Raw genomic sequence first — 142,763 nt, 5'->3', positions numbered from 1 at the left:
TTTACCAGCTGCAGTTTTGAAGGAGAGTAACGATTCACTTATGCCTGTTGGTCTGTAGTAATATTTGTTACTGTAAGTATACTGTGATACCAAAAAAATATAGGACGTTGACTTGTAACAGAGTATTTCATTTTCAACATTTTAGCTCATAAAGTATTGCCTTTTCAAAGCGCATGGTAAGTCTGACCTCTACTGGCTAACTACCGCACAGACATGCACTTCGACGTTTCACCAACAGAGGGCAGGTATCTTCAGCCTGCGTGAACCGGAACGACATGGTTTCACCTTGGATGCTAACATTGTGGAATGGATTAGTTGTGTTAGAAATTTGACAAATAAGTACAAGTTAAAGCCCACTTTCTTGACCAAAGTGTGTATATAGGCTGAAAAAAGAAGGGGGAAACATGAAACGGGACGTACGGATACTGTTATTGGGAGAACGTAAGTAAATCCCAGTGCAATTACAAGCTAATGCTAGCAAACGTTAGCAGTTACAACCTTCTGACGTTATTATAATGCTACTACTTATTGACTTCCTGGCATCAGTGATGGAAGATGTTGCTATGGAATGATTAAATACCAATGTTATTGGCAGCTAAATTATGTCATTGATTCACACACATTTTAGCAAACTGGTTCAATTCAAATTGCATTCAGAACTGGTACGTTGGCCAAGTTCTCTTGTGTTGTAAACATGTTCGTGGAGCAACTTTTGAGTGCTTGGGCAGTGATCACTGTGTCTCTGTAATGTGATATAGCTGTCTGAAAGCCAGCCACTGTTGCAGCCTACATGAATCATGTGTTTAGCTGTCAAATTCCTGGTTACCCAGTGGTGGGAAAAGTATTCACATTTTTTACCCCCAATTTTGTTGTTGTTGAAAATAGCAGATCTACAAGCTTACAATGACTGTGAGCTTGTAGATTGGCTATTTTCAAATGGCCGAAATGTAAATAGGGCTGAAGTGGGTAATCAAAATCTACAAACTAACTAGTAATTATTAAAGTTTTCAAATAATTGTAGTGGAGTAAAAGTATAATATTTGCCTGTAGTGGAGTAGAAGTAAAAGTACTGAACATTGGAAATACTCCAGTAAAGTAAAAAATACTTCAACAATGTACTTAAGTACAGTACTTGTTTAAATGCACTTAGTTACTTTACACCAGTGAAGAAACCGTACCTAGTCTAGTAAACTGTCATGCAAGTTAATGCATTTTTATTTAGACCTCATTTATGATGCTTATGTTTAAAAGATATATTCTGTAACAGACTTTTTCCTCAGTAGCAGTGTTGCCAAACCAAGAACCCTGTGCATACTTCTTCTATTGACCATGCAGCACCAATACAAAAAGTGTTATCGGGGCGTACGTGATGTGTGTTTATTGTTTAATAGTCAAATAAACCAGCCCCTTCATGACAGAGTAAATATAGATTGTGTTTGGACAAAACAACGCTGAGGCAATCAAATGGAAATGATCCGCAAAAACAAAAACCTACACTTCAGTTGAAATTCTAGATTGTACCTACATTATATCCATTGTTATTTGGTCAACTCATGCTACCATTAATTCCACGCCTGAACCACAACCTGTCTGTCTCACTCTGCTGCATTTTATCTCACTTTTACAGCCAAGGTGGGGAAGACGTCACTCATCATGTCCTTGGTTGGGGAGGAGTTTCCAGAAAAGGTAGGTGGACTGCACACAATTACTTCCTACCAGTCAGTAATGCCTGATTTATACTTGGTTGGCTGTGCATCGTGGCTTGCACCTAATATAAAGGCTGATAAAGGCAATCTGTCTTGGCCAGGTGATGGTCTCACTTGCAAAAGAGGTTTCATAGCTCAATGTTACTCTCCTGGTTAAATAAAGGTTACATATTACTTACAACATGTCACAGCGCGTTTTTGAGCTTGTAGTTCTGCTATTTTCAGTGACACTTCAAGACACTGGCGCACAACTAAGTATAAATCACAGGCAAGACTGTGGAATATCAAGACTTGCTGTCACGTGTTATATAAACTGTAACATGTACTATTTCAGGAAAATATAGCTTGTATTCCCATATCCATACCCTAGCACACGGTAGTCTCTATTTGGGCTATTTGGTTCATTTCCTTGTAACACAGAAACTATTGTGTGACACACACAAGCTCACCAAAGTATTTTTTCTGCTGTCATCAGCAGCTGAGCTGACCATGTTGTAGAATACTTCTCACCAGTAAAGATAAGACGGAGCTCATATTTCAATTCAAACATTTACATAGTGGACTGCTTTCCACTTTCCACCACTAAGCTCCATAGTCTTGTAGGAAATGCACTGTTTGTAGTAGCCTATATATAGTTTTCCTTTGTTTACTGACATGTTTCTTAAAATTTCTTGGCAAAATAGGGCTGGGCGATATGGACACAATGAAATACCATGATATGTGTGTGTGAATGGGTGAATGTATTGCACATTGTAAAGCGCTTTGGATAATGGTGATAAAAAAATGCACCATTTTACCGTTTAGATTGTTGGAATCATCTTTCTCCATCGCGAGAGGGAGACAACAGATAGGCTAAAACGGATGGATTGTGGGTTAAATTTATACCAAAGTGTATGCGAAAACTCTGTTTAAGAAGCATGTGTTCTTTTATCTCCTGCAGGTTCCTCTTCGAGCTGAAGAGATCACCATCCCTGCTGATGTCACCCCAGAGAAGGTTCCTACACACATAGTGGATTATTCAGGTACACAGTTTTGTGTGTGTGTGTGTGTGTGTCATTTGGATAGCGGCCTGCAACATTGTTACTACGTTAGTGTGTGAGAATGGAGCTTGCTAAAGCCATGGAAACATGTACTGCAGCACACAGTGTGTGTGTTTGATTGGACTCACAGCGTCATTTATGTTTGTCCTTAAACCCAACAGAGACTGAGCAGACAGATCAGGTCCTGAGAGAAGAAATTGTCAAGGTAATTGTACCACTGTGAACTAATAACATTCTCCCAGAGAGAGCAGGAAATGAACACCAACCATAGTCAGATGCTGCTGTTTCCCTTCCAGTTTCTTAATATGAAGGGTTTGTTCCATCATCATGATGGAACAAACCACCAGCATGATTCATGCTCTTAATCAATTTAGAAAAACAACTGCTGCCTGAAATCTCTCATGCAATATTGAATTATTAATAAAGATTTCATGACAGATTTCTGACATTTCATCCTCCAATGTTGTTAATAGTTAGTTTTTAAGTTATTTTGTCAGGCTTTTCTTACCCTTTATCGATAGTCACACTGTAGAGAGACAGGAAACAGGGAGAGCAAGTCGGGGAGTGACATGCAGCAAAGGTCTGCTACAGTAGGCTTAGGAATCGAACCAGGGACTCACTGTCAGACATCAGAGCCTATGTGGTACACACCTTAACTACTACTTGGCTATCAGCGCCCCCATTAAGAGTTTATGAGGTACAAAATGTAGGTTCAATACAATTCCATAGCGAGTTTCGCTGTCTAAAGGCAAGGTCTCAGTTCTTTCAAACGGTGTTTATGTCACTTTGTTGTCTTGGAAAGTTTTGTTTCTTTAGGATGTTATTACTGTAATGCCCACCAGACATTTAACGGGGAGAGGGCAAATAGGTATGCTTGGTATGAAGTTGTCGCTCATCATAATCTCTCCAACCCACGCAGGCAAATGTAGTGTGTGTGGTGTATGATGTCACCAAAGAGGACACGATAGACAAGGTAATCTCCTGCTCCTCTTTACACCATTTCATGGATGCATTCTGAATGTACTTCAGAGTATCACAGTGTTGGGCAGTGTTACTTTTAATATATTACTGTAATATTATTATTTTACCCAGTAACGAGTAGTGTAAGGTATTACTCTGCCAAAACAGTAATATTATACCATATTACTATGTAAAAAATAGTACATATTAAATGTTACTCAAGTTTTGTTGGCTGCCTTTTGAAAACATTTAGTTTAAAAGGTCAAGAGAGATTTTTGCTTTATTTTATAGCCTTTTTGGCTGATTGGTGACTCTTATTATTATTATTCCAAAAAATTGGATTCAGTTCTAAAAGGAGCTGGCTTAACAGATTGTGTTGTTGTACATCTATCTATTTATTTATTTTTATTAATATTATCTATCTATTAATATTATTACTTTTTTAAGGAGTAATATGTAATAAGTAACATATTACTCTCCTGAGTAATATTGCCCAACACTGATCCCACATGACATGTGCTCTAAGGGAGAGTAAACAAGATGCTTTCTTATTATAAGCTGCCACCTGTCTTTCAGATAAAAACAAAATGGATACCTTTAGTCAACGGAGATGCAGAGAAGGGGAACAAGTATGTATTGGCTGTTGATTTTACGATATATAACTTTCTGCATGTTTTATCTGGCCTGTGCTTTTGTCTGGTGACTGGTGACAAATACTTTACTGTAATATCTTATAGACTGAATACTCTGTTGTTGAGCTCATTGTAAGTTACTCTATAGAAGCATGTTGGTTCAATTCTTACAAACTAATGTAAAAAAAAAATGCTTTTTTGTGCATGTTGTCGTGCTGCTATAAGAATTCCCATCATCCTGGTGGGGAACAAGTCAGACCTGCGCTCCGGAAGCTCAATGGAAACCATTCTACCAATCATGAATCAATTCTCTGAGATAGAGACTTGTGTAGAGGTAAGAATCTCCTCTATAACCACAACACTAACCTGTTTGCCTCATAAAGACTCATAAACTTGCCTGGTCTCACAGAAGTGAGAAGTTCTCATGCACCCTGTCTTTTTTCCTTTTCAAGTGTTCTGCGAAGAACTTGAAAAACATCTCAGAGTTGTTTTACTATGCCCAGAAGGCAGTGCTACACCCCACTGCCCCTCTCTATGACCCTGAGGACAAACAGGTCAGTTATTTTCTAAATAAGAGGCCAATTTGGTGACGGTCATAGGGTTTACTTCTATGTGTTACAGTGTATTCTTGTACTTCCACATCAGTGGGGAGTTATGATCTTTGTCCTCCTGTGTGTTCCCTAGCTGAAGCCCATGTGTGTCCGAGCACTCAGCCGAATCTTCTCCATATCTGACCAAGACAACGACCATATCCTCAGCGATGCTGAGCTCAACTGTTTTCAGGTGCCAAATGTTCAAAATACAACTCATCCGCTCATCTCTCTGGATCATGTGTTGTGTGTACATTGTAATTCCATTCCCATTTCTTCCTCATCTTGCAACGCTTCCTGCACACTGCAGTGTAATGTCTGTTCAGTTGTGTCAAGAACAATTGTTGTTTTTAGAACAGAACTTGTTTTTTTATTATGTATTTATTATTTTATTATATCATGTTGAAAATAATTTGCACTTGCCCCAATCATGTGGCAATAAAGATTATAAAGAATTAAATCTCATATGTCTGTGTGCAGCTATTAATTTAACTGAAAGGTTGGATTTGGCCTTTAATAAGACTCAATTTATTTAATCAGAAATCCTGCTTCGGGAACCCACTGGCACCTCAGGCCTTGGAAGATGTGAAGACGGTCGTGTGGAAGAACACCAGTGATGGCGTGCAGGACAATGGCCTGACCCTGAACGGTAAAAACCTCTCAGCAAATGCTAAGCAACACACAACTTGTAGAGGTGTGGCCCATCATATCATAGGCCAGTCCCAGGAGTTGAATAAAACCACAAAATCTGTACCATCATATGGTTGTATTGCTGAAGTTGTTAACGTCTAAAACTCAATGTCTCTGATTCAATATGGTTAATCTCCTGAGACGCCACCAGCTGACTTGTGACCTTATAAGACGGTGTAGATCGCACCAGAGCATTTATCCTCTGCAACGTTCAAAAACGGTTTCATCTTGTTGAGAATATTTGGTCTGGGCTTAAGGAGCACAAGAAATTGTAATAACATCACTTTCTATAGAAGTTACACTAGGCTCCAATGTAGCATGACAGCGTGTCGCGGGTTCGAGTCCCGATCCTGACAGCCTTTGCTGTGTGTCACTCCCCATCTCTCTCTCCCCGTTTCCTGTCTACCTACTGTATTATGAATAAAGGCATAAAATGACCCAAAAAACATCTTTAAACAAAAAAAAGAATGTCACACTTGTCTTGATACCGCAGGTTTCCTGTTCCTCAACACATTATTCATCCAGCGGGGCCGACATGAGACCACGTGGACCATCCTGAGGAAGTTTGGTTACGATGACACCCTGGAGATGACAGATGACTTCCTTTACCCGCAGTAGGTCTACTAGTGGCTTAGCTCTACTGTTCACACTGACTTCAACTGATGGAGTAATGTTTGCTATTGTACATGCATTATTGCACACCTCTCAGAACACGGATTCATTTTTTTATTTGACCTGCCAAGCAACACAAAACAAAACAAATATTTACAAATATATTCTGCTGAAGGATGTTGATGTAATAACAAGAATGCTACGATAAACGCCTACTTTATCAGAACTCTTTATAGGCTCCCTGGCTGTGCCAGCCAGTGCACAAAAAGGAAATGGGGTAGAAAACTGATCATTGTATTAAATTAAGTGCTATGGGGCACTCTGGTGGCGCAGTGGTAAAGTACCTGCCCACCACCGCAGAGTTTGAAATCAATTGCACTGCGGTGTTGAGCATCTATACGAACACAATTGGCCATGTTCAGGGGATGGAAGCCGGGCGGGGAGGGTTATATTTGTCGCTAGACATACTCCTTTGGCATGGTGCAGCTCCTGTCTTTGGGGAACTAAACCGGGGAGAAAAATTATATTTAGCTTGAAAATTTAGAAACAAAATGAGTGCTATACTGTACTAGTTCATGAGCCTAAAAGTTCTTAAAAATATTATATTATGTTGTGTTCTACGAAGTACATATGCATTCGAATAAACATCTCTGATTATATATTATTTGCAAATTTCAATACATATATTAGAATACACACATTCCCTTGTGCAGAAGTATGTCCCGAGTGTATGTGACTCTTTTAGTACGTTCACCACAGTGTATAACAAGGTATTTTTGTTTTGCTATTTTGTGCTGCTAGGCTGCGGGTTCCCGTAGGATGCACCACAGAGCTGAATCACCTGGGTCAACAATTCCTCCAGCGGCTATTTGAAAAGTACGATGAGGTGAGAAGCATGCCCATCAGGGCCAACAGTTACTGTAAATGTATCTCACAAGGTCACATATTAAAAACACGGGCAGTATTTACAGCTGCGTTTGATTTTAGATTTTCTGCCCAGCATTTTGATTTACAGTATGCTCTATTCTGTTCATTAAATGGTTTTCAGCATTGTTGCCATAGTGGCAACAAGAATGTTAATGTTTCAAGAAACTAACTAACGTGTTGTCCCTTTTCAGGATAAGGACTCTGCACTGTCTCCCACAGAGCTTAGGAATCTGTTCTGCGTATTTCCCTACATGCCGTGGGGTGCTGAGGTCCACACAGCGGTCCCAACCACAGAAGATGGCTACATATCTTATGACGGCTACCTTTGTCAGTGGACGTAAGTTTGCATACTTGCCTTGCATTGCGCCGCAGGTGTTTGTTTGTGCACGGTTTTGTATGGGTATTTTAATTCGACCTGCACTGCTTAAAGCTCTCATGAACGTCTGTGCTTCCATGTGCAGGCTTACTGCATACCTTGACATCCACCGCTGCCTGGAACACCTAGGATACCTAGGATACCCTATCCTCACTGAGCAGGAGTCTCAGACTGCAGCAGTCACAGGTGTGTGTGTGTGTGTGTGTGTGTGTGTGTGTGTTTGTGCATATGGTGTGTAACCTTCTGGACTAGTAGGAGGATTGCAAGTTTAATCTCGTCCAGCATAGGCCCTATAGATTTGCATACTGTACGACTGTTTTCTCAAAGTAGCAAATGACACTTCATTCGGAAATTGTGAGTATTGGGAAATGAGAAATGAGGGCGTTATATATGTATATATATATATATCAGTTTATTGTCAAATGTCAATCATTGATTGATTGATAGAATACTTTATTAGTCAGAAATGTAAACGGCACGTGGTACAGTCAGACATTAAGGCTAAAAGGATAACCCCAAAAAACCCTGGGGACATGTTTCCATTGTGGTCATCATCGTATGGAGCAGAGCTACGTACAACAAAATTAGCAGTGTCATCAAGACGGTACAAGATGTGCAAATTTATAAAAAAAGACACTCTCTTTAGCAGCTAAGTAAAAGCACCCAACCCCACCTGCATGGGCTCAATCAACTATGTTTTTTTTATTCATTCCTTGCGCCTCGGTACCTGACACTCAAGACTCTTACCTGCTGGTCACTCTGCTCATGTGTCAGCAGCTAATGGCTGTATGCATTAATTATCACAACATCATACTACATTACTACTGTCTGTCAACGCGTAATGAGGCTTCAGCGCTCCGTGACATAATGACGCGTTTGGAGGTGGCATTCTTGTGCGCATTTTGAAGCTCTGTATTGCAGCAGTTTCAAACTGTAAGCGCACATCTACAAGAAGTTGATCTTTGCAGACTTCTCGTTTCAAAACGCTAGAAAGAAGAGCTTCTGAATGAGCCTCTGAATGATATGAATGATTATGTTGTTGCATTTTATGTATATTTTATTTATTATTTGAACTTGTATTGTGGCATTTAATGTAGCTGGTTTCATTTGGAAATTGACCAGACTGTTAAAAAAAATTAAATAAAGACACTACTGTATATGAGTGCTGAAATACTGTCACGTATTTGTTTGTGGTTGGGAGCACGAAACCTGGTCGTAGCTCCGGGCATAGATATATATAGAGAGAATGAGAGTGAGAGCGAGAGAGGGGGGGACAGAAATGACAATGGTACTACCATTACCCTTCAACATGGGTCAAATGAACCAGCCACTGGCCACAGACTTGTGAATGAGAAGTCACGGTCAGTCACAGAGCTTTAAACTGGCATTACAGTGCAAACTGTTGGTTTTTATTCTTTGTTTTGCGTGTGTGTTTGATCTTTATTACTCTGTGTTTGTGCACTCTTTGCATGTTGTTTTGTTTGCCTGCGTGTTTGTGTCTTGGTGTGTGTTTCCACAGTGACACGGGAGAAAGAGGTGGACCTGGAGAAACGCCAGACTCAGCGGTCAGTGTTTCTGTGTAAGGTGATCGGACCACGGGGGACGGGCAAAACAGCCTTCCTCCAGGCCTTCGTGGGGCGTAACGCTGCGGTAAGACACCATCTGTCTGTCTGTGACCAAACCACCAAGCATTCCACTGTCTCCACTACACACATTCTTTCACAAATAACAGACACTGATTTGTCTCCAAATAACATTTCACATATTACAAATAACCATTACATTTCTGTCACTGACACCGATAATACTGTGGCTTGATTGGCTCATCTGTCTCTTCTTTCTCTCTGAGCCTTGTACTCCACTCGCTGTATGAAAAAAGCCCACAACATCATTAAAGACACCAGCCATCCCGCAAATACCCTGTTCAAACAACTCCCTTCCAAAAAACGCTACCAAGCATCAAATCTCGCACCACCCGTCTCAGTAACAGTTTCTTCCCCCAGGCAGTCAGGCTGTTGAACAGCTGACCTTGAACTGTTTTGCACTGTATTGTCATTCACTTGCACTTCTATTTGTGTTTTTGTCTTTTTCTTTGCACTATAGATGTTTGTCTATGTCCTGTGTATGTAAGACTGAGAATGCTCTGAGCAAAATAATTTTCATTGTATTTATACTTGTATCTATACATATGACAAATAAACCTGAACTGAACTGAACTGAACTGAACTCTACACCATTTCCTGCTTGCTGATGTTTGGGATCTAGAAATCGAATGTGATTCTACTATTGCACTAAATAAAGTAAATCACTCTGGAGAAGAGCAAGCACTAAATACCTCAAATGTTTTGTTCTCTCCAGAGAGTGGGAAGTTTCAACGGTGCCTTTTCCCCCTACACCATAAACACTGTCCAAGTCAGCAACCAAGAGAAGTATCTTATCGTGAGTACTAGAGCCCAGTCTGGCTGCAATATTGAACCTTTTGGCTTTTAAAGCCTGAACTTATTTTGAACTCGAGCCATCAGCCTTGTAGTGATGTATGATGGCGACATGTTAGCTTGAAAATCAGTTCTTGTCAACAAGGCAAGCGACCCTATCGTCAGACGGAGTATATGTCAAACTTAAGCCTCAACCTAGTCCCCTACAAACCTTGTCCTCCCTGCAGATCTATGAGGTAGATGTGGAAACGGAGTTCCTGAAGGCATCGGATGCGTCCTGTGACGTGGCCTGTCTCATGTATGACACCAGTGATCCGCACTCCTTTGACTACTGTGCCAGTATCTACAAGGTCAGCAGCAACACAAGTCACGTGGGCCGTCTTTAATTACATTTGGTCAACCACTTACAAGCCCTACTGTATATAGTTTGTTGTGCAACAAATAGTGACAATACCCGATCTACAAGCTCACAATGTATTGTGATACGACACTACCTCACTACCAAAGAGTACTTTGCAATAGAGTACCGAAGTCCTGATGTCACTCGTTCATCCCCTGGGTTGCGGAAGTAATTTCTCTATGGAGAATAACATTGGGTCATCTTAGAATCGTTTCATATAAGAATCGTGGTCCAAAAATAAACAAACTGTCTCTGCGATATTGTCAGGGAGGTGGCTCTGTATCGTTTATGATAGTCAGTCACTCATATTTGATACAGTCTGTTTCAATTTAACTAATTCGGCGGAAGTAACATTAGCTTTTTCTCACCGTCAGTTAATGCTTCATATCCATATGAGTCAATTCGTTCATTTGTTTATTTTTGGAACACAGTTCTTATTTGACGCGATATGAAAGACGTCTATGGGAATTCAGAATGGGGGGGGAATCGCGACCCAGGTAGGATGCGTAAATTACCTCAGACTTCAGTGCTCTATAATTACTTAGTTTGTTGTATTTCTTCCTTAGCAACACTATATGGAGAGCAGCATCCCCTGCGTGCTGGTTGCATCCAAGGCAGACCTCGCTGAAGTCAAGCAGTTCCACGGGATGACACCTGCAGAGTTCTGTTATAAACACCGCCTGCCTCCACCACTTCCCTTCTCCAGTCTGTCCATAGACTCCACCAACAAGACCATATACACAAAGCTGGCCTGGGCTGCCATGTTCCCGTACGTTGATAGCTTTCTAAAATCACGCACACACATTAGGGGTGGGACGATATGGGTATCTCACGATACGATATCTGTGGCGATATTAGGCCCTCGATAACAATAATATCACGATATTCGATATATTGCGATATCACGATATATTGCGATATCACGATATATTGCATGAAATTTCACCAACGATATATCACGATAGTCCTTGTATTCAATTCATAAACACATAAAATAGCACCAAACAGTTCAAAATCATCATCACACAAATACAGAGTCGGAAAAAAAACGTATGAATATTTTTCGGCAGTATATCGATTATTTATCGCGGGAGGAAGTATCGCGATATATCGCGATATATCGCGATATCGATATATCGTCCCACCCCTAACACACATACACATGCACAATCTCAGGTAATGAATGCATTTGAAATTGATCTGTTGGATCAGGTTCAGGTTTTATTGCATGTCACAAATGGTTACCATTTCAACACATCCACCATGACAGTGTCCGGTTATTTCAGACACTGTCTTTTAACAGTGTCCGAAATGAAACAAATCATGCCTCATGCGACTGTCTATTGATGATCTTTTTACCTCCTTTCCCAGACACCTGAATGGTTCAGACATGAGCAACACATCGTTCTGGCTGAGAGTAACGCTGGGGACGGCTGTAGTCACAGTTCTGGGATTTGCCATCTATAGAATCTTCGCAAGGCAGAGATGAATGACTTCCATCTGGATATTCCTGTTCCATAAATCCCTCTCCAGCATTCAAGACCAACCACAGACTACCGGGCAGACTTCATGCCATTTTTATTGTAAACCACAATAACCCCCAGTCTGTGCCCAATCGTCCTTCTTTTTTGAAGGAAACTTTGACAATACATCTTCTCGTTACTGGACCATCTCAGTACACCCCTCCCTCCAGCATCCATTCCTTTCTTTACCTCTGTCCTTCTCAGCTCCCGGTTTCTTTACTCTTTCCTATACACTGATTCACTTGACTGTAATCATCTGCTGGCAGTTTGGGGCCATTTGCTGTATGTCCCCTTCTCTCCCTTCCCCTGCTTGCTCTACCATACAGTAGTATGCTGTCTATCCAGGCTAAGCAGGAGTTGGCCTTTCTATGCTCGATGCATTTGAATGCCATGAGCTACTATTGCTGTACGTTATCCAAGTAGGTGCTTTATCAAAGGGGTAGAAATGAAGACACTGTGTCACACTCATTCCACTCCCCCTTTATTCATCTGCAAAACAAAGAAGCCAAATTGCGAATGGAAGAACATATCGACCCATAGAGTCATTAACAACCAAAGGGCAGCATGAGGAATTGTACATATTCCCAAATCATTTTGGGAAGTGAGTCAGTCGACATTTGGTATTGCCGACTGGGCACTACCAGGATTCACCCCAAGCCTATTGGAACTACTGTAGTATGACTCAACAGCAGTCATCCTGATTGGCCACGTCTCACGACCACCGAGCAGCTTGCTGGAGCTCTGCAGTGAAAGAAAGGTCTTACCTTTGACCAAGCAAGCCTCTACCTACGTATAGTATTGTGGAAGAATCTAGCTGCAAGTAATAGTCCTGGCCTTCTACAGTATTTCCATGTTAGGCCCAGATATTACGTCTATGAATAACACATTTGCACGAATTAAGTCATGTTAAAAGTCTATATGTGTTAATAATTGAACCTGATCTGCAGTGGCTTGTCACAGGTAAAGATCTTACTTTGTGCATGGAGGAGAGAAAATGGCAGTTTTTTGTATTTTGTATAGAGGTGCAAGAGTCTGCAATTCAAAATAGGAATTCAGATGAAATCCAAAATAGATTGCACTGCTGGGGTGTGCTAATTGTCCCTACTATGTGTGCAGAAATGATATTTTGGACCTAATCTGCCCTTATACTTTCCAACATGGGACAATCGTTTATTTTTCCCTTTTTTATTTTAGCGAGGCCCTGCTATTACCACAGGAAATCTTTCTGTGACTTAAGAACTATGGCTTTTACTGACTGAAAATGAAATGGACTAGAAGCTTATTGAATAAAAAAAGCTGACCTTTTGCCAAAAGATGGTACGTGTGGTAGAGTGGGAGATACATGTGTCACTGATGATTACATTTTTATTTGATTTTTTACAGTTTTTGTATGCTTTAAGGTAGGAAGTACATTTATCTCTGTCTTGTGTTATGTTTCTCATCTAACATGGATAACCTGGATGTTTTAACAGTGAGAGGTTTTTCATTTAAACTGGGTTTTGATTGAATCAGAAAGCATAGAAGGTCCTACCACTCAGAGAATGTGTTTTTAACAAATCAGTTCTCATGCATGTATGATTGGAGTGTAAATGTGTTACACCCAAGACATAGCACAAACTTGTGTGAATCATCTCAGCAGCTCTACATCATTATGTGCATTAATGGAATTGTTTTTGGTGTGCTTATACATTAAGCAGCACAGGATCAAAGCATCTTGAATTGTGACCTAAGTAGACCAATTGAGTTGCTTAAAGGGGAAATCCACCCATTTTCAATATTTAACTATGTCATTAATATAGCATAAAGGAGTTGTGTGGAAATAAGAAAAAATTTAAAAAAAAATTAACATTGCAAAAAAATTTAACATTGCAAAAAAATTAACATTGCAAATTACACCATGATGAGTCATCACAGTGTAATTTGCAATGTTAATTTTTTTGCAATGTTAAATTTTTTTGCAATGTTAATTTTTTTTTTAATTTTTTCTTATTTCCACACAACTCCTTTATGCTATATTAATGACATAGTTAAATATTGAAAATGGGTGGATTTCCCCTTTAATGCTATGCAGTACCTGAATTATCCAACTCAGAATTCAGAAACATAATACTGACTTAAGTTTAGTTTATAGAGACTAACTTTAATGATTGAGAGATGATGACAACTAATTTACACTCAGTAGTACAACCATGTCTTATATCTGATTTATGACACACAGGGTTGTATGACAATGTATAAATTACGCTTAAGTGGCTGCACAGATATTTTGTATATATTTTCCTTTGATCAGATCGACGACGACACCTGCTTCAAACGGTATCCAGTGCCTGCCCAGTCTCAACAAAGTGAGAAGAGGGAGCGACTGTTCTACAGAACTGCCACAAGATGGAGGTGTTGTCTTCAGGTAAGAGAAAGGAGGATGGCTTTGGTTTGAAAATCAGTTGAAAATGCATATCAAAGCGTGTTTCAAGTGTAGTCAGAATCAGAATATGTAGTTATGGACATAGCATAGTAGGACTACACTCGCGAGTTGTTGGGCTTAAATGAATATTTTAAGCTATTAAAACCATTCTTTTATTTTTACTTTTCAATTTCGCCAAAGCCAATGCTGGAAAAAAATCACTCGAATCCAGTGTGATAGATAGGTTGCCTCTTTGACCAGGGAGAAGAGTATTTGTGTTGTCCTCTACAGATAGAGAACATTTCTCTATCACTCCCACACAGTCCAATAGACCTTTGTTCCCTCAGCAGTGAACACTTTCAAGGGTGCCAATTTGCATTCATGTCTGAAACGAAGTAATAGGTTCCCTAATGGAAAATACATATTTTTTTCGGTTGAGTAATTTAAAAAAAAATAGACGTTTAGCTACATCATTACTGTTTGAGTTACCCCCCAAACAAACAAACAAACAATAAATTGACAACTTTTACATCACTAGAATCATGACTGTTGAATGCACAATTATTATAATGTTTTAATGCATGCTAGCTACCACTACTGGCATCTAATGAGTGTAGCCTATTAATAGCTAATAGCTCTAGAGACCTGCAACTTTAACGTGCGTTATATACAAGTGGGAATAAAATGAGGAGACCCTCCCAAATCCAAACAATGTTGTAAAACATTTTTCACCATTTTGTATTAATAATAATGACACTATTTCCCGTGATCTGACTTTATCTCAACAGAAATACCACCAGCTTATCGTGCTGTTTGAACAATGATTGAACACAATTAAGTCAGATTAAGTTGAGTAAATAAGTGCATATCCATCCATCCATCCATCCTTCCATCCATCTCACTGGCGCCTCCATAATGGGGATTGTCTGCAAAGACGCGCTGGCACACAACACTGCGCCGTAACAGGTTTCTTTCAGTCAACTCAACTCAAGTGTTTAAAAAATGGAGGTATAGCCTCGATACCTTTTTTATTTGCCATCTGATTGGTGCTACCTTGTTGAGCCATAACTCTCCCTGCCACCTCATACAACTGATTTGAAGCTCATAAACCGTTACCATCACCGTATGCGCGCGTAAATTGCGCGTAATAAGTTGCCAAAACATAACTTTTTAGAAGACAAAGGTTTATTGTATTGCAGTATAAACAGTCTTAAAAATCTTTCGACACAGTATGGGATGTTTTTATATGAATCAAAGGGACATATTTTACAAAATGCTTTTTGAACTTACTGACAACCACAGAACCTCGAAGACGTTGCTGACAACTGCCTACAGTTAGGTTATATACAATGTAAGGCTCGACGATGCTTACTATTAAAACATTGCATGTTTTATGAACTCGTGCACTAACAACTTACAAGAACTGTTAATTCTTTCAGTTACTTTTTCAATAAGTTCCAGAGTCATATCACATATCTTCCCTAGGATATCGGGGAGAAATAACAGTAACAGTACAGTAGTAGTAGTAATGCAGTCAAATACAAATGCTCACAATTACCGTTAACTTAATCCTACAGCAAGGCTATATAGTGCAATGGAGTGGAAACAGTTGGTAAAAACATTAGGATAAGTTCGCATGACACGATACAAAAATAATACATATACGAAAACATTTCCTCGGTATTTACAGTGACTTTATGCAATCAAGTCCGTCTGATAATAAGTGTCCTTTTACTTCTTCTTTGCTGCCTTTTTGGCTGGCTTTGCCTTGGGCTTCGCTTTAGGGGCAGCCTTTGTCTTGGGCTTCGCTGGCTTGGCTTTCTTCGCTATCACTTTCTTTGGCTTCGCCACTGCCTTCTTCGGTGACTTTTTCACTTTCTTCGCCGGACTTTTAACGACTTTTTTGGCTTTCGCCGGCGACTTGATCACCTTCTTGGGCTTGGCCACCTTCTTGGGCTTGGCCGCTTTCACCACCGTCTTCTTCGCCTTCACGGGCTTGGGCTTGGGTGCCTTTTTGATGTCCTCGGACTTGGCCAGTTTGAAGGATCCCGACGCCCCGTGGCCCTTGGTGTGTCGCAGGACCTCCGCCTCCACCAGCCTCTTCAGGGCCAGTTTGATCTGCACGTCGGAGTGGTCCCCCACCTTGTACGTGCTCTTGATGTACTTCTGGATGCTCTGTCGGGACGCGCCGCCTCGGGTCTTGTCGTTCTGGATGGCCGCCTTGATCATCTCGGAGTATTTGGGATGAGACGCGGGTTTCCTGGCTTTGGCTGCCCTTTTGGCTTTGGCCGGTGGTGCTGCCGCCGTCTCTGTCATGATTGACTTTTGTGGAGTTCTAATAAAACAACACAAAAACAAACTGATCTCGCTCAGATATTCCCCGACTGAATAGTGTCACACAAAACGGTGAAAAAATAGAGGAAAAAGTCCAGTAATACAGGCTTGTGTCGTTGGGTGTCTGTCTTTAAGTCAAATAGATGTGTATATTTTCATTCCATAATAATGTATCTTATTCCACAGCGCCTCGGCGAGGCTATGAAGCCTGTGTGCGGACGTGATTGAGAACAGCAACGGCCAGCAGCTGATCTAGCAGACTCCATGGAACTCCCTCGCTCCTGTTTGTGTTTCTTCATCCTCCAATTCGTGGCAAATATCAAAACTCCGGAGCAGTATAGATGCACAAAACATCATGGGCTGATAACAGACACATTAGGCTTCACGGGGACGTGGTTTTTCTCGCTCGAGTCTCCGACCGAATAACTTTTATTCCAGGAAAACCCGCTTGTGGTATTGCGTGCTGCGAACAATTTTGTAGAATTCGCGTTAAATTGACCCAAACGGACAAAGCCGGCCCTAAAAATGACAAATGCATATTGAAATTGAATCTATGCTCAAACAAATGCATGTGGTTTGACGCATGCAAAATGTCGTTTTTGCTTTTAATACAGCGATACACTTAGCCAACTAACACAGCCCGGCCATTGACTTTGAGTGACGTGGTTGAGATTATTTACTGTTAAACCTCATATAAATTAAATATCACAATGTACGAGTTATTGATGAAGCTTGTATTGATAATCTAGATTTATATGCGTTGTTATGCGATTGATTGCTTTGCTCTATTTGGTGTTTTTGGACAGAAATGCATATAACTAACCGACTATGGCAGTCGCAGCTGAGCTCCATTGTCAGGAAAGTTGCCAACACCTTCAAAGATCAGGATTTGTGATCATAGTTTTATAGGCTACATTTTCATAACATGTTTTAGAGAAGAGTGCAATTGAGTGTTAGTTGACAAGGTGTTATCCCAAAAGCAAGTGCGACTGTATTATTGACTAAAGTAAACAGTTCTTATATAGGGTGCATTGATGGCATTCTTTTGTTCAAGAGCTGGTGCAAGAGACTGCAGTCAATAACATGTTTCATATGCATGTGTGCTTCATCTTCTGTTGTCGTGAGGCGAAATATGACAGTCTGCACTAACTGCTCTTTACCATAACAAACTTTGCAATTATTTCTCCCGATGTTTTATATACATTTAAATTGATAATCGACTGCAACGCCATCTTGAATCCCTTATGAAAGTCATATCACTTATTTAGGCACTTATTCCCCTTTTTCGTGTTGGTGTGACATACTATTTGACTTATTGTTCTAATTTCAAAGTAGCCTACACAGTAAAATCCATCAACTCCATATTTTGTCCCAAAATATAATTCAGCGTCAGTCAACCATGGGGTAGTAGGCTATTTATGTGGCTCTGTGTTGACCATTGTAAGTCTTTAGTAGTAGCCTATATCCTTGCTTTGGCGTAGGCTATTTTCTTGAAGGTAGATGTAATCTGTCGTTATTACAATTTGGTCTGTATATAAAAATTAGCCTATACTTAAATATTTGTAAGAAAATATTTCTCGCTGCCCCTCTTGCTGTTTGTCGTCCCCAGTGAGTTGAGTGTGTGTGCGAGCGTGTGTGTGTTTGCCTTAGCCAGGGTGGGTGAGTTGGTGTCTGGTGAGAGAGTGAGTGAGTGAGAGGGAGAGAGAGGGAGCGAGTGAGAGAGAGAGAGAGAGAGATAGAGAGAGGGAGGGAACGGGAGCGTGCGATATATGAAAGAGTGAGTGTGTGAAAGAGTGAATCTACTAGTGCGCTCAGTACATGAACGCGCGTAATGGCGCCATCACGCATCGGCTATTTGAAAATAGACGAGCTACAAGCTCACAACGCCTCGCCACGCAACCTGTTGTGAGCTTGTAGATCTGCTATTTTCAAAAACTCATGAAAAAAATATATTTTTAAACATTCTAACAACACACATGCTCCCCCTGGCACAAAACATTTTCTTGAAAATATTTGAGAACCACTGATTTAAACAACATTTTGTTTAAATCTTTTTTTTTTTTTTTTTTTTTTTTAACAAGTCCTAAATGAGCCCATTGTTTAACGAATCCTTTATAGGATCGATGATAGGATCTTTAGCCGTTTATTTTGATGATTGACCATGGGTTAGGCTATCGACCCAGTCCGACTCGACCGTTGTCATACACTCTGTGAAATGAAGTGTGTAGGACTATAATGTCTTTAACCAGTTGTGCCCCGGGCGTTGGTGCTGAAAACAGCACCCCTGCACGCACTTCTCGCCCCGTTAGGCCACTCCCTTCTTTCACCGACAGAGGGATGTCCTCAACAATGACCGACCCGTTGCATTGCATGGTCAACATAATGCTGTTGTATTATTAACTGTTTATGTCACCTATAATGACCCTACGACTTGTAGGCTACACAATGGTGTTTGTAGGCAACCGACGGGCGTTATTCGATCTAATTATGGGTTCGAATTGTCCCTTGTCAAGCCTCAGCTTGTCGAACCAGCCCGTATATATATTCTCTTTTTTTTCTCCCCCTCGGGTGATGTTTTTAGACAAGTAGCCTTTTCTGCAATGGAAGCTGTGATGATGATGACGAACAAAGCTATAGCCTACAGTTGGCCTACACTTTCGTAAATTAAGTAGACCTATCTATATTATTATTATTAATAATATAATAATAATAATACAGATAATATAGCCTAATGATAGTCATTTTGGAACTTAACATTTTATTGCAGTATTGATAAACCGATAATTTTCCTTATAGGACATAATGTTTTATTGCAGTGTTTCTTAACAATAATAAAGATTTTTTTTATTACAGTATTTCTAAACAATAGTAGCCTATTATTACTGCTGGGTCAAAGCAGAGAAGTAATTTCCTATTAAGGGATCACTAAATTCTACTTTATGAACAAAATTAAGTTATGCTTATTATGTTATGTATTGTAACATAAGAAACATTACACATGATGGTGAGGAAAAAGGAGGGTGCCACGTAAACTCCTGGGGCACCCCGGTTTAAGTGGTTAACAGTATAAGTCAGCAGGGTTGTGGGGAATTAGAATCTCCATGTATTTACAGAGGATAGTGTCAGAAGTCTTAGAGTTACAACATCTAAATTTATCTTATGCCAACTTGTAATTTTAGCACTGTAAACCCTCTCGCTCAAAGCATTCTGGGTAATATTGACCACCATTCTACTCTCCAAGGCTTCTGTGTGTTCTAAGTCAGGGGTCTTCAACAGGGGGTCCGGAACCCCAAGGGGGGCCTCAGAGTTACTACAGGGGGGCCATCAAATCTTTGTGTGATAGGATAATGTTTGTAAATTAACCTTGAACCCTAGCATCCCTATTCTGAGGAGAACTTTTGCCAAAAATAGCAGATCTACAAGCTGTGAGGCGTTATGAGCTTGAAGATCGGCAATTTTTGGCAAAGAGGGTTGGTGTAGAGGGAAAAAAGAGCAGACTAAGTACAGAGTGAAAGGTCAACGTTACTATTTAAGTGGTTAAATGTGAAATCTATGAAAAATTTTAATCTGCAACATAATTTTAAACAATGTAGTGTGGGGGGGGGGGGGGGGGCTGCTTCATCTCTCTCTCAGCTAGGGGGTCCTTGGTCTGAAAAACGTTGAAGACCCCTGTTCTAAATGATAAATGGTGTAGGCTATTTAAGGCGCCTTTATCCAGAGTGCTAGAAAGAGTCTTGCACTCTGCGAGTCTAGCTCAGAAAATGTGCATTTCATTCACCCATTCATTCCCACACATTGTAGGAAACTGTGCAAGGCAGGCACCAATCTCATCGGGAGCAGTAGTTAGGGATTAACTACCTTGCTCAAGGGCACCTAGATGCCAGGCATCGAACCGGGAACCTTCTGATTCCCAAGCGGTCGCTCGACCTGCTGAGCCTCTACCGAACACAGCTGTTCTGTGCTGTGTTGAGTGTGTTCTGTGCTGGCACAGTGCGTCATGTCGGGGTAGCTACATAACAGCACATAATCACATTGTATTCTGTTGAGTTTACTGTCTGTGTCCTCCTGATTGGCAGACTGTGAGAACAGTTCGCTGTCTTTGACTATCAGCTACATGCAAATCAAATTGGATAATTTAGATTTAATCAAGAGGCAACTGAATGGGAGGACAGGGAACAGCTTTGGAATAAGAGCCACTCATTGTGTATTTAATGTATTCAACTTTGTACTGCATTTCTTTTCATCTGAGCTCAATTCAGAATGCTCATGTCAAATGGAGAGGGAAATCTCAAGACTGAATACGATCTATTTATTTAATTTGTCTCCATACACGATAATATGCCTCAGAGGAAACGATTACATATAATTTCAGGCCATACATTTAGCAAATAATGTAGAAAGTGACCTTGTAGTCATTAAACTCTCTAGTACAATCTGTCATGGTAATGAATGTGGATACTTGTCAACTTAAAGTTTACTGAATGCGTACCCTATGTGTTTTTACTTAAATTAAGTTTTGGGAACCTCTGGAAATTGAATACTGCATTTTAGCAGCTATATCACAGCACACAGTATTATGAGATTTGATGAAGGGACTGACATCAACTTAATTGATAATAGTAGCAAATTTACAACAATTGTGAACAAAAAAATATTCAGAACTCACAACTCCTAATCTAAATATGTAGTCTGAATAAAATATCTATAAATTCAATAGGCCTATATATAAATTCAACCCATCTGCCTGGAGAGAAGATGGGGGAGAGAAACACAAAGATGCACAGCAACAACAAAAATAACTAATAACTACAGAATAATAACAGTCCGCAGTCATGATCCATGGAACCCCTCGATTCGCAGCTGGGGGGGGGGGTCCGCAATCATAATCCATTGAAGTCTGCAAGATGAGATTTGCTTTCCATCCTACTCCACAATTTCCTTCCACACTGTGTGTGTGTGTGTGTGTGTGTGTGTGTGTGTGTGTGTGTGTGTGTGTGTGTGTGTGTGTGTGTGTGTGTGTGTGTGTGTGTGTGTGTGTGTGTGTGTTTTCTCATGCCAATAAAGCCCTTTGAATTGAATTGTGTGTGTGTGTGTGTGTGTGTGTGTGTTAGTTAATCTTGGCATTGAACCAGTGTGTGTGTGTGTGTGTTAATCTTGGCATTGAACCAGTGACCATGTATTTGAGTGGACCATACATTTTTGCTTTTGTCTTAGTGATTTGGAAAGTGAAGTTTAAATATACTGGGCACACTAGCACTTAAACTGTGCCCTCTGACCAACTGTGTGTGTTTGTTTTGACAGTTGTAACAACACTTGGATATGTTGGCACTAGCAGGTGTCAGTCACTGTAAGTTTTACTGACTGCTGCACAACCTTCAAATGCTTAGGCTCTCGCATACGCAGACAGACACATACTCATGAAAACACACACACACACGTGTCTGTTTGGAGGCAGCTGCTAACGGAAGCCCCAACAGGTTGCCTCTTTGCACCAAGGCTGTCTTTGTGAATGTCTTGCCCCCCCCCCCCCCGCCCTCCCCTGTTCTGATTACCCCACCCCCACTGTACTGCTCCTCCCCTCATATCAGTATTTAGGGCAGGTAACTATTTCCACTAAGGCAGCTGTCAAACTATCTCTCTTATGACAGTCTCTTAAATGAATATAGTAGCAAGGGACCTGTAGGCTGTCAATCAAGCTAGCAATTGATGGCTGTGATCATGGCTATTGTAGGTGGTCTATACACAATAATATGTTGCCTGTCTCTCTTGCCACTATGACTTAGCAGGTTTATTTCATTGGAGGATATCTTTCTTTCTTTCTTCTTCCTTTATTTATTCAGGGAAGCCCATTGAGAGCCAGCTCTCTTTCTCAAGGACGCCCTGATAACAACATATAAAATACATACATAATGAGAAACAATAACAAACATTTGAATAACATTACAATGTCACAGATGCAAATAAACACAGTGTTACATGAAACAGGTGCAGTCACTATGTAGTGCGTCCTCAAGAAGCACCCTGGATGTCTCTATTGAGACCAATCACACCAGTTTCAGAGAGTCCTGAAGTCTGTTCCATTTGTGTGGAGCATAATACATGAAAGCAGTTTTTCCTTGTTCACTGCTCCTTGTTCACTGCTCTCATATGAAACCGGTTAACTTGTGGATATGAGTAAATAAGTAAATTGTGTATTGCTACCTCCTTGGCTGACTTAAAGGAGAATTTTGGACTAAAGTTTTCTTACCTTTTCTATGACGTTATGATATCTTAGGATGAATGGTACAGTAGAAAATTTTCATAACTCCACCCCTGAGCCGCCACAGCTTAAAAGGTGCGCGGATAGGCCTTAGGTTAGATCACATATTTTAATATCTTTTTTTTTTTTTGGTGAGATCTGACGTTCATAGTGACAGAACACTATGCAACCAAAAAAAAAAAAAAAAAAAAAAAAAACAGAAGTCTCGCTAGACAAGATTGAAATCTCGAGATTTCAATCTCGTCTAGCGAGACTTCTGTTTTTTTTTTTTTTTTTTTTTTTTTGGGACAGTGTTCTGTCACTATGAACGTCAGATCTCACCAAAAAAATTAATAAAAAAAGCTATTAAAATATGTGATCTAACCTAAGGCCTATCCGCGCACCTTTTAAGCTGTGGCGGCTTAGGGGTGGAGTTATGAAAAATTTCTACTGTACCATTCATCCTAAGATATCATAACGTCATAGAAAAGGTAAGAAAACTTTAGTCCAAAATTCCCCTTTAAGCTGAACAGTTATTGCAAATAGAAAAAAACGAATTTGTTGTCTTTGAAATAATCTCTATAAAATGAGTTTACGTAATTATTGGTCAATACTGATATGATGACCAATATACCGTATCATGCATCCCCAAATACTTGTGGAATAATAGTATAGGATAGCTTCTGAAATTGTGGATCTTTGATGATCTTATAAATTTGTCATAAATAGAAAGCCTCCCAATATAGCAAACTAATTGATGCTCGGAATACATACAAGCATACTTTTCTTTAATGTTTTATAAGTAATTAAACTTTTATGCCCAACATCCTTGTGTTGGTATTTTCCTCTCCCAGCATTGCCTTGCTTCTCTGTTTTTCCAATAGAGGGCAGCAGGATTCAAGTACTTACTATAATAATCCTTGATCTTTGACAGAGTAATTGTCCCCTCTTATAGAAATGTATATTGTGAAACCAAAATATATAAAGAACACCAAAATGTTGATCCACATATTCTGTTTAAATCAGTTGTGAATCAATTGCAATAGTCAACTGTTACTTGAAAGGTCTCAGCAAGATTTGAAACTGTAATTGTGTCTTTAATAGGTCTCCCTAAAAATCGATGAAAAGACTGCAGTTGATTCAGAATGCTGCTGCTCAAGTCCTTACCAAGACGAAGTAAGTGGAACATTTCGATCCAGTTCTCACTTCTTTAGACTGGCTCCCTCTCTGTCAAAGATTTGATTGCAAAACTACTGTTGCTTTATAAAGCACTGAATGGTTTAAGACCAAAATACATGTCTGATCTCCTGCTATATTATCCCAGACCTTTCAGATTGTCTGGGATACATCTACGTTCTGTCCACAGTTTCAAAGCTAAGCTTGGAGAAGCAGCATTTAGTTTTTATGCACACATATCTGAACAAACTCCCAGAAAACTCTGTGGTGTTTTAAATCAAAGCTGAAGAGTTTTCTGTTTGCTGCTTCCTTTTATTTCAGTTTTTTGATAAATGTACTGTATGTAAATGTACTGCACTGTAGCTTTAGTCAAGTATCTTAGCTGTTTTATTTTAGATTATTCTTAAATTCTGTTCTCTTACTCTAATAACCACTCATAATTGTATTCAAATTGCCTTTGCACTTTATATTAATGATCTTAATGTTTCACGCTTTGAATTGCCTTGTTGAAATGTGCTGTACTTGCCTTGGTCTTTGGGTCCATCTTTGGCTGGATGTGAGAACAGAGGCTTCTGCATTCACACTGCAGTTGTAGGTCTATACACTAGATGTCTCCCCTCCCCTCAAATAAAATGTTCTGTAAACTATCCAGTGATTTGCCTCCCAGTGTTAAGACAAATTATCATAGAAGGTGTCTGAGAAGTGGTAAGCCTTCATAAAGCCACATGAAGCAAGTGAAAAAAATGCCATTTTGTTTGACCGACAAACTGTCCTCTGTGTGTGTTCTCAATATTGCAGCGATCCTAAGTGACCACCAAGACATGAGTCTTCGTGAAGTTTTGCAGGACGAGGGTGCAGAGCACAAGGACTTCAACTTAGTAAGTATCAGTGTTCTGCACGCCTGTCTACAGTATGTTCTTAACCCTCTGACACTCATTTCCCGATCTTTGTTCATTTGACCTCCCCCTCCACTTCTAAGTTATCTACCCCTTTTTATTTTGTTCCCCTTACCCATTCTTCTCTTTCTTCCCTCCCTCCTCTTTTCTCCCCTGGAGATCTCGTAAAAATGGAGCAGTTTGGACCAAAACTGTGTCAGTCAGTGACCTGATTCATTCCGCAGTGATTCTCATCATATGGGTGATCCCCTCCATTGTATACACCTCTCCCCACCATTGATTTTCACAAGCTAGACGGTCAAACACCTTTCTACCACAAATCTCTTCATTTGGAGGAGACATCACCGCCATCCCAAAAATAATGCTGTCCCTTACTTCACCTCACAAAATGTAAAAACGCAAGTCATCTGAGGGAGACGGTGTAGTGATACCGACCTCTGCCTCCGCAAGCCGCATACACTACTAGCTGGCCTAGGAACGGATACTGCCAGTGCTTACCTCCTGTGTCTTGACTAAAATAAATAAATACAAAGGGGAATTGTCTGCCCACTCTATTCTACAAAAAGAGGTGCCAATAACAATACATGGGTGTTTGTGATTCTATTACACAGTGAGAATAACCTTTTAATAACCTTTAGTCCTATCATTCGTTGAATTCAGCAACAGGCGGTCAGGCCTTGAGGCGATGATTACATTCCCTCCTCTTGTTAGCGTTCACCCTCACCATCTCTTATCTCCCTCTCTCCTCTCCTCTCCTCTCCTCTCCTCTCCTCTCCTCTCCTCTCCTCTCCTCTCCTCTCCTCTCGCCAGACCGTGGTCTTTTTGAATAGCATCAATGTTGCATGAGGTAGTTTTCATTTTGTTGGTTGCTCTTGCATGGCCTGCCCTGTACCCTCCTGCTCCTCACAGTCACAGCCCAGGAAGCAGGAAGGGCTGAGTCATAGGCCAGAACATTAGACTAATGAACAAGGAGCCGCCTCAAGCCACATGCAAATGCAAACATATACACTCAAGAATATCTTGCATATGCATGCATGCTTAAAAATCTAATGTTGAAGGACATTGCTATGCTCTGAGGCAAATCCCTACGCCTTACAAACACACACAGACACATTGCTAATGTGCTGGGTAAAGATATATGCCTGCCTATACTACCCACTCATGCTAGAGACATTGTGTAATGAATAAATAATTGCTTGAAGGAACAATACACTAAATTAAGACCTTCTTTAAACACGTTATTAAGCTAGCCATAAACTGTCATGGACTGAGACACAACTATTTGCACACACACACACACACACACACACACACACACACACACACACACACACACACACACACACCCCCACACACCCCCCCCACACACACACACACACACACACACACACACACACACACACACACACACACACACACACACACACACACACACACACACACACACACACACACACACACAGAACAATAAATAAGCACCTGCCTTATGAACCTTGTTCTCCAGTCATTAAGCTGGAGAACAAGTGTGCAGACTGGCGGTCTAATTAATGTGCGTTCCTGTCTCACTGAAAGGCCTTTATTCTCACCCCTGTCTCTACAGAAGGGACTGTCCCGACGTTTTGTCTTGCCGCTCTCGGGCCTTGTTAAAGAGGAGCAGGCTGCCTAGTGGCTACACTTCATCTCGCCGTCTGCCCCCCCCCACACACACACACACACACACACACCCACAACACCCCCCCTGCCATAGACCACGCAGAGACTGTTCAATCAGAGGAGAGCAAAGTCAGCACTCCAACACCAGAGGCATTTCTTAGTCTGCTGGTCATCTGTATGATGTTAATCAGCGGAGGTCTGATGGAGATAATGATGTTCAGGCGCTGGTGGTGCGTGTGTGTGGGAGGGGTTTCCTGTTAACCAATGAAGCCTTATATATGCGTCTTCATATGACGAATAGCGAAAATAATAGTAATGATAATACATTTTATTTATATTGCACTTTACATTTGAAACAAATCTCAAAATGCTACAGTACAGATTAAAAACATTTGAATAAAAACAACACATCTAAAAATAGTCGATCTATAAGCTACAAGCTCACAACATTTGGGACTGATGTTCAACTTGCAATTTTAACTTTGATAGTATGGATGCACAATATTGACATTTTTTGGCATGATCAAATCGACCAACACTGATAAGATACGATGCTATACCGTAACTGTGAACTGGGCACTGCAGCCGCAGACGTCTAAAAAACTGTGCATTCTTATTACCTGATTTATTAGGTCTACTGAAGCATATATTAGTTCTAACAACTTAAATGTAGTATTTTTTACTAAACATTTAACTTTAACATTCAACTTGTTGACCCTTTTGAAAGTCACAAAATCGTTGTCGTCGTCACAAAAGGCTTATTCAGCTTCACATTCAAACAATATTGCCTAAAACCGATATACTATTTTGATATCGGGTCAGAATTGGAATCAGTTTTATTGTCACATCACACGTTTACAGGTGTAAGTGAGTGGTTGAAACGTGTTATTTGCGCAAGCTCCACTTTTTCAATACTGATGTTGCATTTTTAAGGATGATTTTGCTGCTGATACCGATATGATGACAGATTAATGACCGATTAATCATGCAATTAGAATCAACTTTGTTACATCACAGGTTTACAGGTATAAAGAAGTGGGTAAAATTCATTCCATAGTTTTCGTAGTTTTCAGAAAGAGAAAAGAAAAGGGGGGGGGGCAGGGAGAGCAAGGAATAAGATAGTAAAAAGAAACATTCCAAGAGAGGCAAAAATCTAAGATATCTACATTATATACAGTACACAGCATAAACCAGCAGGTACAGTATGTACATGAGGTTAGACATAAGGTGCAAGGTGGTAACACTTTGGTAGGTACACATAGCAGCAGGTATGTACATGATAAAAAGAGTATTAACGCATTGTCAGGTTCACATAGAATGGTAGTCCACTTAGTCTGGCCAGTTTTGTGTAGAATCTTTCAGAGAAACCTTGGACAACCTGCTGTGTTATTCCTGTCTATTCTTCAAATCAAACCATGGAGGGTCGCACTCAGAAATTCCATATTTTGTATTGTTCCATATGCCTCAAATTGAGGCATATGGAACAATATAAATTATGGACTTTTCTTTCCATTCTTCCATTCTTAAGCAGCACAGCATTCATAACTTTTGTCCTTCTGTTCCATTTTCTTTCCTGACAAAAATATGACAGAATGCTCTCACTTGATCTTAGGACGTTTCCGCTTTCTCTTTCTTGGATCCTTTGAGCTCATACAGTATGTGCGGTCCGAGTCTGTCATCGTTTGGCAGTGAGTTTTCTGAGGTTACCAGGGCAACAGCTCTTTCGCCTCTCCCTTAGCAGGTATTTTTCAGTGCTTTGTTTTGTCTTTCACTTTATTGAAAGTGCTCCAGTGGTGACCCTGCACTGATTCCACTGGCTTAGATGTAGTCTGGGTCTCGATAGGTGCAACGAATGAACGAATGGCTCGAGCAAACAAAGAATGCCACGTACTACATTCATTCTTTCTTCTGCACAGAGAAAGTCAAATGTTTTTCTTTGTGCGCTTTGAAGCATTATTCAGGGGTGGTCTAATGAAAGATTGCGTCTGCCTATGTCATTCGTGAAGGCTTTATTGGCAGTTTCTACTGATTCTTCATTAAGAAGACGCCCACACAGCCCTGTGCTTGCTTACAGTGCACGTGTGAGGTCCCTTTCTGGGGACCCCTCATCCTCCCCCTTCCCCAACACACACACACACACACACACACACACACACACACACACACACACACACACACGTACACCTTATCTTTGATGATGATGATTGGGTGGCGACATTTGTTTCACAAGTTGGTCTTGCACCATTTCTTGTTACTTGCAAGGGAGGCCGCGTGGAGGCTGTCATCTTCTCCCCCACCTTATCTTTGACAGGAAGACAACTGCCATGGTCATGATGGCGTTGCACTCATTAGAACCTAAATCAACAGACACATCGACCATAACAAGTAGCGTGTATAGACATTATTGTCAACGCCGTCGCAGGGAGCTCAGTGATCAAACGTGTGGGGCGATCAAGGCTTCCCTCAACAGACGGCATGCAGACTGTGGTTGTCATCCAGCCCCGAGGCTGCGCGGAAACGGTCGGAGGGAGATGAGTGCTGTTGGTGGGCGGCACGTGCAGCAAATCCCCCCCGAGGGAAACCAAGCAAAGTGGACAGAGAGGGCACCCCTGCCCTCAACAAGCCCACCAGCTCTCATCTCTGAGCATCATCGCCAGGTCACAGCTGAGCCGGCTCTGTCTCTCCTTCCAGCTGCAGAGGGCCATTTAAGGCCATTTCGCTGTTTATGACTCGAGATTAATCCTCCCCCACCCCCTTCTTTCACCGCTTTCCTCAAGAGGAGGAGGAGGAAGGAGGAGGGGTGGTCACTGCGGATTTGTGACTATGTTGTTGAAATGGAGCACATATATACGATCTCACTGCCCACGTGCTGGAGTAACGCGTTCCCATTCATAAGTTGCATGTTCTGACCCTGGGCTGGGTTTTTTTTCTGAGCCCCCCCCCTCTTCTTTATGCATGATATTAACATAGAAAGGGCTTTTGTTCTGGAATTACTTGTAATGATCTATTGAACACAGGGGAACCGTGCCAACGTGTTATTGCGGTGGTATTCATTTGAGCGCAATGGAGAGTGGAGATGGGCGAGTCATCCAAATAGTAAATTTTTGTGCATTACATGTTTGTGTTCAGTGTGTGTGTGTGTGTGTGTGTTGGGGCTGATTGTGCAGCGATGCATACATTGCGCTAATGTGCTTGTGTGTATAATTAGAATGGAAATATGAACGGCTTATGAACAGTGTGTGGTTGGCTGGTGGTGTCAGTAGTAGTACTATTAATAATGTAAATATTCCTGTTCTCTGATCCTTTTTAAGTTGCATAGGATATCATTTCACACACACACACACACACACACACACACACACACACACACACACACACACACACACACACACACACACACACACACACACACACACACACACACACACACACACACACACACACACAGGCTGCTCGATGATGTTTACAATTCATGCAGTCGCCTGTGAATGTGTTGGTGTCTGTGCATGTGTGTAACAGAGTGGACGTGTGCGTGAGATTCTGTGCCAGTAGTAACGCACAGAGCCGCAGTGGAGCCCATCCCCTGTTCCCTCCCTGAGCAGCCTTGCTTTGCAGTGGGAAGAGGAACGGCAGCCAGCGGCCACTCCTTCCCCGGCTCCCATTGGTGGAGAACGGACACCTCCCTCCCCTGCCTCATTGGTATGCAGGCTGTGTGTATGAGTGTGTGTGTGTGTGTGTGTGTGTGTGTGTGTGTGTGTGTGTGTGTGTGTGTGAGAGAGAGAGAGAGAGAGAGGGGGAGAGAGAGAGAGAGGTAGCAGTCAGTGCTGTAGGGCAGAGGAGAGCGAGGAGGAGGAGAGTGAGTGAGTGAATGAGAGCTGCTTGCTTTGCCTGCCTGCCCGCCTATCGTCTGCTGAAGCCTGGTCTTACCTCCGCGCCACGCTGCTACACTGGCACAGAGCACAGCACACACACACCCACACACTCACACATACATATACGCTCAGCCTTAGACTCCCCAGGGCCGATCACTCCCACGACACAGCTAGCAAGGAGATACGGGGGGGGGCCCACTAGGAGTCGGGCTCACTGGGCTCTCTCCATCCATCAGAAGGCAGAAGGGGGGGAACGTAGCCGCTACGGAGGGGCCTGACGCTACGATCTCGGCACCTCATTCAAGCCTCACCCGAGTCCTCCCCCAACCCCTGATCCATCCTCGCCGACACCGTCACCCCTCTTTCGCTCCTCCCTATGCCCTTGTCCTCGGCGGCTCCCTGGCCAGTATATGGATAGAAGCTCCTTGTTTCAGCTCATACAAGAGCAGGTAAGGTTTCTATGGTTACGGTCCCTTGCCTCTCTCTTCTTGTCTGTGACGGGCTCGAGTCTGGGGGCTGCATTGACTAAGGGATGTGAGTGGTGGTTAGAGCAGGGGAGGGGGTATGTTTGTGTTGGCTGATTGAGATCATAAGACAACATGATGGACCATGCTGGCCCCCTGTGGACGTCAGACTTTGGACTGCGTCCTGTCATGGATGGATGGATGGATGGATGGATTCTTTATCTTTGTACAGCAAGAGCATGATCGTAAAAACGTAGATGATATCCATGCTCTGCTAGAGTGTAGTATAGGTCACTGAGTTCACTGTGTGTGTGTGTGTGTGTGTGTGTGTGTGTGTGTGTGTGTGTGTGTGTGTGTGTGTGTGTGTGTGTGTGTGTGTGTGTGTGTGTGTGTGTGTGTGTGTGTGTGTGTGTGTGTGTGTGTGTGTGTGTGTGTGTGTGTGTTGTGATATAGATATTGGAAATACATATTTGCATCCAATGGAGACATAATGCGAGACTGTCCCATGTTTTGGCATTAGAGTTGTTTTCAGTCTGCTTGCCATCTTTGAAGCACAGTAGGTTGCTGTGTTTCCTGGTTTCAAGGCAGACCTTGGCAAAGCCTCCAGCTCAAGAAAGGAGGCTGTTAAGAGGCTTTGAACTTCTTTGTTGTCCTCATTTTCATTTGTGGCATTGAATGCCCTTTATTGCTTAGATGATCAGTGAAAAGGGTGTCTTTTTCACTTCTGGTATCAAAGAGACTTCTGGCCATGTACAGTAGATATTTTTTGTGGTGAAACCGAAGAGAATCAGGACTCTAAATTTACCTTTTTAGTCTGCCAATCTCCAAAAGCAGCAGACCAAAAGCTATGTTAGAAGGCAGCAGCTGCCTGTTTATGCAAAGTGAGAAGGCATCTCTTCAGATACCGTTCCCCTGCGGACAGGATTGCTTGCCCAAAATGTGTATACTATATACCTGCCTTGGAGCAAATCCAGTCCAGCCCTATATTTCATATCCCTGATTCATTTCTGGGCCGTCTAACGGGTAATCTATCTGTGGTCTTGATGATACACTGGTCCATAGGGGTTTAGGCAGATTGGCAGATAGATTGTGCAATCATTCCGACCAAGAGGGAGGAATTGATTACCTGCTGTAGGGGCCTAGTGGAGGTCACGAGTGGCCTATCAGCAAAACATTGATCAACAGACTCAAGAGCCGAGGGCAGACGTGTGTGTGTGTGTGTGTGGATGAGCCTGAATCTGTGCACGCATGCATTATTTTTTGTTTGTGTCTGTTTGTATGTATGAAGTGCAGGAAGAAGCCTGATGTGTGGGCTATAGAGTGAATATCAATGGGGCGAGATGGTGCACTATGGTCACGGTGGTGGTTTTTCAAACCCTCCTGGTCGGCAGTCAGGCTTGGTGAATCATTTATAAGCACTTCATTGAAGGTGCTCAGGTGATGGCAACTAGATTTAGTTTCTTTGCACCAGCAATGCTTTGGTGGGACGTTGCTTCTCCGGAAAATACATTTTTTATGTGTTATAAAAGGGGCTCATTTTATTCACATCAATATCCTCTTCCCTACATGACTCAAGACTCCACTCCAGGCCGCAGATAAAGACGATATATCCTCGCTGTAAATGGCTGCTTGTCTTATTGATTGTTAAGGTTGCGCAGCGTGTGCCAATAATGTTTCAAAAGACCACGGTTTGCACTGGCATAGTTGAGCAGGCCGCACTCCTCCAGGCCCTTGCATTGGCTTCCATCAGGTTTTCTCAAACAGTGTTAGGACCACGGTTTTCAGTAGTTTATCAAGATTTTTCAAAAATGAAAAAAAATAGCAGCTCGCAATTTTTGAATAGCCAACGCAAAAATCTAAAATGACACAGATGCTTTCCCCGATTTTTTGCTAAAACAAGTCTTAAATAGCTCTATATTCTATATTCTGATAGTCCTCATTGATATAGAGTGTTTGTTTAGTAACGGGAGTCTTCCCAGCTCTTTAGTAAACAGAAATTGCAGTTTCGGGTCAGGATATAATTTTTATCCAATCAGGAGAGAGAAGTCGCTCAGGATATAGATTGAAATTGGAAGTGGTGACACAAAAAAAATTGCAGACCAATTTGGAACTCGAACAGTATGAAATATAAGCTGATAAATGGGTACTCTCTCCTGATTGGCTGAACAATTGCAACACCCCCTCTGAACATTTATTTATGTTTATTAGAGAGGTAGAGAGACAGGGAGACTCCTGTTACTGAACATACACTCTATAGCAATGAGTACTCTCAGAATATAGTGCGTTAACCTTTTTGTTTTTATCAAAGAATATCACTTAATGTTTTCAATTTCAGTTAGCTTTATTTTTTAAAGCAAGTTTGCTAGTTTAATTTAGTTTTTGTTTTGTGAAAATGCTTAGTTATAGTTTGTTTTTTTATTAGTTTTAGTGTTTTTATTGTAATGGCGAGATCGAGTTCTGAAAGATATTGAAAATAGCAGATGTACAAGCTCGTTGTGAGCTTGTAGATCTGCTATTTTCAATATTACATTTTGACTAGAATATTGGATACTGACAAAGATGAAAACTAAGGACATTTTTCCCTATTATTTTAGTTAGTTTCACTTCATTTTATAAACACGCAATACAGTTTCATTTAGTTATCGTTTTTTCTTTTGTAAAGCCTTAGTTTTAGTGTCATTTCTTTTTTTTCTTTTTCTTTTTTTTATTCTAGTTTTAGTTAATTATGATAACCCTGGTTAGGACCCCATGTAAGATCCCTCTGTTTAGGTTCCCTAATCCAACCAGAATGACAGCGGTCATGACTGATGATTCATTTAAAGCTAACATATTTTGCATAGTATTGTACTGTCACGATGACAGCCAGGCCTGTCTTTCATTTAGGGAAGGGTTAGGCTGTGCACACTGCTCTCCTCACCTGGAGGCTGCCTAGTACAGTGGTTCTCAAACCTTTCCATGTCAAGGATCCCCAAAATGATATGTATTTGGCCGCGGACCCCCATCTCAAAATATTTTGTTCCAGGGACCCCCAGAAGCCAAGATTTTATCTACAAAATGTTGCAAGTGTTGAAGGAGGAGAAGCATTAGTCATTTTTCGGAACTGGTCAGAGGATTTGAACTGCCAACCCTGCACCTCTCTTAACCTTAACCACATACTGTATACCTTAGCATCCCTATTCTGGGGGGCGATCATTTGGCAAAAAAAAGCTCACAACGCATCGCAATGCTTTTTTAGTTTGTAGATTGACTATTTTCTGCGAAGATATTTGGTGTCGAGGGAAAAAGGACTGTGTCTAGTATAGACCGCTGGGGAACTCTAGTCAACAAAGTATACAGTGTAGGGTTTAAGTGTTATGGCAGCTGTGGCTGTTCGGGGTCCAGCAGTGAACAGCAGCTTGACTTCCTATAATCCCAAGGAAGCAACGTTTTCTGCTGTAGCTTTTGCATTTTTCTTTTTAAATGTTTATACACATTGATGCATTTTGAATATTGTGGTCACTACAGTCTCAAATGGGATCAGTTGACAAAAAGGTTTGGAAACCTCTTGCTCACATGAACCCCCCCCCCCCCCCCCCCATTAACACTGGCCTTGCAGGCATAGAGGAGAAGAAAATGATGTTTTTATGCTCTCAGGTGGGAACATATGAAAATGCTGCAGGGAGAGAGAGAGTGAGAGACATTAAGAGAGAGAGTGAGAGAGAGAGCAGTGGCTACACAAGTATTAGTCTTTGTCTGCAAGAAGTAGCAATGCTGAGCTCAGGCTATTTCTGGCCCATGCAAGCACACATGCACACTCATGATGACAGCATGCACATGCGCATACACACATGCACTCACATATTTGTGTCATTGCCTTTCTACAGCCATGTAAGCACCATCAGTGAGGCATGCGGTCATTAGTCAGTGAATATCTCACCCCCTATGTCATTCTCTTCTTATCTGACTTATCTCCATCTACCCCATAAAGACCCACGTTGTCAAGTAGAGAATGAGACTCCTATGCACCTTCCTCTTTCATCACCGAGTGATACTGATCCGCATTGATCTGTATACGAGGAATCCTTCCCGCCTGTTTGTTTATACACTACTGACCGCATAAATGTCAGGAGGAAATGTCATAAGGTGCTCTACTTGCATTAAGACAAAACCGCTCTGAAAGGACCTCTGCGATAATCTCCAACAGAACCGCGAAGAGAGCAAACGATGTCTGCCGTCTGGCAATGATGGAAACAGTTGCAGGGCTGCGAGTGGGATGTTTGTAACAGTAGAGCATAAAATGCATTGTGATAAATATGGAGAGAGTGACCCAGTTGTGTGTGAACAGCAGTGGGACCTTAGGGCAGGAGGCATCATTCACAGGGCAATCTCTGGTTCATGGCACATAATACCAAGCCCAGTCACGGCCATTGCACCTACACAGTCAATCACTTGAACCCAGCAATCCCTATTCTGGGGGGGATCGTTCACCAAAAATAGCAGAAATTTAGTGTAGAGTGAAAAAATAGCATATGTGCAGTTGCAACTCAGGGCCGTTTTACTCAGCATAAGGGTTTAATTGGTTATGCCTAATTTGATACTTCATCGTATGATGGTGTCATCAATAGCCTATCAATGTGTCATGATGTGATGCATTGTGAGCTTGTAGCTATTTTCACTATTTTAGAAAATGTTTGCAAAGTTTCACCTTTAGGCATCCCCAAAATAGGGATGCCAGGTTGAAATTGGTTAAATTACAGTAAAAACTCCAGATTTTGCTGTGTATGCACAGCTGCACCAGGTTCGTCTGATTGCTCACACAATTGTTGGCTACGTTGCTTCTACTCGACACACACAACCTATAACTACTACTCAGACACTATAATTAAACTAGCGCACTAATTATAGCGCTTCATTTGTTATTATTCACTTTAAAATGCCTTAGACTCTAGCCAGTTATCTACATTGTTGACTGTTATACGTATATGACACAGCTACTGTATGGTGCTTCAACTCAACACACACACAGAAGACCCATGACTATACTATTCTGCCTCTGAGACACTATTGCTTTTGATCTTCTGACTTGTGTTGATCCTATGAACCATTACTGGGGCGGCAGTAATCTGAGTTCCCAGAAGTTTTTCGCCTCGCATACAAACGGGAGCGGCGAGGAACTTCTGGGCCAGAGCCCTGGTATTTGTGGGCGGGATGTAACTTACGCTCAGAATCTGAGCGGACACGCTTCTTACCGGTCTGAGAGCTGTGCAACTCGTCTAAAAAGTCCGACGAGAGGCAAACAGCAGTACACAACAATGGCGGCCGCAATTTCTCAAGGGGAAATTGCTTCCCGTCGCTCCTATTTACATGTAACACCCACTGCATGTGGATCCCGCCCCCTTTTCTTCATTGGCTGTTGATTTGAATCTGAACTCAGTGGCCGCGCCCCTGTTGTTCAGGCTTTGAGCCGAAGCCTCCCAGACTAGGGCGGCAGTGGCTCAGGGGTATAGTGGCCGGGTAGAGTGAACTGCAAACCGCAAGGTTCCCAGTTCGATCCCAGGCTCCCCCAGAGTTAGTGTCGAAGTGTCCTTGAGCAAGACATTGAACCCCTAATTGCTCGCGATGAGCCGGTTGGTGCCTTGCATGGTTTCCTCCGCCATTGGTGTATGAATGTGTGTGTGAATGGGTGAATGTAATGACAATCTATGTAAAGCGCTTTGGATAAAAGTGCTATATAAATGCACCATTTACCATTTATGTTGCATCACATCAACAACTAACTAATATCATAATTTAGTATCACTAAACTTGTATCATGCCTGTGCCCGTATAGTGAGGCAGGCCTCATTGTTTGCCGTGCAACAGCAGCAACGTGCATGCCCGTTTGAGTCTAATTCATGCTCCGTCCATACAATGGCTTCGCAGACCGAAAATAGCCGGTATATATATATGAGCTCACTTATAGATCTACTAGGTTTGCTCCACGACACTGTCATGCAACAAAGTATAAATCGGGCTTTACAGCCCACTGGCTGTACTTAAATCTGTGAAGGTGAGGTACTGTATGTACCCAGGACAGGGTCTCGTCTCAGCCCCTCCCATGTGGAATCACCCCTGGTCTGCGTTAGGCCTGGGCGATATGACTTCAGACCAATATCACGATTATTTCAAACTTTTGCCTCGATTAAGATGAATGAACAATTATTTTTGCACACCACCATTGTACAGTGAAGTATAATACAGCACTTTATTTGTTTTGTCAGACTAAGCGATGTAGTCGATTAATAAAAAAATCTATTTGTTGACATACACATTTGTTTTTACAAACCTGCATCTCGATTATTCGATTAACCTACTAGTAGTACCAGTACATGAGCAAGAGTAAGTTGGTTATTGGTTCTAAATATCGGTTTCGATATGTTTTCAGTTAATTGCCCAGCCCTGGTCTGGGTACAGTGGAGTGGCTGTGCACTCTCCACTGGCAGTAATAGAGGTCGTGAGGGTTAATACTGCCATCATTCCCCCTGTAGTCAGCAGTCCCCCCCCTCTTCCTTGTTCTCCCACTCCTTCACACTGCTCCACTCCCCCTCCATTCGTCCATAATGTTAGACTGTGTGATCTGCCACCCCTTCACTCCTCCACACATTACCGCCGTCTCATGTCTCATCAGTCCTACCGTAACACACTGAAAGCTTCCCTTCAGCTGTTTGTTACCACCTTGTTCGCTTTTACTCGTGCCTCACATCTCTTCCCATATGTCTGTATTCTAGCAGACTCTCCCAGCCGTCTGTCTGTCTGTCTGTCTGTCTGTCTGTACCAACACCCCCTCGCCACACACACACACACACACACACACGCACACGCACACGCACACGCACACACACACGCAGATAGACAGGTCCCTTACACTCCCTTTTGTCTCCTTCCTCTTCTCCTGCCTGGTTTAAAAAAAAAGGAAAATAGAAAGAGTGGAAAAAAAACACAAGAAAAGCAGCGACAAGCATGCAGGCGGTAACCATGGCAACGCGTTGCAGCTTGTCACCTCATCGTCCCTCGCCAGCCTTGGATCGGCTCAGTAACCGCCCCCACCCCTTCCACCCCCCTGTCTATTTCTCTCTGTTTATCATCCCTCTCTCTCTGTCTGACTGTCTCCCTGTCTATCTTTCAGTGTTTTTCACGCTTTCCTCATCTCTCTCCATTCCTACCTCTATACTTTTTTAATATTTTTTTATAACAACCGGCATGACCAGCAAAGGACCATGGCCCAGTGTTCATTCATCACTGAGTTCAAATCATCCTAGGGATGGGCGATACAACTTCAAATCAATATCGCTATCATTTCAATATTTTGCCTCGAATACGATTATTGAACAATTTGTTTCATTTAGATAGTGAAAATAGCCAATCTACAAGCTCACTGCGCGTCGTGAGCTTGTAGATTGTAGATTTTCACAATCTTTGCATGCCACCATTGTACGATGAAGTATAATATAGTAACAGGCCTCAAGTGGTTAATCAGACTAATCAATTTAGTCGATTATAAAAACGTCTATTAGAACTTTTTCGTGTTGATTCGTTGAAAAAAAGAAAAACCTTGCATCTCGATTACGCCGGTTATTTGTTCCAAATGTCGGTTTCGGTATATTTTCAGTTAATTGCCCAGCTCTACCTCATCCCACTAAATGATAATCCTTAACTGGCTGCAGCGAGTGCCATCCCTCTGCCATGACCGCCCCCTCCCCCCCCACACCTCGATGTTGTGGACAGACAATCTCCCGTGGGTAATGTTCCCATCAGCAGGAGACCAAAACAACAAGGTAGCTGAGGCTTTTTTCACCATGCAACATTAAGGGATTGTGTACGAGTAGATGTGTGTGGCCCAAAATCACTCTTCGAAAGACAGGATAAGGATTTACTATGTATCTACTATCTTCCCCTATCTTTATTTCACGTCTCCGTGTGGTATGTACTGTATGTGGCAGCGTGTACATAATGCGTGTCTGAGCTTCTGCGTTAATGTCTGTGAATAAGTGCAACCGCTGGCTGCCGTGTATACTGTTATAGCCTAGTGATGTGCTGACATATGGGGGATGACAGTAATCGCACGTCCCCGATGTACCTCCGTGTTCCCCCTCCTGTCAGCCCCCCCGACCGTGCCAGCGGCGCATTAGAATCTGTCTGAATCGGAATCCGTCTCCTCCGCGGCGGCAAAGTGGATGCAGAGCACTGGAGTGTGTCACAGACCTCTGATAGACTGAAAGACACTGCAGGGAAGGGAGCAAAAAGAGCGCAGGGCAGGGAGATGACATACAGAGCGGCAGGCAAAGCGCCCTGTTATATTCCCTCTGCCTGAGTGTGTGTGTTTCTCAGAGAAATATTAATCTGCCCTTCTGCCCTTTCTGGCTAGATAAGTCCTCTCTCTCTCTCTTTTTCTCCCCGCTCTGCCTGTATCTGTCCTTGTCGGTCCCTTCCCTGGCTTCCAGCTGCTGCATGCATCCAATTAAAAACACTGGTGATGACCTACAGGTTAATCAAGGGCATGCCCCCCCCCCTTACCTCCAGCACATGATCCGCCCCTACACTCCTTCCTGCACCCTGGCCAACACTCCAAGCGTCCTAGACTCTTCTCCCTCCTGGCTCTCAATCTGTGGAATGACCTCCTCCTCTCAGTCAGGACTGCAGACTCACTCCCTCTTTTCCGCCGCAGTCTGACCTCTTCAGACTCCACTTCACCCAGCACTCCTTATTCTTTGTATCACTTTAGTTGCCTGTAGATGCTAGCTGTACTATGCAGGTGTGTGTTGGTTACCTGGTTACATATGCTATGCATGTTATTGAGATAGACATATACTATTTGCTTAGATTGGCTAGTTTCGCCAAAGAGATTTGGTCTAGAAGGGACGAAGTGTATAGAGCCCTGGGACCTCAGTCAGCAAAGTACAGTATAGGCAGGGTTTAAGAGGTGAATTGATTTCAATGCACTCTATTGACGTGACCATTTACCCTGTCGCTTGTTGACTTGGGTTCATGCCATTTACTCTGATATTGCACTTCATAAGTCGTTCTGGATACAAGCCGCAGAGCGTCTGCTAAATGCCTAAATTGTAAATTGTCTTTCATGTCTACCTCCTCTACGCTTTGCATGCTCTCCCTGTTGATCCCTTTCACCTCCCCACCTCACACTTCCTCCCAATTTCCTGCTTGTCTGCGACTTTTATGTTCACCCTCTCCAATTTTCCTTCGCTTGCTTCTCTCCTTGTATTTAGTGTGTGTGTGTGTGCAATATTCTTCTTCCTCTTCTCTCTCTCTTTAAATTTCCCCCCCTGTGTTATCCCAGTGCCCTACAAAGCCCAAGCAAACGGCAACCATATCCACACCCTTCCCTTCGCAAGCCTCGAGGGAAGAATGGGCCACGTTCTTAAGTAAAAACTCCACGGAGCACACAGTTAAGGGGATTAGCTAAAAATAGATCGGAGCCCGCTTTTCTGTCGCTCCTTGGCTTCATTTTCAAATAGACGCGTTTAGCTTTCTAGATGCATTTCAGGAAGATGTTTGCAGCGTGGGGGGGCTGCCTCGCCCTGACGCACCGACCCCCCCCCCCCCCCCCCTCCCTGTGTGCGCGTGCTGCCCCCCATTTAGTGGAGATTACAGTGTGTGTGTGAAGTGTGTGAGAGCAGGGGATGGAGCAGATTGCTGATCTGCCACTGTGTAATGGCGTGAGGCTGTGGTGTGGCTGCACCACATTGGTCCATAGCAGCGATTCCCAGCCTGTGGGCCAGGGCCCACTGGTGGGCCGTGAGGGTATCGTAAATTGGCCCCCAAATAATTGACAAAAACATGATTAATGATAATACAACATTAATAATAAACGATGTATGTAAAATTGAAAAGTCATGGTAATTGTTTTGATCCATAAAATGAATAATGCTCCGAACGTGTTGGTCCCACTGGTCCCTACCCAAGTTTTCCATGGCTTTTGCTTGTAGCTGATAAACTTTCTGCTCCACGTTCCCACTGCTTGAGCCATTTACTACACTTTATATTGTTCACCTGACGTGCTGTCATTTGTTCATTCCATATATAATATAATATTTTTATATTATGTATTTTATAAAACATTTTTCAACTCTGAGACTGTACAAATGGAAGCAAATGGACCTTTACCCCAAACCCAACGTTGATAACCAGTGGTCTGTTGTGAAGGGACACTAGGGACACTTAGCCTTAAAAAAACAACGTTTTTAACTAAACATGACCTTGAACTGAATGTTTGAACATGCCAATTGTTTCCCCTGATATCATAACTGTTTGCAATGTGACTACTTTCCTAGACAAGTAGACAGAATAATGGTTGTTTAATCTAGTAGCAACGCAATACCCGACACAGTTGGGTGTTTGGTTAATACTGCTTTCAACATAAGCCTTCATTTAACACATTTGTGTGATGTCAGGAAATGTAAAAGCCTTTCATGAGCCCCAAGTGGATCAAGGCATCATCAAAGCTAAACCATTAGTCCCCTACTGCCAGTACAGTATACTTCCCCAGGTTAATACATAGATAACAACTGATCACATGGAATTAAAGGGCAGCTTGTAACAGCAGTAAATGCTGCTGAAATTAGCACAGGGGAGAGTGCATGTAAATGCTATAAAATAAAATGAAATACTGTGTACGTACACACACACACACACACACACACACACACACACACACACACACACACACACACACACACACACACACACACACACACACACACACACACACACACACACACACACACACACACACACACTTGCTCTTGTGCCAAGGAATGTTGTGATTGATTGTCCCTTTTCCTTAGTTGAGCAATGGAGCTCTAAACTTTAAAGCACCTGCTGTAAGGACTGGCACAGCATGGCATAATTTAATGTTAGATTAAAATGCCCATGTCTCACCCTGTCAGAGCAGAGCGCAAACTCTGTCCTGGACCTAGAACTCAAGCTCAGACTCTAGGTTTTATGGTACTGTACCTTATGGCAGTGGTTCTTCTTTTTGTCAAGGACCCCCAAATGTATATGCACTTGAACATGGACCCCCATCTGAAAAGAGTTTGTGCTAGGAACCAAATGTGTCAAAAATAGTAGATAGATCTATAAGCTCCCAACTCGTCGCATCGCGACACATTGTGAGCTTGTAGATGGGCTATTTTTTAATAGCTGAAAAATACAATAGGGCTTAATTGTTTAAACGGTTCCTCATTTTGCTTGGGACCCCCTGAAACCCTCTCAAGGACCCCTGGAGGAGAACCAGTGCCTGATGGGAAATTTGGTTTGCAGCAAGAAACACAATACCCATCAGATAAAAACATTAGGAGGGAGGTACAGTATATCATGATCACCCAGTGTTTAGCGAGACCTTCCTGTAATGGAACAGTGTCATGTTTGAGTCTCACAGCCGGCAGTTTGTCAGCATGTCCTTGAATAGTATGTCCTCAGTGAATGTAGTTTGCTCTTGGGGAGGAACATAGCTGTCAGGTAGACTACATGTAAAATAAGTAGGAAAAACACATATGACACATTCTGAAATGTTCAAATGTTCAGATACAGTACGTGGCCAAAGGACCTTTTAGGAGAGGCTCTGTTACAGTTGAAAACAACGTTTACGACACACAATGGGATAAATGAAGATGGAGTCTTCCTCATGGACTGTTGACACGGGCAAACAGTGACTACACACTGACGCAACATCTGAAAGCCCGCTCTTCCCCCTGGCTGACACACGGCTGTTGGTTTTCCATCCGAAGCCTAATGAGGGGCTGTGTTAGCATTCAGGAAACGGTAAAGCTCGACGACAGCTCTTCCCATGTGGTCTCTTTGTACTGCTTGAGATTGTCCTTAGGCACACTCTCTCAAGCGGGCGCCAGATTTGGTGTGCAAAAGAAAAAATAGAATACCAAAAAAATGTAATAACGCACCCTCAAAAAGAGTATTTTAACTGCCTTTGGGAAGGAAATTATCAGAAGAATTTGAGTTTGAAAGCAAGCAGCATGTCCCCCCCCCCCTCACATAGAAAATAAGTAAAGTAACCACTTACACAGCATGAAAGCCACATGCACATGCAGCACACACCCTATACTTTAAGGGACATTTTTAACTGGGCACTATTTCAGACAACTGTTCTCCGGCACTTTTATGACACTCCCTCGCTTAAATCAATTACAAGGAGCAGCAGTGGCATGAAGGCATCAGCGGTAATAACCCACGGGGCCGCAGTGCCTCGCCGAGTGAGAAGTGATTAATGAAAACCATACTGATTGGAAGCTGCAAAAAAATGAAGAAAAAAAATTATCACCGGAGTTGGACTCACACAGTCAAATGAGGCATATACTGTACTCCCAAATGAATATGAGGGAAGAAAAAAATTGCCTGGGGTTTTTCGGCTCCTCAATGATTGCAGGTAAACTATGGGTCACTGTGTACCATTAGAATGACATGTCAGCGACACATCTTCACTTCCCTTTCTTCTCCCACAAAGACAACAGTGTCTCATGCAGGGTTTTCTCTTCCAGCCCTGCAACCTTTAATGAGGTTGTATGTGGCCTGATTCTTAAGATAGATCAAATTCTCTCATCTGCATCATGGTGACAATATTACTTAACCCTTGCACTGTTGACTGAGACCAACCCCCCTCACCTGATAGCTCCCTACCTGTCCACTCTCCTGATGTGTGTCTGTTATATTGGCTTCTCTTGCATGCTCAGGGTCCCAGCCAATTGCTGTACTGACGCATGCAAAAGCACTCATTCATGCCGTTGATTATCTCTGCCAGGCTGCGAATGTCGGGCATGGAGATTGTGTTTTTGTCCCTGTCCGTGTGTGAGTGTGTATGTGAATGAGTGATTCCAGAGCTAATCTTGCACAGCGCTGGACATATCAAGCCCAAACTGTTTGTGCACGCTACCAGTAGAGCAAGGAAGACACTCCACAAATATGTTTCCAATCCGTATGCAGGTGGTGAAGTCATTGCCTGTACCTTGAGGCCATGTGTCCATAGCCTTTTTTTCCTGAGCCCAACGGGTCTACATGTATATCCCTTCATCCCATTGCCCCATCCTTTTTCATACGTGCACACAACCCTCACATGATCCAGACAGAAAGAGGGAGGTACGGAGTGCCCCCTGAAGGAAATTTGCACCGCACCTCCTTTCTAGTTATCACTGTAGCCTGTTTGACATTTACCTCTCACCTCAAATCACAGCCTGACACAATGCGTTTCCCAGGGTTTGGGAAGAAGGTTACAAGTGTGAATCGTAACAGATTGCTAATAGTTGTGCATGTAGTTGTGATCAGCAACCTAATCTCAATACTTTCAGCATGCGGTTAATTAGTAATCTGTAATTATCTGTAACTCTGAATGTAATCCTCCCTGCCATGGTGTTTCCTGAAGGGGGATGATGTAGAAGGGACATTGCTGTGATAAGGGCTGTTTTGGCAGAGATGGCTTTCATATCCAGACACGAGTACTTACTGAGTGGACTGTTACTGACTGTCACTATCGTTCTGTCTAGCTGGACCCAGACAACACCGGTTTCATCGCAGTGGAGAACTTCACCAGCTTGGTGGAGCACCATGAACTGCAGCTGGACCCAACCAAACTGGACATGCTGTTCGCTCTGGTCCAGAGCAATGAGGACGGACAGGTGTGCTACCAGGAGCTTATTGAGCTGGTGAGTGGAAAAGAATAACACACACATATATACATACAAACTGTACATACATACTGATACTGTTACAACAACTTCAACTTCATATTATTTACACATCACAGGTTTACAGGTATAAAACTGTGTGTGAAATGATTTTAGTGCAAGCTAAATGGGAGGAATAGGAGTAAAAAATACCAAATATCGACCAAATATCAAATATTCATAAAGTTTGTAATAAAGACAGAGTTCCTCAGTTTCTTGTGCAAATAAAAGATATATCAAATAGCAGAATATATCAAATATGCATAACATTTATGGGAAATGAGAGTATCTACAGTCCTTTACTGTACAGTGTAATGGGAGCATGTAAGACTGAAATGGCGACAGGTCTCAGTGCCTATTCAGCTGCCTGATGGCCCGACTGTGGAAACTGTCTGTTCGTTCAGCATTTGATATTGCGGTATCTCCTGCCTGATGGTAACAGCATGAACAGATTGTTGCCGGGGTAGTAACTGTCTTTGACGATCTGCTTAGCCTTGGCTACGCACCGCTTGGCATAAACGGTACTGTATTCTCTTGGAGGGAGCGAAGCTCAGTTTCCGACCCTGTGCTGAGCCGTCCCGCACCACCAACTGTATCACTCTGCGTCCGAGGCCGTTTGCAGTGATGCAGGACTTCGTCAGGACACTCTCGATGGTGCTGCTCTGTAGAACGTCCTGAGGGAGCGTGCTGAATTTCATACAGTACGTCTGCCTTCAGCAGCCTGAGGCCGTACAGATGTTGGACCCTTTTCCACCAGGTGTGTGGTGTAGGGTTGCCCATGTGAGGTCCTCAGAGACGTGTAAGCTGGGAATTCAAGTCACTGACCCTTTCCACTGGGACACCGTCGATGGGGATGGGTGCGTGCTCTCTTCTCTCTCCTGTTCTCTCCCGTTGTCGACAATCAGCTCCTTGATCTTCTTGACTTTAAGGGAAAGGTTTTTCTCACTATGTATCACTGTGTCATCTGTGATCTGACCTCATGTAGGCAGTCTCGTCATTGCTGAAGATCAGAAATCTTCAGCAAATAAAAAAAATGCCTCTGGTGATAAACCCGCCCCATATTTGCATACTGGGCCCTGATTGGTCCCTCACAACTTCGGGAGGGAGAGAAATCCAATCTCTATTGAGAGGGGCCAGACCTAATCTGCCAAGGGCATTTTTTTTTTTGCAATGGCAGATTTGTAGGCCTATGAGCTTGGTAGGAATTATTCTGCTGAATGCCGAGCTGTTAGTCCACAAACAGCATCTACACACCACAGTTTTTGGGCAGTGAAACCGCCCCTATATGTGAGGTTTGCAATTTGCACCCCCCCAACCCTGCGCTGTGATTGGCCACCAGTGTACCCCCCTAACCCTGCACCGTGATTGGCCAATCACAGTCTATTCAGGACTGTGATTGGCTAGTGAAACATGACACATGTGCATAGCCCTATAAATAGGACTATGCACTTAAAATAAAATCACATTTATGTTTTTTTTTAAGTTAAGGGTTTACAATGGTTGGTCCACAATATTACTTTTCTTTAAGTGAACTTCCATCACCACCACTGCACACCGCCCACTTCACACTGGGTGTGATTTTTCACCTGCATGTGAGAAAGGGCAGTGTGAAGAAGAGCCATTACAATTGCATTGTCAGTACAGTAGATCTATTTTGCCATGGGTCCAGTATAGCAGGTAACAGTGAAATAATTAAGTCCCTCACCAACCTCTCCAAAGCATTTGCTGACAATTGAGGTGATGGTGGCAGGTCTCCAGTCATTCTGACATGTTATCTTGGAGTGCTTAGCGACAGGTAAAAATGTTGGACCAGCTTGCAGCCCGCCTGCCAGCTGGTCCACACTCTGTGTGGACGCAGCCCAGGGCCTTGCAGCCGCACGGATGTTCACCCACTTGAAGGCTTTGCGCACGTCAGCCACTGAGATATATGTACTGTAGGCTGCTGGCCTCCTCAGGTGCAGTGGTGGAAAAAGTTCTCAAATGTTTTAAGTAAAAGTATCAATACTGCATTGTAGAAATACTCTGTAAAAGTCCGGAATTCAAAATGTACTTGAGTAAAAGTACAAAAGTATTGGTATCGACATGTACTTAAAGTACCAAAGGTACTGTAGAAAGTACTCATTATGCAGAATGTCCCATTTCATAAGTTTTCAAATGTATAAAAATCTTTTGAAAATAGCAGATCTACAAGCTCACAATGCGACGCATAGATCGGCTATTTTCAAATAGCCGATATATAGGGCTGAAGTGGTTAATGCATGTTTTGTAATAATAATCAAAACCTACAAAGTAACTAGTAACTAAAGTTCTCAAATAATTGTAGTGGAGTAGAAGTATAATATTTGCCTCTGAGATTGGAGTGGAGTAAATGTATTGAAAATTGAAAATACTCCAGTCAAGTAAAAATTCCCCAAAAGTGTACTTAAGTACAATACTTCAGTAAATGTACTTAGTTACTTTCCACCACTGCTCAGGTGTTGCTATCCCCGACTGGTTGGTGCTGTTTACCTTGAACCGAGCAGAAAATGCATTCAGCTCACCCAGAGGGAGGGCGAGGCCGAGGGGTTTGCTACACAGGTGGCTCTGCCTCCGACGTCTGTTATTTGTCTGTAACCTTCGCCACATACTCCTCACCTTATTTTCTGTTGAACTGATCTTCCACTTTATTCTTGCACTCCCACTTGGCCTCTGTGACAGTTCTCTGGAGGTCAGAGAGGCAATAAACCTGGCGTAGTCCAGGAGCTGTAGGTTATCGTCATCTGTGCACTTTCTGATCCAAATCCTGTGACTGTGTATGAGTACTTGCTGATGTTATTCTCAGAGACGTGCTGGAACATACACACACACACACACACACACACACACACACACACACACACACACACACACACACACACACACACACACACACACGTGAATGCAGATGACTAAACAAAACAAAATACATGATAAACACAATAAAATCATAATCCATAAAAGCAAGACAAAAACAATTACACACACACACACACACACACACACACAAATACACAATTGCACATTCTGGCACATTAACGCTGAGAATCCCCTGAGATCCTTGGTGTCTCCGAGTACAAACTGTGCTACTGAGGTTCACCAAACGTGGTGAATCCCAGCACGCACGCACGCACGCAATGCATTAACACCACACATGAGGAGAAGGGAGGAGTAGGTGCATTAAATGATCTGCCCAAAATATACGTCATTAAATATCAGACAATGGCAAATTCGTACACATGCACACGCACGTCCGTAATTTTAGAAAGGTTAAAGAATTGATTCTGCACCCTCCAAAGAGCGCAAGTAAGCTTTACGCTGGCAAAATTGACCATACTATCGGAAGTCTGCAGTTCCAGGAAAGGGAGGCTCATTCACTCCAATTAAAAATATTGATAAATCCACATGATGTACCACCCTAGTGAACGCCCACGTGAAGTGGACCCACAGACAACTGTTACTGTACACATTCTGATACTGATACTCCTGATAGGAGTAATCTTCATAATCTTCACTTGCATCTCTGTAATCCCTTAACTACACCAGTGTTTCCTAAACAATGGGTCGGTGACCCATTGTTATGGGTCGCAAGTAAATATCCCTCTTCTTTTACACATCTACACATTTCTTTTTTTCCCTAACATTTCTCCAAAAAACGAAATGACGTTTTTTTTCAATAGTTTTCATTAAAAAATGAATCTAACTTGTCAAAAGGGAAAAGGAAAGATGTGCTTTAGAGAGCTGAGCTACACTTTAGGGTTCTTTTTGAAATTCATAAAGGAACAGCCCTGATTCTCACAGATATGAGCACCTTCCTCTGCTCCTAGCAGCTGTATACGGTTTAGAGGAGCATTAATTCAGCGCAATGCAATTCCAGGCATATTTTCACTTCCTTAAGCTCTATTGTATGTTTCTCTCTGTCTCTGTCTTTCTCGTTCTCTCTCCTCTCTTTCTTTCAAATGTTTCTCCCTCGATAGAGCCCAGGGCTGTTGTCTCAAGACCACATTTTGATGGTCTTGGTCTCGCTTACAATTGTACTCGGTCTTGACTCGGTCTCAGACCAGAGGATTTATTTTTTCTAATTTCTCCAAAGTTGGCTACTGCAGCTTGAAGAGATTTCTTCTTCTTTTTAATACAGACATTTATACACAGAGTACTATGTAGCAGGCCCAATGTTCTCATCATCAGTAGCAGTGGTAAGGTGTTTAGCACTCTTCTTTCTCATTATACCCGGTTCTGAGCTTTTCCAAAATCAATAAGATATAATTGCAACTGTAAAAGTCTCGGTCGGGAATACATCACTACTTTGTCTTTGTCTCTTATTCCCTTTATTACATTTCTCTCTCTGTCTTCCTCTCCTCCATCCTTGAGGTCTGTCTGTGGTTTTGTAATGAAGGCTGTTCGATTTGGGGCACGTCCAAATTCCTCAGGTCTCTGCCTCCGAAGAGAAAGATTGCACTGCAGTGCTCCCACACTGACATTTCAGCTTACCTCCCTGCTTGTTTTGCGGATCTGTACTGCTCTCCTTTAAGGTTTTTTTCTCCCCCTGAACCATCTAATTTTAATGCCTCCTCTTTTTAACCTCCCTCATGAAGACCTCAGACCTCGTTTCCTTCTTTCACTTGCAGCCAAACTCCTCAGCAGCATAAGTTATTATGTGAAGGGGTTGGGGGGGGGGGTGGGGGGGTCACTCTGCTTTGGTATCCGAAGGCATCAGAAGACACGCTTTTAACATTGCCTGTCAGCCAAATGCAAATTGGCTTCGATCAGCCCAGTGCTGGTAGTAGCAGGCAGTAATCTGAGGTAATTTGAGTATGCCCCAACCTAGGAGAGATATCGACCCTCTGTGTCTGAATCGCCAAGATTTGTCTCCGTGCCCATATGTGCAAACCCCCATCATGCACCTCCCCACCCATGAGCGCAGACACACACACATACTGTACTGCATATATACTGTACATACAGTACAACCCTATACCCACACACACACATAAATGCATGATCGCCCATGCCTCCTTTCTCTGTAAGCATGCAGTTAGCATAAATTACCTATACAGACACTCTCGCTCACATGCAATGAAAGACCAATACAGATGGACGTATTTCTCTCCCTCTCGTTCTGTCTGTCTGTCTGCCTCCTTTTATCTCTTGTACACACACACACACACACACACACACACACACACACACACACACACACACACACACACACACACACACACACACACACACACACACACACACACACACACACACACACACTCACTCCCATTGATGCACACAAGAGCTTCTGGTGCAGACTTGCTGACTAATTTTGAATGGTCTCTCGGTGTCTCTCTTTCTCTGTGTCTCTCTTTTCTCTGTGACGCCTTTCTTGTGCAAACCTATACAGGCTCTCTCTTTCTCTCTCCCTCTCTCTCTCTCCGTTTCTTTCCCCAGCTCACTTTTCTTGATTGCCCGTGTGACACTGCCCTTTCTCCCTGCTTTTCACTCTGCTTCCCTCACCCCTCTCTCGCTTTTTGCATCCTTTGTCACAGCTTTTCCTTATTCCTGTGTGTGCGTCTGATTCATCTTCCCCTTGTACTCCTCCTCTCCTCCTCCTCTCCCCGTCTATTCCCATTCCCCTCTCCTCTCCAGCCATTTCGTCCTTCCCAATCTCTCTCTCTTTCTATCCCCTCCCCCTCTCTCTCCCACTAGGGAAGACACCATGGCATAGACAGTATGTGACGGATGACATTGGTATTTTGAGTTAGAAAGTGCAGCGCTGCCATTCTATTATCTCCTGGATCTACGGTCTGCCGTCTGCTTTGAGTTAGGGCCCGGCTCCCAAGATGGAAAACCCCTGTCCGGGAAGATCGACTAGTGTGTAGTGTGTGAGATTCAGAGTGTGTGTGTGTGTGTGTGTGTGTGTGTGTGTGTGTGTGTGTGTGTGTGTGTGTGTGTGTGTGTGTGTGTGTGTGTGTGTGTGTGTGTGTGTGTGTGTGTGTGTGTGTGTGTGTGTGTGTGTGTGTGTGTGTGTGTGTGTGTGTGTGTGTGTGTGCATGCGAGTGTGGCTATTTCTCCATGCCATCCTGTAAATGTGCTGTTGTGATTTAGAATCCTCTGTTGTAATCCTGATCGCTCTCCTCTAGTCGGAGGTGGTGACTGGTCATTCGATTGATTTACCCTTCTGCAAGCAAGCATGAACAAGATGACAGCAAGGCAGTGTCACACAACATGTTCTAAAATGTAATAAGCACACATAAGAATACATACATTTGACTATGTGACCAAAAGACATGAATGATACAGAAATAGGCAAGAAATTTAATTTCAAGCTTTTTCCCCCACACTTTGCCTTTTTGTGCAATATCTTTCTTAAATGTGATGAAATATTATTTAAGCATACACATTTTTGATCCATTTAACAAAGGTATAATATATTTTCCCAGGACCACCTGTAATTATGCCATGGTTGAGAAACTGTGTTCTAGCAGATGATGATATTTACGTCAACAGGGACATCCTGTATACTATGGCATGCAGTATCTTGAGGAGAATACATGTTATCAGAAACACATCTTAAGAGTGATTACGTACAGTATAGTTATGTATATGTCGTAAGATATACACATATTAGGATGTGGGTCAAGCCTCTTGCATGCACCTATTTTCCTTATTCCCCACTTAGTCTTTGAGACTTTAAGAATGTAGCATATTTGATCATATTTACGTTACATTTACACAACATTATTCATTCCTTTACCACCCCATAGCGTCCATAGATAGATCAATAGTTCTCAAGCCCTTTTTCATCTCCAAGCCATTGTGCTGCACATTCCACTCATCCGTGTTTTTAATGTACGTCCGACTTTTTAAAAATGTTGTTCTGGCTCGGTGAGCTTTTGAAACTATTTGTCTGTGGTGCCTGTCATGGACTGTGTGGGTGCAAAATGTCTTTCAGCCACACACTGATTCTGGGGGATGTGTTTGTGTGTATAACAGCATTTGACATCTTTCAGGTTAGTCATGCAGACTTATCTGAGCTAGAGAACTCCATCCGCTCAGCCTGAGGGCTGAATAAGTAGCACGCCACTAAAGCATCTTCTCCTGGGACAGCGTACACACACACACACACACACACACACACACACACACACACACACACACACACACACACACACACACACACACACACACACACACACACACACACACACACACACACACACACACACACACACACTCTCTCTCTACATACAGTATGCACATACCGCATATACGTATACATATAGAATTATGCAAGCATGAATACATGCATAAACTCTCCATCTACACACACCTTTGCATAAATGATATACTTATCCAAAGTTGTCTTATTGTATAGTGTATCAATGGGTGGTTGTTGGGTGTCTACTCCCGGACACTTTAATAGGTAATACTAGCACTTTAGGAGGGTTCAGAATCAGATCTGTGACATTTTTTAAGTACATATAGTAAGTTATGTCTCTGCATATATAACATAGATACTAGTTACATAGTACATATATTATGTATTCAAACAATGTAAATCACAAAACGTTTTCATTTGTTCATTTGAAAACTACCACTCAACAATTAATCATGACATTATATCCTTTATTTTTATTTTTACATATATATTTATTTTTATTTTTATTTGTTATATTATTTTATCATTTATTTAATAAAAACAATGATATAATCTCGCAAATAAATCTTGAGTTGTAGTTATAAAATGAATAACAAATGAGAACATTTCATGAATTCAGTTTGAATATGTAATCTATGTACTATGCAACTATCACTAAGGCGAGTCATAACTTACCATATGTACATAAAACCCATTAGTATCCATTGTACGTTTTCTAATGAGATCGTGTTGCAAATGCAGACCGAAACAAACCTTAGTGTATGCTCCCACATCTGCATACACATGCACTCACATAGAATATAAGGTGTCTGGTCTGCCTAACCTTGAACACTACAGCAATCTGCACTTCAGCATACAGAAGTACATTCCCACTTAGTTCCTCCATCTAGCACTCATCTCCCAAGACGGCCGGCACTTGTTTTAGATCCAGCGACACATTTCCACTTAATTACATCTCAGACTCAGAGAGCAAGCTGAAAAAGAGAATCACTCATGGTGTCTAAGTTCACACATGATAACTGTTGTAATATATATGAGCTTGACCACTGTGCACAATCTTATAGCTATACTTAATCACCATTAATCAGTGTAATAATAAATAAAGATGTATTTTTCTCCTTACTAAATACTGTCTGCCCAGCATACAGTTTGTGCTGCATCGGTCTGTTTCTGTGCCTGTCCTTATATATTCCAGCTAGGTTTGTACTAAGCACTTCTTTATTTATAGTTGATATAACCTCTTAACTTTCTTATTAGCGAAATCTTGTGATTAATAACTAGAGAGTTCTCTTCTGAACCACCTCTTCTGGGAGAAACTCCCAGAACCATCTTTCCGGGCTCCCTTCCATCCTTTCCAACTGGGCTTTGCTGCATTCTGCAAGCTGTGACCTCCACCAACCCATCCAAAACCCTAACAAATGTATATCTTCTCTGTGAGAGCTTAATAAACTTTAGAAAATGACGTGTGACACTGCCATGCTGTCGTCTTGTTCTCCAAGCTCACGCCTGCTTGCACAGGGGTAAATCAATCGAATCACCAGTCAGCACCTCTGACTAGAGGAGAGTGACCAGGATCACAACAGAGGATAAGTAAATCACAACAACTGTCAGAGCTTTCAGGAGACGTGCCAGTCTGTGTGCAGAGGGCAAACTAGGGACACGCGGAGTCTGTGCATTCCTACAGTATGTGTCATGTGTAATTGTCCAAAGAAAGAATAACGCACATCCTCCGTTTCTTGGTGCTGAGCCAAACTGCAAAAACAGAATCATGAAAAACAAGATGGGGGGGGGGCTTGCAACTGACTTTTAAATGCTTTTATTTGCGGCAAACAGCAGCAGATACGACGTTTCGACCCTTGTAGTCTTCTTCAAGTATGAAAACAAATACTGCGAGGATTGAAATATCATATCTGCTGCTGTTTGCCATAAATCTAATTTGGAGCATTTAAAAGTTGGTTGCAAGCCTTTTTCATGTGTGATTGCACATATCAATTTCTTTAAAGAGAGCACCCTCGATGCTATCATGTACCAGTCATGCAAATAGAAGAAGTGGGTCATTGTTTTCTTTCGAGGGTAATTTGGCTAATGTGCATTGCAGAACAGGAGTTCTGCAGATGTTGGGTGTTCTCTTTGTTCTGCCTCAATCAAATTGAGAGAAGTTTATTTGAGGCCAATGTTCTACCTCTATTCTTTACCATTCCTATTCCCTCTTGTCAAAAAAGGTTTTGCTTGCAAAATGCTTTCTCCTTTTCAGAAGAGACCCGTTGTGTGACATTTAAAGCGCAAAAGTGGATTGGGTTTAATGTCCAAGTCAAAGGACTGCCAAAACACCTGTATCCCTTCAGGTATTAACTGTCCACTACCCGGGTGTTTGTGACATTTTAACGGCTATAACGTGGTCGTTAAAGGGCTATTGGTTGTAAAGATTTCAGTTGCGGCCTCTTTGGCTGCATTAAGTGCCCACAGTAGTGCATCACTAGAGGATACGGATGCATCACTGTCACGGGCGGCAAGCACCAACACACACAACCCCACATAATCATGTTTTGTGCACACACACACACACACACACACACACACACACACACACACACACACACACACACACACACACACACACACACACACACACACACACACACACACAGGTGTACTAACGTATGTGACATTCAGTCAGGAGACATTCCTCTAGATGGGTTGTCGGCTAGTTGTGTACTTTGCCTAAGTGTCCAATAGGGAAGGTTTTTCAGTTTTTAGCCCATGATGATTAAACCATGAAGGAGGGTTATGACTATGGGCTTGTTGGAGGATAGACGTAGCCTCATATTTTAAAAGGATTAGGCCAGAACATAAGTGGAGAATCTGGGTCAGGGGAGACTCAGAGAAGTCACTGCTGAGAACCACAGTGGTTTGGATTCTACTGTATGTGGATCAGATCTGTGTGTATTCATGTGTACAGTACTGTATGCTTGTGTTGTAAGCAAACAGTACTGTAACAAAATACAGTGTTGAAAGGTGTGCGGATCCTGTTAACAATTTTGTTTTTTTACTACAGCATGTGGAGACTGCTGAGGTCCAAGCTAAACCAAACATGGTTTTATTAGTCTTAGTACATGCTTAATCATTTAGTACCATTAATTGAATGATTTATTTGCATGAATAAATGACAATGCAGGCCTTTTGGAGTCCACGCCTTTGTGCTGTGCTTGCTTGCATGTGTTTATGCCTGTGCATTGTCACGTGTGTGTGTGTGTGTGTGTGTGTGTGTGTGTGTGTGTGTGTGTGTGTGTGTGTGTGTGTGTGTGTGTGTGTGTGTGTGTGTGTGTGTGTGTGTGTGTGTGTGTGTGTGTGTGTGTGTGTGTGTGTGTGTCTGTCTGTGTCAGTGGGGTATGTACTGTACATGTCTTTAAACAGATATGGAGTTACTGAACTTGATGGAACAGAGTCGCTCTGATTTAGAATAAACCAAACTGAAGTTTGTGTACTCAACGCTGCTGTTGAACAGCCCTTGAATTTTTCCAACTGTCATTAGAGTTTCCCCAGTATTGAGCTTAAAGCTATTGACCATGTGGTGCGGCTAATTAAGCCATCCAGGACAGCAGAGCTGAGAGCAGCATGTGCAGTGAGACCACACACAGCTTCCAAGAAGCAGAACCCCCCCCCCCACACACACACACACTCAAACCGCTGTCAATTAGGCCGTTCAGCTGTTCTATCTGTTCTATCTTTAGCTCTCTTTTTCGCTCTTACCCTCAGGATCAATTATCCTTGGCAGACTTTGTCTCGTAAGGAGACCTCCTTGGTTACGAGGCCTTGTTGATGGCCGAGACCGAGTGGGAGGTTTCCCTTGGCTTGTTCGGGCGTGATGTGATTTCCTGCATGCTCCCTGCTTCCCAGTGCGTCTGCACTGTTTTCCCAAGCCTCAACCGTCAATGTCTACTTCATCTCTTTGGCTTATATGCACTTTATTGTCTGCCTTCCTCCCGCCCCTCTCCCCATCCCTACTTCAAAGGCTTACTAATGCTGTCTTTAGATGTGGCGGTCCCACATGTTGCTAGAATGACAACTGTGTCTGACCGTGTCTCTGGGGAACGTTCTGGAGCACAAATCTTGGAGAGTAGCAAATCAAACCGGGGAAAGCACTGCAGCGCCACGAGATGAGAGGCAGCAGGTGTTTTCAGTCAGAAAACACAGATAAACCACATTTGAAAATGCTGTCGTCATTTAGAGAAGAAGGCCTGTGGTGGAGGTAAAAAGACATTGTGTTTTACACTTCCTATCCACTCACAGTCACTTCCCTTTTAGTACCACACACACACACACACACACACACACACACACACACACACACACACACACACACACACACACACACACCTCTCCCTGCCAAGCTTCTTGCCCACTGTGATGAAGACATTGAAAACAAGAAAAGGGGGATGTTGTACCTCCAGCCCATTTGAGTTTGTGTAAGCGCATTCAGACTGGTATCTTATTTTTCCGCTGCTTAATTTCCCTTTCCTCCCTCCTAATGCACCCTACCCTCTTCTTCTGCTGCTTTTCCTCGCAGCCTCACGTACAGTATAATTGCATTTGCCGGTCCTGATTTCCATACTAAATATGCTTCCCCGCCTTCCATGGGAGGGCCGACTGCATCGCTCGACTCCATGCTGGTTATCGCTATACTACAGGCCCTCACGCCCTCATTGTTCAACCACCAGCATCATCATAATTAACCGAAATGTGTCTCGAGGCATACTGCTCTGCCAACTTTAGCAGCGTCAAAACAGCTCAGCACTATTTCTGTTACTCCTAAATGAAAAAAACAAAAACAAGAGACAATTAATTACTCCATTTGCGTACCAATTTGCGGATTATTTGCTCAATCATTTGTATAGTTTGTCTCGATTTGTTTCATTTATTAGCTTGTGTAGACATTGCCAATGCCCCCAATTTCCCAAACCCCCCTTCTTTCAATATGCTCCCTGTAGTCTCCGGATGTAATGAGCATCCACACAGCTGTAGCTAACTAATGAATTATAGCTGGGGTGTTTTAGCTGGTGGGCTCTGCTGTCTTCGGGGACTCTCTGAGATGCAGTCTTTGCTACACTTGCTGAGCTTCCATAATGTCCGTGTAGGCTAACATCTCAGACGGTGACATACAGTAGTCGTACCCTTCAGCTCATCTGAAGTACATTCTGTTATTAATAGCAACCCTTGTCCTCCTTTGCGTCCCGCTTTTCTCCAACCTTTCCCTGGAAGCACACATTCTTTTTACAGTGTCATAGCATATCATAACCTAACAGAGATACAGTAATTGCTTAGTCAGGCATCTGTCCTGGTAGGACCTGAAATGGAAAAGCTGCCATTGCTTGTTTTAAGCCATCACACAAATCCTCCCCTGAGGCATAGGATCTTCCTGTTGAGTAAACGCAGGGTAACAGCTTTTTTTTTCAACCCATTTGTCAACACAATGGGAAATCTCTGTTAATATACAATCATAGTTTGTAGATATTTAACAAAGATCTCTCTACTACAGTGTATGCAAGGTTAGAAAGTAAGGGATTACATGAAAGTGATCTTTATTCAGTTACAGTTTCCAAGAAGAATGTGGTAATTGCATTACAGTTGGTGAATGATTGTGATCGCAAAAGAGTTACAGTTGAATATCTTTTGAAAGTAAAGTACGATAATTGTAAAATCAAAATTGATATTTCTTTGCTTTTATAAAGCATGATTTTTGATATTAATGCTTTCCACAAGAAGAAAGAAGTCCCCGAAAAAAATCTTCGTCAGTCCGTGCAGCTCAGCCTGTCATCCTTTGCAGTATGATACTGGCATAGAAATCTCACAAAATGACATTAAACCATACATTTGATGCTGTTTGAAGAATTAAAGCTACAGCTTTTTCATGCTGGTCACTAGTATTCCACTGTAAAGTAAGCTGTTGCCAAATACAGTCATTGAATCTTCATATTCAAGACATCCCGATTGGGGGTTACAGTAACTAGTCCAATAGGAGTATTCTCAATACTAACATAGACTCCACCATTATCTCCACGATCAAGGTGTTGTTTTTGAATGCTTCTTTTAAAGAAAGTATCATTTGTGTCTCACTCAGTGGGTCATGGTAGCCTGCAGGCTGCAGTGTTTCAGCTCAAGTAAATCTGGACTCTCTGTGATAACAGGGAACTCTCATCCATCTTCCCCACAATGCTTCTCTCCTCCCCATGAAACGGTTCCACTCAACAGAGTTAGTAAGGCTATGGCTTTACCCCTGCAAGGCAAAAAAAACACTTCAATAACCCATTTGTTCAAGTTGTCTGAGACTTCACCTGCCCTTGTCTCAGTCCTCAATCTTACTGATTTTCACTTTCTTCTCAAAAATATATATGCCATGTATTGTATTACTTTCTCACTCTGATGGTGAATATTAATTTGGAGACCCTTTGGAGACCTGCATAGTAAAGTAAACAGCTGATTGAGGGAGAACCAAATATCTAAATGAACATGAATGATCATGAACATGAACATGAGATTTTCAAGTTTGTAGAGCCCCTGATTCTACAGATGCTTTCTTTATGTTCCTGATCACACTTTGGTGGGGAAAGTGATTCTAGGTTATTTATGCAAGTTACCCGAGTCTAAAATGAATGTTTTTCAGTGACAGCCTACTACAGGCATAATGAACAAAGAAGGTGAAAGTGGGTTTTCTTTGGCCCTATTAGAAAATTATTGCAAGACTCCTTTTATCACAGCAGGTTTCTTGGACTGTAATGGTGTAATTGCGCTAATTATCCCTATACCGACATATTTCTGGACCACTTTCAATCACCTTTTCCCATATAATTTCCTGATTAAAGTATAACTTATACTGACTGACCATATCATACTTATGAATTCATTATGTACAGGACTTAATAAATGTATAAATACATGCTTAAATCCCCTATAGGATGATTAGTCGCACCTTACTGAGGTTTCATCAAATTACGAAGTGAGGCATAAAGTTTCCAAGCTAGATGTTACAGTAGTTAATAAATTTTAATGAGATCAGGTCATCCATAGCAAATACCATGTTTATAAGCCAGCCATTTACATAAAATACGATGTCAAAACCACTGGGAAACGTCAGAAGTCATTCCAATAGATGTTACAATTATGAAAGAAATTACTCTGTGATATCCTGAGTGATAATTTTTTTAAAAGATATTTTTCTGCCTTTACTGATAGTACACAACAAAAATGCACCCGCAAGGGTCCATTTTTACATTCCCAGAGTTGAATTAACATTCAGAATTTTACACTGCACGGTAAAAAAAAAGAAGTCGCTCATATCTAAACCTGGCAGCCTGGCCAGCTTTCATCAGCCAGACTACTTGGAGTCTTGACTAATGACTGTGAGGAGTGAACCGCATTCACTATAGTTAAAGTAATTCATAAAGTCTGGTGAAATCAGCAGTTTGGTTCATCAGACACGCATTTTAACAGTGTTTTACGGTTTGACGCAGACCCATAACTCAGGTTCTGCAAAATTGCGTGGGCTTCCAGATCTGCTACCAATCTCCTGGTCATCCTCATTTTACACAGGAGTTTTATTGGACTTGCCACTTTCAGCAGCGGAGTGATCATTCAGCACTGCTCGATTGCCAATGAATTATTTTGACCATCTTCAACATAAAAAAAATAATTATATAAATATATATATATATATGTATATGAGACAAGCCTATATTTAACTGCAATATATACATTAACCACAATCTCTTCAACATGCATGTCTCGTACTGATCCATATTTTGTTCCTGAAATAGTAAAAATAAAAAATAAAAATTATCTGCAAAATTATCTGCAAATATATTTCATCTTTAAAGCAAAAGTTGCAGAGAACTGCACCTTCGCAGATCCAATACACTCCCTGTCAGTTCAGATGTAGAGGATCTCTGTGTAACAGTCATATCTACAGTACATTCAGCACATTATATCTACTTTTGTATTTTATTTCAAATATAGACTTAGTGCTGCTGTAAGACAGATACAGTGTCTCTTGTGCCATGTTGGATTTATATTCTTAGTTTTTAAATCGAAATATTTTACACATTTTATTTATCCAGTTTTATTTACTTCTATTGTTTTCCATCTTGTTGGGCTTCATTGTCACTTACTGTTTCTTCTACATCTGCATTTTTCGGTGTTCTATTAGTTTAATTCCTTAATGAGCTTTAAAATCACCAATGTCCTGATTTTTACTCCTTTTTCTGTTACAACTTTAAACTAAGATTTGGCTTGAAACCAATTGGGTGAACCAATATTAAACTGGCACTGAAATAATATATATATGGTTATATAATATATAATATAATATTTGGTTTAAATGAATTGCCAGTTGGCAGGTCTTAGAGTTGGTATTGTGTTTCCAAAAGACAAGAAGACTAATTTGTAATGTTTAGTTTACGCTCCTAATACCAGCTAGGTGCAATGGGAACAATGTTCATGGTGTATGCTGTATCTATTTTCCATCTCTTCATCTTATGTATTTCATTGTTTGTTTCAGATGAGCAGCAAGCGCTCCAGCAGTTTCCGACGGGCCATTGCCAATGGGCGGCGCACGCTGCAGCGGGAGATCCTGTTGGACGAGACGGGGTTGGGCGTGTACAAGCGATTTGTTCGCTACGTGGCCTATGAGATCCTGCCCTGTGAGACAGACCGGCGCTGGTACTTCCACCAGAACCGCCTGTGTCCCCCGCCCATCTTCATGGCCATCATCACAATTGTCCAGGTGAGAATTGCTCAAATTTCTGCAGGTCTTGAGATGAATAATTCAAACCCATGACACTGAATAGAGTCCAGACCCACTTTTAACCACTTGAGCACTAGCGTCCCCATTCTGGGCATTTGATAATAATAGGCTGACATTTGGTGAAAATAGACAAACATTCGGTGAAAATAACAGATCTACAAGCTCATAATGCTTTGTGAACAGCTATTGCGAAGAGTGTAGGCAGGGGATTCTTTTTCAAAAGAAAATCGGCCAGAAAAAAGCCTTCACAAACCTATCACTATTCTTTTGTTGAGTCTGGTAGATGCAGTAGCCCATTACACTGACCATAGATCATTCTATTGAGTATTTTGGCTGAGTCCCATGTGAAGGTTTTTCTCACTGCAGTTGAACACAGCACTTTATGCTCAGCCCGATATGGGCTGGTGCCCCTTTATATTGGATAGACTATACTGTTGGCTATGTGTTTCGGCTCAGACACACCGAAAATTGTTTAGGCCTTTTATTGTCTCCGCCAGGCCGAAAGGCATGGCGAGAGAGTATGTTTTACCCCCTGTCCGTCCGTGTGTCCGTGTGTCCGTGTGTCCGTTTGTGTGTCCGTCCGTCCATCTGTCTGTGAACAGCTAATCTCAGGCACCGTTGGCCCGGTCGCTGCGAAACTGTGCACACACACTCCCTGGATGCCAATTCAGAACCTCTGCCCCAAATATTTCACATGGGCCTGTTATAGCGCCACCAGGAGGCTGATATGTGCGAAACCCATTTTTTGTATTACTCCTACAGATTTTATCCAAACATCACACAAATCGGTACACAGTATCTCTATAGTCATGTGATCAAGACGGATCTGTCTGATTTTCCACATTCCATCCTGATTGGCCAAGGTTGGCTTCCAAAGTTTGCAGGATTGGTCCATTTTGAACAAAATGCCTCAAATCATGAACGCAGCTTGCGATTTCCGTGAAATTTCACACGCACATTCCCACTAGGCCGAGGAACAAATGCCACTTGAACGTTTTCAAATCAGCCTCATGGTGGCGCTATAAAAGGCCAATTAGCATTTTTAACTATAACTGCACCGATCTGCGTGAAACTTTGCACGCATACTCCCTAGAGGCCAAGGAAAAACATCTGCCCTGCATTTTTCACATTAGCCTTTTATAGCGCCACCAGGAGGCCGACTTATGTAAAACACATATTTTGAGATTAAGCTTTCATATTTTATCCAAATTTCACGCAAATCGGTACACATGATCTCTATAGTCATGTGATCAAGATGGGTCTATTTGATTTTTCATATTCCATCCTGATTGGCTAACATTGACATCTAAAGTTTGCAGGAGTGGCTCGTTTTGAACAAAATGCCGCAAATCATGAACGCAGCGTCCGATTGTGGTGGAACTTTGCACGCACATTCGCACTACGTTGAAGAACAAACGCCACCCTTTTCACATTGCCCTATTATAGCGCCACCAGGAGGCCGGTTCTTATTTTTTATATTACTCCTACATATTTTGTCCAAACATCATGCAAATCAGTACACATTATCTCTATAGTCAAGTGATCAAGATGGTTCCGTCCGATTTCTTATATTCCATCCTGATTGGCAAATTCTGAACATTGCTGGCCCACAATAACCTACCTGACCTGGCGGAGACCTGTGCTCCGAGGAGCACTTTTTCTAGTTTGTGTCTGTTTTGAGCTGGTGATGCAGTGGTTTTTAGGGATTAGTGGGCGTGTTTAATTCCTTTTCTCCAAAGCTGACGCTCTCATTGGACTGCTTAGATTCCTTCCAATGCAGAAAGTAAGATAATCAGGTCTGTGAGCTCACTGCTCTCTGTAATATTACCGTATATTTAATTGATCAATTGTTTTCATTTGGAGCCCACATGGGCTGGTGTTGAAATGACGGCTGTTTGGGGAGAGTGAACATAATGTACTCTTCATAGCTTCATTGTTTCTCCTGGATTCATCATAATTCTGCGGAACACAAAGTAACTGCTCTTAAAATGCCTCTAAGTGGCACTGAATGGTCTGTAATGACAATGAGGATATGTTAATGTGAGTTCACCATCATTTAAATTCATAGAAACGATGATTCATTGATCTATGAAGAAAAGGCTAATGGAATCGGAGCAGATGTGCATTTTCTTTCTGAGCAACGGCTGTTTTCAGTCCAATTATAATCAGCAAACACATTTGGCAAAATCAAACCGTATGTGGCTTTTTACAAAAGACAACATTTTCAATCTCTGCATTTCCTTCACAGGGGTTTGTAGTAAACACATTATGGGTATGACGGCAAGAACCTGACTTGAATATTGCGCTTGTTGTTTTTGTTCCTCCCTGGACACAGATCATTGTGTTCATGTGCTACGGGATCATGCTGAACAAGTGGGTTCTGCAGACGTACCAGCCCGACTTCATGAAGAGCCCCCTGGTCTACCACCCTGGTCACCGCGCCCAAGTGTGGCGCTTCTTCAGCTACATGTTCATGCATGTTGGGTAAGCTGCTTTTTAGTCACTCCCTCCATCCTCACCTCTGCTAGGATATTGTCACCATGCAGGGTTGCCAGATCTGCTTATTATAATTTCCCGTAAGATTTTATTTGAAAATAGCCGAACTACAAGCTCACAACGCGTCGCATCGCGACGCGTTGTGAGCTTGTAGATCTGCTATTTTCAAATAGCTGATGTATATGTTAAAGTGCTCATGTGGCCCATAGTTTCTTCTTTTGGGCTGGTTTTCCTAGACCTGGTTGCTTGTTTCTCCAGGCCAGACTTGCGGTTTGACACATGACCTTTGCTGTATGTCACCCCTTTTTTTCAAAAGAAAACCCCATAAAATAATGAATAAATACATCATGAAATGTTTTTCTCACCATGGTCATGTGTAACCCTTTCTGAACAGCCTGCTGGTCATATTTATGCCATCTATGTCACTTGCACTGTAGAATGCTCATGGTTACATTTGTGCATTCTCACAGTTAAATTAACTGTCAGACTTTTTCTGTGGACATACTGTAGTAAAATCGTGGGTGTTAATTTAATAATACAAATGGACACTCACAGTTAACCTCTCAAACACTATATAGGGGTCTATACAACAGTATTGGTACGCTCCTTTTTTCCCCTCAACACCAAATCTCTTCGCCGAAGATAGCAAATCTACAAGCTCATTCTGAGCTTGTACAGGTAGATTGGCTAATTTTAGCCAAATGTTTGCCCCAGAATAGAGACGCAAGGGTTAATGTGGTTGAACTAACACTCAGGGTTTTACTATGCATGATTATGGAGCAGCTGTCACCAAATGACACAAGGATGGATCGAATTAATGCATGGCAGCGGTAGACCATCACTGCGGATGGCGGCTTATCGTTTCTGTCGGGCAGAAACCTCATATCTCCACTTTTGTGTTTTTTCATAAATGAATTCTCTACTTCTCCATACTACAGTGTCACACAAAAGTAGCAAAAATAGCCTACCGGTATCTACAAGCTCACACACGCGTCGTGATGCAACACCTTGTGAGCTTGTAGATCGACTATTTTTGTATTCTTATTTTGACATTTTTGTAAGTCAAAGTGGTTAAGTGTGTCTGGGTTTTATAAATATTGAACCAATTAAAAATTACTAACAAGAGCTTTTGTTGTGACTAAATAATAACTCCATTGAATCCATTGGACACAACACAGACATTGTTCAATTTTCTGAAAAGTAACAGTTGTGGACATACAAGGTTTCCACCCAACGGTGACGTTATGAAACATGAAAGGCTGCAAAGACTGAAGCTGAATCCACCATCCTTCCGTTTGTGCCCTCCTCCTCTCATTTTGATTCTTCCACTTCAGTTTGGAGCAGCTGGGGTTCAACGCTCTACTCCAGCTGATGATTGGCGTTCCATTGGAGATGGTCCACGGTATCTTACGAATAAGTCTGCTCTACATGGCAGGAGTAGTGGCTGGTGAGTATCAGTGACCAGAGCCTATGTATTCCTTAATATGGCTGGGCAATATATCGACTTAATATCGACTGGACTAGATATCCCCTGGGAACGTAATGAGTGATAATAAAAAGTGTAATAATTGTTGTTTTTTCCTAGTTTTAATCACTTAAGCCTTATTTTATACTTTTAAGATTGTCAAATTAGCTGAGCTACAAGCTCTGTTCTTGTAGATCTGCTATTTTTGACAAATGTTGAACAGTTAAAATGAAAATGTATGTTATCATCACAATACTATGTTATTGTCACAATATCGATATCGAGGTATTTGGTCACAAATATTGTGATATTTGATTTTGTCCATATTGCCCAGCCCTAATCCAGAAGATCATTTTTGTCTCATTAGTTGTCACATAGTGTTTTTTTGCCACGTGCTTACATTACAGCTGTCACATTGTGGATAAAATCATAGTAATAATAAGCTTCAAAAGCCATAAAGTGAAATTAGCATATAGTGTATCTATTTGTAACAAGAATGCAATACAATAAAATACAAAAGCACCTATAAGACTGTAGATTGTTAGGCTATAAACCTGTACTTAGTTCAGTGTGTGTATGTTTGTTAATTTCAAGCAAAATATAAGCGCTGGCATATTTAGAATTTGTGTTTTTCTATTTTGGGTTTATAACAGTGTTAGAACAGCATTTTGGTAAGTTATTTAAAATTTTCCAGGTATAGTAGAAAATTCAACAAACAAAAGAACAAATACAAGAAAGACACATACACAGACAGGAAAATAAAGAAAGACAAATAAACATTGAAGTTGTGTCGAGGTGGGGGTTATTATATCACAACATGAGCATCCGCAGATCAACCGTCAGGCTTCAATGTTAATCCACTGTGATCAACACAATTATCCAGTGACACAGTGTTATGCGCTGACTGTCAACTGTTGTGACCTCTCCTCTCTGTAGGCTTTGAGCAGCTGATTGTTCAGGGACAGTTCGTTTACTTTTCTGGCAGGGTAGAGGGGTGGGAAGGGGTTTCCTTTATATTCGACCACCGCCATCTTGGCTCTGTCCAGGTTCTCCCTTCTGGGAAGCTGTGCCAATCGGGTGAAACCATTTGGCTGGGTCTCAGACCTGGGTGCAAGGACCTTGAAGAGCTTTGGGACAAGATCCTTCTCCGTGAGCCAGAAGCTTGCCATTTTCATGGCCTTCTGATCTGTATCTCCTTTTTTGGCATAGTCAATCAGCTTTTCTGCATAGAACTGAACCTCATCTGCCCGAGCATAGGTGGTCTCTATCCTCTCATGGCGGACCAGGCCGGTCAGGAGGTTCCTCAGCATGTTGATCCTGGACTCAGGGCCCAGGCCCATCAGCCTGTGCTCCCGGCCATGGGAGATCAACGGCTGACATGTCAGCCGCATCTTTCCAGATAGAGTATTATCGGCTTTGCTTTGCTTGCTTGCTTTGACTTTGGTCAACTATAACAGCATTTTCTTGGATTTTGTTAGTTATGTAATTTATCAACTCTGAACCTGTGACGTCACACTCATGTCACTACGTTGTCACGCTCATATCACTATGACTCAGCCATAACCATATGTCTTACCTCAATGGTGTCGTTATGGCATCAGGCACAAACAAATAAGTCATCTCCATACATGGGCACAAAAGGGGGCATGCCCATATACAGTATGGGCATATACTGATGACATCAGCAATCTCCATATATGGCCTTAAAAGGGACAATGACTGACAGATACAGAGATCTCCATATATGGGCATATTGGTAGGATCGGCGGTGCAATGAAGAACTCTAGATGTGAGAGCTGTGTAGCGGCCCGAACCTGAGTCTAGTTGATAAAATGTGTTGTTTTTCGTGTGACATAAAATAGCAGCACAGCCTCCAAAAAAAATAAAAAATAAAAATGTACTTTTGACATCCTATGGCTATTGCATTCCCATGTACTTGTCAAAAGCAATAGATACACATAAAAAAATAGCAGCACAGCCTTCAGTTCCTGTCAAAGGGAAATGGAGGTCTGGTGGGCCTGAATTTGCGCAAAAGCTGAAATAATTTGGATAGGCATGACACATCTAAGCGGCACGGTCAAATAAAAAAGACAGACAATCAAGTCAAATCCTCTTGGTTGACTCAAAAACTCAAAAAGTGTTCAGAGACGTCGCAGTGTCACTTTTGATAACAAACATTAACTTTCATCCTTCCAAGGCAGATTGAGCATTAGGACCTTTTAAATCCACAGTGATTATGGCGTATAGTGTTTAACTGGGAAATGCACAGCTCAAGAATCCAGGATATATATTGTACAATCCTGCTTCCCTTTCATCTATACTGTTCACTATTTTTGTCTTGAGCCTCATAAATCACTCGATGACTATTATTTGATTACTGTCAAGAGCAACAGTCTAATTCACATTGACTGATATTCATTCATATTCAGTAACTTGATTTTTACCCATTTCTTTCTGTATGTCTGAAATGACTGGGCTTCTCCTCTGCTGATAAACCCAAATCCGTTATATCACTCTGTGCAAAAAAAAGAATAATCCTTATTGAACGCGCGCACACACACACACACACACACACACACACACACACACACACACACACACACACACACACACACACACACACACACACACACACACACACACACACAGTCACACACAGTCACACAGTCACACACACACACACACACACACACACACACACACACAGTCACACACACACACACACACACACACACACACACACACACACACACACACACACACACACACACACAGTACTTTACGCTCATGAATTATTGGAGCTTTGATTTATTTTTGTGGTGATGACAGACAGGGAGAGAGGGTGAAGAAAGAGTGAGAAAGGGAGTTAGGAGAGTTAAAGTAGCAGAGTAATGCAGGCTTCCTCTCTGGGGAATTGGCTTAAACACAGTTTCAGATGCTGCTCATTCTGTAGATTTATGTTGCATTCTGATGGAAGGGGTGAAAAGAAAACATTGACTGCGTTTATACAAGTCTGTTAGATTGGAGTCATCGGAATGAAAATTGTAAATTATATTGGATTATTTTTATTTGTAACACACTATTTTGAAGTTGAATTAAATACTTTAGTTGCTAAGTTTTATAAAAGACTGGTAAACCAAATTGAAGGACAACTTATTTTGTGCCGGAAGAAGCAAGCTAGCTTAATGACTTAAATCCTATAAACTTTGTTGACCTCGGTCCTCCAGGGGTCTATACTTGGTCCCGTTCTTTTTCCCCTCTACACCAAATCTCTTTAAAAAAGCCAATCTGCAATCCACAACGCGTCATACTGCGATGCGTTGTGAGCTTGTAGATCTGCTATTTTCACCGTACCCTCACACCTACGTTGCACCGCCGATCCGGCATTTTTGAAAAAGGAAAATGCTTTCACGTTTAGAAAATGTACAATATTTGCCTCTTCCTCCTCCACATTTATATAGAATGCATGCCTATAAGCACAAAGTCAATGCATCAATCAATTCACTTAAACAATAAAATAAATAATGTAGGCCGCCCATGAGTGTGGATTACATTTGAAACTTGACCTTGACCACAAAAATATATTTTTTTGTGATCAAACTATTCATCAGAACTCAAATATGAGTATGTTTAGAAAAGGTCATTTACATGAGGTATAATAATACGACCTGGTGGCTGTGATCACACCTGACATTGGATTTGTTTCCCCCCGGAATAAGGTCGCATTCAGGACAGTCTTCTTCCAACCTCTGAAATTCCAGTCAAGTTTAGTCAAGGAGACAGACTGAGATGAGAAAGCCTAAGATGAGAAGACTAGAGAAGAGAGGGCAAGAGAGAGAGCGAGAGAGATGAAAGTGAAGAAACAGAGCAGAAGCTAAGGTAAATCACTTGGTGCCAGAGGCTTGATCCAGTCGGTGGCTCTGTGCGCTCTGTGACTTTGGCCTTCCAGGCTCGGTGTAAAGATAGTTAACATTCACAGTGATGTGATTGTCCCGTGGTAAATTTGTGAAGGGTTGGCAAGGACAAGGCACTTTTATGACTTAGAGTTGTCGAGTTGTCTTTGTGTCGCCTTTGCCAGCTGAATACCAATTATTCTCAGTGCCCTTTTTTGTTCAGTAGGCCCTCTGGTGGTCTTTTTGCCATTTAGGGCTGCAAATTATCGATTAATTCATTAATTGATAGTTGATAACCTTATCGATGGATTAATTGATAAGCAGCTTTTTTTAGGATCAAAAGGAAAATTCTTGTCCGAAACCGAAAATGAGTGCAGAAACATAATTGCCTTGATGTACCGGTATATAACATTAACGTGCATCAACGAGCATCAGCTGGACACAGACACACACACCTCCCCTCTACAGGGCTCTATGGAGTCTGTCTCAAAAGCCCTTGAATATGATGGAATATGATTAAGGATTACTCACATTTGATATCACACACACCATACACGTAACTTCCACTAGCCCAAATTTTTTTTTTCTTCAATTAATCGATACATTTAATCGAGTAAATTCTTAACAGCAATTAATCGATTCTAGATTAATTGTTAACATCCCTAGTGCCATTACATACTGTAGTGTGTGAGGTCTGTTTTGTGTCTTTTTAAGTACTACTAGTCGTAGGACCCATTTTGCGCAAAATAATGCTAGAATTGTTTAAAGAGCACTGCCCCATGTCTCTGTAAGCCCCACTGATGTTCTCCCTTGGTGCTCGGCTATGAGAGAGTGTGCATCGAGGAGGCAGAGTGACCTTTGTGCGGCGCACGTGATTATGGTAATCCCCGCTCCCCACCCCTTAGTCTTCCTACACTGGACCCAGACTGAGGGGCCTGCTCACTGCCAACCTCATTCCCATGCTCTCTTTCCCTACAACCAAACCCCTGTGGCCAGACCTGTAACCATGCCTAAGATAACCAATGTCTGTAATATAATAAAATCTTAGTGAAGGCTTTTTAGTTCGAGACCTCTCTGGGACCCAAACTAATGAAAATAGCTGATATGCTATTTTCACTACTTCTTAAAAAGATTTTTTTGGGGGGGGAATTCATGAAATTCTTTTGAAAAATGTCTTTTCAAATTTGTTTTTACTCACAACCCCAAAATGGGTCCCGAGTGTTTTGCCCAGGCATCACAGAATAGCAATTTTGTGAGTCCATTGTCCTGTTTGTTAGAGTTGGTACAGAGGCTATTTTCTTAGGCCCATTCTAAATGGCCCATTTAGCTTCATTGATTCTACTGGTTTATTACACCGCACGCACGCACGCACGCACGCACGCACGCACGCACGCACGCACGCACGCACGCACGCACGCACGCACGCACGCACGCACGCACGCACGCATGTGCGCGCGCGCACCACTCTCTCTCCCTCCCTCCCCATTAGCCATCACACTGAGTGGCTTTAATAACCTTGAGCATACTGTGGGAAGTGATTTGCTGCTCTTTTTGTCTCTGGAATTTGTGAAGATCTTGAGTACTTTTCATTCAAGGTCAGCTATTGTGCTTTCTTTCGTTCACCGAGTTGCAGCCGTGTCTGAAGGCTGCTTCTTGGCCGTGACAAGAATTCACTCTGATTTGATTTTGGACATCTTCAATGACTACTTTCTCATGCGCTTGAGATGAAAACAGTGATGCGGTATAAACACAGACAGCTCAGACGTGACCTGAACATCCTAGTTTTGCGACTCGCCTCTCTTCTTTTCCCCTGTATTAAAGCAGGTGTGCACACGCATAGTGCACCTTATCACTCACTCAGGCACGCCTACACACACAGCACAGGTCTGACATAATTATACCAGGCCCTTGATGCTGGGCACTGTGTTGAGTGGTCGCCTCTCAACAGTTCTGTGGCTGGGCCTAGCTGCGGTACACTATTGATTCCCCAGTGCTCTGGGGAAGCACAAATATTATCATATCTTTTCCCCGCGCAGCAGATTTGGACGGAGGGTCGTGATGGAATAAACCAAATCAATCTCTGAGGAGACCAAGGGCAAAGAGTCTTTGGACCGGCTGTTTTAGCACACTGTGAAATTGATGCATATTATCCGTCCCTCCAGGGTACAGCGGTGACACTGGACGGACGGTGCCCCTGTACGGATGTTTTTAGCTGAGTGGCATGTCGAGCGGCAGAGGAGATCCTTCTCAGTCTTACGTCTGAAGGGTGTGTTTTGACTCCGGCCGCTTGTTCAGTCCGCTCGTGTTTCGCTAACGATTTGTTTTGACTGCAGCACAGATGCACAGATGCATTGTGCGTGTGGCTATGATCTACAGGGGGGTATGCTGACTGCTAAGAGCTCCGCTTCAGCCTGATATTTGTGGACAGGGGATAAGTTAAAGGCCCTCAGACTCAGCGGTTATCAACCCCAACCTCACCCTCTGCACACACACACACACACACACTATACAGACACACACTCTCTAGACCAGGGCAGAGAGAAATGGATGAAGATTAGATTAGAGGTGATTGCAAAACCTGCTGTTCCCCTTGAAGGAAATCTCAATGAGGCAGAGAATGTTTCACTTTCTCTCTCCGTCTGACGCCAAAGGGGTCCAGCTTGCAGCTGGCGTCCATCTCCATCCCAGGTGGTTCATATTTTTAATAGAGCTACCCTGGACTGATGGTCCTATTATGGTTCAAATGGACCTCTTTCTTTTCTACCAGACTGCAGAACAGACAAAAGCGCACGTGACACATGGCTGAGCTCCAGTTGTGTCACCCTGTCTGTCCTCCACCACCCACCCTGACACACACACCATGACAGCCTGTCCAGGATGCTCGTAATTGTTTGCATTTCAATCCAGTCACCTCTAAACTGAATATGTTGGCATAACTAAACTGCCAAAGTCCTCTGCTTACCCCATAGACTTCCCTGCACAACGAACAATAACAGTGCCTTCAGCGTGACGGTACAACTGTAATTCATGTTTGTGATTTCTACATTGTGCTAAATGTGACTCGACTTTAGATGGAGAGCGTGCAAATGTGTTTCTCCCAGCGAGGTTTCGCCGCTTCATCTCTCAGCCTTGTGGTCGGCAGCAAATGTATCGGGGGGTGTCAGTTTTGGTTCAATAAAGGTCCTCACAGACCACAGAGCAGGTCCTCCCACTGTGGGTAATGGCTAAACATCGAACAACCATGTCGTATGACAGGATAAATGAGGCTTTAAAAAACTAATTTATCCTGAAAAAAAGAACAAAATGTTTTCATGCTGCCCTCGCTGCGTAAAATCCTTTTCCTCCTTCCCTCAGACTCCAGCTCTCTCTTTCTTTCTCGGTCTCAGCTCACTTTCACCCATGCCAACACCCCATACACTTTCTCTTTCCGTCACACTCTTTCCATCACTCTGTCCCTCTCTTCTTATTTGTACTTGGCAAATAAATCTGATCGGGCATTTCCTCCGTTTATTAGCCAGTAGAGGCAGCCCCTGTGAGTGGACGAGTGCTGACTGCAGCACTTCTGAACGCCAGGGCCTGAAGATTAAATGCCTGGGGGATAGATCAGTCTGAGGCGAACGTGTACAAATAGAGCAACCTGAACGTAAAATGAAACAAAACTGGTATTGGTAAGTAGAAATATCCGTCACTGACAAAGCCCCAGAAAGGAGAATTTGTAAGCCACTGATTTGCTTTTCATGAGCTGAAACCTACCAGCTTTTCTTTATTCTTCCCATTCTTTTTCTTTTTTTTTAACTGTCAGTTTCAAAGGGTTCATGCTAATGGAATGAAGTCGTTATTGGACAGGAGAACCCGAAAGCAAGCTCAAGTCCGTTCCTTGTTGTGAAACATGACAAAATAAGTTGGCCTATATTGTAAAGTGTAAAAAAAATAGACTTGTAAGGGTCAAATATGGGGGTTAATTTAACTCTCAGAATAAAAAGAACACTGGGGGTGACTTTTTTTGTGGCTCGGTTCAGGGATAAAACGTACGTTGTGGGATGCTACAATTGTGTCTTAGTTAAGTAGAAGCAGCTCTGGGAGGTCCTAACTGACAAGAGAACTGCCTAGTAACTACCACCAAAGGACTAAGGCTATCAAACCCCAGAAGGAATTAAAACACTGTGTTAATCGCCAGATTTCCTTGCACTGACTACTGCCTGAATCTGAATCACATGAATAAATCACTGCTCATTGTCCTTGCAGTGTCCCTTCTCCGTTCTCCTATTGACTGAACGATCAAGAAATGCAGCTCGGTGCATGTTAATGTCTCTGGGCCTATCCAGTAAGCTCCTGCAGCCATCGTCTTTGACGCTTTAAGATTGCAGTAGGTGGCAAGTGGTTCTGGGTGTGTCATGTTTAATTTCATTTCGGATGTTTTCTCAAGATTGCATCACCTGTCCCATCTGCTGTTGTGACACGGGCACATCATTCCTATTCCAATGGAAGTTTATTCTTGCTAGATTGCTGGACTAAGTATGATGAAACACAATAGATGGTGAAGCAAAAATGAATCATGGACAATATATCGCATTTGTATTAGTTTCCATATGATATTGTTACTTAGAGTATCAAGATGACTTATTACTGCAACTCTAACAATATCATCAGCTATCTTCCCAAGTACAGAATTATTCATATAGCAAACTCTCTCAAAACATGTAGACATCAGATTAGTTGCTCCTTGAACCACAGCCAGTGAGATTTGAGCAGAGGCATGATTTGTCATATTTTGTCAGGATTAGAGGTTTTTTATTTTTTTCTGTAGCATTTCCTCTGCTCTGCTGAAACTGCTGGTTGCAGCCACTGCACCTGAGTGGCTACAGACAAATGTTGTATAGTGCATATTTATTGTCCTGGGATCCCCTCACCCTACTGTAGCTACCGGCAGCTGAAAAGTGCAAAGCTGACCCATTGCTTGGGGGTTGCCTCTGGAAATGCAGGTGTTGTGGTGGATTTTCCATTGCTTAGAGGTTGGCTCTGGAAACACGGGTGTCGTGCTGGGCATTCATTTGATAGATAGACAGAATCCACTGTGGTTACATAATGAATTATAGGCGATGGGACCATTGGGTGAGCTGTTGAGCCATACTCTCTCATACTGTGCAAATCATCATAATAATTTATAATGATACATGACGTACAAAAGGTACGTAAAGGGATTTCGACGAAGTTGGTGATGACTCCAGAATTTGAATGATAAACAACACGCAACGTGCTAGCTCCTTGCATAAATAAATGAATCGTAAAACCTCAAGTCTCCTCTCCTGCTGAGCGAGATGTCCCTAAATCTCAAATCCCCCACATAAGCAGGCGAGCACAGATGACAGGTTTTGTATAATATTCATAATATATTCTGCACAGCGTTCACCAAAGCAGAGCGTGGCAGGAGAAGCAGTTTGAGGCCTTCCCATGGAACACTTCCCTTCTTCTCAGCCCTGGGTTCTGTATTGTCCCTCACTTACAAATATGGGCCTGATTTGTACTTGGTTGCACGCCTTGTCATGCACTGAAAAAAGCCGCTCTACAAGCTTGTGTGTGTCACTGGCGTGTAACTTAAGTATGAATCAGGCTTAACAATGACGGCAGGATCAAGGCGGCTTTCCATTGTGCTATTGTGATTATTTGGCAGTCACCTACAACTCCATGTTTTGTTTTGTTTTGTTTTGATTTCATGGCATTTACAAATGAACCTATTTCTTGTTGGGATTTATCAAGAGATGTACCCGAGTTGCTTCCATGATTACCTCAGACTGTCTGAGACTGTCAGACTGCATGATGTATTGTGAAGTGGTGAAGGACATAGGAAGGAGACTATGAGGACATCTGTATCTCTGCATGCTGCATTGAAGTAATAATTGAATTGCAAAACGCCCTACGTTTGTGAAGACCCAGAGGAGAATAAAAGAGAACTGCAGTTGTTCCAATTCAGTTTATCCTTTGCCTTGAAGAGATCAGAGAGCACATGTGCCGCAGCACTGTGTAATTGCAATTTCTTTATTATCTTTACAAATCGTGAGATGCACCATCTACTTCATCAACCTTCAGATGCCCCATAAATCCATGTGAAGTAGGCCCGTAAGTGTCAGGCGATGGGAGATGAATGACTCAGGAACACATTGAGCTCTGAACTGAACTCTGATTATTTGACTGTCTTATCTGTCTTATCTGTCCATCTTATCTGTCTGTCTTATCTGTCTATCTTAACTGTCATGTCGTCGTGATCATCACCATCGCCACCAACAGGCTGACGAGGCACGTTTTAAGAGAAGCTGTTTATTCTTTATGCACCCCCTCTAACACACACACACACACACACACACACACACACACAGGCACCAAATATTAATGTTAACAACGTGCATTATAGATCTGAGATCACAACTTCGACAAACCCCCACCGCGATTAAACCACGGCTGTTTTGTTTTATCAGGCCTCCCTGCTTCCCTTATCAGCTCATTTGCATAATTAACAGTGGCTGACTCCGTGTCCTCATGAGCAACTGCTGCTGCGGTCGCTCTAACTCGGAATTATGTCCCACTTATTACAAGCGAGTGTCACTTTAAAAGCCTCACTCACGCCATGCACCATCGGCACGGGGTAAGTGAGGGGTGCAGTCGACTGCATTCGGGGTGTTTGTCTTTAACAGCACATCGGCAAACTGCACTACAAGATACTGGACAAAAACCTCCCTGTCCCCTGGCTGTATGTTCAGTACTGTATGTGTTATCTCTTAGCTTTGACACAACCTGAACTTCCACCACTGCACTGCACTCAACCTACAATTACATTTAAAAAAAAAAGAAGACATTTGGCTTCGTGCCATGCCATACATATCCCTGATTAGACTTTTCTCATGAATACCAGAAGAGGCGTTCCCTTGTGAACAGGAAAGGCTCAAATTAAACTCAAGTGAGGAGGTGGGAGGGGGGAGAGTACCGGGGTGGTCTTTGCTGCAATTCTTTTTTTTGTCCACATATGTCATCTCTCTGTCGCCTTTTTTCTTTTCTCTTCTGAAGAATCCTGAAGGAAAATAGAATTGATTCCATCTTACTTTCTAATGAGTCATCCTCAATTTTGTTGGACTGTTTATACAAGAATAAGCCCACTGAGTTTAATAAAGAGGACAGTGTCAAGCAGCGGGGAGTAGAACGCGTGTGCTTTTTGTGAACATGTGTGTGCCTGCCTCTGTGTGCACGTGCGTGTGTGTTGTCTGCCCGCTGAAGAAGGTTTGTGTATACACACATGTGCTGGTGCATACATTCGTCTGCCTGTGTTTATTGTGTTGTAGATGTAAAAAGAGGTTATGTGAAGGTCAGCTGATGCAGCAGTAGTGGTGTTCAGACAGGCGGGGTGTTTTCACACAGCTTTTCGGGAATGCTGGGAGGAAGGTGACTTGAACTGCTGTGTGATGGGTAATCTAACCGTATCCTCTCTCTCTCCCCCCCCCTCTCTCTCTTTCTTTCCCGCTGTGCTCCACTCTCTAAACATTCTCTCTCTCCCTTCACTCTCACTGGCTCCCTCCCTCTGTTCTCCTTTCCCTCTGCATTGCATCCCCCCCTCTTGGAAATATACATCCACACCTTCCCTCTCGCTTCTGTCTTGTATACATACATCTCTCTCTCTCTTCCTCTCTCTCTCTGTTTCTCTGTTTGTTTGCAGGTTCATTGACAGTGTCCATCACAGACATGCGTGCTCCGGTGGTGGGGGGCTCAGGGGGGGTCTACGCTCTGTGCTCGGCGCATCTGGCCAACGTCGTCATGGTAACTGCCATCATCACCACCTTCCATTGTTAATGTCTGATAACGGTATCAATGGGGAGTTGAAATGTCAGTGCTGCCCGCTTGGAGAGAGAGCGAGAGTGCTTCTCGGCACACCGTCACAGCTGGATAGATTCACAAGCTGGATCTTTGTGTTTTGTGTTGCGAGAGAATGCAGATTTATTTTTAACCTTTTTGTTTTCATGGCTAAGTGGTTAAAGCTTTAACCGCTTAAACCCTATAACCCTCCTTTATTCCCTCTACACCAAATCTCTTTGACAAAAATAATGCAACGTGTTGTAGATCTGCTATTTTCAGAATAGGCACACTTGGGTTTATGTGGTTAATGGAAGCACTCTGACAGGTTCATATCAATGCAATGAGATAAGGACTTTTATCGAAGTCTCAGACAACTTGAACAAATGGGTTTTTGAAGTGTTTTTTACCTTGCAGGGGTAAAGCCTTAGCCTTACTAAACAAGCATTGTTTTGGGGAGAGTAGCACTATGAATATTCCATTTCGTTTTATCAACCAAATGGAGGGGGTCCTCACTCAAGTGGCCCTGATGAGTAGCACGCGAGGAAGACTTAAATCCAATATTTGATATTGCTAACTCATTTAATTTACACAGAGGTCTTGTAATCTGTATTGATCAACCTCTTTTAAATCAGCACTTAATTCTTCAGTGGAGTCTCTCTCTTAATTATTTATGGAGGTGTCCAATTGTTTTCCCTTTGAACATTTAACGTGTACAATCATTCCCTTGAGTGCCTGCTCTATATCTACACGTATATCATCACTGTCGGGGGGGGGGGGAATCCAAAGCCGTCACTTTTCAGGAAATGGAAAAAATAACAATTGTGTTCCAATGGATCCAGTGTAGTTATTATTTAGTTAATACTTTTCATTGGTTTAATATTTATAAACCCCACAGGCACTCTTCAGAAATAGAACCAATAGTAGATAGCCAACAATGTGTCGCGATGCAGTGCATAGTGAGCTTGTAGATTGACTATGCTACCTACCTAAAGTAGGGCTTTAATTTACATTTAAATATGGAGATACAAGGTGTCTCCCCGACAGCAACGATATGCGTGCGCATATCTCTCTCTCACACACTCACACTCTCACACACACACACACACACACACGCACACGCACACGCACACGCACACACACACACACACACACAGACAGACAGACAGACACAGATAGAGGCTTGTGTTAAATGTCCTCAGTATATTCTGTCAAGGACTCAGGGCAGCGTAAGATCTCATTAATCACTTTAGCCTAGACCGTCACTAAAGGCTATAGGAAAGTGCCAACAGAAATGGGAATCAAACCGCAAAAGCAAGAGTTTCTAACTTTGGTGTGTGGCTCTGTGCTGATAGCAACCAATTGCAGTTTGTTTGGTCTAGTGTGCTTGATGACTGTCTACTGGGAGCTACTCAAGGAATGTCTTGCTTCAGCTCAGTTTGAGGTCGTACAGTACGACGGGAAACATCCTTCTGTGTACAGTCTTACCGCAGCCTAAGCCTCGCCATCTGTGACGTGTTCATCAAATTGTTGAAAAGAGACAGTCAAGCTCAGTTTAGTTTTTGAGGCCAACTGTTTGCATGAGTCCTCTTTGCATTAAATCTGCCTTGATGAGCATTGCAGGGTTTTTCTTTTTCTCTGTGTAGCTTATTTTCTTAATTTGATGCATCAATTTGTCCAAACCAATCATCCAAACCACATGTATTTTTTTATACCGAAAACAGCTGGGCTGACAATTTGATTGAGAGTGCAAGGTAAAATGTTTCGCCTGTCAGTCCCAGACAGAATGTTGCTGTGCGTCTCACCAATTCTCGACTTAATCATCACCATTATGAGATTATTATAACAAGATTCGTACCATTGAAAACTGACTGGGCTGTCCTTGGGTTAAGAGTGTATGTCAAAGCAAAGTGCCTTTCATTAGAAAAGAGCATGGCACCTGGCTGAGTTAAGATAAAGATAACAGAAACCTTTATTGATCCCCGGGGGACATTCAGGTTTCATTGCAGCAAAAGAAGTAAGACTGAAAACAGGTAAGAGTCAAGAGCCAATAAAAAATCACACCCAGTGTGAAGAGAGTGGTGCCTTTCATGAGTTCATTTCGTTAGTTACTTTTTACAGACTTTGATGACTTCAAAGTATTTTTACTCATTTTAAGTACTTTAAAATGTTTTTACAGATGTGTATGTGTTTTTACTCATTTTAACATCTTTTAAGTATTTTTACTCATTTTAAGTATTTTTACTCATTTTAAGTATTTTTTACTCAGTTTAGGAACTTTAAAATGTCTTTACTAATATTTAAGTATTTTTACTCATTTTAAGTATTTTTACTCATTTTAAGTATTTTTACTCAAAAGTGTGTGTTGTGTGTAAGTGTGTGTGTGCGTGTGTGTGTATAATTAGTGTAACTGGTTGCATCTTTGTGTTGCAATCAGCCGCAGCTGTTGAGGCTGTGCTCAAACATACAGAGAGGCCGTGCTCATACGGACGGACGGACGGACACACGGACACACAGACACACACCAGGACAAAGTCACTCCTTGGAGTGGCTAGCACCACTCAAAAAAAATATATATAGTAGAAAAGAGTGCTCCTCGGAGCACAGGTCTCCGCCTGGCCGTGTTACCTACCCAGGGCCCGCAAACTTTGGTCACAGCCACTTGGAATGGGATCTGAAAAGTCAAAACGTATACATCTTGATCACATGACCCCAGAGATAATGTGTACAGATTTGTGTGAGTGTTGTACAAAATCTGTAGTAGTAGCAAAAAGTGTGTTTTGAAGAAACAAACAGGGCCTACACAAACAGGGAAAAAATAGGTTGATTGTACGACTTACAGTTAAAGAGTTACAGGCTATTGTAGCGCCACCATGAGGGAGTGTGCGTGCCCAGTTTCACGTCGATTGGGCCAACGTTGCCAGAGATTAGCAGTACACCGACGGACGGACCGACGGGGACACACGTGGACGGCCGGACATGGGCGAAAACCCTTCGGCCTGGCAGAGACAATAAAATAAAATACATTTAAATAGTTAGGCTTTTAAATTTATTTAGACGGTTCTGACACAAGGCATAGTACGAATCAATGGTTTCACATGTCTCAATAAATATAGGTATAAATATAGTCTATCACCAATGAATATACTAAATGAATGGATCTACGATATGTACAGACACAGTGAACATTAGAATGAATATGTACAGTGTCAACAGGCTTCAGCAGTGAGTATCTGGGTAATTTATGAACCGTCTATCAGTCAACAGTGTATAGCAGTAACAGTGTCAACAGACCTTCAGCAGTGAGTCCTTAACAGGGATCTGTCGAAGTTCTGTAGTGTAGGTTCTAGTACTCCGTGTACAAGTGCACTGGAGTCGAAACCAGAGTCGGTAATCCCATCCCAACATTACAGACAGTGCAGGTTTTAAGCTCTCACATGGGGGTCAAGCCTGGTTGTGGACATTCCCTCACCACCACATACACACACCCTTATTTGTGATATTATTGGGATTTTATTATTAGACATATGGGCAGTGTCGTTAGGACTCCATTTTATTGACTTTTCCTGGCTGTCTTTAATCTTGCATGGCAGTCGCCTTTGCTTCCCTTTCAGCGTGAGGAGAGGGGAAAGAAATCTCTCACACACCCCAGGGCCAGGAACTTAAGGAGGGATGTGATTGGTGCAATTATTCATCCCCAGGAACAAATGTATTATTCTAAAGGCAAGGAGCCATTGTTTTTTCCTTTATCCCAGAAGAATCACCAGCTTTTTATTGGCCTGTTCTCACCCCTCTGTTAAGCTATCTTAGCCCTGATTAATAGAACGCCACTGGATTGGAACCAGTAAGTGGAGAGCAGCCGGGTGTAAAATAATGTCTCATATACAGTAGGTGCCCCTTGCCTGCCCATATAAATATGGATCGTCTCCCTAGAGTCTAAATATGTTCAACAAATTGGAACGGGAGTCATCTTGCTAAACTCTTAATATGCTATTATTTTACGTGATTGCTTGTTCATGTGACCTGGACATTTTCCTTTGCTTATTGCAGAACTGGGCTGGGATGCGCTGTCCATACAAGCTCCTCCGCATGATCCTGGCTTTGGTCTGCAGTAAGTTGTCTACTTTCTCTTCATGGGCCATAGAAGGAGTCACTGGGCCAATCTTCATAGCACCAAGTTACATTCTTGTTATTTCCATTTCTATCCCTAGCTAAACATTTAAAAAGAAAGCATACCCCTCACAGTCTAACTTAATTGCCAAGAAATTATCCTACAAGTGGGCCTTATATTAGGCTCCTAAAAGCAAGCGCACGGCACGTCACTTATGTAATAAAGTTTAATGACTTGGAGTAAGTAGTTTGCCGATTGGACATGTCGCATTGTTTTCAAAGGACCCGAGTCATACTGCATGGCTGTGTACAGCACATGAGAGCCAATTCACTATGACGTTTGTTAGCGAGCAATATGTTCCCTCCATCTGTCCGCTATCTCACTCCCTCTGCTAAAATATTGTACTTATAGTTTTCAAATGCAATTCTCTCTTGTGATGCAGTGATTTTGTGGACTGCATTCATTTAGACTGCTATGTTCAACTACAGTATATTATTCAGCCTCTCTCACTTTGCAAGGACCTGGTCCTTGCAAAGGCAATGGTCAAATAATATTGCAAGTGGCTTTTGATGGTAATTTCTCTGCATTCATTTGGGGGTTGCTTTTTAATCCTCCCGGGACTCATCTTTGGCTATGATTCAAATGTGGAATAACCTTACAGGATGTAGCTCAGCCTTAACCATCATTATATGCTCATCTCCCTGCTGGCTGATAGCACAATATAAACCCCACTCTAATCCTTCTCTCGCCTGAGTATCATGACTGCCAGGCTGAACTCAGACTCTCACCTTGCTGATTCTGTTGCCGTCTCATTGACCATATTTACACAGCGGATATCTTGTTCTTACTTCATTCTCGGGGGGGTGTGGGGACTGGGGACCCCATCCCCCGAATATGAAGAACAAAATGGCCACCGTGTGAATAATGGACAATTGTTTTCTGTCGTTCACAGTGAGTTCGGAAGTTGGCCGGGCGGTGTGGCTGCGCTTCTCGCCTCCACTACCCTCCTCGGGGCCTCAGCCGAGCTTCATGGCTCACCTGTCAGGCGCGGTGGTGGGTATAAGCATGGGGCTGCTCATCCTGCGTAGCTACGAGGAGAGCCTGCAGAAGCAGTGCTCCTGGTGGGTCATCGTCTTCTCCTTCATCACTTTCCTTCTCTTTGCAATCTTCTGGAACATATTTGCCTACGAGCTACTGGGTGTGCAGATTCCTCCTCCCCCCTGATGAAGGCCCCCCCCCCAGCCCCAAACCCTGCTTTGTGCGTCCAAGTTTTTCTGCACTGGCCACCGTAAACCATCCCCCCCCCCCCCCCCCCCACCACCCTCTGCCATTTCCTTTCAAATTCGAACCAACCGATATGAATTCATTCAATACTGAAGCCAACCAAGAATAATATTATAAATATTTTCTACAGATACTTTGCAAATCAAAGAAATACTTCTCTTTTATTAAAGAGGGATTACAGTAGCAAGAAGTACAGGTGACAGTTCCTCATATCCACTTTGAGGAACATCTCTCTTTTTATATATGTTGAAATCCCATCCACCTTACTCGCTCTAACCTTTCACAGAGCAATTTGCTGTTGAACTCTTTTATTCGGAGGGATTCCATTATAGACAAGTGCATCCTCCAAGCTTACCGTTTAAAGACCCCATGAAGGGAAATCTCAAACTCAATTCATGGCCTCTGACCAAAAATAAAAGAATGGTTGCGTTGCAATGCTAAGGTGCTAGCCAAATATTCAACAGCAGCAACTTATGAAACAGTATCTGAAGTGAGGGCAATGCCAAACAAGGAAGCAGTGATGAGATTTTGTAATATTTCTTTCAAGGCATTTGGGCTATGTTTAGGTTTACAATGGAGAGAGACAGGGAATAGGGGGCAAAATGTTTGGAGATGCCATGAAGCACAGAGAGGTCATGAGCTGGATTGAAATCTATGCCATTGCGAGTGGGACCGTGGCGATACGTTTGAATCACCAGAATACCTCATGAGATATTTCAGTCCGATATTTCCCACTGTGCCTTGCTTGGGGCACTACACTATTTAAAAAATAAATTGAAAATGTCTATTAACCATATTCACATAGTGGCCACTGTGGTGGGAGTCCTGTATGACGTATGAGCAAAATGGCTGCTGTGTGAATATGGACACATACCCATTTAAACCTGAGGCTGATTAAAAAAAAAAAAAAAGTTCTGAGAAGAAAAAAAAGTAATATATATATACCGTATATAGCAACAACTACACACAGAGGTGTTCCCGGCTTGAAAAGTATAACAGCGTATAGGTGTTCCAGGTCTAAATGGGTTCAAAACTTTTTCGGTCAAGTGTTACACCTCAAGTAAGAGATCTCATTCAAAATATCTAAGTGAGAGTTGAGCCACAAGTTAGAGATCTTGTTCAAAGTTTACAAGAATACTCTCTCTCTCCCACTCTCTCTCTCCCTCCCTCCCTCTCTTCTTCTTTTCTTTTCTTAGTTGAGTGCAGATACATTTTTCTGAGATTTTCACTTCATGGGATCTTTAATCTAAGAGGGCACAAGTTTTATAAATTCCCATCCCTAACATACCTACACTGTGGATACCAGTAGTCACAAGAATATGGTACATATTATATTAGATATACAAGACACCTGTGATGGAAGGGAAAGAGACAATGAAGGGGGGGGGGGGTGCGGTGAATATACGTCTAAGAAAAATGACATTCTCAACTTAATTATTTATTTGGTGGTCGTCTCTTCAGCGAATGAGCTTCATCTATTAATGTGGCATATGCTAGCTACAAACCTGCTAAAGTAGCCTACTGTGTAAAATATATCATCTCATGCTTTGTGGATCTGACTGAGACGAGGACAAAGACAAAGTGGTCGCCTCTGTCTTCTGAAAACAACCACTGCTGACTCTGAAGGTCAACGTGGTCTGAGAGAACACACACACACACACACACACACACACACACACACACACACACACACACACACACACACACACACACACACACAGAACAGAGAGGCCTCTGCCTATTCTCGCTCTAACAGACTGAACTGGGGAGGGCACGGATGTGTCACCACCTGACCTCTAACCTCCATGTCCCAGAGGGCATTGGGGTCTCTGTCAGGCCCAGTCTATACCTCAGTTTCACATTCTTAGGGACTGTATACTTTTGTAAAGGAATGTATCCATAAAAAAGAGTGTTAAGTTATTTCAGTTCTTCATTTGATAGTGGATGTGTATATTGTATGTTCATAACTAAGAGTATATTTATTTGTATTTTTTTCCTTGTTTAGGGGGAAAAAATGAAAGTTTCAAATGGTGCAAACTTCATGCTAAGATTGTTGTTCTTCTGATAACTGTTACTGTATGGCTTTGATCCTCTAAAAAAATTATCCGTGAGGCAAAATCCTGTTTTCTTGGCAGAGCGCCAATGACTCAAGTCCGCTTGACATCATAAATCTTTTGTGCTTTACAAAATAAGCCATAGAAGAACCAACTCACTGAAGGCAAAGGCTGCAGAGAAATGAAAATAAAAGTATTAATTGGAATTGCTGGTGAGCTTCAGTGAACATTGTTCATTTAGAGTTGGTGTGGCCAGAGACTGAATAAGAGACATCAGCATTCTGAATATTCAACAGATGGGGTGGGGGGGGGGGGTCTTTCTGTGCAACTATTGTACATGCCTGTGAGAGTCTGGACTCTTTTGCAGAGTGAGTTACACTTAGCTGCAGGTAAGTTTCGTGCACTGAAAATAGCCGATCAACAAGCTCACAGCACACCACGCTGCGACATTGTGAGCTTGTAGATGTGCTATTTTCGGTGTCCGACATCTATGCGCAACTAAGTATAAATCAGGCTTAAATATTGGTCATTCCCCTGTAGCTACACACATTTTCACATCTTAGCTTGCCAGATAGTAAACACAGACAGTAGGCTGAGGTCAGTTGTGATGTTGCCAGGTTTATATTCTCGCCTCTGGTGTGTTGATGCCTGAAAGCAGTTATTTTTTAGCAAATAACAAAATATGGCGAGAGCTCCCGTCAACATATATTTTAAAAAGCTCAGGCTTGGCTCGCAATTACATTGACTCATTCAATGTTCATTTTTTTCCCACCCTTTCAATCAATAATTCATTGGAATGTCCTTTGGCTGCTTGGGAATATTTATGCATTTACCAATCGTGATGGTTGGTCATAAAACAGGAGACTGGTAAACGGAGGAAAAAGGTTTGCCGTTTTCAAAATGAACCATTTTAGGACATTAAACATAACATAGACTGAAAAGATTTCCCAGTGTATGACATCGATGCACTTGTGATAGATACTTGTGCACGCGTTGTGAACATTATTGCTAGGTAGTAGGTACAGCATACATGCACTGACCTGATGAATAATGCATACTTATCCTGTTAGCCTTTAATGATGACAGAGTGGATGCTGGAGGGAGGTTAAAGTGTAACAATGGACCCAAATGGGCCCTTACGTGGTCCCAAATGGGTCAATCTTTACACTCAAAGAGTTACATTAACACTGATGATTTGACTGCTGTTTTCCAGCAGGTGATGGGAATTAAATGAGAAGTGGATGCATCTTAATTAACCGGGTGGGGAAAAGTTAGCCGAGCGTATTTTATGAACCTGGCTGTGTGGGCTCAAGCCAAACACAGCACCGACATCACACCTTCGACTAAAGAAGGCTGCGCCCTCCCCTTCCCTTCGCTGTTATTCAGACCACAGCTCAAGGGAGAGGAGTTTAAAGGTGTGATAGAGGTGCTACTGTCATCCCCAGCTGACATAATGTGACAGTTTGGGTGGTGCCAAAGCGAGGCTTATGAAAGATGGAGGGAGAGGAGGGATTGAGGAGGCGCTCCCCATAAAACCTGCTGGCCTGGGCTGTAAAGCAGTTACATGCATGCCTTTGTGTCTTGTTGCGTGCACATCGCAACAATTCCAGTGTCAGGATGATGCATGGCCACTGCAAGAGGGGAGGCGGTATTATTTAACCAGGCCCAAAAGCTGCACTGTACACGGCACATCATCTTGTAATGAGTAGATCTGACAGGTTGTGTGATGTTGATTTAACTGCGGTCTATGAGTGACATTACATCATTATTTGGTTTAAAAAATGTAACAAGGTGGCCTGGTGGACAATGGCTGGACACAAATGGGGGGCTGCTTACTATAACGTGATCCATCATGCTCGGTAATCCAGTCAACCTCCCCTCTATTAGCAGTTGCGATGTCTAAAGTAGAGCGTAATGCAGGGGAGGGTTAGTCACTCATTGCACTAATTGCAGTGCATAATGATCAAAATGTTAATGATTAATAGTTGAGCAGACTGCAGAACCAATTATGCAAGCACTCATCTCTCTCATCGACACCTGAACCCCTTTATTGACTTGATTCTTTCAACGTACATTTCTGCTGTTACTTTCACCTCTGCGCTTGTTCTTATTCTGAAATGCAGCCTAACTTTGTAGCAGCATACTTGAGATCTTCTTAACTACTGTTTCTTATTCCAAGTTTCTGTATGTCACCATAGGTGGGCATTTTTTTCTATTTATTTTATTTATTGTGTAATGTGTTTTAACTGACATGTCGTGTGCCATAATATTCTTGTGCCATCCACATTCTTTGATGCTTTCTTCAGGTATCAACATCGTGATCCATTTCCAGTTGTGCTGTTGCATACATGACCAATGCCTTGTTATGGAAACCCAAAACTACGCAAAGGCCACACGTGCTCCTTTGCTGCTAGCTGTATAGTACATTCTGCATTATTATCATGCTAGGAGGTCTATTACAAGCAAGGAAAGAGACTATATCCCCCATGCAGTGCACTGTTCATTTGTAGTTCAGCTAAAGATGTTAATACATGCAGCAGCTGCAATTAACTTGTTTCAGACGACACTGACCAGGCTGCCTTCTCTCAGTGTATTTGTGTACTTGAACATATTGCATTCTCAGTGCAGGATACTCTAGAGACTGAGAGACTGTATTCAATAGTCATTGGATGCTCACCGGCACTTTTTTTTCTTCTCCCCAAGTTTTATTTTTGAGATTTTGCTAATTATAATAGTTCTCTATGCCAATCCTGCTCCAAAATACAGGCATTTAGCTTGGCCCTGAATTATTGCCCACATTTATAGATATCTTATATATATGTATATATGAATAGATAACTGGCATTGAAATAAAAAGTGGACTTCCAGGTACACCCTGAAGGCCAGTAGGGGTCCCAGGACACCACTTTGAGGACTCTCTGAAATGAAATGGCAAGAGTGACACTCATTATCCAACTTTAAAAGGCAATGCCACTACATTTCAATTTTAAATTACTATGTAGTTCTCAGCCGCCCAATGGCATTGTGGACTTTCTGCATCGTCTCAGACAAGTCGGAAACAAGATGTGACTTGGTTAAAAAATAAAAAGGAAAAAGGAAGCGAGTCTAGTATGGTCTTTCAGTTTTTAGTTTCAGAGCATTATTGTTAACGTTCACAAATACGGAGCGAACCATCGGATGCCATGAGTATAACTTGAGAGTAAACTCTTGAAACAAGTGGTTTTTCCCTGCTATGGTTTGGTATGAAGTCATATCTGTGCTGCTGTGGTAGTTTTCATGAGCTGCTTATTTTGCATTAATAAAATGGTGCCAAGCTTAGGAGGTTTAATCTCCAAACCAGACCAGAGGTTGTACTAATACAGCGTTTACAAAAAAAAAAGAAGCTATTTTTCTCTGGGTCATGAAGAAACTAAAGGAAACCTAAATTTACATAAATATGGATAATTTATATCAAAGTCCTCATTAATTATTTCATGATCTAATTGTACTTTTTAAATGTTCTGAACGGAACCATTTTATATTGTATATATATATATTTTTTGTTTTATTTTGTACTGTTCATTGTACTTGCTTTAATTTAGAAACAATATAAATAAAGAACAATACTGTGGCAACATCTCCATGGTTCCACTGCTTCCCTTTTTTTGTTTAACAGTTCATCATGCGGCTTGTTTATTTGGATTAGAAGCAGTAGATTCCAACACATACAGTAACATCCTGAGTGTTATTTTAACTCTAGTTAAATTAACAGTCGTGATTTTTACAGTGCATGTGCGCAAATGTTTCCATTTGCACATTTTTATATAAAGAGCATAATTTATCATGGAAATGAGGTGCAAAGGCTTTTACAAAACATTCTGACTGTTCACCCAATGAGTTATGCAGGAAAAGAAAACGCAATCACTGAGCATGAAATATTTATTAACTCAACAAATAACACACTGGATGAAATATTAAGGCAGGTTTTACATCTCAAGTCGTGGCTGTGAATTTATTTGGTCCTCAGCTTTTTGCGTCGTCTCTGTTCATCATCCGAGTCAAAGGACTCATCCCTCTTACTGCTCGGATTCTTCGCATCGATTTCCCCAAGGAATGGGAGCTGCAATTGATTAGCTACAGCCCAAGCCCACAGACACAACTCCACCTTGTGGGGCGTCCAGTCCTGCTGACCGTCCACTAAGAAGAGAGAGGACCAACAAATGCTATCAGTATTAGTAACAGTACTGCTTTCTAAATCAGTAGTTTTCACTTTCAAGATTTTCCAAAAATGTTCAAAAATAGCAGTGTCTGTGATATGCCTATACTATATGGGACCGACGACTTCAAACTCGGCATGCATATCACAAAGGACCCGAGGGAGTGATGTACCAAGTGGGAAGTCGGTTGGATCAGCGGATCTCAAATAAATATCGATAAACCCGCAAATCCCCATATATGGAGTACCCTGATGTCGTCATATGATGTCATAGTACTGACGTCATAGACTGGCACAGAACTCCATATATGGGCATAAAAGGGACACAGACAGATACAGAAATCTCCATATATGGGTATAAAAGGGACAGACAGACGGGTACTCTGACAACAGGTACAATGGGTATTGAATAACCCGGTGCATTTCCAACTTGCATCGTTCCCGATTAGGCCGGTACCCGTATAGTTTCATTTATAAATAAAAGAATCAATTAATAACAATTGAGCAAGTGAAAATAGCTGATCTACAAACCCACACCGCAATGCAACACGTGAGCTTGTAGATCTGCTATTTTCATTCACTATTTGTAGATCTGCTATTTTCATAAAAAAGTTAACAATAGAATAATCGATAGTTGCAGCCCTAATCAGCACACACACACACACACACACACACACACACACACACACACACACACACACACACACACACACACACACACACACACACACACACACACACACACACACACACACACACACACACACACACACACACACACACACACACACACAGGGAAAAGCAATTGCACTTTCAGTTTATGGAAAACTCTATAATAAGGTGACTTCCCCTCATAAACATAAATCAATTGGTTTGTTGCTGGCCCATTTTGTATCCTCGTAGCACAGGGTACAATATGTGTAGGCTGCACATTTAGCCAGCGTCGTCGTAAATCAAGGACCATACAATTGCCACGGCAGACAAATGCAGAAGTATTTAAACCCACCCTAATGTCCCTGTGGCCGTCTCACCTTTGTTAAGTCTCTTGGTGCGTTCGAGCATTTTGCTGAGGTAGAGAGAGTAGTGCTTGGCTGTGTACTGGATGGGCTTCAGTCCAGGTACACTCTCAACGGCCTCATCAGACATGAACGCAGTCTGCTCGGGAGCACCCGCCGCCAGCACAGCTGCAACAGAATGGACAGTCAGTCATAGGCCAAAGCTACACTGCATAGACTATAGAGGATGATTCCTGAATGGTAACTTAACTTGGACCGAGGCAGAGGCCATTCAGTTCCACAGTGTGTGCTTTATTCAGCGTACATAATGACAAAGAAATCTCTTATGTCATTAACGTGGTGGCAATTTCTCTGAGCGAAGTGGGCATCTTTGTTAATGACTCCATTAAAGGCAGATATGCTTCGATGTATCTACGCACAAAGGTGTCATTACCAAAAGTAGTATGAAGTATAATGCACCCCAGCTGGGATACAGTATGTAGGCCCTCCGATAGGGCTGGGCAATTAGCCAAGCATATATATCGAAACAGACAGATTTAGAACCAATAAACATAGGTTAATTGAATAATCGAGAAGCCAGTTAATTTGAAAATGAGCTTGTAAATCAGTTACTTTCAATGTTTATTTATTTTACAATCGTTCCCTAATTGTAATTGAGGCAAAAGGTTTGAAATAATCGTGATATTGATTTGAAGTGGTCATATCACCCAGCCCTAACCTGAGACAGAATGTAGTGCTTGTAGAGCTAACCGGGACCGCAATGGAATTAAGTCTTTCGACTTTTTGTGCTATCCGGATAATTCTACTGTACTATGCACCTTGGTGAATTGCATCATGAATTTATTAAATAAATCAAAAAGAAAACCTGAGGCGGTGGCTGGACCGAGGCCTTTGAGGGAGCTCAGTTCGGTGATGGCAGCCTGCGTGTCTGGCAGCAGAGTGAAGGCCTTTCGGGAACTTTTCTCCACGGTCTCCTCACTGTTGGAAGCCGCTAGCTGCTGCAGCCGTGGCCGGAACTTCCCCCTCTGCAGCAACATGGGGGGCCAGTCAAGGAGAGGATGGTTGACATGTTGGCAATCACAATCACCGAGTCCTTTTTACAGCCATTTTAAAAAAAAAACTAGACTAGACCGCTTTTTTCCCTTCTATACAAAATCTCTGCACCAAAAATAGCCGATCTACAAGCTCAGGTAACATTGCGACCCCCCCCAGAATATGGATCAATGCTGGGGTTCAAGTGATTGAGAATATGGGGAAAAGGTATTGACTGGCTATACTAAACTCACTTGGGATCAATTGTGACTGTGTTTACACAATACTTACAGTGAGTTTCCATTCCATCAGTTTCACAAGCTCTGACAGCGTGACATATTTGTCAGGTCTGCCAATAATGGCTTTTGGTAGATCCTCTTGATACCTGGGTAAAGATCCAGACAATTATTAATTACTTCTTGCCTTTATTCTTGTACATTGACCGACTGCACACATAATGTTGCATTGAAACTCAATCCTGTGATATTAATAGACCACTAGAAATGATGAAGCTGAACATGTGATGTTGCTGTGATGAGATTCCAGACTGTAATTACCATTTGTCTAGGCTCAGCAGTCTTCCAGATTTCTTGCTTTTCCCCAGGGACTTGGCCTCCACCACCTCCCAGTATTTATCATGGATGCTTCTCCAGAGGACCGGGTCCTCACAAGCAAACAGATCTCTCATGGCAGCATGTAAGGGCTTAAAGAACTGAAACTATCACCTGTTTAACAATATAGAGGAAAATATAATAAACAAAAACTGATAATCTGAGGTCCATTTGGAAAGAAGCAGTGATATTATCTTCACATCCCAATATCTTCTGCTTTCACTTCAAAGTGAATATTGTGGCTGAGTCTTGTTTGTTGTCTGGACAACTTAAGGAAAACAATAAAGTTGATCCTATGAATCCTGATCCCTATTATGTGCATTATTACAGCATCACCTCATCAAACATCAACAAAGTTAACTAAATGCACATATGAAAATCTCAACAAATCAATAACTTTAATAATTAACTGTGGTGCAGTGACAAAATCACTCACAGAGATAAAAGACTGCAATTATATTTTTAAGTAATAAGCAGTGGTGTAAAGTAACTAAGTATGTTTACTCAAGTACTAAGTACAATTTTGAGGTATTTTTTACTTTACTGGAGTATTTCCAATTTTCAGTAATTTTACTTCTACTCCACTACATCTCAGAGGCAAATATTGCACTTTTACTCCACTACAATTATTTGAAAACTTTAGTTACTAGTTACTTTGTAGATTGTGTTTATTATTACAAAACATACATTACCCACTTCATCCTTATATACATTTCGCCAATTTGAAAATAGCAGATCTACGAGGTGCGTAGATCTGCTATTTTCAAAAGATTTTTATACATTTGAAAACTTGAAATGGGACATCCTGCCATAATGAGTACTTTCTAATTTTGGTACTTTAAGATACCAATAATTCTGTACTTTTCACTCAAGTACACTTTGAATGCCAGAATTCCAGACTTTTACTTGTAACAGAGTATTTCTACATAGCAGTATTGATACTTTTACTTAAAAACGTAAAACATGTGAATACTTTTTCCACCACAGCATCACATCAAACATCAACAAAGTTAAAGAAGCCGTCCTTTAACTAAATGCAACTCTCAACAAATAATCATTTCAATAATTAACTGTGGTGCAGTGACAAAATCACATGAGACCAAAGACTGCAATTATATGTATGTAATGTCATAGGACCTTTAAGTAATAAGTATGAACATTGCCAGCTTACCAAAATAGTGAATGAACGTTTGCATGATGCTTCCTGTGGGATATGGAAATCGCGCGAGAAGTAGGAGCGAAATACTATTTCCGGTTCTCCCAGCAGTGATCAACAGAGTTACAGAGGTTAGTCCTAAAAAATACTTTTCCTTTTCGTTGTAATTAAAGTATTGCTAACCGATAAAATAAAAACACGTATCTGTTGTTTTCAAGTAGACCATTGACGCTAGCATTTCATTCTGGCAAGAATGCTGCTGCACGTTAATATTAGTTAGCCACCACCAACTAGCATTATGTTTATGTTGAGGTTTGCTGTTAGTGAGTGACCACGAGTTTAACCCATTGGGTGCCATGTCTAGATGCTTACATGACCTGCTGCAGTGGTTCTCGACCAGTGGTCCGGGGACCACCAGTGGTCCTTGGGGGGTTCCAGGGGGTCCCCAGCAAAAAGTAGTTAACAATAGCATCACAATCATCTTAACCACGTTAGAACTAGTGACCTACTGGATAGAATTTTGAACCCATTGGGTGTCATGTTGTCTAGATGCTTGCATGACCTACTGGATAGGATGTTCAGCTGAGTTTGTGAGATGATCATGTTCTGGGTTTTAGTTAAGAGTGGGCATGCCAAAACAAATGCACCTCACAGAATGTAATGCATTGCATCTATGTTACCTCATCCATGCAAATGTATGTCGATGCTTATTGACATTAGACTTCTCTAAAGGGATACAGGATAGGTGGGCACTAGGGACATCTATGTAAAATTGTCTATTTTGTCCAAAATATTTGTAAAAAAGAATAGTATTTGAAAAATGGTCTTAAGTAATGTAAAGTATACATGATGTGAACATGCATGGTACATCATTATGAGACTTAATGTTATCCTTCAACTTATTGTTTATGCCCCAAAACGACTGGATATACAGGTTTTGAAGCAATTTGTAGAAATATTAGACCTTAATTGTGGAATGTATAAGCATGTTCATGTATACTTAACATTACTTAAATCATTTTCCAAATATATATTTGTTTAACATTTCGGAAAAAATAGCCAATTTAAAACCACCCACCTATCCTGATACCGTCAAAAGCAGTAAGGTTAAAACAGAAAATGGGATAGTTTAATTATGACAGCATCTTTTGATCAGACTTTCAGTTCAGTTATACATATTGTTATGCCTGAAGGGCGGTTGTTTGCAGTAATGACATTCACCTCCTTCTGTCTTTGCATGTTGGTGTGTCATTCTGTGCAGCGGTGTCACCTCACCCAGAACTTCTTTTTGTAATGACACTGCAGAGTCGGGAGACAAACAGTTCGTCATGTGCCTCCTAAAGGAGGTGACTATTGTTTTCATCCAAGTTTGATTGATTGATTGAATGCTATATTAGTCAAAAAAATAACACAAAAAAGTCCTGGGGACTTGTTGTTCCATTGTGGTCCTATATGTATTCAATTCATCAACTAATCAAGTAATCAAACAGTAATTATCTGTCAGTGAGGACAGTCATGTCATAATCATTATCACACCTAAATTGTCTGAGATATATGTTCTTGTCCCAATACAAAGTCTCTCTCAAAGTAAATGTATGCATAGTGTCATGTGTTATGTTGTTGATATGCCAGTCTCTTGTCACTAGGTCAACCCTGACAATAGTACATGATGAGGTCATTGTATTCCTGTTGAGAAGACCAGTGTTTCTATATTAAGTAAGTGCCTCAGCACCCACCCTCACATGTTGAACTTATGTTGACACAATACCATACAAATGTATGAGACTCTTGAGTCTGCATTCTATGCAACCACTTCAATCACACTCAGTAAGAGAAAACTAGTGTTCCACTTTGCTGAAGAGTGCCATCCTCTGGTCAAATCTGGGATTGCCTTAAACTGTTTGCATATTGGTGGAGAAAGGCTTTGAATATGACCCACAGGCAGTGGTGAGCTGTGGATTTTTGAGCTATGGGGGCTCTATTTTATGACGTCACGGCGCGCGGGCATGTGCACATAGTCACTCAGCTCAGTGCTAGTTGAAATACCGTATTCAACATGTGATTATTATTAATGTAATTATATTTCTTATTATTTTTGTTGCATTGTTAATTTGTTGTTTTTATTTTTGTTTCAATTAATTAATTATTTTATTTTCCTTTTAGTTTTATATAAAAGCCCTTTACATAGACTCACCCACACATAAGTAGTTAAAACAATCAGACAACTTGTCTGCATGTGGAGCATGCGTGAGCCCCCAGCCCCCAGCCCCCATAGTGTCAGAACTAAGGGGTCGCCGACCCCCTGAGCACCCCCTAGAGCTCACCCCTGGGCACAGGCTATACACATAGCGGCTGTCAAGACCAGATCATTTGCAAACTACATACAGCTTGTCAAATGAGTCTTCTGTTGAGCTAAACATTTGCTATTTGCGGTGACCCTGGCCTTTTAGGAGGACCATGGAGAAGATGTCGCGGGTCACCACGGCCCTCAGCAGCAATGCCATCAGCGGGCGAACCATGTTCTGCCACTTGGATGCCCCCGCCAATGCCATCAGCGTGTGTCGTGACGCCACGCAGGTGGTGGTGGCCGGGCGCAACATCTTCAAGATCTACGCGCTGGAGGACGAGCAGTTTGTGGAGAAGCTGAATTTGCGCGTGGGCCGCAAGCCCTCGCTCAACTTCAGCTGTGCCGACGTCATGTGGCACCAGATGGAGGAGAACCTGCTGGCCACGGCCGCCACCAACGGAGCCGTGGTCACCTGGAACCTGGGCAAGCCCTCTCGCAACAAGCAGGACCAGCTCTTTACCGAGCACAAGCGTACAGTCAATAAGGTGTGCTTCCACCCAACTGAAGTCTATATGCTGCTCAGTGGCTCGCAGGACGGCTACATGAAGTGCTTCGATCTGCGCAAGAAGGAGTCGGTCAGCACTTTCTCAGGTTGGTATCCGTCATTCAGCGTTGTACTGCATTGTATAGTCAGTCACCAGGCATCGGCTTATGAGCTTGCCCGGCATTGCTGGGGTTATATTGCACTGACAACGTGTTGCTTTGATCAGCACATTCAGGTTTTCGTACCCAGCATTGGTCAGGTTATTGCAAATAGGCTCTGCCTCTCCCTTTCATGCTCCCTCTCTACTTCCCTACCTCTCTCCCTCTCCCCCGCTCTCTCTGTCTCTCTCTATCGCTAATCGAGCTCTGGTCTGACGTGACGTCACACACAAACTACCCCCCTCCCTCTCTCCCCCCTGATTTAATGTATATTCTGACTGTTTGTGTTCGAAACTGAACATTTCTCTGACTTTCTGAGAATATAAAATAAACATTAAGTGAGAAAATGTTTGAGCTTCCCTATTTATCGCTCTTCCCTTTTTTAAACACTACATTCCAGGTCAGTCAGAGAGTGTGAGGGATGTGCAGTTCAGCATGAAGGATTACTTCACCTTTGCTGCATCCTTTGAGAATGGCAATGTCCAGCTCTGGGACATCAGACGACCAGATCGCTATGAGAGAATGTTTACAGCACATACTGGACCTGTATTCTGCTGTGACTGGCACCCTGATGACAGGTAGGACAAACAATGAACTAGAGGAGGTTGCAAAGTGTTATGGTTTCTTTGTGAAATACATTTTAGATGTTGTACTGGTGTGCTATGTATCAGTTGTGTCTCAATAATTAGGACTGAAAACTCAGGGTAGGTTTGTAATCTTTTTATTTAGTTAGCATTTATCCTAAAGGCAGGCTAGTCAGTCATCAGATGTCTGTTGGTCTGGCCCTCTGTAGGGGATGGCTGGCCACTGGAGGCAGAGACAAGATGGTCAAGGTGTGGGACATGACCACCAACCGGGCCAAGGAGATCTATTGTGTCCAGACCATCGCCTCAGTGGCGCGGGTCAAGTGGCGCCCGGAGAGGAAGTGGCACCTTGCCACCTGCTCCATGATGGTAGACCACAACATCTACGTGTGGGACATCCGCCGTCCGTTCATCCCCTTCGCCACCTTTGAGGAACACAAGGACGTGACCACTGGTATTGTGTGGCGTCACCAGCACGACCCCTACTTCCTGCTGTCAGGCTCCAAGGACAGCACGCTCTACCAGCACATGTTCAAGGATGCCAGCCGGCCTGTGGACAAGGCCAACCCAGAGGGCCTGTGCTTTGGCCTGTTTGGTGACCTAGCGTTCGCTGCAAAGGAGAGCCTGATCAGCAACGACGCCAACAGGAAGCCCTTCCCCGGCGGAGACCGCCGCTATCCCATCTTTTTCTTTAAGAAGCCTGACCTGACGGAGCAGTTTGCCCATGTGTCCAGTGCCCTCAGTGTCTTTGAAACTGACTTGGAGAGTAGCCGCATGGACTGGTTTGTCAAGACAGCACGCCTCTACCTGCTAAGCGGGAAGCCGTTTGCTGAGTTATGTGATCACAATGCTAAGGTGGCCAAGGAGCTGAAGAGACCTCAGGTCAGTAGAATCACCTAGGCTGTTGCTGGCCGACCACTTACCCCATTGTAATCACCATGCTAAAAACATACACTCGTGAATGATAACTTGAGGATTTGTGTAAAAACATCTACAAAATGGCAATATGTGACCTGCTGTTATTAAATCTGTCGGCTGTGTCTCAAAACAGATTTTGCTGCAGGACTTTCTTGGCTTTCTCATAATGCCTGCCAACAACATCTTTGTTGTCCTAACATTAAGAGAAAGAGCTCAAATTACATATTAGGCATATTACAGACTCAAATTAAACTACTACATGAGTTGGACCTGTTGCACATTCAAAGGGCGCTCAGTCTCTAACTGTCTTACCATTTCCTTGTGGTAATTTATCTGTTGTCTTTATGTTAGTTACAAGTCTTGACAACACGTCCTGTGGGAATTTATCTGTTGTCTTTATGTTAGTTACAAGTCTTGACAACACGTCCTGTTTTCAAAGGGAGTGACTGCAGGAAATTAAAGCCTATGTGTTTTCGCTGTTGACAAACACATGGGTTCATTACCTTTGAGCAATTCTTTGCTATTGCTAGCATGATGTCACCCTAGAAACCAACAGTTTGACGTAAACTCGCATTTCAGTAGCTTTGATTGATTTACGGTACATATTTTAAGCAGAGCAGTGGGTGATGTTTCTATTACTGTTGTAATATGTTGACAGACTGTGGTTTACAATATGTTCAGAATTACTTGAATAATAATGTTAATCATTTTTAAGGTGTCGACAACATGGACGATGTTGAGAATCATGTTCTCAGACCCCACGCCTTCGCTCAATCACAGTCACAGTAAATTAGGTGTCTTACCTTTAATGAACAGGTAAGCAAACTTCACCGCATTGTAAAAGAATAAAATAAATCACAACAACCTACCTACTAACACTTGTCACAGACAGAATAACATGAACATGTTCGTATGATTGCCAGTTTCAATATGAAGGAAATGGGCCCAGGGATGGGCACAGAAAGCAGACTTGACCGCAGTAAAGGGGAGAGCAGGCAGGATAACATTCACCTGGAGCTTGGGAACTCTCACATCAGCAACAACGATGGTGAGACCTGCCGAACATCTCAAATTGTTACACTACACTCAATCTACCATGCAGACACACTGGGTGTCTGTAGTCATTTGTACTGTATGAATGCAACATTCTTTCACCATATTCACACAGCGGCCACTTGGCTCTTATGTCATCCTTTGGGGTAGGATGTAAGGGCAAGCCACCGTGTGAATACAGTCAATTCTATTCCCCTGCCGAATATTAGGAAATCTTTCTGGTCGTTCCGAAATGTGGGTGGTTAGCCAGGCAGCCTGTTTGCATGTTCGTGAGACTGGTGTGCATTGGCTTTTAGAAATTATATGCATTGTCCATTTTCTTTCCCTTGCAGAAAATGAGGAGACGGAGGGCAGCGACGGTCAGGCAGAGTACATGTTTGGCGACGCTGAGCTTGATGACGATGACCTCTATTCTGTGGAACACGACAATCAGACGGGTCAGCCTCTGTTTACTATATGACACAAAAATGACCTCAAGGGTTATAAGGTCTAGTTCTGTACCAAACTAACAGTCATTTTACCTCCGCACACTGTGTTTACGTCCAGCTACATGCACAGTTAGTATTGAATATTGGCAGCCATTTTGGAAGCCCACCTTCAGCATTAGTATTGTGGGGGGGAACTTGCTTGAATGGGGAACCAGTAGAACCCAGTTGGAATATTGTAACACAAAACTGCCTCTCAACCAAAATAATTCCCAGACAATTTATTTTAATAATTGAATTAAATGTTTTCTCTTTTTATCTATTCCTCTTGAAGGACAAAGGTGCAGCAGTAGATCAGCAGGCATTTAAGAATAGGACTTGAATAACGGTTCAACCATTTAAATAATTAGTATTCTCCTCCTAATTGATCACGGGGTGTTTCAACAGTCCACCACGTGGGCCAGTGCATGACACCAAGATGAAAATGTGACATTCTGTCATCACATACATTACCATATCTGCTCCAGTTAGCCACACTAATAGCTCTGTGCATATATCCAGTAGAGGAACAGGAGTACACGCTGCCTCAGGAAGCGTTCCCGCTGCGCCACGAGATCATGGACAACCCATCCGCCCCGGAGCACCTGCAGCAGGACAAGGCGGAGTCGCCGCACGTCAGCGGCAACGAGGCGGAGGCGGTCATGTGCCTGACGCCCATCGAGTCGTTCTCCCTCATCTCCATCTCCCAGCCGCTGTTCAGCCCGCACCTGCCCGCCCGCTTCTTCTGCCCCGTGGTGCGCGAGATGCTGAGCTACTATGCAGAGCAGGGCGACGTGCAAATGGCCGTCTCTGTCCTCATCGTCCTGGGAGACCGCATCCGCAAAGAGATTGACGACCTCACACAGGTCAGAGTACTGATGAATTAGTCTAAATTAAAAGGAACACAAGAAAATGCTTATTTCAACCTACGTTTTTCCTAATTTCAATAGACTTGGTTTTAAATTTTGTTTTTCAATAAGTAGTCGTCAACTGTCGAGTAAAAGTGTTGTATTGCACTCTGAGCTTGTATCATATTGAATTCAATCATTAACATGGAAAAAGAACCCTGCAATTGAAGGATTCAAGAGTATGTACAGTATGTGGAAAACGTTTCTGATTCTATCCTCAAATGCAATGATTTTCTAAGCAAACCTCTCATGATGCCTCCTGATTTTATGCTCCCTAATGCCTGATTCATGCTTTGTTCCAGCTCTAGAAGGCTATTTTCAGCGTGTGACAACTGCCCACAACTAAGTATAACTCAGGCTCTATGATATGTTAATGCGAGTTGTGTCTCCCTTTCAGGAACACTGGTACATGTCCTACATAGACCTGCTGCAGCGCTTTGAGTTGTGGAACGTGTCTAACGAGGTCATCAAGCTCAGCACGTGCAGCGCCATCACCTGTTTGAACCAGGCGTCTACCACGCTGCACATCAACTGCAGCAACTGCAAGCGGCCCATGAGCAACAAAGGCTGGATCTGTGACAGGTACACCCGCTGAATGTGAACTCATCACAATATACCTAGAAGACCACACTTTATTTTATGGACAACCACATAGATTTGAATCGAAACATGTTACACTACTAACCATGTTACAATAACTAATTTATTTTGCAAATTAATTTACACTAACAGTATCAGTTGTTCCATGTGTAGAGTAACATACATCTCAGACAAGTGTTGAAAATATTAAAGGCATATAACCTCACTATGGGACATTGCAAGGAATATAAAGTTTTGAATTATTGATTTGCTTTATTCTCCTAGCGCTGTGACTTGGGCTTTTGACTAATCAAAATGTAGCATTGCAATCAAGTGTCAATTATATACAATGAAATGCATATAATTGACACTAGCAAATACAGTTAAGATATATATTTAACATAAGGCACGTGACTCTTTCACCCCAGGTGCCACCAATGCGCCAGTGTATGTGCAGTATGCCACCATGTGGTGAAGGGACTGTTTGTGTGGTGCCAGGGCTGCAGCCACGGCGGGCATCTGGAGCACATGATGAACTGGCTCAAGACTAACTCCCACTGCCCTGCTGGCTGCGGCCACCTATGTGAGTACACCTGACCCCCAAACTGGCTGGCTCCATGTGGGGGAGGGGGGGTGTTGGGAAGTGCTTCCGACAGCACCGTAGACCACAGCACGCCACAGACTGCTGCTGGATGCCTGGGTCCGAGGCCATAGCTTCCCGTCAATGGAAAGACGGTTGGCTGTGTTGGTGTTTCAAGTGTGACTGCGTTGGGAGGCCTAGTCATGAAGATCCAAAAGGAGCAAGAGGTGGGGCAGTGTTTCTCAAACCTTTTAATTTCAAGGATCCCCATAACTCTGAGAGTGTAGAAATGGATCCAAATGGACCCGTAAGGATCCATTTGGTTCCATGCGTACACTCTCAGAATTACAAACCTGTAAGGGTCCATTTGGAACTCCCTCAAGGAACCCTGACGGTCCCTGGACCCCACTTTGATAACCACTGGGGTGGGGTATTACTTGAGTTGACCCCCACAGTCAAGCACACTCTCCCCCAGTCTATGATAGACACTCAAACTAAGCATGGTCCTCGATGTGTTTGCATTTGTTTTTGAACCCATCTGTGAGGTTGGGCCTTACTTTTCAGAAATGAACAGAAATGAATGTGAAATTACAACTGTTGGGTTTTTACATTTTTGTTTTTAAACCCATCAGTAGATCTGTACAAGCACACATGCTGATTATTAAATATATTTAAATATATTGTAAATAGAGCTAAAACCTATTTTGGAAGATTAAAGATAAAAGCAATAAATATTAACCCAGAAGTTGGCCTTGTCTTTGAATGTACAGTGATGTTTTTTTTGGTTAAAATAACTGTTCTATATTCTGATGATTGCTATGGAGTGTTTGTTTAGAAGGGGTCTCCCCATCACTCCAGCTCTTTAGTAAACAGAAAATATATTTTCGAGTTTTGATACCAGTTCAAGTCAGGAGAAAGAACTCGTTCAGGATACAGGTTAAACGGAGGTGATGAAACAAAACAAAATGAGCAGAACTGGAACTAGCACACTATAAAACTGAAGCTGATAAATGGGTTCTCTCTCCTGATTGGATGAAATGTTTAACCCACCTGGAAATGTATTTTCTGTTCCTTAAAGTGCTGGAGAGATGGGGAGGCCCTGTTACTGAACAGTGAACAAACACTATAGCAATGATTACTTTCTGAATACAAGCTTTAATCTTTTAACAACAAATATAAAATTGTTGCAGTCACTTGAAAGAAAAGACCGTCCCCTGATATATTTTGTATGCAAGAGTGTTAGTGCTACAAAAGGATGTAACTCTTTGTGATCAAAAGAAAATTACTTGTACCATTTTATGTTTGGTTTGTTTCTTTCATACTCGCATGGCAGTTTACAAAACTGAAATATGTGAATATTTCCATGAATAAATTTGATTCTGCACATGAATAGCCTAAAACAATAATGAGTAAGTTCTATTTGGCATTTAAAAGACTTGTGAGGAATGGGATGGGTGATCTTTTGTATATTGTTTTGGGGGGATCTAGAGCTGAGTGATTCTTCTGTTTTGTCGATATATATATATATATGTACTGTATATTTGGGCTCTGGTGGGTGGAAGTGCGTCTTGCTAACTGTAATGTGCCCTGTCAAAGATGATTTAGCATTCGTGTTTCTGAACATGATCTATCTAGTCTGACAGAATCTGTGTCAGGTTCCCATTCCACGGTGGGCAGGCATACTCCAGTAGGGTGGACATAACCAGTGTATCTGAGGTTAGCAAGACCTTCTCAACCTCCTCAGGAAATACAGCTGCTTGTTGGCTTTTTTGACCATGGCCTCAATGTGATGGTCCATTTTAAGTCGGACTTCAAGCACTTTCACATGATGGTAGCTGTTGGCCACACTGGAAAAGATGATTGGGGAGTTGTATTTCTCCTAATTGTAACAGCGATGGGTTTTACACTTGGTAATGGGTACCACACTGGGTACTCCAACAAACGGGTACAGCAAGTACACTGACAACCGGTACACCGGGTATTGCAAAACCGGGTGGGCCATGTATTCCGAACTTGCATCGTTCCCGTCTTACTGTACATAGTTCCCGACATCAACATTTCTGATTAAACAAATCCAAAGATATGATTTTAGACATTTATTAAGTTGTACATTCCACCATATCTAAACTGGTTTCATTAACCATGGTAAAGGTTTTCAAGGATTGGAGCATAAATATGGATTTTGCAACAAAAATAGTCCAGATAAAACGTGTGTATTTGAAAGATTATGATAGCTTATGATTATAATCATACTGTAGCCATCTTCTCACTGGATCTTTGGTTGCAGACTGTGTAATGTGAATTCTCTCAGCAGAGTAGCCAATGTGCACAAAGTGATGTAATTGCTGTAATGTCTACGCTACACACAGTTTACTAAGCTGAGACATAGTAAGACTAGCAAAGAAAACAGCACGGGAGGTGTCTTATTGTGTGTAGAAAATGTACATGTACCTATTGGTTCATCTTTATTTGTACATCTCTGTTGGTAGAAAACCAAAATGTATTAATCAGCATTCAAATGTGTACATATAAGCAAATATTTTGCTTTGGGCAATCATTTAAAATGACTATTAGCTATAGTGTACATTTAATTGATAAACCAATGCCAGTAATGTTAAAATAATGTATTTTTCTATTTTCCTATAAATTGTGTATAATAGCGCAATAAGCACCAAGAGGCAGGCCATGGTTTCAAGTGATTTGCCTAAAACCCCCTTAGCTGATACAGCAGTCAAAGGTGTTTACAGAGCATTTTACAATGGCTTTTAACGCAGCTAAGCCAATCATAAGCAAGGACCTGAATTGTTTTATAAAGATATTTTAGGTATAAGTAATCATTCTGTTCTGTCTGTCCATCCACACATTATTCTTGTGATCACTAGTACAGGGCCCTTTCTGACCTGTCAGAGTTCTAGTTATTACTGTGTTGTCATTGTGCAAGTCCAGGCATGATGTGATAACTAGAAAGGGAAAAGTCACATTATTAATTATGTGAAAAGCTAATTATATAATAATTCTACAAAGTGTCATGGTCAGTTTCTTATATTCTAGCAACATTATGCATAACCATTCCTTTTCCCAACAGTCAGAATTAGAACAATAACATTGCATCAAAAACCAAGCACTACCACCAACCTAAAATGTCCAATTCCCAACAAGAAATGCACTTGAGATGCTACACCTATGGCATGTTTCTAAGGCTGCCAAACACAGCCGCCATATGAATACGATCAACCGACCACAATGGCAACAAAGCAATTCATAACCCACACTCCATTGCCAAACATATTCACCAGTTGTTTTTTTTGCTTCTGGACAAAACGTTTTCATTGATATACACAGTTAGTCACAGAGGCTAACAAGCATCTTCCCACAGCAGAATATGAATGGATTATGAGAACCGTTTCCTAGCCGTAACTTATCCTCACAACCTCTGCCATGACAGTTTGATTGACAGTTTCCTGAAGAACCAGTGCCTGGTATGATTGAAGTTTCAAGATTTTTATTGTTACATGTGTATGAGTACATAAGAGTAAAATTTGTTCTGTTCTGGTTCCTCAAACATTGTGGCAGCAATAATAATATTAGAAGCCTTTTCTGGAATTAACCAACTCATGTTATTAATTAGTAAAAACATTTATCAGGTTTGGTTAATCTCGAGCTCAGTATTCTGTGTGATGACCGGGCTCAGGTCTTGGCTCGGACTTCAACTCAATCAGGTTTAATTTTCAAGTCTGTTGAGAACTCTAAAGGGGCCAACTTTGAATATTGTGTTTACAAACCACAACCAACAAATCCTACTTGTTATACCTTTAACTCTGGAGTAAAAAAAAAGTGTAGCTGTCATTGATTTAGTGGAGTTGCATTATAATTTAAAGCACATTTCATGTAGGAGAACTGCACTCACAGATGCAGACAGCATTAGTTCTTGAGTAGAAAATGTTTCACTGCATGATTGCCTGTGATCCTGAAATGGAAGAACATCGTAGACGGGCTACTCTCCTCTCACATTGTGCAGTCCAACGTACACTTGCACAAGCGTGTGGGGTCATCATGTACCCCTCATGCCTGCTTGTTGATTCCCTACAGTGGCTGCAGTTGGCCTCGTCCGCATCTGGCCAGCCCCTGGTCTGTGACCTTGTGCCATAGAAGAGGTGCTGGGTGCCTGTGTCGGGTCTCTGGGCCTCTCCAATCAGGTGCGACAGGACGTGTCCCTGGCCAGCTCCCATTTCCACTGTGTAGGTGTGTGTGTTCAGGGTGGCATGCTCACCCTCCGTCAGGATTGTGTCAAAAGCCTTTACGCAATGAGGAGAAAGAATATTTCTTAATTTATAACAAGTAGTGTATCAGGCTTTTTTTTTTTATGCTTTAAGGTTTTCATCTAACGTAATACTTAGGCCAGTGATTCTACAAAGCCTCTTGCGATTTGGAAACTTCAGCACTTCAATATTACAATTTCCATATTTTAATTGTGTAGCCTGATTAAATGTGTGCCACTTCTTAGCCATAACTCCCAAAATATTGTGGCGGGGGGTTTACCGGTGCACCGCTATGGCCGTTCCCAGCTGTCTGTCACCTTCTCCGGTATGCTCAGCCGCCTCAGGCTCTGGAGCACCGTATGCAGGGTTCCCACTGATTAAACAAAAAGAAAGATACCAGTATAATGAGACTATTCAGACATGCAAATGTAAAACCAAAAAATGTCTTTGATCACCTTGCATTTACACTTACCCAGCTCTTCTTCATAGGAATCCAGCTTTTTCTTTAGCTCTGAAATGTTGCATGGCTTCGAGCCATCCTCGGCTACGAAGGAAAGTTGGAAAATCAGAATAATGTTATTCACCATGTACAAATAGGAATTTGTCTTGGTAAAGGATCTTTAACCCATTAAGACCTGAAGCCGATTTTACAAATGTCTTCTAAATCCTAACAGTATTCTGAGAAACGTATGTTTCTATATCAGTGGTGCTCAAACTTTTTCATGTCCAGGACCCCCAAAATTATATGTATTTGGCCGCCGCCGACCCCCATCTCAAAATATTTTGTTCCAGGGGGTCCCAGAAGCAAAGATTTGAGTTAAAAATGTTCGCTTTAACAAATATATATATTCAAAGATTTGCACACATTTTCACGATTTAAAAAAAAATTGCAGATCTACAAGCTCATAGCGCGGCACTCGGTGCCGCGCTATGAGCTTGTATATCTGCTATTTTTGAATAGCCAAAGTGTGAAATAATGCTTTTTAGCTCAAATCTAAAAATTACACAGATGCGTTCCAGGTCTTAATGGGTTAAAATAAAGAACCTGCAAAGACAGACTCCGCTGGATTTCAAGTCCAACAGTCATCATAGCAGAGAAGTTAGAAGTTTATTACACACAAAGTATGGCTCTCTCAAACAAACAAAAAAACTTAAAAATCTACTGTACCTTTACCACCAGTGTCATCCTCAGTTTTATTATCCTCCCCGCCTGGAAAGCAGCTACTGTTCCCTTCTGGGACGCTGAGGAGGGAGAACAGCTCGGCCCGGCAGCACCGGGCCTTCTCCAGCATGGCATTCATCTCCTGAGCGAGCCGGTGGTTGTCCACCAGCTCGGTGTGGACCCTCTGCCAGGCCATTTTGTCCTCCATCAGGCATCCCTCCATCACAGTGCGCAGCTCCTTCTCCTGAGACACTTGGCCCTGCAGGTTCTCCGCCTCCTCACAGCGCTGTGACAGACAGAGTGATAATTGAAGGTGAGACATCCCTCATATATACAGTACATGATCATTCTATGACTGTAGGGGTATGCAAAAGGTTACCCATAATGCTGATTGCTGATCTATAAATGCTATCTTAATCTACAGCATTGGTTCTCAAGTGGGGTCCGGGGACCCCCAGGGGTCCTTAACTCTCTCAGTGCCAATGAATAAAAAAATGATTGCGAACTTTGCCAGATTTTTTTTTTTGTTTTTTCAAAGAAAATAAAAAGTGCTTAGGAAGCGAGATACAGCCTTTTTCAGTTTTAGGTTAAACAAAGAGTGGATGGAGCTGCAAATCTTCAGATAATGATATCTTGGGTTCTGAACACTTTTTTCAAAAAAAAAAAGAATTTTCAATTTTTTTTAATTTTTTTTAAAACTCTGGATTTCTCGTTCTGGCACTGAGGGTATAACCCGAAAACTCGGGATAACTCGGGGTCTGGCACTGAGAGAGTTAAGGGAGTTCCAGGGGGTCCCCAGCTAAATGATAGATAGTTAGGAACCAAATTGACCCATGGGTCTGTAACTCAGAGAGTGTTCAAACACTCATGTGTTCAACACATTAGAACACTCAGAGTTAAGTTAACATTGATTTTACAACACGGGGAAATGCCATTACATGGGGGTCCGTAGCCTAATGCAGTGTTTATCAACACTGGCATTTTTGTGCCGGGAGTACTGCTAGGGTGTGCCGTGCCGTTTGAAGAAGGTGTGAACCCAGCCCCTCGAGAACAATAGCGGCGATCGTCCGTCAATCGATACGGCCATCATCCGTTTCACACACAGCCACGCCAGAGTCCATTCAGTGTAGCGACCATCACCCATAGGAATGCAAATATGTTGTCCTACCTGGTGCTGTATAAAAAAGGGTACAGGGTACATGCTTTGGCACTCAGTATTATTACTAAGTGGGTCGGAACGGGTCGATACGGCGGACCTGAACGTCATACCTGCTAAGAGGGGCTGTCCTGTCCCAAAAGCCCATGTTATAACCTGCCATGATGAATGTCCAACAATAAAACACTACATAAGTGTTCATTTTCTTATAAAGTGCTTCTAAATCACTCCAGTGTGTTTGTGTCAACGTAATCCGTGTAGTTTGTGGTGTTTAATTACTCCTCCACGGAGAGAATCTCTTGCAACTTCAAGCCGCGTGCTGTCGATATATAACCGGAAAACTCGTCCCCAAAACACGCTCGCCCCCATTTCTTTTCGCGGACCAGCGGTTCTTGTATTCCTGTATTTGTTTTACTGAGGATAAAGTTAGAAATAAGTTTACGGTTAGCCATATTATTAGTTTTACTGAGGTTACATTTAGGAATAAGGTTAGGTTTAGGCATAGTTTAATGAGGTTACGTTTAGGAATACCAGGTGAATATCACCGGATTTCCCCGGGGGTGACTGTTTTGGGGCGAGAGTTTTGGTGTTCGTCTGTAGTGGGCAACAGCGCATGCGTCCGCAATAATTATTAGATATTATTATCAGATATTAGAAGTATATTGGGTACCAAATATACTTACCAAAGAAGTTTTACTCTGGGAAGGTTTTCAGACTCCTCCATTCATTGCACTGACCCAAGTTTATATATTTGTAGGCCAAAGATTTATATATTTGTAATGGTCAAGGTTTCTTTATACCTGCCCAATAATCTGTGTGTGTGTGTGTGTGTATGTGTGTGTGTGTGTGTGTGTGTATATATATATATATATATATACCGTATATCTAGGTGTGCCCTGGGATCTTTTTTTTGGCTATGCCAGGTGTATGTCAAACTGGGGGTCCTTGAAATAAAAATGGTTGAGAATCACTGCTAGAGCCGTAAAAATATTTTCTTATGGGGGTCCCTGGCATATCTTTTCAAATGGGGGTCCGCGTAGCTAACAAGTGTCAATTTGGGGGTCCTTGACATGAAGAAGTTTGAGAACCACTGATCTACAGCTGTAATTGTAAAGGGGAAAATGTAGTTAATTGCCTTAAAAAGGTACTGTAATATTGGACGTGGATTAAAATAAAGTAGGCAAAGGAGGTGGCAGTGGAATAGAGGCTAAATGTAAGCAAGTAGCAGGTGGTTTAGTAGAAAATGTGAACGTGTTACAACCAAGCTTAGCGGGCACCTTGTGCAGCTGAATGGCCATCTCCTGCATCTCTGCTTCTAGCTGGTCTGCATATGCCTGCTCCAGGGCATTGCTAGGAGGACGAGCGCTGCTGTGCCACCGGGCTATAGCTGAGGTCATCTTACGCTTGGGCCCAAATAACCTGTTGACCCACAGCGCTTTGTTTATTTACCAGTAGTAAATAAACCAGTAGTAAAAACTTTCTGTGATGTCAAAATAAATTAAATCACTGTTTACATGGGAGTATTTATTAATGTATTTTTAAGAACCAAACGTGTCTTACGTGATCCCCACTTCTTTTAGGTCATTCTCAGTCAGGGTTAGAAATATCCTCAGGTCAATATCTTGTTCCTCCAGCAGGGGGAGGTATTTAGAAAAGCCAATCTGCTCCAAGAACCCTGCCAGATCCTGCAGCAATAAAAAAAAAGATGATATACTGTAGGTTGAGCCAAGCAATCAAATCACTCCTGATTCAAACAATACTGTATATGGCTGTTTTTACTATGAGGTATAACTAAGTGTGAAGACATACCTTGGGACCAGCGTAGGAGGGAGGAGGATCGGCAGGCGATTTCGTCCCACAATTCCCCACACTGCTGGGCTGTGTTATGTCACTGTTGCTGTGGCGGTTCTTGCTTTTTGAGTAATGACCCTTGTTTGCTCGGCGGGAGCTGCCTTTTTTGGTTTGGTCCGAGTCCTGATGGACAAAGGAACATTGTCTCTTGTCAATGTGGCATCAAACAATGGGGCTTTATTATTGTGGTATGTCCCCATAACGCAGTGTTGATGCTCTGCTGTGTGTGTGTGTGTGTGTGTGTGTTTTCACCTCATTGCTCTCCACGGAGCCCTCCCAGTTGAGGCTGACAGCACGGGGCAGACATTCGCTGCTACTACTGCTGCTCCTCACAGTGGGCATGTCGTTGTCAAAGAATGGACTCTCATCTGCAGAGTGTCACAGGAAATGTTTTGAGCAGACCTTTGCCCCTCTTTTGCTCTAAAATCAGGTGTATTATATAAACTTTGGGGGCACCTATTATTAAATCATTAGTGTAAAAAATTTAGTTTCATGAAACTAGTAATGGGAAAATAATTTTAAAGGACAACTTTGGTGTAAAAAGAAATACATATTTAGCCTATATAGACATATTTAGGCTAAATATGTATTTTTTTACACAATAAAAAGATCCCGTGGTCTTTGATGGCCAGATGTGAGTTATTGGGGGCTAGAAGAGCTACTGTAAATAATAATAAAGAAATCGCCGGGTTATTGTGTAAGAAAATGACATATTTAGCCCCCCCGCCCACTGTAAAAAAAGATCGCTAAAACTATAGAAAGCAGTAAATGAAAAAAATGTAACACATCTTATCTTTTATTTACTTTAATTACAAGCTAAAATCTAAACCTTGGTTGTAAAAAACAAAAGTTGTCCTTTAAGCAGAAACTGTTTACCCGCCCTCCCTCTGACTTCAGGGGCATTTTGAGATTCCTCGGGGGGCATTTGCCCATTGGCCCTGGCTGTATATTTATGACATCATACCTCTACTGCTGTTGCTTTGGCCATCCAGCTCGTTGATGGGTGAAGTGACGTCACGGTAACAGATCCCCTCACTCTGTTCTCCCACATCACGGAACGTCATGTAACCTGGCGGAGCCACAGGTCGCTCTACAGAGGGGAAGAAACACTGTGAGACACTAACATTTCACTCAATGCACACACATCATAATACAGACTACTATATAAAGGCCATGTAAATGTGGTCACCAAAAATCGTATTTTTTGTGTGGTTTTTGTTTTTGAAGCTTAGCCATGAAAATCCTGGTGTTTTTTTTTACCTCTCTAAAGTTTTCGGTGGATCACAGCACTCACTGAAAACTCGTTTGACGCAGGGCACGCAACTCAGAGCCTCACTAAATGCAGGGTTTGCAATGATTAAGTATGCAGGGACAAACTAAACAAGCTCTCGCATGTAACCCGACACCACTGTGCGTTGCGTTGAAGTAGTGACTGTTGTTTTGGTCCTGGTATGTTTGGTGTGCATACTCTTGGATTAAGCATTGTTCCGGAGGATCAAACGTATGCATAATTCATAGGATATGGAATACTAAATGAGGGCAAAGAAGAATGTACTGTAAAGATCCTTTATGGATGTTTTTGGTGATAGAGAAATACTTGACATGTACTTTATTGAACAGAAATGATTTTTCTGAGGTTAAATCCTCAGACGAATCGTCACTTCACCATTGGATGTGTGGAATTATAAATTATTGGATGATAAACTACCAGAGACTTTGCTGGTGCCTCCCACACGGAACTTGGCGATGGCCTGGGGCCCATCGTGGATGCTGGGGCCTTTGGTCCTGTTCCGACTCGGCCTGAGCCTGGGGGGTGCGCTGTCCGAGTCCTCTGAGGAGCTCAGATCCTCAAAGTGTCCTGAAGGGGTGGACGAATGACACACAGCCCATCATAAAAAAGACTTTAAAGTTAAAGACAGGTCAGTTACTATGTCACGATTTTAGTTTCCCCAGTCCACAATTGTATAATTTCCTAAATCCTAAATAATCGTTATTTCCTTGCATATTGAATTCCACCAATAAATACAATAACCATGTGATTCTTAACCTACAGTCTGCAGAAGACTCATTTGATTAAAGCAATCAAAACATTAATAATTGTGATTAACAGTCAAGATCAAAACTATTTAACAAAATGATCAGATTATTCTATTAGACAATATAGTTTTAAACTATGGAACATTATTGAAATAATGTCATTATTATACCTGGTTTGACCTTTGGAGAACGTGAGTCAATGAGGCTGGCAATCTTGGTATATCCGTACATCATAGCCAGGGCTCGGGCAGTCTCTCCTTTAGCATTCCTCTCTTCTACTTTTACCTTCTGTGGGGGCATATCCATATAAATATGTTTGTTAGTATTACAACACAATACACGTTCTTGTGGACAGCTCTTTTCACAGAGTACAATATAAGAGTATGTTATTTGTCCTGTACCAGTTAAGACACTCATCTTTGGACTCTCGTGTCCCTTCCTGACCTAGGACTGAATCCTGTCTGAGTCTTCTCCCCTATGCCTTCTTCATCTCAGCTTCCCTACCGCCCATCTGATATAAGAAAATAAATAAATACAAAGAGAAGTGGATTGCCCTTTTTCCTTATCCACTTCACCACAAAGAAAATCTAAAATATTTTGATGCAACACATTGTGAGCTTGTAGATCGGCTATTTTCTAACCTTTTTCTTTTTGCCTATAATGACATTCCCAAAACTGGGACTCTGGGTAGTAAAGAGGAAGAGAAGTTGGGCGAATGACAATTTACTCACATGGTCGAGTAGGTACTGAACAATGATTTCATGACCTGAAGCAGCAGCCTCCATCAAGGGAGTGAAACCGGACACTGGCTCCCTGTGGAGAGGGGTGGTTACTCATTAGAAACCTTGCAAACTATTAAGCTGCGTTTAGTCTAGGATTTGCATGTCTGGTAGGGTGAATAAAGGTACTCACTTTACATTAGCATTAGCATTGTTGTCCAGCAAGAACTTCACCATCTGCTGGTGTCCTGTGCTGGTACAATGTAGCAGTGACGTCCAGCCTCGAGTGTCCTTCCGCTCCAACTCAGCTCCTTGCTTTTGTGGGGAACAAAGACAGTTAAGAATATTTAAAATGTGGTCATACTGGTGATATGTTACAACAGTCCCTGTTGAATTATGATGTATTGTAAATGCTGACATGACATGTCAGACACATTCAGTATAGCCGTCTAATAGTGCCATTTGCACCAGCAGTAGTTGGTCAAACCCCTGGAGCTTGTTCAGAAAGCTGCGGCTCGTCTGGTGTTCAACCGCCCCAAGTTCTCCCACACAACCATCCTTCTCCGCTCTCTACACTGGCTCCCCGTAGCGGCTCGCATCCAGTTCAAAACCCTGGTGCTAGCCTATAGGGCAGTGAAAGGAACAGCTCCTTCCTACCTCCGGGCTATGGTCGATGCCTACACCCCTGCCCGACCACTTCGGTCTGCCACCTCGGGGCGACTGATTGCCTCGTCACTCAAGGGTCCTTCTGGCCGATCCACACGGTCACGACTCTTTTCTGTTCTGGCCCCACAGTGGTGGAATGAACTTCCCACTGATGTTAGGACAGCAGAGTCACTGCCCATATTTCGCCGCAGACTGAAAACCCACCTCTTCAGGAAACACTACCCTTCCTCTCTGCCTGACCTACTTGTTGTTAACTAGTTGTACGAACGCTTGTTCTCTATTGCTGTATTGTTTATTGGATTATTGGATTGTTTATTGGATCTTGTTTAGTCGATACACTTATTTGTTTTAGCTCATGCTCATTTGATTTAGCTATTTTGTCTCATCTGTTTAAGGAAATAGGTAGCTGATATATTGCACTTTTACCTTAGCGCTAGGTATACTCTTGGTTGCTTGTTTTTGCAGAAAATGCACTAAAGACTTCTGGTGATTAGTAGTTTTCGTTCCCTACCTATGTTGAATACACTTATTGTAAGTCGCTTTGGATAAAAGCGTCTGCTAAATGACTGTAATGTAATGTAATGTAGTTCCTTCTGGTGAGACAAAACAACTAGTTTTGAATAGTTATGTTCCTGGACTTAACGATGAACAGTTACTTAATGTGATGCTCTAATCAAATGGATACTAATTATTGCTGCTTTTCATTCAATTTCTCCACTCCCATGCACTACACATAATCTTCTGCCTGGACTGAGGAGTACGTAAGTAAGTTAACGTTGTCATAACAATTGATCTGTGCTTTATTTTATCAATTCTATATTTGGTATTGAGGTGTTTTGAGACTTTTGATGAATTGATGTTTGTTTATACATTGTGACATTCTACTGACATTGTATATTGTATTGTGTTACTTGTGTATTAACTGATTGTATACAGAGTTTACAGACTGATTGTGATTAGATTACCTATTCAAATGGGAGCACCACCTGTTGCACCTTATCCCCATCAATGAGGTGTGATCATGATTGTTGTAGAACCCTGTTTTTGTATATGTGTGATGCTACGACTTGTCAGCAGATGCCTGAAGAATGTTCATGACCAAAACGTTGCCTTAATAAAAGTTGTCCTTATTGTGTAAGTGAAGGTTATTTCATTTGACTCTATATGAATAGTTATGTTCCAAAATGTTCTGCCCTTTGAACAAAGTGAAATTGACTTTACGAACTTACTAACTACATTCTTACAAACAATGATTTATTTTTCTTTCAGATTGCCATTTGTACCTGCAGTAGAAAGTATGAAATGCTTTCATTCCCACAGCTGGCTGCCAACATCAGGGGCGTGAGGCCTTTGGAGGTGGTTGCATTCACGTTAACGCCAGCCTCCAGCAAGAGATTGGCAATGTTGTCGTGGCCAATGTAAGCCGCATACATCAGCGGAGTCCAACCTCCCATGTTCTTGCCATCCAGGTCCACCTCTTTTCTAAAATGACAAAATATTCTAGACTGCAAGCAGCAAAACCGTGTGCATTACAATACTGGGTAACAGGAGAGGTGGGCACCAAAACATTCTGGGCACTCGGGAAAACCAGACATGTGGGCACTTGGAAGAGTAGGCACTTAGGGGTGGAGAAGAGTGGGCACTAGGGAAATCTGGGCACCGGGAAAACTGGGCACTAGGAAGACAGCACTAGGGAAATGTGGGCACCCGGATAGAATACTGTCCCAGGATCACTTTCATTACAATCAGCAATTAGCTACCTGTGCAGGATATTGTCTTATGACAGTGGTGTGGAACATTATTTATTATAGACTCCATGTAACATAACAGTAATCAGGAGGACAACACAGTAATAGTAGACTCACTTCTTGATGCACTCTGCCACCACATCGTACTGTCCTATGGAACAGGCAGTGTGTAGATCTATGGGGACATTCAGCTCCTCTGGTCGCACCAAGTTGTCCCCAAGCCACAGGGAGAGACTGACACCTAGCTGCTCTGATTCACTCGCCTCGTCGCTCAATTCTGACATCCTCACCGCTGCTCACAAACCTAATAATTATTAATATATCACAAACATGAACATTCTGATCGAGACTCTGATTGTACAGGGAGGACATGCTATGCCAAATCATTCTAAAAACGCAATCTCAAATCAGAGATCATTGAATGAGCCGTATTTTGAACAAGAGAAGAATCGTCAACGTTATGTCTCGTTTTGACAGTTGGATGTGCTAATACATAACCGACACTGGATGAAGGTTTGTGAATGTTATCTATACGTTGGTGTGTGGTGTGTTCAAAACTTTTCACTATAACTGGCTAACTTAGCCAGCCAGTTTAGCCATCTGATGTTAGCCAGAGGACAACTTATCCTACTACCTCCTAACAAACTGATCATTGTGAAAAAGAACAGCTCCAAGCGTCAAATGACAATCTAAAGCATCTACAGTGTATATACGGTAGATTAATTACTGTAATAGATTACTTACGAGATGCAGACAGTGTTGTTGTCGCAGCAGTGACCGAATCTGTGAACTTTACTGTTTTGAGTGTCGCGTTCAATTGTGCACGGGTTGTTCCCAGTGTTGCCAGGTTTTGAGATAGAAACAAGCAACGAGGTCTAGGAAAACAAGCCCAAAAGAAGCAGCACTTTATGCATCAGCTATTTGAAAATAGCCGATCTACAAGCTCACAACTCGTCAAGATGCGACGCGTTGTGAGCTTGTAGATCGGCTTGACATTGAAGAAAATGTGAATAATAAACATCTTAACAACATAAATCTTGTATGGGTCCCTGGTATAAAATATTTTCAGATGGGGGTCTGCACTCTCTGCAGAGTAAATACATATTAATTTGGGGGTCCTTGACATGAAAATGTTTGAAAACCACTTTTTGTTAACAACATTTAGGAAGTAAGCCCAAATAAGCAACTTTAGAAACAAGCCCAAAAAACTGCAACCCGCAATTAACCAATATTTACAAGGAACTTTACAGAAAAAGCACAAAGTCGCTTATAAGGAGCCGACATGGCAACGCTGGTTGTTCCTATCCTCCCTGTTCTCAAATGAGTGTGAAAACCTTCTACTGTGATTCTTCTCAGTCAGTACTGTATTATAATGCAACACACACCCACTAACTGTAGCACAATATACTGTATAAATAGATAAATCTACCTGTAAAATGTCTGAATTACATCAATAACATCTAGCCCATTATACAGTACCTTTAAGTGTACTATAATCTGAATGGAGAAATGGAAGTTATTACATCGTTATGAGAAACTGTTACAATATTGAATATGTCTCTACATCTATCATGCAATCTAAAGCATAATTAGTCCATTTAATTAAATATTAAATATCTATTAAATATTTATTGCTTGTATGTAATCAATCGGTTTAGAATATGCCTAACTACCCAACAGTGAAAATGAGTTGGCTGTTATGCTGGTAGTTGCGTATTACAATATTAGAAAAACCCAAAATGATTGTTTGCATGTGCATAGTGACAGAAAATAAAGTTAAAATAGCATAGTAGTTAAAATAGTGTAGTAAACATTGGTATGTTGCTAGAGTTTAAAACCCTACAATAAAGATAAAAGAATACCAACAATTATACAAAAGATTTGTTAAGGTGTTGGTGGAAACATGATTTCTTTATTGATTACCTCTGAACATTATTGGAGACATTTTTATGGCAGTTCATTTCTACTACCGTTTTCCACATTGTGTAAAACAGATAACTTGGTTAAGACCTTTCCTCTGACATACTGTATGGCTGTAACTTAAATTGTTTTCAGTCAAATATATTTTAAATGACCATGGTGGACAAATCAGAGGAAATTGAAGCAGAACTCCTCCTTGGAAGGTGTGAAGACAAAATGTGATGCCTCCCCCTGGGGATGCGTGCTTGTGTTTGGAGCTTGGGCTCCCGTTTGCAAAGTTTCCTGCTCGCTCTTTATGTCTGTGTAGTGGGTCTCCGTTTTGATGTCAGCTCTCCGGTGGAAAACTGACTTCTTTGAAGAATCGTTCACAGCCTTGACCCGAGCTGATGTAACCGCTGGAGGAGAGAAGACCGTTGTCAATGAGTTGGATATAACATAGAAAATCCTTTTGAGATATTTTTGTACCTTTCTTCAATTAAGTATAATCAAGATCCTTTTTGATATATTTTACTTTTTCAAGCTAGTGGAGAAACAGGGGCAGGCTTGTGGACGATAACTTATTTTCAAGTTAACAATGTATTGCATCACCACTGTACAATAAATCAGGCTTAACAGGGTGAGAGACTTGAACCCAGGACACCACAACTACAGTATGTACTGTCTACCAACACAGTCAGGTCTGCTTACCATTCTGTATGAGTTTATACTGCTTATCCTTCTCCGCCTCCATTGTTTTCCTGTAATCTCCAGCCATAGCTCTCATCACCTGCCTTTTCTTGGCCAAAGGAGCTTTAGAGCTACGCAGAGTCTTAAGGGCGCTGGACGTATCCTCCTCTACAGACAAAATACAATCAGAGCTGTTCATAAATAATTTGTGGGGAAATTATGTCTCACCTCAATGCTGTAAGTTAAATTAAGAATTTTGTATTCTACTAACTCTGTTTTGATGTTGACTTCTGGGTCTTCATTCCAAACTCAAGCTGCTCAATGCACCAGTCCAGTTCTCTTTGGAGCTGCTGTTCTGCTGTCTGAAAGACAGTTGCACTTACAATTCAATTCATTTCATATGACCATTAAATCACATATCACACTCGCTGCCAACAGAGTCATCAAGATCCAAATGAAGAGTTTGACACTGACCAGTAGAGTGCCTTCATCTGCTTTGCTGGCCTCAGTTGAGATTGGCTTCTGCTGTGCCTCAGTGCTTTCCGAGGATTTTTTCTTTCCAGATTTCTTCTTTTTCTTACCTTTGGACGACACTGGTGGTTCGGATGTGGGATTAGTCACCAGTGATTTGGAGGGGTTTTCCTCTTTGGCACAGGTTTCTTCACCTGGAGGACAGGGCTCTGAGGGGGCAGGTGTTGGTGTAGTGTCTGTTTTCATGTCTTCAGATGTGACAGTGGGTATTTGGAAATTGAATGAAAACCCAGAGTCCTGTTCTGTCAAATGTGTCAGTCCTGTTGTTTGTTGTTTGTCTGGTGGCTCCTCCTCTGGTGCAGGGGAGCTTTCAGAGAAGAAGTCGAATGTGAAGGAGTTATCACTGCGATTCCAGAGGCGTTTCCCCAGGCTGGTTTGGTTGGTCTGAGTACCTTCAGCAGTAGTGGAGCTATTTGATGTGGTTTTAATATCTAAACATTCACATTTCACACGCACACACACACACACACACACACACACACACACACACACACACACACACACACACACACACACACACACAAAGAGGGAGGGAGGGAACAACCCATCAAGAGCTTAATGTTGTGCTTTTCGTTGTCATTTGATATTTGATATTTGAAGTTAAAGTACCGATAAACAGCAGCCTTTTCTCGTCCATGACGATACTTCAGACGATGATTTCAAGATCTCAAAAAAGGAAATAGGATCCCATCTATTACTGCAATCAATCAGTTCCAAATTATGCCACAATAAATGAACATTTATTCTTGGTAATATTTCCTTACCGTTAAATACGTGAAATATGTTGCTCAAAAAACTTCTCGTGTAACCATGGTGTTACTCAGAATTAACTCCGACCGATCACGTTTTTCAAGGAGACGTTCCGGATGTTTTTTTTCTTACCCCCCCCCCCCCCCCCCATTTTGTTATCTTAATCTAAATAACATAACAAAATGTGAACAAGTAACCAATACATCTGCATACTGTAGTATATTATAACCAATAAGCCTTCAGGACCAGGCTTGGGTCCGAGTAAAACTTGACTGAATGTGGGGAAAGGGTCACAGGAAAGGTGGGCACCAAAACATTCTGAGCAATAAGGAAAACTGGGCACCTAAGAAGAGTGGGCACTAGGGAAATGTGAGCACCCGGAAGAGGGGGGCACTTGGTAACAGGAAAGGTGGGCACCAAAACATTCTGGGCACTATGGAAAACTGGGCACCTAGGAAGAGGAGGTATTCGGTGAAAGTAGGCTGTGTTTGTTTAAGTTGTTTTTAGAAGTGCTTTTTATAGTGTCAATCTTACACAAACATCTCTTTGCCATAATTATTCATCAGTATTTCTTCTTTTTTTTTAAAGACCAATCAAGAACCAAGGGTAGGTATGCATACATGTAAGCAGGCAAGACTGTGCTAACAGGCTTAACAATAAAAACATAACAAAGTAAGATAGTAAGGTTTAAAAGTATAGACAGGACACACATTCAAACCAAGAAAACCTTAGCAATGGTGGATGGGGGAAAAGGGGGGAGGGGAGATCATTTTGCATCAGATTGTAGAATCTACAAAAGGATGTAGACTTATTTATAGAAGGTGTATACAGATTTATAGAATATATATTCAAGTACACTTATCTCTGTACATCAGATCAGTGTAAGTAGCAGTGAGCAAAACAAGCATGTTTATTTACAGATGAATGCAGTTTGTTTTATTTTGTTTGACTTTTTGTTTTAGTTTTCTGTCCTCGTGGGATATGAAACGTGGGCTTGTACACACAACACAACATGTGAACATTCATTGTCACCATGAAATAAAACCGAATACAATAAATTGAATTCTCACCATATATTACATTTTCTTCATGTATGATCAACCCCCCCTATGGATCAATCAGACCCTGTCCCTTTCCCACAAGTACATGTGTAGTAAGCATAGACTAGTAAGTAGTAAACTTAGCTCTGACCTGTGTTGCCAGGTCTAAGAAAATAAGCCCAAAAGAAGCGGCCACATGAGCACTTCAAACATTGGCTATTTGAAAATAGCCAATCTACAAGCTCACAAGCGTCGAGATCTGCTATTTTCAAAAAACCTTGAAATAATGTGAATATATTATTTGGAAGATTTCTGAAAATCTGGTATGCGGGGCATCCCTGGCACAAAACATTTTCAGATGGGGGTTAGTTAGGGGACAAATACATATTAATTTGGGGGTCCATGACATGAAAATATTTGAGAACCGCTGGTTAAAATAATAATGAACACAACTACGCTTTAGAAACAAGCCCACAAAAACGCAACCCGCGCAACTAACCAATATTGACAAGCAACTTTACAGAAAAAGAAGCCCAAAGTCGCTTATAATAAGCGGACATGGCAACGCTGACTCTGACCAATGACATTCTTTCCAGTTCAAAATGGACCAATCGCATAGGTTCGTGGGCAGGTCTTAAGAGTCAGAGGCTTGTCATAGCCTATAAATACCTCATGCTGTTCAACAACAATATCACACACATTCACTTCACAACCAGACACGTTTGAGGATCGTCGCAGCTGTGCTGGAGAGAAACAAGGTATTTATTTTATTGTTTTACATCCTGTGCCACAACTGTTTGTAAACGTCGTGATTGTTGCTGTCTTATGTAGATAAAACTCTTGAATTAGTATGTTGTGTAATGTTTACAGTGAGCTGATAAGACAATATTACCGGGTGTTGCACAAAATGACGCGGGCTCCAGAGAATAGGTAACGTTATGGCTGAGACACAGATCGTATGTTGTCTGGCGCTTATAGAATTGCTGTGCCCTTTTTTTTGGGCTAACATTCCACGTGGATCAGCCAGGGAATAATGTAAAACAATGTTATCTATACGAATGGTTAACATCGGAATAGATTCTGAAAGCAAACCTGGGACCAGAGGCATAGCCTAGCATTAACATATCAGGCGCCATGTTGACACAGTTAAACCTTTTAGCTATGTGACGAAAATGAAACGTGTAGGTTCCTTGTACCGTAATGGTGGTTAGACTGGTGTTTCAGGTTTACTGTCTGTGGTGGTCGCTGTGGCTGCTGAATGACCTGGATGCTATGGAGGGAACCTCCATTTGCACATGTGAACACAAAACGTTGTTGCATGATTCGCTTTTGTACACGTTCGGGATGATTATTGTATTTATTTTTGTGTTTTGGCGGTTACTAAACCAGTCGCCATATTTAACGAAGTTGAGGGAGATGGAGGATGGTCCCACAGCCCGAATGGCGGTCGCGCTGTTATGAGAGCCCGCCAATCAATCCGAGTCGTTAGCGCGGTTTACATTAGCACCGCCAAATGTTTAACATTCAAGTGAAACTCAGTTCTTTAAGCGTGATTAACTTGCTATGTAGACAATACTGACAAAAATAGATATGGATACAATGATTAATTAACCACATAGATAGGCCATGGCTTCCTTGCCTTGGGGCAACATTCAGTGAAACTAGCAGATCTACAAGCTCTTAACGGGGCTTTGGTCGGCTGTTAATGCGAATTGTAATATTTCTGTTTCCGTTTTCTCATTTCAGTAAATTATGGCACGTACAAAGCAAACCGCTCGAAAATCCACGGGAGGAAAGGCGCCCAGGAAACAACTTGCTACTAAAGCTGCAAGGAAAAGTGCGCCCTCTACCGGTGGTGTGAAGAAGCCACACAGATACAGGTATAAACTGTGAATGAAACTTCTGCAGTCCAGTTTGATGGTTTTGGTGGGACAGGCAATCGGCTTGTTTTTGTTTTCTGCCAACCCAATTCTCATCCAACACCCCCAAGAAAGAGGATTTGGTCAAATGCACTTGGTTGTGTAGACAGAATTAGTATTGCTAATGCTATATTTAATGTATAGTGTTTGCACAGTTTTGAGCAGAATAGGTATGTTAGGGTTCATGTGGTTAACCTTTTTACAGGAAGCAAAACAAAATCGTGTTATATAGCATGATTTTAATGACATTGTGTAATGTGCCCTGTCCATTTCTGTGAAGGCCTGGAACTGTGGCTCTGCGAGAGATCCGTCGGTACCAGAAGTCCACTGAGCTGTTGATCAGGAAACTGCCCTTCCAACGTCTCGTCAGGGAGATTGCTCAGGACTTTAAGACGGACCTTCGTTTCCAGAGTGCAGCCATTGGTGCTCTGCAGGTCAGTCAACATTTGGTTTTCAGTTCTTGGCGATATGCTATGCTACCCTGGTTTCTAATATAGTTGATTAGAATTTCGACCCTTAGCCTTACACTTGTTATACTATTTTTACGTGATTATACATGCACATTATTTTAACCTGTGCACTTTGTATCCACACTTTGTATCCATAAACCATTCTAACTTGATGTTTCTCTTCCATATTCTAGGAAGCAAGTGAGGCATACTTGGTCGGCCTGTTCGAGGATACCAACCTGTGCGCTATTCATGCAAAGAGGGTTACCATCATGCCTAAGGACATTCAGCTGGCCAGGCGAATTCGAGGGGAGCGTGCTTAGTCTGAATTCTTGTTGATTTTAAACTTTAAGGGGGGGGAGTTGGGTGGGTGGAATTGGCTGGGGTCATGTTTTTTTATTTTATTATCTGAAGTTCAATAAGTGAAACTTGTATACACTTTGTATTTGTAATTGGTAGGTTCAGGAGTACCATGGCATCTCATTATTTTAAACCATACTTTTCCTTCTGCTGTACTTTACACCCTGTAGATTAGAGCTTGAGATTTGTAACTGTTAGGCTTTCTGCTAAACATTCCCTTTTCTCAAGTCAAAGTATTTTAGAATCTGCATGTAGTAGGAAGCATTTGTCACATGTTGTAAATAAACTTTCCACTACCTCATTGACTCTCTTGTGCTGTTGATCCAGCTGTGACCAAGGTATGATCAAACTTGCAGCATGTATATTGTCAAAGCAAGGTTAGAGCACATGATACAGATGTTTGCTTCATCAGAGGCTGTTTGACGCTAAAGAGACGGTATTGGTTGAGTGGAACAAAAATGCCTCGAGGAACTATGGCCAGAACAAATATTTAAAAACAATGCATCTTCATAAGTGATACAATTATGGAATGGCAGTGAATCGTCTGCAAATATATAAGGATGCATACAATAATATGGAAATGAAATGCGTTGCTATAGCAAGATTTAGAAATGGTCTGATTCTGCAAGTTGTGTTTATATAGCTTCAAATGAGGGTAGGCACTAAGCTAAAGCTTCAGCCTACACCTTTTCGGTCTTGTGCTTTTAGCATGAAATGTCATTTGTATGGCTCATGACCGAAGAACTGTGCAGACCAGTGAAGCTGGCCGCAAGCATCGAGTTTTAATACCAAGACAGCCCATTCTTCCAAACCAAGTCGGCAGCTGTACGGAAAGCATCCTTGTATCTGTCTTGTTTGATAATACAATCCACCGTAGACTCGTAGAGCTACTTTCAAATTCTGTGAGCGTTTGAAAGCACTAGTTTTCAATAAGTGAACGTCCTGCTGCCTCCTGCGCATTTTAGAAATGTGGCAGGACCGTAGAGTGATTTCCAATGTGCGCTTCTAAGCGCTAAAGAAATCAAGAGTTTCTCATAACATGTCTACGGTGGATCTTTATGGAAAAGACTGGACGGATACAAGGACAATCAAGCTTTCCGTACAGCTGCACTCTAGGTGAGTTTAACATCGTTTAATACAATCAGGACTTTTCTGTTTGGATGAATGGGCTGAGGGTTTGTATTGCAACTCTGGAGGCTAGATGGCATTATAGCATCCAAGTTGCTTGCGGCTACAGTAAGGTGTTGTGTTGGTGGGTGGCACATGTGGCTTTATGTAGTGGATGTGAACAAAATGCCTTTGGACGCTAGGTTTCATGTGAGCCAATTTATAATGAAACCAAGACACAAACACGTGGCTTAATGGGTAATCTTAAATGCACATACTGGTATTTACATTTCATTTATAACAATGCACCAAAGTATATATATATATAACCAAATATGATGTGTTATTGTAGTAGATGCTTAATCTGAGGTGCTACACTGATCTGTGCACCAATGGAAGGTAAAAAATCTTTGCTGTGGCACCTCTAGCAGACACCCCAATCCTATGCCACAATTACATGAATGTACACAATAAATAACACGAAAAACATCTTCCAAAAGTCCCAAAGGTACTAGCTTGGCTTGCTCTTGGGTTGCTCCTCTTCTTCATCATCATCTGAAAGTAAGCCGGGCAAGTTTTCATAAAGATGCTTCTCTAGATGATCGTCAACGTCCGAATTAGGTCGCAGCACACACCACAGCAAGAAGCTTACACAAACTAGACTGAGGGGAAGAACCTTCCACCAGGGTCGTTGATACTGCACTCCCAAAGAGCGTTCAACCGAGTAGCCCCTGGGGTTGCCTTTGCTGGTGGAGAACTTGATGGGCTCGTTGTTCACCTCCTCCTCCTCTTCACCCTCTGCTGGTTTCCTGGACTGGGCTAACCTCTGGGAGGTCAAGGTGAAGGATCTGACATGATTCAGTGTCCTGACGCAGAGGAAGTCAACATTTAGTCAACCAAGAAGCAACAATGACTTATTGAAGTTAAACGCAGAAAGCAGTAGTTATGACAGCGGGGTGTCTGACGTGAATGAATGAAAACGTCACTGATTGCACAACACAGTGAGTGAGTCAGTCTGAACTGATTGAAGTGAGTCTGCACGTGGAAACAGCGTAACAGAAATCCCAGTGTTATCAACAAAAAACTTTTAAATTCACTCAAGTCATTGATTCTACATAACACTGAGTATAACGTTAAATAAAGCTACTAGCCTTGGATCACAGTCATGACCGTCTAGGATGATCTTCAAAATAGTGTTTGCACTTTCTCCCTTTTTGGTCCGTACATCTACATAAACGTTCAGATTTCAAATATAAAGTGCTTACCCATACCCACGGATGTTACAATTATGTACGGCCCCCTTAGAAGTACCCGTATATTCCGTATTGTTCAATAAAAAGCATTTTAATCCGATCGGTGGCGATTTTCTCATAGAGTTGTAATGTATCAGAGTGCAATACACCTCCCAACCGATAGGGTCGCGTAGTTGAAAGCATACGGAGAAAATGGCCACTGATCGGATAACAATGCTTTTTTATTGAACAATATGGAATATACGGGTACTTCTGAGGGACAGTACATAATTGCAACATCCATGGCCATGGAGTAAGCACTTTATATTTGAAATCCGAACGATTATGTAGATGTACGGATCAAAAAGAGAGAAAGTGCAAACACTATTCTGAAAATCATCCAAGACTGTCATATAATATAATATGACAGTCTTGTATCAAGGCTATCATTGAACCACCCCTACAAGGAAATATCCAACGGGTGCTGTTCAGCTTAAAAGGTTAACTTACCTCAGACTTGCTGTGCTACCAACGTATATCCCACGACACACGGAAAGGTGTAACAAACTAGCCATAACACGCATCTTGGTGGACAGAGTGAACGTGAACGATCATCTTAGGTAAAACAGTGCCTGCCTGCTTTCAGTGAGGTCATGTAACTCATGGTTGTGCGTCGCTGATATTCCTCCGGCTTTCCATTTGGTAATAGTAGAGGTGGACACTAGGGCAGTGTTGCCAGATTTTGCGAGCTAAATAAGCAACCAGGTCTATGAAAACAAGCCCAAAAGAAGCAACTAGGCTAATTGAAAATAGCCGATATACAAGCTCACAATGCGACGCGTTATGAGCTTGTAGTTCTGCTACTTTCAAAGAAATCTTGAAGAAAATGTGAAAGATTTGGAATATTTTGGGGCTCCTTTGACAGACATGCAAATGTTTGAGAACCACTGGTTTAAACAACATTTGGAAGCAAGTCCAAATAAGCAACTACACTTTAGAAACAAGCCCAACAAACTACCAATATTCACAAGCGACTTCATAGAAAAACAAGCCCAAAGTCGGACTAAGCGGACATGGCAACACTGCAGTAAGGACATCTGGGCACCTCGATGTAAAAATGTCAATTTTGTCCAAAATATCAATTTTGTCCAAAATATCAATTTTGTCCAAAAATAAAATATTTTGAAAAAAAGTAATTTGTAAAGTAGCCTAAAGTATACATTATTAAAACATGCTTAAACATTTGACAATTGAAGTCTAATATTTCTGTAATTGCTTGAAGGCTTGAACTACACCCCCGGTACAGCAGGCGGCGTTATGCACCAAGACGAGTGTCTCGACCAATCACAGTTGGCCAAACTGAAACGCTTCCTGGTTGAACAATTCCCATGCTTGTTGATGTCTGTCGAGTGTTTTCTGTCTTCAGTTCAAGTAAGTTTAACTTGGTTAAGAAGCATAGTGATCAATTGATCATTTCAGCTACACAACTACATTCTTTTAAATATTGAAATCCGTTTAATCCATTTAGCAATCATAGCTTCTATTTTAACTAAGATTCAGCTACTGTCGTTAACTAGCTTACATTAGTTTTCTTGTTGAACCTGTCACTATCAGTTTATAATGATATAGCACTTAATTGACTTGACTATTTTGACATTACAGAACTTTGGTCAATGTGTTTTTAAATGTACTATTAGATAAATAACTTGACATTTATTGTCACTTATTTCACTTGAGCTATATGCTGCATGCTCACCATGGCTCTGGCTGCATTGCCACTTAATAATACATTATTGGCCTACAGATACAAATGTATCAAAGTTCTATCTACAGTACACAGCACACTCTACTCCATAATGCCGACGATCTGAACTTTGTGTGGCGGATGTATTCTTCTTTATTGATTTTGCAAGTGCTTTAAGTGTCTAGGTCTGATGGTCTTGTTGCTGTTGACCTATCTGCTAATCATGCTTATCTGGATGTACTTGTAGGTGTAAGCTGTGTCATGGCGAAGAAGTCTTTGAAATCAGAATCAAAAGGCAGTGGCCCCAAAAGGAAGTTGAGTTCAAATGAGACTGAGGTTGGCACGGAAAATTTTAACAAAGAAAAAAGCAAACGGACTAAAATAGAGGTGAGTAGAAGCACAATGAAAGCTTATCTTGATTGTCTCCTATTGTGCCAGTGTAGTGAGACATTGCTGTTAAATTATGTTTGTTATTTCATCCAGGAGGCTCCGTTACACATTCCTGAAATGTCAATTGCAGCAGATATCAAAGTACAGGGAAAATACCAGAAACACAAAAATGTGGAAGCAACAGTCCAAAAAAAGAAGAAGAAAAAGGAAAAGCAATTAGAGGTGAGTATGTCTGCTGCTGTGGATTTATTTATTGACCGGGTAAATAAAATCCTGCACACCATCTTCCTCAATTGCATAGACACGGTTCTGACTAAGGGCAGACTGAAACATTGTTCAATGAATACAAAGAAGACCGTGTGCAGGAGGTTTTGTCCTGTGAATTATATCCTATTCATAACTGTGACCGTAGGTGTGCAGGAGCTTCTTGTCTTTATTTATAGTTGAACCATGAAACACGATTGTGAAACTATTGTGATGAGGCTTTTCTGTGTGTATGGATGTTACTGTCCACAATGACTCAATGAAATAAGTGTATCATCAACAAACAGCCATGGATATATATTAGTCTATATCGCTAACTCGATCCAATTCAACCTCCATTTGACACGTACAGCTCTTAAAAACAGTAGTGATTTTAGTCAAGTACTAGACGGTGTGCATTTAAAGCAAGACTGAAGACTGACAGGGAATACAAAATTCAAAGTGCATATGTAATTAAAAAGTTCCATAAAAAATTATAAAAATGTTGCATTTCAATATTCTATATATAAATATGTGCACGGGAGAGGCAAGGTCCATGTCCATGTGGGCTGGTTAGAGAAGAGAGACACTGTCCTGAGTTGGGGTAAGAGAGGAGGGGTGGATCTGCACTGCACGCGTTCATGCGGGGTCATAGGCAATGTTTTCATTCAATGTCCAGATGGCCTGAGGAGGGTAGAAACTTCTCCTGGGCCTTTTCGTGATGATACCTGACATTGCACAGTTAGTTGGTCACGGTCCTCATTGCATCGCTCAATGATGTACACCTCTAGTTTGCCCTTGTTTGACAGGTTTTTGGTGATGGAATCTCTGTATCGAGTTTGTATTGAATTCAAAACTGATATTGTGCCATATTATGCCACATGGAATCCTTTGTACCCCTGGTAATAATTTCAACATTTTCATGTTTTCAATTGTCAACTTCAAAACAATATGCAGCTAACATAAAGCATACACAAATGCCTCGCAGTTTTGAAGCAATTTCCTTCTCAGTAAGTATGTTATCCAGACATACATGTGAAGAGTTTTGTTCATTGGGACCATGAATAATGTTTCCGGGAATGGTGCAGAACCCAGCTGTGCAGAGAACTTGTGTAGCGTCAGAGCTGTGATAGATGTGGATTTAAAGGATATATGATGATTTGTGATAGACAGTAAGAGCTTTGAAGGAATCTTGAGGAGTGGCATGTTCTTTTACATGTCTTTGAAGTAGGTAGATATGTAGACTTCTTTCCCTGGCTGGCATGCTGTCTGAGGAATAGCCTCAGCTTAACCTGAAACGTCTCCCCGAGGAAGCTGTAGATGAGTGGGTTGAGGCAGCTATTGGAAAAGGCTGCCAGGGTCACGACGTGCGACGTCAGAGGGTAGTCGTGCCACAGCGCGCTGCCACTTGTCTCGCCTCTGAGAAGATGAGCGCTAATGAACGCATTCTCCGGGAGCCAGCAGAGGAAGAAGACCATGACGGCCGCTGAGATCATCCGCAGGGCCTTCTGCCTGCGTGGCCGACACTGGAGCCCAGCTTCGGCTCGATGGGTGCGCCGCAACACTTGCGCTATCCTCCAGTAGCACGCCGCCAGGATGCAGAGAGGCACCACGAAGCCCAGAGTCACCTCCAACCACTGAATTTGGGTCACGTTGGCGAAGCAGAAGTGGAGCTCGCCGGCGTGCTGAGCCTGTGCTAAAGCGAAGGGCAGCACGGTGAGCAGAGACGAGCACGTCCAGATCAGGCAGCAGCTGAAGCGGGCACGGGGCATTCTGCGGCCCGTGGAGCTCGTCAGTGCCACAAACCGGTCGAAGCTCATCCACGTGAGGAAGAAGATGCTGCTGTACATGTTCATCTGCTGGAAAAGGTTCATGAAGGTGCACAGAGCGGCCATGTCATAGTAGCCCTCCTTCAGGTTGAACACCTCGATCAGGGAGTCGGCCACCAGCAGCAAATCGGCCACTGCCAGGTTCACAAAGTACATGTCTGGTGCAGACAAACGGCCACGGGGGCCGAGGTTGACAACTAAAATGAGGATGTTCCCAATAAAGCCCACAGGGAACAGGAATATGATATAGATGCAGGAGAGGAAGAGGCCGATTTTGTAATGTTCATGCTGCTGGGAAACCTTCCGTGCCATTTTAGAGTAGACTGTCCAGGAGCCCTCCAGCTGCACAGTGTAGTTACTATGAAGATCTACTGAATATTCCACATACATAGTCTCTTCCATATTATTCCGTGTCCTAGGGATATAGATTATTTATTGTGCCACTGTGCCGTTTTGGGTGTTGTTTATATATCCACAGTTGGAAATATTATTTTCTCTGATAGATTGAAGAGTTGATGCCCAGTCGTTGTTCTAGAGGAAAACAAAAAGTCAATGCTTTTTATAATATTTTCTCTCATTTAGATAAAGTGCTATTAACGAGAAGGAAGCAGTAGTCATTATTTGTATGTACATGATCAATGTATAATTGCTAATACATAGTGCTACTAAGAAGAAGTATGCTGTAGTCACATTTTTATATACAGATCAATGAATAACAACTATTTAAACATAGTAACTAAGAAGAAGCATGCAGTAGGGATAATTTAATCGCTTAATATTTTTTTCTGTATGATGAAAAAATATATAATACTTAATAGCCATCACTTTCACAGCAATTACTTTTTAGTAATATTGAGAGATGTTGGACAGGATAGTTAAACTTAATCTATGAATTAGTGAATGATAAATACGCATTACGCACACTTGCAAATATGGGATTCATTTGTTATTCACACTTTAACAACAATTATATTAACCTTTCAAACAATTTGAACTTGTGACAACTAAAATAAGTGTAGAATAGTCATAACTTACATATAAAATCTCCTTGCTGTGGTTTGTCCTTGCAATTGCTCTTATCTTTTCCCATTTTGGAGGTTAAGAAAGCAGTCGTCATAAATCCAGGTAGGAAAGCTGAGTTGAGTGAACTGTAGACACTCATCTCTTCTCTCAGGTGGTTTGGTGCCACCCACAACACAGAGTAAAAAAACACCCACATGGCTACTGTACATACATACATGATATGTGCATACAGTATATTTTCACCATCCAGGTTGTTTTGATAATATCACCTTTCACCCAGATTGCATTATTATTACACTGTAACCTGTGTGATCAAAGATGAGAGGGAAAATACACATAATATTCTCGTAATATTTGTGCATATTGTACGTGTTTAAATTGAACACCACCCATGTCCTACTTTGGGCGTCTTAATTAATGTATACTTTTCTTTTTCATTAGTCCCATTTTACATGATTAATTCTTCCCCATGGAAATTTTTGGGAGAATTGGGGAACATTTCTCAATACTTTATTAGTATGTACAGGCTGTGACTATGGTGTAGAATGTTCAAATATATAAATAGGGGAGTTTGGGAACGTCTAGGCAACTGGAATGTTTATACACAAAACAAGATGAAGGGCATGCATTCGCTTGCATCATGCAAAAAAAGTCTGTACTATCTATATCCATGATTCTTTGATTTGGGTCTGGTCTTAATTGGGTCAGTCGCTGGACAAAATTATTTAGGAAATGACAGGAATTGACTTACCATGCTAATGATATAGTGCATATGATGCATAGTACTATGTATTATGTTTTTTTCCCCTCCTTCTTGTTTCTTTTTTGGGGAGAATTAACCCTGGTCTCTGTTTTGGGCATGTTATTATAAGCAACAACAAAAAAAAGCCTAGTCTTATATGCTTAATTTACTCCGCCGTACAGCGGTGTCACACGGTGAGCTGGCAAATGTGCAAGCTGAGCTTGTAGATTTTGCTATTGTTGCTGCCCAACACCGTCGTACAACACAGCATCAAATAAGCCTTAATTGGTTGAAAGATATTGTAGAAACATCTATCTGTTTCTGTCCTGCTGGCGTCAGTGGTCTTATGTAACCTGCCTGTGTGTCTAGTTTACTGCTGGTCCCTGATCTTGTATCACATCAGCTGCCCTGGTAGAGCCACGGTGTGTGAGTTTGAATCATGCAGGTCAGTTATTCCTAGAAAAGGTGCCATAGTATCCTGAAAAAAGTAGTTGGCAGTACAAGAGTATCTAATGGTATATCCTGCCCCAGGGAGCTAGCCCTGCGTTTAATTGCTTCTTTTGCTTTAATTCATTTTGGAATGAATATTGAACTCCATTGGCCCTCCCACCTTTTGGACGGATACAACCCAAGGCAAACGTTATTCTTCCTTTAGCTAAATGCCTGTGTGGAACTTTCTTTGGCATTGCATACTTTTTGCCTGACATTTTGAGTAAATGGGCTTTTGTACAAAACCTGTTGGCAAATGATGTCATTGCCTGTTTCCATACAATAACTGTATTATAGAGCAGTTTGGAGAGCTGTAATATGCAAATCTACTACCTAGTAAGTACTACCTAGTAAGGTAGTAGCTCATTTATTGATACTATTCATAGCTTTATTTGCATATGTGTGGTTGTGCTTTTCTTTTTATTGTCAAATTGTGCTGAGTTACAGTAAAATATTTATAAAAACACTTGAAATCCTGCACATCAGTACTTTAAGAATACAAAAAATAACACATGAAAAAACGACAGATAAATGGCAGATATTCAAGCAATGTGGTCGTACAAAAGATGCGACATCGTTATAAAAGACATGATGAAATGAGATGAACCATGATGGCTTTTCCAGCTGGCCTCAAAATGTATTTGTAATAAATTATGCTTTTAAACTCTTTCTTTCCCATGACGGATGATTATACAATTGAAGCTATTTTGTGTGAGCTGATTGTTGTCCTCTAGGGCTCATAGTCCTGCAGGGTGTCTGCGATCTCAATGCGGGGAGCTATGATGTGTCTCTGGGTCTGTGTGCCACTCAGGCCACGGCAGCAGTCTCTCACCTGCCTGCCCACCCCCTGGAGGCTCTCCCTGCACGGCCTGTGGATCAGCAGCACCAGCAGCAGACTCAGACAGCTCCCAGAGAACAGGATGAACTCTGCCACGCTCAGGAACGCCCACTCGTGATGGCTCAGCCGCCCTTCTCCCTCCAGCCCCACCCCCCTCACTAGCACCACGCCGTAGAAGAGGTTGCATACAAACAGCACCGTGGCAACCGCCAGGAACACAGGACCCTCCTCGGAGCCGGAGAGGAAGCGCCCGCTGGATTTCCATTGGTGGACGCAGCCGCCTATCATGAGTCCAAGGAGGAGGGTGAAGGGAATCAGGAAACCCAGACAGAGTTTAGCCACTGAGTATGAGAGGCCAGCCTGGACTGGATCTATAACGCAGCAGGTTTCTTCTCCTTCCAGACCCTGGCTGGGTCTGGGGAGTCCACGGAGCCCCGCCAGCAGCAGTGAGACCAGAACGGAGGTCAACACCACAAGAGCAATGCAGACGCCAGATCTCTTCAGCAGTGTGTGGGAAGGTGGGTCAAAGGTCAGAACGTATCCCATCAGCACCAGGAGCAACAGGCCGCAGAGGGAACTGACATTGACAGTGAAGGATAGAGCAGCGCAGCCCAAAGGTGTGGTCTTCAGGTAGTCGGGTCTGTGGGCCACGGAGGACAGCGAGAGGAGCAGGAGGAGGAGCTGGGACCCACAGAAGGCCCAGAGCACGCCGTCCAGCCAGGCCACACGTCTCTGGGCTCTGTAGGTCTGGATGAAGCTATAGAACAGGAAGCAGGCCGAGAGTAAGCCCAGCCCAGCGCACAGCGCGTAGATATAATTGGCTCTGGAGGTTAGGTCTTGGGCTGCAATTTTGTCCAAAAGGTCAAGTGGCGAGGTTGTTGAAGTGAAGTCAAGTGAAGTTGAATTATCCAGGGCCTGTGAGGTGGTGCTGTGGGAAAATGCTGGTCTGCTGGTCACTGAAGAGAACGGCTCTGCAGTTTGATTTGTCTGGAATTTAAAAAGAAGAGAATATTTTGATTGACAACCACCAATTTAATGTTGTTTATTATATGGTTGGTATGTACACTGTAGTATTTTCTGTCACCAGGGGGTTTGAGTACAAATTAATCCAGATGTTCTAATAGTACAGTGCAGTATATGATATCTCTGTGGCATCATGTCGGGGTCTTTTCCACTGATGTATGTAGTTCCACTTCTGGTCTTTAGTGAACAGATCACAGATGTAGAAGTGTGTTATTTATAGCGACTCTGCGTTAGTAGTGAGACTAATTTGTCTGTTTTATTTTGTGTACCAGTTGGCGATTTGTTACTGGTCAGCAATGGCATATGAGTCCTAAAATAGTTTTTTGCTATAGAGAACTGTTCTTACACAACATTTATTGCGTCACACTTAAATCCACTTCCTATAAAAGACAAATGGTTAAATCTCTAATTCTAGTCTATCTTCTCTTAAGTGATTTAAAGGGTTAGTTTATTGTGTCTGATATTTATCAGGACCATATCTCCCTGTGTTACCCCGTCTTTGTCTACTCCTGTGAGGAACTGGCTGCTCAGACAAACATATGTTTCCACTTACCATTTTCACTCTCGACACCCCTCTTCTGTTTGTTTCTACAACCTCTGCGACGTCCGTTCAAATGTCGTCAAACCCCTATGCTGTGAAAATGATGCTTGTTGCATGGATACAACTGGTCAGCTTGAAAAGCTACGTTTTTAAATTTTCACAGGCAGTACTCGCTACTCAGCCAGCATACTTTCAGAATGACTTTGTGGCCACGTGATCAACATCTTTTCCTCCCCTCCCTCCCTGGCGCTCTGTTTTTTTTTTCTTCCATGGCAAAGTGAGCTATGGGTCCGTTAAAGAGAACATATATCCCTTGTTTAAGTTCCTCTAAAAAGGATGTCTGTGTTTTTGAGTGACTATGCAGACCCTTAACGGTTTACTGAGACTGTATGTATTCAGGCTTTGTTATTGTATCAGGTTGCAAGCGGAATGATTCCGCAAGTGAAATTTGAGAAAGGCATTCACACCCAGCCAGTTATGAATGAAGTTGGCATACAGTATATAGGTTATTTTATTTAGTAGTTTTGCTTGCATAACTTGAAAGCTGTGGAAAAAAGGCTCTATTTGGTCAGGGTTGAAATGCTGCTCTATAAATGCACAGGAAGATCTGCCATGAAACGTTTCTCTGTCTCTATATAGGTCTCACTGTTCACCACCCAGCGTCTCCTCTCTTCACCTTGCTCAAACCAGCCCTCAATAGTTAATTTGCTCTCTACCACACGATTTGTTCTTCCATAAAAATGTAATGTCGCATAGAACTATAAATTGGTGGTTTTGTCCTTGGTGCTTATGTAGTGGTGGCGGTTCTGGGCTGCTGCACACAGGAAACATTCTTTAGAGGGTGTAGTGAAGACTGTGCCGTTTCTTGAATCTTAAGCTCATAACCACAATGAATACTAAATGCACAGAATGCAACTCTGACCTCAGCATGATACACATATGTACAGGAAACGTCCCTCTTAACAACCTGAAGCAACAGGAAATGAATGTGATCTAAACTCTTGCCCTCAAACAGTATCTCATTGAAATGTCTCTTGCTTTGTAATCAGAAGTCAAACAGAAAATAGAACTTTTAACCCATTAAGACGACGAACGCATCTGTGTCATTTTAAGATTTCTTTGGCTATTACAAAATAGCAGATATACAAGTTCATAGCGAGTGCCGCGCTATGAGCTTGTAGATCTGCTATTTTAGAAAAATCGTGAAAGGTTGTGCATATCTTGTTTGCTTTAAATGTTTTTTAAAGCGAACATTTTAACTCAAATCTTTGCTTCTGGGGATTCTACAAATGTCTTCTAAATCCTAACAGTTTTCTGAAAAACTTATGTTGCTATAATTTCAGTGGTGCTCAAACTTTCAAGGACCCCCAAAATTGTGGCCGCGGGCCGCGGACCCCCATCTCAAAATGTTTTGTTCCAGGGACCCCCCAAAAGCAAAGATTTTAGTCAAAAATGTTCCCTTTAAAAAGAATATATATATATTCAAATATTAACACAAATGTTTTTCAAAAAATTGCAGATCTACAAGCTCATAGCGTGGCACTCAGTGCCGCACTATGAGCTTGTATATCTGCTATTTTTTAATAGCCAAAGTATAAAATATGGATAAAGTGGTTACACAGATAGGTTCCCTGTTTGAATGGGTTAAGAGTGACATTAGGCCCTGCATTTATTATGTGGTTATCCGAAATTTTTATATTGACACGCATAACATTGGATTTTGCTGACCTCGTGCACAAGGATTTATTGGAATGCGATGTTCCTGTTTGGTAAACATGAACAATGTTAGGACGTTTACAATGTGTTTTACAATAACATCGCAAATTATAAATATCCACACAAGAGGAAGGTCTGCTTATGGAGATAAAAACCAACCTCCTGACATTTGTTTGGATTTGTTTGACAGATTGCAGAGCAGCCCTCTCTCCCCGTAGACACGTGTGAGAGTGAGGATGAAGAAGACTTAAGTCCAGAGGAGGAACGGTTCCTGGAGAGGAAGCTGAAAAAGATCCGTAAAAAGGAGGAGGAGAACAGACTGAGAGCTGAGGGGAAGTGGGTGCCAAAAGCCCAGCAAAACGCGGCCAAGGAACCTGTTGCACCCAAACAGGCCTTGGATTACCTCACCTGGTATGAGTAGTTCTTATTTCTAATGCACCATTGTGCATCAACATAGTGGTATTCTCATTTCCTCTGTATCTTACGGCTGATAATAAGTAATACTGGCTGGGGTCTAAACACTGGGCAGAGTGAGTTCCAATAGTGGTGTTTCACTATTGGAACTCACTCTGCCCAGTGTCTACCTGCCTGGAATGTTCTGAGAGAACAATAAGATTAACTTTTATTAACCTTTATTCCCTGGGTTTGTCTTATACTACTACTGTACCGAAGGGCTTCTTGTAAGTAATCACTGGTATTGGGTTTGTCATTTTGCAGCTGGGAGAAGAACCGTGAAGAGTGGAAGTTCCAGAAGACGAGACAGACGTGGTTACTGCAACATATGTTTGATTCTGAAAAGGTAAAATAAGTGTTAGTGTTATGAGAACTTCAGTCAGAAACGTTTTACCTTTTGCCCCATTCCGTTTTTATTTTATTTGCTAGATAACGGACCAGATTTTCATCAAACTTGAAGGGAATGATCAGTAGGCTGCCATGAATACATCACTAACTTTTGGGTTGAAAGGATCAATGGTCCTGATAGGATTGACAAAGATTTCTTTGGGGCTTTTTATGCCTTTATGAGAGGGATAGGGAAAGTAGGCTGACAGGAAATGGGGAGAGAGATGGGGGGGGGGGTGAGGCGCAGCAAAGGTCGTCGGGAACGGGAGTCGAACCCGCGACACGCTGTCAGCATTGCAGCCTAGGGTGCCTGGACCGCCACGCTACGGCCCAGGCCAGGATTGACAATCTTCAATCTGATTTCTAGTAAACCATTTAGAGAAGATTAGCTCTGTATCTGGGCTAATATAGATGGACTTTCCTCTGACTCAAACCTTAAAAATCACATTTCTGATCCTTAATTAATTTTGCTCATACATAATGTCCTACTTATAGTGGGGGGAAACCCTACCCTGTGATCAAAATGGCCACCTTGTGATTATGTTCAATAGTAGATGATTCCCCTCTGACCCTGCTTTCATCCGTCATCTGTGAAATGTACAACCATGATGTAGATGTTTACATTTCTGTTGTCTCTCCTCAGATTCCTGATGAGAGTTTCCCTGTGCTCCTATCGTATGTGGAAGGGCTGCGCGGAGCGGCCCGGGACACCACAATACTCAAGGCTGAAACCCTGGTACGAGAACTTGGCGAAGGACCGTTGGATGAAGATGTCCAGCAGAGGGCATGCAGAGCCAGAGAGGTCATCCAACTGCTTGGCTGACTTGGTCATCCACATTGTCTTTTTTTCTTTAAAAAAATAAACCTTTATCAAGGGAAATTTGAGAGAGTACAGGTTCACCGGACACTGTTAAGTTAAACCTGACGCTGCCCCATACAACTAGCCTGGAATCCAGACTGATTGCTTTTTTTCCCCTCACTTCGCTACACAGTCTGGCCAGGGCCCTATTTGACTCGTATTTCACAAACTTCACCAATTTCGTAGGCAAGTCCGGAAGTGACTCCAGTTTTACATTGGAAAACACTGGTCCCCCCCCCCCCTCCCACAGACCAATCAGAAGCCACTGGCTGTTTTCTCCCGTTCGTGCACGTCCTGCCCCTTGGAAATAGGAGGCTTACCAGACTGAGTAACAAAGTGAGAAAAAAAAATCCACCGAACGCAGCAAATCAGTCTGGATTCCAGGCTACCATACAACCACTGTGTTGAAATTATTGCCTTCTGAGAAGCGTCGCCACAGCAGCTGGTGGCTAAGTGCCTTGCTCAAAGGCAAGTTGTTCAGAGAAAGGAGAGCATTTCTCATTCAGTTATCTGCCTGTTCTGGGGATTCAACCCAGTGACTGTTTAGTCACAAGCCCCCTTCTGTGAATGATACCAATGGACTGCCCCTGTTTGTTGATAAGTGGTGATTAAAGTCGCAGATAGTCTGGATATGGTTGCACTCATTATTTCAATGTGATTACTGTAGCCCCAGTTTGCCTGGATTTGTTTTTATATTCAGTATGTCTCATTTGCATGTTTGATATTTCCTAACTGATGACAAAATCTATGGTATTATTAATCAATTCTAGTACATGAATGCATAGACACATTTAGCAATATTGTATATCTTTACAATACAGTACATAATGGGACAAAATAATGAGCAGCTTGATGTGTCAAACATAATATCCCCCAATTAAATGTGTTTGTTTGCAACCCTAGAACCCTAGAACACTTGGTGAATGTCTCTTGGGTCCTGACTCCTGACACACTGGTTGAGAAACCCATTTGTATAGAGTCAGCACCTACGCATGCAGTAGCACATGACCACCCTGTCAATCCTCTGAGGTTAGCAGTATTTTTAATTCCTCAAAAAAGAAAAGAAAGACCCTTACTACATCAAAAGTAATCAACAAACTACACTATAAAAACTGGTCAAAATAGTTTATTTGATATAAGAAATAAGCAAACATTGTGAAAATAGCCGATCTACAAGCTCACAACACCTTGCAACTTACGCTAGGCGTTGTGAGCTTGTAGATCGTCTATTTTCCCAATATTTATCTGTGGAGCCGAGTCAAACTAAATCGAATGCCTCAATTCTGACCATTCCAAGTACTTGTCAGGGTGGGGGTCCCCAGACTAGTTCAAATATGATTATTTTGGTGTGTCAAGGCCTGAAAAGGTTGAGAACCACAGAAATAACCTACAACCAATTAATGCGATTGGTTGGATTGGTACCCAACAATGACCAGCAGAGGACACTAGAGACTGCATCACCAGCAGGTGGGATCACTCTGTCTGTTCTGTTCTCATGTACAATGGGTGAGGGTGGGAGAAGAAGGTCATGCCAGGGACCAGGGTTGACAGAGTTTATTCATATGTGTTGACCTGGCTGGGACCAGGAGAAGGGGGCAGCTGTTTCTCCCTCCCAGCAACGGACAAGTATCTACCATGTTTACATGGTTCATCACAACCAGTGGTGTAAAGTAACTAAGTACATTTACCCAAGTACTGTACTTAAGTACACTTTTGAGGTATTTTTTTACTTAACTGGAGTATTTCCAATTTTCACGGCAAATGTTTTACTTTTACTCCACTACAATTATTTTTAAAAAGTTAGTTACTAGTTACTTAGATTATGATTATTATTACAAAACCACTTCAGACCTATATATACTTTGGCAATTGGAAAATAGCCGATTTACAAGCTCACAACGTGTCGGTTTGTAGATATGCTATTTTCAAAGGAAGTGAAATGGGGCCTTCTGCATTATGAGTACTTTTACTTTTGGTACTTTTACTCAGGTAAATCTTCAATGGTCAGTTGACTCTGTGGCGCAACGGTAGCGCGTCTGACTCCAGATCAGAAGGTTGCGGGTTCAAATCCCGTCGGGGTCAGTCTTTATCCCTGCTTTGCAACAAAAATGTTCAATGCTCTACCAAAAGTAGTGAAGTAGTGTAAAACCCTACGCACCTTCAAAGATGCCCTAAATAGTACCTTCAGGTGACCACAATTCGAAACTGGCCCCTGTAAAAGTCATAACCTATCCCCCCCCCTTTTATCCCCTTTTTTTTTATGGTACATATTTTTGTTTTTGTTATTTTTCAATTCTAAACTGTTTATATGATGTTCTGCATAGTAGTGTAAATCTGTCTGTCATGTAATGTCACTATGAATTGAGTACATAAGGACCCCATTTGAAACTAGCCGCTAATCTTTAGCAGTTCTGTTTTACTACACATGACTCACATTTACAGTGTAGCAGTTACTGAACACAATTATTGGTTAATATTAAGTACCTGGGCGGTCCTCAGACCGAAAATCACTGCTCTACACTACAGGGTTTAAAGGAGGAGTTCACCCAAAAAAATACTTATTTTCTATCAATTACACACCCCATGAAGCCTTGATTTCATGGATTTATTTTTTTGTGGCATTCCTAAGACAATAATTTGATGACCGTGTGTATTTCCGGTAGGAGACACAAATAATCTACTTTGTGTCTCCTACCGGATACATTAGCCGGTAGGAGACGGGAATCAAATTATTAGCTTAGGAATGCGACAAAAACAAAAAAGAATCCATGGATTCAAGGCTTCATAGGGTGTGCAATTGAAAGAAAATAAGTCATTTTTTGGGTGAACTACTCCTTTAACAACTAAAATACTTGAAAAGCCAGTAAACAGACAGAAAGACAGACTCACGTCTGTTATCAAATAACATATACGTTATTAGAAGCGTCTAATACGTTATAGAAGCGTCGCCACAGCAGCTGGTGGCTAAGTGCCTTGCTCAAAGGCAAGTTGTTCAGAGAAGGGAGAGCATTTCTCATTCAGTGACCCTATCAGGGTTTTTCCCTGCCTGGTCCGGGGATTCAACCCAGCGACTGTCTAGTCACAAGCCCCCTTCTGTGAATGATAACAATGGACTGCCCCTGTTTGTTGATAAGTGGTGATTAAAGTCACAGATAGTTTGGGTATGGTTGCACTCGTTATTTCAATGTGATTACTGTAGCCCCAGTTTGCCTGGATTTGTTTTTATATTCAGTATGTCTCATTTGCATGTTTAATATTTCCTAACTGATGACAAAATCTATGGTATTATTAATCAATTCTAGTACATGAATGCATAGACACATTTAGCAATATTGTATATCTTTACAATACAGTACATAATGGGACAAAATAATGATCAGCTTGATGTGTCAAACATAATATCCCCCAATTAAATGTGTTTGTTTGCAACTTCTAGAACACTTGGTGAATGTCTCTTGGGTCCTGACTCCTGACACACTGGTTGAGAAACCCATTTTTATAGAGTCAGCAACTCCGCATGCAGTAGCACATGACCACCCTGTCAATCCTCTGAGGTTTAATAGCAGTATTTTTAATTCCTCAAAAAAGAAAAGAAAGACACTTACTGCATCAAAAGTAATCAACAAACTACACTATAGAAACTGGTCAAACATTGGCCAGATTGTCAAATTATATAAGAAATAAGCAAACATTGTGAAAATAGCCGATCTACAAGCTCACAACACCTTGCAACTTACGCAAGGCCTTGTGAGCTTGTAGATCGGCTATTTTCCCAATATTTATCTGTGGAGCCGAGTCAAACTAAATCGAATGGCTCAATTCTGACCATTCCAAGTGCTTGTCAGGGTGGGGGGTCCCCAGTTCAAATTATGATTCTTTTGGTGTGTCACAGCCTTAAAAGGTTGAGAACCACTGAAATAACCTACAACCAATTAATGCGATAGTACCCAACAATGACCAGCAGAGGACACTAGAGACTGCATCACCAGCAGGTGGGATCACTCTGTCTGTTCTGTTCTCATGTACAATGGGTGAGGGTGGGAGAAGAAGGTCATGCCAGGGACCAGGGTTGACAGAGTTTATTCATATGTGTTGACCTGGCTGGGACCAGGAGAAGGGGGCAGCTGTTTCTCCCTCCCAGCAACGGACAAGTATCTACCATGTTTACATGGTTCATCACAACCAGTGGTGTAAAGTAACTAAGTACATTTACTCAAGTACTGTACTTAAGTACACTTTTGAGGTCTTTTTTTTTACTTAACTGGAGTATTTCCAATTTTCAAGGCAAATGTTTTACTTTTACTCCACTACAATTATTTTTAAAAAGTGAGTTACTAGTTACTTAGATTATGATTATTATTACAAAACCACTTCAGACCTATATATACTTTGGCAATTGGAAAATAGCCGATTTACAAGCTCACAACGTGTCGGTTTGTAGATATGCTATTTTCAAAGGAATTTTATACATTTGAAAACTTGTGAAATGGGGCCTTCTGCATTATGAGTACTTTTACTTTTGGTACTTTTACTCAAGTAAATCTTCAACGGTCAGTTGACTCTGTGGCGCAACGGTAGCGCGTCTGACTCCAGATCAGAAGGTTGCGGGTTCAAATCCCGTCGGGGTCAGTCTTTATCCCTGCTTTGCAACAAAAATGTTCAATGCTCTACCAGAAGTAGTGAAGGAGTGTAAAACCCTACGCACCTTCAAAGATGCCCTAAAATAGTACCTTCAGATGACCACAATTCGAAACTGGCCCCTGTAAAAGTCATAACCTACCCCCCTACCCTTTTTTTTCCTTTTTTTTACGGTACATATTTTTGTTTTTCTTATTTTTCAATTCTAAACTGTTTATGTGATGTTCTGCATAGTAGTGTAAATCTGTCTGTCATTTAATGTCCTTACGAATTGAGTACATAAGGACCCCATTTGAAACTATAGCCGCAAATCTATGGTATTATTAATCAATTCTAGTACATGAATGCATAGACACATTTAGCAATATTGTATATCTTTACAATACAGTACATAATGGGACAAAATAATTATCATAACTTGATGTGTCAAACATAATATCCCCCTATTAAATGTGTTTGTTTGCAACCCTTCTAGAACACTTGGTGAATGTCTCTTGGGTCCTGACTCCTGACACACTGGTTGAGAAACCCATTTTTATAGAGTCAGCGACTCTGCATGCAGTAGCACATGACCACCCTGTCAATCCTCTGAGGTTAGCAGTATTTGTAATTCCTCAAAAAAAGAAAAGAAAGACCCTTACTGCATCAAAAGTAATCAACAAACTACACTATAGAAACTGGTCAAACATTGGCCAGATTGTCAAATGATATAAGAAATAAGCAAACATTGTGAAAATAGCCGATCTACAAGCTCACAACACCTTGCAACTTACGCGAGGCGTTGTGAGCTTGTAGATCGTCTATTTTCCCAATATTTATCTGTGGAGCCGAGTCAAACTAAATCGAATGCCTCAATTCTGACCATTTCAAGTGCTTGTCAGGGTGGGGGGTCCCCACACTAGTTCAAGTATGATTCTTTTGGTGTGTCACGGCCTGAAAGGGTTGAGAACCACTGAAATAACCTACAACCAATTAATGCGATAGTACCCAACAATGACCAGCAGAGGACACTAGAGACTGCATCACCACTGTTCTCATGTACAATGGGTGAGGGTGGGAGCAGAAGGTCATGCCAGGGACCAGGGTTGACAGAGTGTATTCATGTGTGTTGACCTGGCTGGGACCAGGAGAAGGGGGCAGCTGTTTCTCCCTCCCAGCAACGGACAAGTATCTACCATGTTTACATGGTTCATCACAACCAGTGGTGTAAAGTAACTAAGTACATTTACTCAAGTACTGTACTTAAGTACACTTTTGAGGTATTTCTGGGCGGTGAAACCGCCCCTATAAGTGAGGTTTGGAAATTTGTACAATTATCCTGCGCTGTGATTGGCCAAAAAGTACCCCGCCTAACCCTGCACCGTGATTGGCCAATCACAATCTATTCAGGACTGTGATTGGCCAGTGTCACATGACACATGTGCATAGCCCTATATAAGAAACCATAACTTAAAAAAAAACATAAATATGTTTTTTTTAAGTTATGGTTTCGTCCATCATAAAGAGTGTTTCAATAAATGTATTTATCTTTTGTACATGATTGGTTGACTCCATTCAGTATTGTGATTAGCTAGCAAGACACCGTCCACTTCACACAGGGTGTGATTTTTTTTACTTAACTGGAGTATTTCCAATTTTCACGGCAAATGTTTTACTTTTACTCCACTACAATTATTTTGAAAAAGTTAGTTACTTAGATTATGATTATTATTACAAAACCACCTATATACTTTGGCAATTGGAAAATAGCCGATTTACAAGCTCACAACGAGTCGCTTTGTAGATATGCTATTTTCAAAGGATTTTTATACATTTGAAAACTTGTGAAATGGGGCCTTTTGCATAATGAGTACTTTTACTTTTGGTACTTTATACTTTGATGCCAATACTTTTGTACTTTTACTCAAGTAAATCCTCAATGGTCAGTAGACTCTGTGGCGCAACGGTAGCGCGTCTGACTCCAGATCAGAAGGTTGCGGGTTCAAATCCCGTCGGGGTCAGTCTTTATCCCTGCTTTGCAACAAAAATGTTCAATGCTCTACCAAAAGTAGTGAAGGAGTGTAAAACCCTACGCACCTTCAAATATGCCCTAAAATAGTACCTTCAGGTGACCACAATTCGAAACTGGCCCCTGTAAAAGTCATAACCTACCCCCCCCCCTTTTTTTCCCCCATTTTTTTACGGTACATATTTTAGTTTTTCTTATTTTTCAATTCTAAACTGTTTATATGATGTTCTGCATAGTAGTGTAAATCTGTCTGTCATTTAATGTCATTACAAATTGAGTACATATAAGGACCCCATTTGAAACTAGCCGCAAATCTATGGTATTATTAATCAATTCTAGTACATGAATGCATAGACACATTTAGCAATATTGTATATATTTACAATACAGTACATCATGGGACAAAATAATTATCATAACTTGATGTGTCAAACATAATATCCCCCTATTA

The 142,763-nt window shown here is 41.9% G+C and overlaps 11 protein-coding genes across 17 annotated transcripts; 5 read left to right on the top strand and 6 right to left on the bottom strand.

Moving 5' to 3' along the window:
* The first annotated feature begins 280 nt into the window (after positions 1-280).
* rhot2 (ras homolog family member T2) lies at positions 281-13,196 on the top strand. The gene is made up of 19 exons (XM_080454451.1): positions 281-441; positions 1,628-1,686; positions 2,647-2,728; positions 2,908-2,951; positions 3,666-3,719; positions 4,283-4,335; positions 4,564-4,672; positions 4,791-4,892; positions 5,023-5,121; positions 5,469-5,577; positions 6,112-6,232; positions 7,032-7,116; positions 7,349-7,494; positions 7,619-7,719; positions 9,053-9,183; positions 9,892-9,972; positions 10,196-10,318; positions 10,935-11,137; positions 11,740-13,196. The coding sequence occupies exons 1-19, from the start codon at positions 405-407 to the stop codon at positions 11,855-11,857; spliced, it is 1,857 nt and encodes a 618-aa protein (XP_080310577.1). The 5' UTR covers positions 281-404; the 3' UTR covers positions 11,858-13,196.
* Positions 13,197-15,455: 2,259 nt separating this feature from the next.
* Positions 15,456-16,810, bottom strand: h1-0 (H1.0 linker histone). Its single transcript, XM_080454959.1, has one exon. The coding sequence runs from the start codon at positions 16,606-16,608 to the stop codon at positions 16,024-16,026; it is 585 nt and encodes a 194-aa protein (XP_080311085.1). The 5' UTR covers positions 16,609-16,810; the 3' UTR covers positions 15,456-16,023.
* A 13,682-nt stretch (positions 16,811-30,492) lies between these two features.
* Positions 30,493-82,663, top strand: rhbdl1 (rhomboid, veinlet-like 1). Its single transcript, XM_080456110.1, has 8 exons — positions 30,493-30,910; positions 44,452-44,610; positions 60,348-60,572; positions 62,929-63,077; positions 64,424-64,536; positions 76,150-76,250; positions 80,334-80,394; positions 81,347-82,663. Exons 1-8 carry the CDS (start codon positions 30,872-30,874, stop codon positions 81,616-81,618), a joined length of 1,119 nt encoding a protein of 372 aa, XP_080312236.1. The 5' UTR covers positions 30,493-30,871; the 3' UTR covers positions 81,619-82,663.
* Positions 65,448-65,993, bottom strand: LOC308104201 (large ribosomal subunit protein bL17m-like; the record flags this gene model as incomplete). Its single annotated transcript, XM_080454550.1, has 1 exon — positions 65,448-65,993. The coding sequence occupies exon 1, from the start codon at positions 65,943-65,945 to the stop codon at positions 65,448-65,450; it is 498 nt and encodes a 165-aa protein (XP_080310676.1). The 5' UTR covers positions 65,946-65,993.
* Positions 82,664-87,642: 4,979 nt separating the features above from the next.
* LOC308104492 (uncharacterized protein) lies at positions 87,643-91,791 on the bottom strand. The gene is made up of 6 exons (XM_080454927.1): positions 91,758-91,791; positions 90,533-90,700; positions 90,267-90,360; positions 89,809-89,968; positions 88,959-89,111; positions 87,643-87,908 (listed from the first exon to the last, which is right to left on the bottom strand). The coding sequence occupies exons 2-6, from the start codon at positions 90,661-90,663 to the stop codon at positions 87,724-87,726; spliced, it is 723 nt and encodes a 240-aa protein (XP_080311053.1). The 5' UTR covers positions 90,664-90,700; positions 91,758-91,791; the 3' UTR covers positions 87,643-87,723.
* Positions 91,792-91,840: 49 nt separating this feature from the next.
* wdr24 (WD repeat domain 24) lies at positions 91,841-101,844 on the top strand. 2 transcript variants are annotated; one of them, XR_013934841.1, is made up of 12 exons: positions 91,841-91,873; positions 93,004-93,088; positions 93,389-93,458; positions 94,193-94,680; positions 95,132-95,309; positions 95,525-96,197; positions 96,949-97,049; positions 97,157-97,281; positions 97,619-97,723; positions 98,273-98,616; positions 99,081-99,240; positions 99,666-99,801. XR_013934841.1 is itself a non-coding variant. In XM_080455136.1 (12 exons), the coding sequence occupies exons 4-12, from the start codon at positions 94,200-94,202 to the stop codon at positions 99,832-99,834; spliced, it is 2,361 nt and encodes a 786-aa protein (XP_080311262.1). In that variant the 5' UTR covers positions 91,841-91,873; positions 93,004-93,088; positions 93,389-93,458; positions 94,193-94,199; the 3' UTR covers positions 99,835-101,844. The 2 variants fall into 2 exon arrangements, 1 of the variants encoding a protein (XP_080311262.1); XM_080455136.1 differs by having other exon boundaries at positions 99,056-99,240; positions 99,666-101,844.
* Positions 101,845-102,013: 169 nt separating this feature from the next.
* Positions 102,014-114,225, bottom strand: anks3 (ankyrin repeat and sterile alpha motif domain containing 3). Of its 2 annotated transcripts, XM_080455030.1 has the most exons (16): positions 114,160-114,225; positions 113,533-113,719; positions 112,951-113,149; positions 111,195-111,316; positions 111,014-111,095; positions 110,453-110,570; positions 109,954-110,103; positions 109,210-109,335; positions 108,498-108,613; positions 108,204-108,368; positions 107,955-108,079; positions 107,672-107,813; positions 105,245-105,524; positions 104,549-104,620; positions 104,357-104,449; positions 102,014-104,112 (listed from the first exon to the last, which is right to left on the bottom strand). In XM_080455030.1, the coding sequence occupies exons 2-15, from the start codon at positions 113,697-113,699 to the stop codon at positions 104,367-104,369; spliced, it is 1,947 nt and encodes a 648-aa protein (XP_080311156.1). In that variant the 5' UTR covers positions 113,700-113,719; positions 114,160-114,225; the 3' UTR covers positions 102,014-104,112; positions 104,357-104,366. The 2 variants fall into 2 exon arrangements, with proteins under 2 accessions (XP_080311156.1, XP_080311157.1); XM_080455031.1 differs by lacking the exon at positions 114,160-114,225 and having other exon boundaries at positions 112,951-113,172; positions 113,533-113,648.
* Positions 114,226-115,307: 1,082 nt separating this feature from the next.
* cUnh8orf33 (chromosome Un C8orf33 homolog) lies at positions 115,308-118,369 on the bottom strand. 3 transcript variants are annotated; one of them, XM_080456410.1, is made up of 6 exons: positions 118,353-118,369; positions 117,142-117,198; positions 116,476-116,963; positions 116,273-116,363; positions 116,023-116,169; positions 115,308-115,730 (listed from the first exon to the last, which is right to left on the bottom strand). In XM_080456410.1, exons 2-6 carry the CDS (start codon positions 117,167-117,169, stop codon positions 115,504-115,506), a joined length of 981 nt encoding a protein of 326 aa, XP_080312536.1. In that variant the 5' UTR covers positions 117,170-117,198; positions 118,353-118,369; the 3' UTR covers positions 115,308-115,503. The 3 variants fall into 3 exon arrangements, with proteins under 3 accessions (XP_080312536.1, XP_080312535.1, XP_080312537.1); XM_080456409.1 differs by lacking the exon at positions 118,353-118,369 and adding an exon at positions 117,297-117,348; XM_080456411.1 differs by lacking the exons at positions 117,142-117,198; positions 118,353-118,369 and adding an exon at positions 117,297-117,344.
* A 636-nt stretch (positions 118,370-119,005) lies between these two features.
* On the top strand, positions 119,006-121,351 carry h3f3d (H3 histone, family 3D). Its single transcript, XM_080455975.1, has 4 exons — positions 119,006-119,080; positions 120,069-120,202; positions 120,522-120,675; positions 120,885-121,351. The coding sequence occupies exons 2-4, from the start codon at positions 120,075-120,077 to the stop codon at positions 121,011-121,013; spliced, it is 411 nt and encodes a 136-aa protein (XP_080312101.1). The 5' UTR covers positions 119,006-119,080; positions 120,069-120,074; the 3' UTR covers positions 121,014-121,351.
* A 3,403-nt stretch (positions 121,352-124,754) lies between these two features.
* On the top strand, positions 124,755-136,296 carry chlsn (cholesin). 3 transcript variants are annotated; one of them, XM_080454641.1, is made up of 6 exons: positions 124,755-124,820; positions 125,381-125,520; positions 125,617-125,745; positions 134,167-134,378; positions 134,685-134,766; positions 135,451-136,296. In XM_080454641.1, exons 1-6 carry the CDS (start codon positions 124,778-124,780, stop codon positions 135,628-135,630), a joined length of 786 nt encoding a protein of 261 aa, XP_080310767.1. In that variant the 5' UTR covers positions 124,755-124,777; the 3' UTR covers positions 135,631-136,296. The 3 variants fall into 3 exon arrangements, with proteins under 3 accessions (XP_080310767.1, XP_080310766.1, XP_080310768.1); XM_080454640.1 differs by having other exon boundaries at positions 134,158-134,378; XM_080454642.1 differs by lacking the exons at positions 124,755-124,820; positions 125,381-125,520; positions 125,617-125,745 and adding an exon at positions 130,848-131,216 and having other exon boundaries at positions 134,158-134,378.
* On the bottom strand, positions 125,834-128,763 carry LOC308104253 (G-protein coupled estrogen receptor 1-like). The gene is made up of 2 exons (XM_080454639.1): positions 128,631-128,763; positions 125,834-128,126 (listed from the first exon to the last, which is right to left on the bottom strand). The coding sequence occupies exon 2, from the start codon at positions 127,995-127,997 to the stop codon at positions 126,885-126,887; it is 1,113 nt and encodes a 370-aa protein (XP_080310765.1). The 5' UTR covers positions 127,998-128,126; positions 128,631-128,763; the 3' UTR covers positions 125,834-126,884.
* Positions 136,297-142,763: the final 6,467 nt, after the last annotated feature.

The sequence above is a fragment of the Gymnoscopelus braueri genome (genome assembly GCF_963280865.1).
Source record: "Gymnoscopelus braueri genome assembly, chromosome: 17".
Taxonomy (NCBI): domain Eukaryota; kingdom Metazoa; phylum Chordata; class Actinopteri; order Myctophiformes; family Myctophidae; genus Gymnoscopelus; species Gymnoscopelus braueri.
Note: the sequence above shows the minus strand (reverse complement) of the source record. Positions and strands in the feature narration are given on the sequence as shown.

Coding starts and splice junctions, on each gene's coding strand:
- wdr24 (XM_080455136.1), top strand. CDS start 94,200: ATGGAGAAGATGTCGCGGGTCACCACGGCCCTCAGCAGCAATGCCATC. Junction 97,282..97,618: donor TCACATCAGCAACAACGATG/GTGAGACCTGCC, acceptor TTTCCCTTGCAG/AAAATGAGGAGACGGAGGGC. Junction 98,617..99,055: donor AGATTGACGACCTCACACAG/GTCAGAGTACTG, acceptor TCTCCCTTTCAG/GAACACTGGTACATGTCCTA.
- chlsn (XM_080454640.1), top strand. CDS start 124,778: ATGCTTGTTGATGTCTGTCGAGTGTTTTCTGTCTTCAGTTCAA. Junction 124,821..125,380: donor GTTTTCTGTCTTCAGTTCAA/GTAAGTTTAACT, acceptor ATGTACTTGTAG/GTGTAAGCTGTGTCATGGCG. Junction 125,746..134,157: donor AAAAGGAAAAGCAATTAGAG/GTGAGTATGTCT, acceptor TTTGTTTGACAG/ATTGCAGAGCAGCCCTCTCT.
- LOC308104492 (XM_080454927.1), bottom strand. CDS start 90,663: ATGAGAGATCTGTTTGCTTGTGAGGACCCGGTCCTCTGGAGAAGCATC. Junction 90,361..90,532: donor CTGCTGAGCCTAGACAAATG/GTAATTACAGTC, acceptor ATCTTTACCCAG/GTATCAAGAGGATCTACCAA. Junction 89,969..90,266: donor TGATGGAATGGAAACTCACT/GTAAGTATTGTG, acceptor ATGTTGCTGCAG/AGGGGGAAGTTCCGGCCACG.
- rhbdl1 (XM_080456110.1), top strand. CDS start 30,872: ATGGATAGAAGCTCCTTGTTTCAGCTCATACAAGAGCAG. Junction 64,537..76,149: donor CATGGCAGGAGTAGTGGCTG/GTGAGTATCAGT, acceptor GTTTGTTTGCAG/GTTCATTGACAGTGTCCATC. Junction 76,251..80,333: donor ATCTGGCCAACGTCGTCATG/GTAACTGCCATC, acceptor TGCTTATTGCAG/AACTGGGCTGGGATGCGCTG.
- h1-0 (XM_080454959.1), bottom strand. CDS start 16,608: ATGACAGAGACGGCGGCAGCACCACCGGCCAAAGCCAAAAGGGCAGCC.
- rhot2 (XM_080454451.1), top strand. CDS start 405: ATGAAACGGGACGTACGGATACTGTTATTGGGAGAAC. Junction 7,495..7,618: donor GGCTACCTTTGTCAGTGGAC/GTAAGTTTGCAT, acceptor TTCCATGTGCAG/GCTTACTGCATACCTTGACA. Junction 10,319..10,934: donor ACTGTGCCAGTATCTACAAG/GTCAGCAGCAAC, acceptor TTTCTTCCTTAG/CAACACTATATGGAGAGCAG.
- h3f3d (XM_080455975.1), top strand. CDS start 120,075: ATGGCACGTACAAAGCAAACCGCTCGAAAATCCACGGGAGGAAAGGCG. Junction 120,203..120,521: donor AAGAAGCCACACAGATACAG/GTATAAACTGTG, acceptor ATTTCTGTGAAG/GCCTGGAACTGTGGCTCTGC. Junction 120,676..120,884: donor CAGCCATTGGTGCTCTGCAG/GTCAGTCAACAT, acceptor TCCATATTCTAG/GAAGCAAGTGAGGCATACTT.
- LOC308104253 (XM_080454639.1), bottom strand. CDS start 127,997: ATGGAAGAGACTATGTATGTGGAATATTCAGTAGATCTTCATAGTAAC.
- anks3 (XM_080455030.1), bottom strand. CDS start 113,699: ATGTCAGAATTGAGCGACGAGGCGAGTGAATCAGAGCAGCTAGGTGTC. Junction 111,096..111,194: donor AATGCTAATGCTAATGTAAA/GTGAGTACCTTT, acceptor CCCTCTCCACAG/GGAGCCAGTGTCCGGTTTCA. Junction 108,080..108,203: donor CCTCCTACGCTGGTCCCAAG/GTATGTCTTCAC, acceptor TTATTGCTGCAG/GATCTGGCAGGGTTCTTGGA.
- cUnh8orf33 (XM_080456410.1), bottom strand. CDS start 117,169: ATGGACGAGAAAAGGCTGCTGTTTATCG. Junction 116,964..117,141: donor GAAAAGGCTGCTGTTTATCG/GTACTTTAACTT, acceptor GTGAATGTTTAG/ATATTAAAACCACATCAAAT. Junction 116,364..116,475: donor CAGATGAAGGCACTCTACTG/GTCAGTGTCAAA, acceptor ACTGTCTTTCAG/ACAGCAGAACAGCAGCTCCA.